This window comes from Leguminivora glycinivorella, chromosome 2 (assembly GCF_023078275.1).
Source record: "Leguminivora glycinivorella isolate SPB_JAAS2020 chromosome 2, LegGlyc_1.1, whole genome shotgun sequence".
Classification (NCBI taxonomy): Eukaryota; Metazoa; Arthropoda; class Insecta; order Lepidoptera; family Tortricidae; genus Leguminivora; species Leguminivora glycinivorella.
In genome coordinates, this window is record NC_062972.1 from 23,711,970 (window position 1) to 23,835,980 (window position 124,011).

The following is a 124,011-nucleotide window of genomic DNA, read 5'->3' on the forward strand; positions in this document are numbered from 1 at the left end:
ACAAGAACCAATGAACTTAGTTAATTACTTAATATTAAAAAATAAAAATTAATAAGGAACCATGCGACTTGGATCTTTTCGACGGTGCAGATTTTATTTTTTAAAAAGGAACCAACCCGCTTGGTCTCTTATGAAATAAATAAAACAATATTATATAGATGAACCATGTGCTTTGGATCTTTTTGAAATAAATACAAAGAATATTGAGTAAGGTACTAAACAGCTTGGATCTTTTTAAATATAATGTAACAGTGAAAATGTGTGTTGGTAACTTTGTTAACGAAATGATTTTATACGTAAAAATGATTCTATGGCTTTGATCTTTGTGTAGGGGGTGTAAGATGCATTTTTAACATCTTCTGCATACATAACTCAATTTTGACAGATGTGTGGGTTGGTCCCCTTCTGCATAAATACGTCCAATTATAAACGAAATATTGTCCTTTTAATGCGGTTGACCCGCGCAGCTGCTGTATATAGGGATAATTACTGTGCCTAGCAAGGCTAGAGGCGTATCCGAATACGTAAAACCTTAATTTGACGAAACCTGCAATATTCGAGTATACATAACAATAATTCAATTGCAATTCGAGTAATAATGATAATCTGTACCGTGTTGATGTAGGTATGTGTGCAATGTGCACATAATTACCGTAAATATAATAGTACCTACAGTTTAGTAGTTTAGGATTACCAGATTTCTTTTCGTTTACCAGAAATGTTCTACACTCCTGACTTCCTGAGGGATATCTTGTAAATATTAAAATATTATTCCTAATCTAAATTCATTTGAACAAAAAGACGTTAATCATAACGTATTCAGAATATATTTTTGCAAAAAAAATAGGTATTATGAACCCTACGATTCCTTTACCATATAATATAACTATTATGTATTATATTATATAGTACAACTCTGTCCTAAAGCCGTTAGAAAGGTTATTCGAAGCACAAGGAACACACATGCAAACAAAGAATCGTTAGGTCTATGTTCCAATTTTGAAATTTACAAGGATATATAGGTTTCTGAAAGCTTAACCATGGACATGATACGTAGATTGGAAACCTTAAGCAAGAACGATTTAATACTGGACTGACAAAGCCCATACAAAAAAGCGTACCCCTGAAATGTATGGACCTTTTAGGCTTAAAACTAGATGGCGCTGTTACGCAGCCTGAAAGTGGCCAAAATCATATTTTCCCTAAATATTTTTGCGTGTTTTTATAAGAACAAATGACATATTTCTTTATTTTAAAATCATGATATTAAAATAGATATAAACAGTGTAGTTATGATAGTATTAAATAGGTGGCGCTAAAAAATCGAGGTGCGATTCTTAGTATAAAGTATGTAAATCCTATATAAACAATCGTTGCCTTAATTATTTAAAATAATAATTGAGGTAAATACCTAAAAAGAATAAGTATATTGCTGAAAATTCTTTTTCTCGTCCAATATAACAGTCCGGATCCTAACGCGCTCTGTTTTATTATGCGCGATCGGCAGCAACAATGATAAAAGTGAAAAAAGTTAGAGTTGTTCAAAGAAATTCCCTCGGACTTGGGGCAATAAAGCCTAAGGCGTATTACATAAATCATCGTCCTCTTGTAATAAATGAAAAAAGGGAATTTGGCATATTCACTGGATAAAGGCATAAGCGGTAGGCGATATTAAATAGGAAATTGTTATTGTCAATAATTCATTCAAATTGCGAGTTTCAAATATTGTTTATTATCTGAAAACAAATTTGTTCCTTTTCGGTAGAAAAAAGTTAAACAATTTTTGACCAAATACAGCAAATACCGATCCAGGAAGATATTCCGATTCTTCCCCGTTTACCTACTTATTGAGATATTTTCGTTACAGTGCTTTCCTGTCATATTTTTTATCGTGCCTATGTAATTTTGTTATCTTCAATAGCTGCGCCTAAATTTACTCCAAGGACAAAGAGCTGCTCTACACTATTTAGTTTTAATTACGTTCAATATTTTGTTCTAAAGATCTCTCAACAGAATTTGTACGGCGTGAAACAGGTATTAAGATAATGATCCAATCACACACCGTCTCGTCTCACACTGAGTTATCGTCACAAGTCATAAATATCAAATTTCAAACGCATCACTGACCTATTTTTTTACCAACGGGAAATCGTTTAAAAAAACGGAATTCTAAGGGATCCCCATCATTTACGATCTTGCAAAGTAAAATATGAGTTTCCTGTTTCCATTGCTAGTGTTACTCACTGGGACACAAAAAGGTGGTGAAAACTTGATTTGACAGATTTTAATGTTTTTGTCTCATTCTACTCAGAAACACTATTATAATTCAACCCTGATGTTTAAAAAATGTCCCAAAAATTTTATGAATGGGACATAATGGAAATTAAAACATTCATAAAACTTTTGGGACATATAAGTAAAAAATCTTACTAACAATCTGAGTAGAATAAGCCAAAACAGGCCAAAAGAGGCTTAAGACGTTTGTCTACGAGTAATTGATCTAAGTACATACATATTTTAAAGGATCCGTCACGTTCTGGCAAGTATGTAAGTGTGAGTGACAGGTGTTGATAAGTCTTAAAATTGCGTCATAGATTTGTGAGGGTTTACAATAACTTTATTGTGGAAACGCCCTCCTACAATCGAGGTCAATGGGCTATGGGCAGGCCATTGGTAGGTAATTTGACATAAATCCCGATGAGCCATCGACACGCCCTTACTCGCAATGTTTTGGTAACTTGTGAAGCTATTTGTTTGATCAATGGCCATTGAAACTTCATTCTATGTTTTATGGCTTTGACTTTGATGAAAGGCATTGTAGTTAGGTATTATTTGCTTATTCATAAAATATTGTTGTGTCTAAATTGGTTTAAGAGTCGCCAGCTACACTCAAAACCTGTTTAATGGCGCTGACAAATGCATCTACCTATTTATGTTAAAATATATTGTAGACGTCATGTTGGCTGCACGCTTTTTTATCACCACACTGACTTATTATTACACAAACGGACAGAGCGTCGCCATAAAGGGTTCCTTTTGTACCTTTTTGGTACGGAACCCTAAAAACATACAATACCTACATCAGGGGGCCGATTTTTGAGTCTCACTGTCACTAAAATACCGGTTGAAAACGGTGAATTGCCTATTATTTTCAGTGACAATTTTCTGAATTCGAACGCTGTGAGACTCAAAAATCGGCCCCCAGGTAATTTTGTCGAGGGCTGTCTTTTCAGCGTAACTAGGTACAAGGTGTTCAGTTCAGAATATGTAACGAGATAACCACCCCCAAACGATTACTAGTACGGTCAACTGGAGTGACTTTAAAACGCAGGGGCTACTTTGAAAATTTATTTTTAAAGTCATACTGTAAGTAAATTCGGGATTTTCTATGGTACATTTATTTACAAGAATATTTATTGATCTAACTAGTTATATGAACAGTTTCAGTAAATAATGAATAACGTTAATTTTAAAGCCGTTCAAAGACCATCAAAGTAACCCCAAAATTTTCTAAAGTCACCCCGGTTGACGGTAGATACCAAAAATGACATCACTTTTATGTATGTTAGCATAAGTAATTAATTTTCAAAATTATTTAAACGCATTTCTTTTTTTGTACTACGTCGGTGGCAAACAAGCATACGGTCCGCCCGATGGAAAGCGGTTTCTACAGATATATTCTAATATCCTATGCACTTCTGTTTTCTAACTGAATTCATTGCCATTTGATCGACTAAGTCATTCCAAGACCGGGCAGTCCAGACAGACCGCCCACAGAAATTGGATATTAATTGATCTGATTGAAAGAGACGAAGCCTATACGGCCATATTCTGATGCATGAATGAATGAATGAATGAATGAATGAATGTATGTATGAATGAATGAATGAATTAATGAATTAATGATAAACGCTATAACAGTCAGGCCGTCCTGCCTGACTGTTATATCGTTTATCACGTGACCGTGCTTGCCTACACCGATAGCATGGTCGTGCCATAAACGATAAAACATCAGGCCGTCCCTATCGCACTTACAAATAGTGCGAAAGGGATGGCCAGATATTATATCATTTATCGCGTGGCCATGCTTGCTTGGCAGGATAAGTTGTATAACCCGTGTTAAGGTATAAGTACCAGTGTTCGACACGCCAAATAATGCCCAATAGCATAGCATTAGCCCTCTGTATCACTTTTCTTACAATGACTTACGATTGAAAGAGGCATCTACAATAGAGTACTCGGACTGTTGCTTTATACATAGGTACATACATTAACTCACGCCTGTATTGTCTAAATGGGTAGTTAGAGCACATGAAACTCCTCAAGCTTCAGTATGACTCTTACCAATGAGGTTGAAAGAAAACGAGTGATATTGACGTGACAGGTTGCAAGCCCATCGCCCACACCAAAATAGGCTACTTGACCCTTTTTTAAAGTCTGTCTTATATGATTAAGCACTGTTCAATTAACCGAAATAAAATATTACTTTATTTTATTATGACTTAAAAACAGCAAAAAATATTTTAATGTGTCAGTAGGTGTACGGGCCACTCTGTAGGTACCGCCGGGTTAGGTAAGCCATAGGCAGCAAATGGAATCCTACGAGAGTGTGGTTTAAGTAAGAGTGACATAATTCAGGGACATTCGGGTACGTACCCAACAGCTCGCTACAAACTACAATGCGTTGACTGATTTAGCTGGAAATAACCACAAAATTAAAATTTTGAAAAAACCCCCGACTGCGATGCGACATAGACCGATTTTCATGAAACTTGACTAAGAACACTCCCGACTAACTCAGCTTTCAGACAAAAAAAAAACTAAATCTAAATCGGTTCATCCGTTCGGAAGCTACGATGCCACAGACAGACACACATTCAGACAGACAAACAGATAGACAGACAGACAGACAGACAGACAGATAGACAGACAGACAGACGGACGGACGGACGGACAACAGACAAACGTCAAACTTATAACACCCCGTCGTTTTTGCGTCGGGGGTTAAAAACCAGCATGCATTGGGGTATATTTGTAAAATGTAAAATGTCAAAATCAAATAATGTTGCTCATACTTATACCACAGTATAATAAAGAGTACTATCGTACAGTATGGCCACTCCCGCTCCCCGCTGAAAGTGCCACCCACCCCCTCTCGGTTACCTCACAGTTACCGCCTGTCAAAAATGCGAACAATCGACCTGTCATATTTCACTCATACAAGCTTAGTACGCGTTCACTACTTGATCTTTCATATCGCCAGCCGAGGTGTGCTTATACTACTTTAGTGAATCGTTTGAATAACCGTAGGATAAAGGATTTCACTATTTCAATTTCAATATATTTAGCTTTTAGTTTTCATACTAATGTCTTACATTTTTGTGCATTAGGTTCAAAAATTTGTAGTGTTCTACTAGCCACAAATAGACATTGCAAGAATGCGAAGGTTAATAGTGTTATTTTATAGGTAAAATGTTCTTTATAATTGGGTATCGTGTTTTCGTAACAAAAATAACTATGTGAATAATTGTTATTGGATAAGCAATTAAAACGAAAGGAACAATTACCCCAACACGGTCCAATTGTCTGCTTTAATTATTATCAGCAAGTTTTATTACCTATATACGTAAGGGCCCATTTACACGGTGCGAGAATTCGCATGCCAATTTCATTCAGTTGCGACATTTGATTGATGAGTTGAAAATATAACCTCGCCAGAGTACCAGGGTGCGTAGCCGAATGGCACAAACGCTCGAGGAAACGCTCACGAAACGAAACGCTCGTAGATATCTATCTCTATCGCTCGTGCGTATTGGCGCGACAGAGCCAGGCTACCATTCGCGGCGTTTCGTTTTCGTTTCGCGTCGCAGAAATGCCATTCGGCTACGGCACCTGTTAACGTCAAAATCGCTTACGAATCTTACGATTCATAAGCGTCCCGTAGCTAGTTCTGCCTATCGCTCTTCTGTAATCTTATGTATAGTGGCGCGACAGAGCCGAACTGCTCGATCGCCACGAAGTGTCAACGGTTGTCCCTTCGGCTAGACGTGCAGTTCGTAATGTAACTAAAATCGCAGACGACTTCGCGCGTCGTGTAAATGGGCCATTATCTATTATGAGTTTGAAGTTGCAATATGACGTCCTAATTAAACTGACACACAATAATTAGTGTAGACCAGAAAGTGTTTCTGGGAATAAACTCTTTTAAAATGATTTTATGTCACAGGTACCTAAGTTAAGTTTTTTTAAAATTAAATGGCCTCAATCCATTGGGACTATTTTGCCAGTATCAAGGTGATATACTTAAGCTAATTGTTATTGATTTTGTACGGTGAGTTAGCACTTGTAAATTGATAGCGAGATTTTACAAGAGCACGTGGACTACCGGCCGATGACGACAAAAATGTGGCTAAATGCGTTTCGAGATTAATTCTTCACCAGCTTCTCACTACCTACAACATTAGTTTACTGCATAATAAGCTATCGATATTACACTTTAAACAACATTAATGAGCAAAAGGAAAATAAATTATTCACGACACGAGACCGCTAAGATGGCGTTCGAACCGGAAGTCCACTTAGGTACCTATTAATTTCTTAACTTTTGTTTGTTAGCTTTGAAGTGTTGAAAGTAAGTTTCATAAAATATTTTTATTAAATAAATCTTTTCATCACTTTTGCGCAGTAAACGAGCATCAGACGTCCCGTCTGTATGTACTATGTTACCTACTAAGTGTTAAAAAGTAGGGACGTTTTAATACCTTGCTTGTTTATTTCTGATACAAATTAAAGTCATACGTTCTCACATACTTGGAAAACAAGCTCTTACTGACGCCTAAGATAGCCTATCGTTATTTTTATTTTTGGGCATTTTCGCGAGAACAATACCTAAATATATTTTGTTCTAAGGTAAGTAAATTTTATGTTTTTCCTACTCAGAATCACGAGCCCTTTTGATCTAGGACAAAAAAATGGTCCCAAAATTTTCTATTATATTGCATACTTTCCACTTTGTAACCGCTGTACAAAAATAGCAACGAAGTGGAAAAAATAAATTTGGGACGCCTTTTTCCGCCTAGTAGGATGAAACGGGCTCGTAATTCGTAGTAAAAACATTAAAATTACATATTTTAGAAAAAAGTTTCTTTTTTATTTTGAATATAAACTTGCAATTTTGTTTATGGTATAAACTTACCTACAGTCTGAGAGTAGAAATTAAAAAGTGGCAACATCGTAGTATCTTCCCGTTTTCTCACACATATTGATTTGAAAGGGATGACACTTCAATGTTGCCACTTTTTGATTTCGACTATTTTTGGTCAGACTGTACGTGGACGTGGGTTGTGGACACATAATTTAAGCTCATAACCGCTCACAAAAATATGAAATTTTTATAGTCTTAAAATCTTAAAAACCGGGCCATCTTATGCGCCAATACCTTAGTTGTGACACTTGCATGTAATTTGTAGCACAAAAAGCTGTACAGTCTACACTCTACCAGTATAACGGTGCAATGGCAATATGTGTCGACCGGTGCACCGTAACCGGTGAGACCGGCGCGGGAAAGTCACGTGCGTGGTTATGAATTTGATCTGACCTCTGATGATAACGTTAGATAACATTGTAATTATTTAACTGTATTTTCCCCTCACTAGCTCGGAAACACGTGTTTTTTCCTTTAATACCAGCTGGTAAAAACGCATTTTATCCACTAGTGGGTAAAGTAATTTGACCTTGAACAAACTCAAATTAACTGCTTTAAAATTGGTAAAAGTAGGTGTATCTAGTAATAAAGATGATTTACCACCTGTGGAACTACTGGAAGCAGTGACAAACGCATTTTTTGCGTTGTAGTTTCCTCGCTATAGTGAGGGGAAAAGTTTTGTGTTACACTCGGGTGCAAATGTATTTTACTTCTCGTGTGTTAAAAAACTGAATTTCAGGATTCTATTCTCGAACCACTCGCTTCGCTCGTGGTTCAACTATAGAATCCTTTCACTTGCTCGTTTTTCAATTCCACACTCGGCGTTAAAATACAACTTTGCCCCCTTGTATAACAAATAACTATTATCCGACTAAGGTCAAAAAATCTTAGTTTCAGCCAAAGATTATTTACATAGGATTTACAATCTTCATACTGAGAATCTTACCTCCATTTTTTAGCGCCAACTATTAAATAGGTATAACTACACTGATGATGCCTAAATTTTTTTTTTTTTTTTTCAAAATGTGTATTGACGATTTTAAAATAAAGAAATATGTCATTTCTTCTTATAAAAAATAAAAACAAGCAAAAATATTTGGGAAAAATATGATTTTGGCCACCTACAGGCTGCGAAACAGCGCCATCTAGTTTTAAGCCTAAAAGGGCCATACATTTCAGGGGTATGCTTTTTTGTATGGGCTTTGTCAGTCCAGTATTAAATCGTTTTTGGTTTCAGCGGTCTAAATATGTCAGTACCAATGTCTGAGTACCTACCTGCCTACCTAACTAGCCAATGCAACGTCACAATCGCTCGTCACAGGGTTGTGTTAATTTTTACGAATATGTAAAAAAAATTGTTTTATCCTTAGGGCAAGTATCGAAATGATACGGGCATGTACATTGCAATTATTCATAGGATAAAGTCTCCACTTACCTTCTAGGTAAAATACCCGCCCTTACCTTGGTAAAACTGAGAAATAAACTCGAAATAAAAGGACGGACAGTAACACGAAATTGCCTACCTGTCTGCCCGCAGGATAAAATCTCTTTTTCATTCGCAAATAAATGCATGTATATCGTATGCATATAAAAGCCATATTATGCATTTTTACTGGCACTAAACTCCAACTGCCAGAGTTAGCACTTTTATTACTTCCCACAGCTTCCACGCACGTCGCGTCGAAAATGTTCATCATTCGGAGCCAATCTAAATTGTTCACAACAGTTGGAGAAAGCATTGAAAATGGACAAAATGGTTAAACTATTTCTCAAACTCATGTAACTGAGGTGTCAAGCCCAGAGCAGGTGCTTGCGGTTCGCGGTTTGAGTCCCATCGGTACAATTTAATTGTCCTTTTTTACTAAATGGACCTAACAACATGCACATAAGAGAGAATTTTCAATACCCGTGCGCATTCTAATATAAATTTCAGAAGCTTTCAAGTTATTTTGTCCTTTAAGCCGTCTTTGTTGCAAGCACATTAAAGTTGATAATACAAGTTGATGACGATATCTGTTGGTGATGCATATTACGAATTTGCTGAAGACTGGTGTCCGTGGATAACCGTTAATGATATTGATTGAACGTTGAAACGAAATCTCATATTTTGCCTTAAATGGACATTATATAGGTACGAGTTTGATGACCGCCTTGATCATCGTCTATCGAGAATATAAATAAATAAATAAATATTGGGGGACACCTTACACAGATCAACCTAACCCCAAACTAAACAAAGCTTGTACTATGGGTGTTAGGCGATGATATACTTACTTATATAGATGAATACATACATATATACATAGAAAACATCCATGACTCAGGAACAAATATCTGTGCTCATCACACAAATAAATGCCCTTACCGGGATTCGAACCCAGGACCGCACTTAGCAGGCAGGGTCACTACGCGCTAGGCCGACCGGTCGTCAAATAATCATATCTACTTTATTTAGAAGGTACTTATTACTGATACAACAATGTCAAATATCAATGGCAGGAAGGTTTATGGCAGGCCCTATGTCCAAAGCAGTATTATTTTCAAGCCATGTTGATATAAAGTATCATTGACTTCATGCTAGAGAATTCGAGGCAGGTTTCTCTACCGCGAATGCCTCAAATATGTGGTTGTTTGATATTAGCGGCGCTTTTGGGTCTCGGCCGCCGCCGCTCCGTCATCCTTCATATTTAATTTGATATAATACTCATAAATTCATAATAAAGTGCAGAAATATATTCTAAACACAACTTACCTACAACTACTATATTAATTATAAATACAATAGTTTTCAAACTATAAAAGTTGAGTACGAAAAAGTGGCCTAAGTAAGGTACGAGACTTTATAGCCTTCATAATGTTACGATTGTATACTATACTTTTTCTACGACAGCCACATACATACCTATTCGAGAATAATAAAATGGGTTAGTTATACTTCAAATGAATGGGAATATTTGTGTGGATCGTCGTACATTGAGTATTCTGTCCACAATGTTGATGGCGAGAACTTGTTTTCTTCAAAATATGCCAACAACGCCGTTTCAGAGAAAGTTGAAACATTTTATTGCAATTTCCATGTCAAAACAATCATTTTTTGGTACGCTATCTGACTTTTCATGTAACAAATTGTCAGTCACTTTGAGCGCCCATAGCCTGTTTCTTCGGAAGTGAATTTTTCACCAGAATCACTCATAATTACTTATGTTTTTGCACTGTCGAATTAAAACAAACTACACACCACCGAAATAGTTCAAATAGTTTCGTGATAAGTTTACAAATGTCAAACATACCATAGACAAGAGAAATAGAAAATAAGCGTTTTCAATTACTGTGGTTGCGTTCAAGAATATTTAAATGTCATGAAAATTATTGGATAAACTTATGATTTTTACCTTTGTTTTGCAATATCTAATATGTAAAACGCATTTATTTTTTTTTCATCTTGATTTAAATTATGAACAAATATTATATTATTTATTAAAAGTTATTCAAATGAAAACATACCTGATAAATGGATTGTGCTAAAAAAAAAATTAACAGAACTCCTATATTCACTGCTAGCATTCCTTTATAAATCGTTACTCAAATGAACTTAATTTGTGTGACAATAATCTAATTGACAGATTTAAGTGCTGGAGTTTATTTTTCTTTGCGCATTCATTTGACGTGTTTTTACCTATATGCGTATCCCAAAGCGTCTTCTCTTGAGACAATAATCTTTTCAGGTATTCAGACAGTTATCTAGATCAATTTTTTTTAAATAATGTTTACCTCTGAATTTTCACTGTTTCCAAAGCCAGACAATAAGCTTGCAAGCGGAGCGGGTTGATATCGTATCGTATCGTGTCGTATTGTTTGAATATTCTACTGAGGTTTCCGAATACAGGGCAGATTTTGATGCAGATAAAACAAGTTTCATTAGCAGGAAATAAAGCCTTTGTCCTCATAATTAGTTAGTTTTATCTCTGAAAACTTGTATTCATGTAGCTGATAATAAAGGGGATAGTGAAATTACCAGTTTGGTACTGAAATTAACATTCATTTTGTAAGTTTTGACACAAGAGTAAATTGGCGTTCTAGTTTAAAAAGTAACATGTCACAATTTTTTTTTTAAACCCAGTGCTGGGCTTTAAATATTTTGAAAAAGTTTGTTACGCCATTGGTTCATATTTCACAAAATTTACTTATTTCCTTTCATTCATATTAACATTAATATTTTGATGTTATCTTATAGTCTATATTAAAATAATAATATATAATACTCATAACTATCAAGGAACATTTTACATAGTTTCTGGAATTTGAAAGTGTTGAAAAAATGTAAATTCGTATGATGCAAGCATCGACCGCTTATGTAAAATGCGCTGTCTCTAAAATTACCCTTAAAAATAAAAGAAATTTCAGCTTAACGTATAAACGTACCAAACGTTTTCTGTAGTAAATATCCAGATAATCCTAAACTGTCCGGACTTGTCCAATTCGCACTGTCACATTTACAACGCCGCAAACCTAAGCAAGCCTGAAACACATCTTAATTTGTGAAATGCTCTGCGTTCAAAGGATTACGTAATGCAAAGCTTGGGTATCGCTCTCAAAAGTGCATTTCACGTATCAAACTTAAAGTTAAGACTGGTCAGGAATGTGTATTTAAGTAGTAGATTTTTTTATGCCTTACCATGCAATCTTTATCATTTTCTCTCTCTCTCTCTCTCTCCGGTCATTACACCCACCTTTCGAGATTTTACATAATTCGCATATGAAGTTATTTACTCTTCCGCTGATGATAACTTAAGTGCTTAGACTAGTCCACACTTTTTTAAAAGATTTGTATCAAATATTTTTTATCGCCTACTATATGAACATGACGTAGATGTAACACTCATGTAACGGATTAAGCAATACAGATAACATCACTCCGCTGCCAAAATTCAATGTGTCCTTAATTAACATCCGAATCAACAAAGAATACGGTAATTTCAACAGCGTGTGACAATGTCTCTTGTTGAGTCAAAGTCCACTGCCCGTTAAACATAAAGTTGTCCACTGCGAAGCGTATAATTTCGACAAAATATATTTCCCCCGACAGTCGGTGCTTTAAAAGCTCTAGTTTATTTTGCAGCCGAGAGGAATCCCAAATGAGGCAGCTATTTTTTATTATATTCAGTCTTGGCACGTTTAATCAGGGCATGGTGCACACGGTGGATTAATCCTTGTGAAGTAGACGTGCGAGGGAGATAAGATAACGTCACGAGTTAATTAACTATAACATTAGTGTATCCTGTGGTTTTTCCTGTATAACAGAATCGGTTGGAGGCCCGCTTGCTTAGGGGCAAAAGAAATCTGGCCATGGTTTTGAAACCGAAATGCCTCTCCCTCTCCAGATTTACACATTGGTCTAGAAGCCCTAGACTTAGGTAGTTATAAGATGGAAAATAGGTCTTTCCTTATTTCCACGTGCCATACTAAGTGCAAGTGTTGCCTCTCAATCCAGGCCTACAGGGCATCATATTTTCTTCAGCAATTATACCAAATATTGAAGTAAATACGAGTATACATATAAGCATAATGATGAGATCAATCTCAGATTAAGTATCTTAATGAACCATCAGAATTTCATTAAATTAATGAGCCCCATGAGATTTACTACTTTGAAAAGTGCCTGGTGGCGCCAAGTTCATAATACTGGAGGTGTTCGTATTCTGAGTGACAATGACCACAATTATATTGTTAGGTGGGCAAGAGGCGATCCTGGAGTGCATGGATGTTGATGACAAAAAGAATGAATTTCTTGTCAATGGTTGCTAGGATTTATTTATTACTTGTACAACCTTCCATTTATTATTTCATTTTTATTCTTAGGGCCACTTGCACCAACGAAAATGGAGAGTTAACCCGAGGGTTAACCCACCATTTTATATGGAATTTGGCAGTTGACAGCCCACTAACCCTGAGTTAAGTGGTTGGTGCAAGTGGGCCTTATAAAAATAAAGGATACAATGAAATTAGGGCCCAAACAATAAAATAACAAACGAATGTAAAAATGAACTATAAACAAATTAAAAAAAATCGGAAATCGCCTTCTATTGACGAGAATTCTGATGTCTTTCTAGCAGACGCGTAGCCGAATGCACAAACGCTCATGAAACGCTTACGATAATATCTCTTTCGTAGCTATCTACTTATCTCTACCGCTCTTGCGTATTGGAGCGACAGAGCCAGACGACATTTCTGCGGCGTTTCGGTGGCGTTTCGCATCGCAGAAATGCCATTCGGCTACGGGGCCTGGTCTTTCATGTCAATACCAGCCTTCTAGCTGGTAGCATATCTCTGCTGCGAAAAAACGAAAAAGGCTCGGTGGCTAAATATTACTTTCTAACTTACTCTTTAAATAATATTTTAATAAGCTAAAATTTATTTAAATATTTATTTTCTTATTTTGGTAGTTATATGTAGATATGCGTACCTAAACTGCAAAATCCAGGCCATTTACTTTTGTATTACTGTCAGTAGGTTGAAATGACAAAATATCAGAATAAGGACGTGAGCTTTAAACCCGGTGGGTCGCACTCGAAAAACTTCAGTAGTAAATCGTGGAGCAACTTTGTAACAAAAAAAATTGAAAGCGCAGAAGTTGCAATGCTTAAAATCTTGGAACTTTCAATTAGGAAACTTTTGATAATGACTGTCCATAAAATAACACCTGAGTATGTGTTAATGCATTTTTTAAATTCGACTTCTGCAGGTCAAAGTCTACTTCCAGATATAAATTAACCTGTTTACCTACATAAAAAGATATAAATGAATAATATGGGAAGTTTACCAGAATATAAATAGATCGATAAAAATCCAGGGAATTCATTGATTCAAATCCTGAGGTTCATGAGTTTTTAAATGTCAAAAAAGCGCTATAGAGAAAAAAGTCACCACTATAGATGATATTTAGGTTTCTAATTCACTTAAAATAATTGTATAATAAATTATACTCAGTCATTCCTAAGAATACTAAAATTACTTCCAAAATCGGAAATAACGTGTTTGATGGTTACGAGACTCGTTGACCATTTTTTATATTTAAACAAGAATAAAAATTTAAACTATTCGCGCTTCCGGGCAAGCAATTAATAATTTACACAAATTGCATACCTAAACCTACTGAACATTCTTCAAAAATTACTCTAATTATAGCATTAAAACCGCATGAAAATCCGTTCAGCAATTGACAGACAGACGCGGCAGGGGATTTTGTTTTATAAGGTGTATTAATATCTATTAGGTACACTTAAACATCGTAGTTATTGACGGATAAAGAAGATTTTTTGCATAAAATTTGTTTTCGTTTATACTTATTACTATTTTAATGATATTATTAAACATAAATTTAGTCTTCAATTACCTCCAGCCCAACTTTTAACGAGCGGTCATTGACCTAACTCCGCCCAGTAATCCCATTTCACATTTTATATTTAACGATCCATTAAATAGTAAATAGTAAATAAAGATGCTTAGGTAGCGTAATAAACGTTAATTATACCGAGTTAATGCTACCTGAATGGGTGAAATTACGATCAAATGGCCGCTATAGATTGTTGATGATTCCTTGTGATTGTGTTCAGGAGCCATTTCGAAAATATTGTATGGATAGTTGGGTAGTTGCAGCCCTACTTTAAATAAATTGCTAGACTATTAACTGTGAAATAAAATCAACATTTAGGTACTTATGTTTCATTCTCCTGTGGGCTGTACCGAACCATGCCAAACTATTGTTCTTACGCCAATAAAATTGTCAAATTACATCCAATTACTTACCTATACGTCAAAAAACTCAGAAGTTACTATTTCTGCTCAGTGATCCAAAGTAAATATTAGCCTCCTTTCGAAAGACACATAAAAATAAGAACCATTATTTCCATCATATCAAGTTATTCCCCTTTCGAAATTACCCGAGTATTTTTGTGGTTCGAAATTACTCCAATGCACCCTATATATTAAAGTTCGAAAGGCCAACTTCTATATGCCTATGTAGGGGTTAATTGCCAAATTTATGGTAAATAAATCCGTACCTAGCAGAGGCGGCTGGTGAAAATTTCTGCTAGGCAACACCTAAGCAAAGATATCCATCGTAGGCCACGTCTTTGCCTTTGGCTAGTCTGTGGTCAAGAGTAAGCCCATTTATAATTTAAAAAAAAAACCTACCTTAACATTAGGTATTTTACTAGTAATCAATTTTAGGCAAGCCGGTGGGAATCGGGTTGTATGGACCAGCCGCTGCTGGTACCTAGACTTCAGTCATTTTAGGTACATAGAAAATAGAAGATTGTATCAAAATGTCTTTTTTACATGTTCCTGTGCGTGCAGGCATACAACTTGTAAGGTATCCCACTGCAGCGATTCTAATTGCATTATGTACTGCAGTGATGCTATTCATGATCTTGTTAGCTCAGTACCAGGAAGTAAAACGTCGTTTTGAGGAAGAGTTCCTTTCATCATCATACAATCCAATACAATACTCTTTATTGCACACCTCACATAGTTTACAAGTAATACACAAGAAACAAAACAAATTAAACATAGTTCAACTAAACTGAAATAATTCCTTGCCGAGTTAGTAAAACTGAAAATTTACAATGTATCGATTATTGACTATCAGGAGCAGAATCCTAGTTGATGATATGGGCAGGACCGGATCTAGGATAGAGAGAGTAGAGTGGCCGCTCTAAACGCTAAATGGTAGGAGGGAGCCCCAAAAACCAAAGGGATAAAAAAACAGGTGCATTTTTTCCAATGAGTATAGTCATTTGTTTTACAAAGCGGCAAAGTACTGCACGTGCTGTTATAGGGCAGCTTCCGGGGGAGTCTCTTCCAAACAAAACTCAAAATTCAATTTACACCACTTATTTATTATACCGTTCAACACCACTAAATATTACAAGGATTTTAAGAGCTAATTAAACAGCTAGACGTTACTCACTAGACTAGACTAATTTTCTTAGACACATGCTTTTATAAAATAATGCAATGACATAAACGATGTGGCGTAAGTAGTTCACACGTGTTACCTACTTAAATTCTAATGCTGGCGCTGCATATAACAGCCCCCCCGATAAGACGAAGCTTTATCTCAAATAGATGAAGCTGAGTACAAAGGAAACTTTTGTCATTTCGATGGAGTTAACATTATTATGAGGTTTACTTTTGCTTTCATTATTACGCTGGTTAAACATTTGAATACAATAGTTAGATGCTGAACGCTTATAATTACCATTAATATAATAACACTTGAAACACTTAAATATAAAGCTTAGCATCATAAAACCAACTAAAGATAAGGTAACACTAGAATAGTATGTACCATATTTCGTAAGGTGAGATTGCTGCTGTAAGTTATATATGTCATTTTCTAAACTGTCTAGTTTACGAGATGCGGATTTTAAAGAGTCGAGATTTATATTACTGAGGGAGACGGGTGTTAGTACAGATACTGTATTATTGAACTTTCCTTTCTTACTTACAGCAGTCATCTTCTATGACATTGAAATCTGATCGCATATTATTGGGATCAATACATTTTTAGAGGTACTGATAGTTTTGGAGTATCCAATACAAATCGTATCTTAATTTTAAAATACCAGTGTCAAATATAGCATATTTTTTTTTATATTATCATTTATCATTACATTTTACATTAAGGTGAGATTTTGGTTATATAATAAATACATTTATTGTTATTTAGGACATGCCAAATCAATTTAATCACAATTCAATCAATTTAGAATCACATTCTTTGGGTAAAGATTTCGATACTTCAGTAAAAAGTCGTATTTCACAACATGGGTTGTTTATGCTAGAGTAAATAGTTATTAACGGGCAAATGGAATATTCGCTACTGACTGTGGTACATGTATCTATATTTTCAAATAGTGCGTAATGTAACTTATCATCAGTTATCGCCATGAAAGAACTAGTAGGGTAAGTATATGAGAGAGAAGGTGTTAGGATTTTCTACTTCGTGAGGTATAGGCAGAGGGAGAGCTTTATAAACGGTGTATTTTTCGGGATAAATCAATGGGATAATTAAAACAGAAACTAGCTTTCGGTTATTTCGGTTATAGTCATTGGAACAGGAAAATCCAAGTTATGATTAAAAATTGATATAATTTTTTAATAATTCCTTATATAAGTTAACGGGTGAGAGGACTGAGGGGTGTAAAATATTCGTTTTGGAAAATAGAATTGCATTCAAGACGGAATCTAGGTAATTGAATGCCGCAATCAATGAACTCCATTACATTTACTAGGTTGTTGACGCGCGACATATAAGTCAGCTGTTCATTTATCATTGTAACTTGAGCCGGTAAGGCTCGGTTCATATGCTCGAGTTTAATGTTTATTTTAAATTCGTTTGCATTTAGAGTTGAATGTATTTATGCTAGTAGAAGTGATCGTTTAATTAGGGATGAGCGGGTTTTATTTCATTTACATGATACTTGGTATGACGGCGGTTAATACAAAGAGTGACGTTATGTTTGTTATTGATTTTGATTATTTTGTAAGGGCCTTTCCACACTGGGGATAGAGCCTTGCGAAGTCTATGATGTTGTTTTAAATAGACAAGGTCACCAGTTTTATACGATATTTCACGAGATGGAGAGTCGTAATATTGTTTAGAAGTTTCTTTGCTTTTAAGCATATGCTCTAAGGCTTTTTCACGGCTAAAGCGCATACGATATTGAAGGGCTCGTACATACTCATTGTAAGTCAGATTATCACTTGTTTCATACAGAGAATTAGGAATATGAGGTTTGTGTCCGTAGAGAAGTTCGTAAGGTGTGTATTGAGTTACACTATGAGGAGTGGTGTTGTAGCAAAGGATAGCTGTAAATATATAGCAGTGCCAATCATTCTGATTTTCATTCACAAACGATTTCAAGTATTCTTTCAAGGTCCCGTTATTTCGTTCAAGGGCACCGTTTGTCTGTGGGTGATAGGGTGTAGAAAAAAGTGATTTTATCTTAAAGATATTGTTAATCTGTTTAAAAAGGTCAGAAGTGAAACAGGTGCCGAGATCGGTTAAAACCATTTTTGGGATACCGAATAGGGCCATGAAATGTACAAGGCTACGAGCTACTTCTTCACTTGTAGCTGTGACTTGTGGGTATGCGCATGAGAATTTGGTGAGATCATCTTGGATGGTTAAGATAAATTTGAATTTCTGAGGTCCGGCTTCCGGAAGGGGACCTACTATGTCGAGTGCTAAACGTTCAAATGGTTGTGTACTGGACGAAGTTATCACCATAGGAGCCTTATTGCATTTTCTTAGTGGCTTATTGATTTGACATAGTTTACAGGATTTAACGTAATTTTCGATGTCCATGCGCATTGTTTTCCAATAGTACGAGGCTTTTATTCGATTAAGCATACGGTTCATTCCGGGGTGTCCGGCGATGGTGGAATCGTGATTTTCTTTAAGAATTTGAGGGACTTCGGCTGGGGTAGGGTATATCATTTTGTTCTTGTATATGTGTATTTTTATGTTTGTATTATGGAAGATAAAGGAAATCATGTTATATATTTTGCTGTAAGAGATTTTTGTGAATGGCTCTGTGAAATCTGATATCGCTAAGTCGGTGAGTGTGGGATTGTTTTGTAAAATAATATCTCGTAAGGACATGAGCAGGTTAAAAATAGATTTATAATTTGTTTCCTCGTAGTGATTTATTTTTGTGAATAAGAAATAGTAAGTCTTTTCGTTATTGGGAAATGGCAGTACAGTATAGGGTTCGCGTTCGGAGTTACGTAATTCGCCTTGGTTTGGTAAATTGTTTAATATTTCTTCGAGGTTCGGCATAGAGGGGTCAAAGTCTAGTGAGGTAGGACATGCGATTGAATTAATTTTAGACCGCAATAAGTTTTCAGAATGCTCTTCAATTTTAGTGTTATTTTGCCCAGTAGCGTTAATAAATTGCTTTTTAGAATATTGTTCATAAGTATCTTGGTTAGGTGTGTTTGCAATTTGGTTTCGGGTTATAGCATGTACCGGGATGCGAGATAGGGCGTCAGCATTGGAATTAAGTTTGCCTTGCTTGTAAATAACTTCATAATTATATTCTTCTAATTTTAGCCTCCAGCGTATAAGTCTGCTTCCCGGATCTTTCACATTAAAAAGCCATGTGAGTGGTCGGTGATCGGTGACAATTTTGAATTTGTTTCCGTATAAATACGGACGGAAACATTTTACTGCAAAGATTATAGCTAAGAGTTCCTTTTCGGTAGTAGAGTAATTACATTCCGCCTTATTCATCGTACGGGACGCATACGCGATGGGAAGGTCCTTTCCTATAGGACCTTGTGAAAGCACGGCACCGACTGAACTGTTACTTGCGTCAGTCGTAACTACAAAAGGTTGTGAAAAGTCAGGGTATTGGAGTAGAGGTGCTGTAGTTAGTTTTTCTTTGAGATGATTAAATGAAAGATCTTGTTCTGAAGTCCAATTAAATGTAACATCTTTCTTTAGAAGGGAGGTAAGTGGTTTAGTTATTTGAGAAAAGTTGTCTATAAATCTGCGGTAGTATCCAACTAATCCAAGAAAGGATTTTACTTCTTTAGCGTTTCGCGGAACAGGGAATTGAGTGACAGCCCTAACTTTATCGGGGTTAGGTTGCACGCCTTTGTCGGTGATTATATGACCTAAGTACGTCACTTCGCGTCGGAGAAATTCACACTTATCGGGTTGCAATTTTAGATTATATTCTCGGAATCTGTCGAAGACGAGATGAAGTTTTTGGATATGACTCTCGAGGTCATGTGAGTATATGATACAGTCATCTAAGTATATGTAGCAGTGTAGGCCTTGTAGGCCTGAAAGGACGAGGTTCATAAGTCGTTGGAAGGTAGAAGGTGCGTTTTTGAGACCAAAGGGCATTCTATTAAATTGGAAATGGCCCGATATTCCACTGGGGTTGAGAATCGTAAAGCCTGTTTTCGCTGAGTCAGCAGGGTCCATTGGAATTTGGTGAAAACCGGAAACGAGGTCTAATGTCGAAAAGTATTTAGATTTTCCTAATTGATCAAGGATATCAGTTATAAGTGGAATTGGATAAACTTCGGTTACCGTGACGTCATTCAGGCGCCTGTAATCGATTACGATGCGCCATTTTCTTTGACCTGAGGCGTCGATTTTTTTAGGGACGATCCAGACTGGTGCACTCCAGGGAGATACAGAGGGTTTGATAATGTTTTGGTCTAGCATTTTCTTAATTTGCTTATCAACTTCTTGTCGATGACATTCTGGGAACCTGTAGGACTTAGCATTGATAGGCGCAGCGTTGCCTGTGTTAATGGAATGTTTCAGAGCTGGGGTATGGGTCAAGGAATCTCCTTCAAGGTAAAATATATCTGCGTATTTACTGCAACATTGTAGTAGTGACTTTCTCTCTTCTGGGTTCAAATGTTCGTGACGTATGAGGTCTAACACGCGCTGAATACGATTGGACTGACCTGAGGTTACATTGTTTACACAAGTAATGTGTTCTGATGAGTCACTCATAAGAGCGGAGTAATCTATTGGAGTAATAGTGACATTACATTCTTTAATTTCGATGGAGAGTCGGTAGTATTTAAAATAGATACGTTGGCGCGTTTGTTGCATTTTATAGTAACTATACAATTGGCTAAGTAAACACCGTCTTTGAGCTTGTGATCTAAAATGAGGCCCTCTTTGATACCCGCGAGTTCAGAATCTGGATTGGAAATAACACATTCTATTACGCCTTCGGATCGAGCTGGGATTATGTAAGATTGTTGATTAAAATGGATTTGTAAAGTGTGGCCCTGTAGGGACAGAGTGTTAGTTCTATAATCTATGTTGCATGTGAAGAATTTTAGGAAATCGTTACCTATAATGCCGTCATATTTGAGATTGACTTCGTCTTTAATGACGTGAAACTTGTATGAAATAGTATCATCTAGGAGAGGGAATTGTAATTGTGAGGACCCTAGTGTTTCACAATAAGAGTCTGTGTCGTTTATTCCTTTAAGTTTAATAATCTCAGAGGAAAGGCATGGTTTTTCTTTGAAACTGGAGTGTTTTATAATACTGACACTAGCGCCTGTGTCGATAAGGAAACAGAGAGGTTGTTCAGAGTCAGACATCGTCAAGTATGTGTAAGGCAAAGATATCCCCTTTTTCAATGAATGAATTTCGTAACATGGTATTTCAGATACGGTATCGTGAAGAGCAGGGGCAGGTTCTTTCTTAGACTTGGTGGGCATTTTTGTGCTTGATTCAGTGAGAGATAATTTAGGTATTGATTCTAAAGATGAGGAAGGGCTTAGTTTGTTTACGTTAAGGTTCAATAGAGACTGGGAAGTAGGACTCCCTTTGGAAGGAGGTGTGAGATTGTCATGAGATTTAGAACGACTCAACTGCAGTCTGTGTGGTTGAGATGAACAAGGAATAGTAGGACTCCGAATTTGTGGAGATGTAGGCTTAGCATTGGATTTAGTATGACTCAACTGCATTCTATGTGGTTGAGATGAATAAGGAATAGTAGGACTCCGAATTTGTGGAGATGTAAGCTTGGTATTGGATTTAGTATGACTCAACTGCATTTTATGTGGTTGAGATGAATAAGGAATAGTAGGACTCCGAATTTGTGGAGATGTAGGCTTGGTATTGGATTTAGTATGACTCAACTGCATTCTATGTGGTTGAGATGGATAAGGAATAGTAGGACTCCGAATTTGTGGAGATGTAGGCTTGGTATTGGATTTAGTATGACTCAACTGCATTCTATGTGGTTGAGATGAATAAGGAATTGTAAGACTCCGATTTTCAGGAGATGTGAGATTGGTATACAAATTTGGGAAACAGCGAGAGACAGTGGTCGTGTCCTTTAATGAAGGTGATCTCGGCAGACACGCGACCGGGATCTTATTTAGTTTAAATGATCATCATAATTAGTTTCTAATTGCACTTCGCAATAATGCGTATTGACCTGGTTACCCGGTGTGTTTGAACTTTGAGCACCGGCATTAGCTGCTGACGCGAAATTTGAAGCGCCGCCGTTGTTAAGGCGCATATTATTAATGTATTGTCTCTTGCGACATTCATTTATTGTATGTCCTACATTTTTACAATAGGCACAGACCTTTGGTTTATTTGGGAATTGATTTGGAGGATAATCTGAGTTTGTAGGGGGCCTGTTGAAAGAATCGGGATGCTGACGAGGTTTTATGTAGTAGGAATAACGTTCCTTTTTAGAATGGAAACATTCAGATGAGGTATGGCCCGGTTTGCGACAGACGTTGCATGTTTTAGGTGTTTTAGGAGTGCTACGGTTAAGATTAAATATCTTTTCTTCCTCAATCGCGTAACTGATTCCTTCATTAAGGGTAGAAGGGTTTTGACTTCGGACAATGTGTGAGAAATCGGGGTTTAGACCGAGAAGGAAGGTATTAAGGGCAAGATCTTCCATGGCGGCTATGCGACCCGGCAGTTGTTTTGCATCTTGACAAGAGTATTGAATATCGGCTAAAATTCTAGTTAAACATGACTCGACGCGCAGCGAATAATCTGTGACTGATTCAGTAATAAGTTGCTTACATTTTTGAAGTTCTAAAAGTAAATGTATGGAATGTTTCTTTTCACCAAATGTAGTTTTAAGAAAGGATTTTATTTCGGCCCATGATGTGAAGGTTTTTAGGCAACACGCTAGTTGAGCTTTGCCTTCTAATTGTGACACAATATATTTACATAATACATTCTGTTGTTCTGTACTGGCTAGGCTTATGGCGTTTTCGCAATTTGTTAAAAACGCCGGAAGTGATTCGCGATCCCCGTTATAGGGTTTGATGAATTTGGTCAAAACAGATAGAGTTACTTTGTCACTCATTTTGATTTTGGAAATTTCTGGAACTTGTTTAATTTCGTTTTCGGTGTCAGATGAACTATCTGTGGAAAACGAACTCGATTTTTCAGACTTGAATTTGTCCTCAGATTGTTCTTCTTTCACTAATGACATTAAAGTTAGTTATGCATGTACAGGACAACAGGTGTAAGTCTTAAATTATAGATATAGGTATAAGTACTAATTAAATTATGTAAAATTAAGTTTAACGGCGAGTATACGTTGAGCACTTATTCACTTGAACTTGGTTTTCTTTTGAAACTTAAGTACTTTCACTGATAATAATGAAATTGACTCACAGGAAGATGATTAGGCGCAGGAACATCCTTGGCGATGTCAGTAACTGGATGCTTTGAGGTTTTGCCGTGAAGCGTTGCGTTAGGTGTGGTGCGGGCTCGTCTGTGTACGAGGCTGATCGTCGACCTGGTGTGGGCTGAACGGGGGTGTTCCGAATGCGGGCTCAGCAAGGATGCTGAGGCTGACCGTCGATCCGGGGCTGAGATGCGGGCTTGGCGGAGATGCTAAGGCTGACCGTCGATCTCGTTATGATGCGGGCTCAGCGAGAGGCTGAGACTAACCGTCGATCTGGAAGCTGGCCTTGGATTCGGAATAACGCGACGCGACTCTACGAGTTGTCTCTTTGCGTTATCCCACCGCTGCCACCAATTTGTTATAGGGCAGCTTCCGGGGAGTCTCTTCCAAACAAAACTCAAAATTCAATTTACACCACTTATTTATTATACCGTTCAACACCACTAAATATTACAAGGATTTTAAGAGCTAATTAAACAGCTAGACGTTACTCACTAGACTAGACTAATTTTCTTAGATACATGCTTTTATAAAATAATGCAATGACGTAAACGATGCGGCGTAAGTAGTTCACACGTGTTACCTACTTAAATTCTAATGCTGGCGCTGCATATAACAACAACAATATTGATACCCGAGCAAGCGAAAGATCCCAATGTTGTACCGCGAGCGTATTAGCGAGTCCGATATACTTATGTATCTAATAATAAAAAAAAAAATTGTTTATTTCAAATGAACACACAAGTTTACAATTTTGCTGACCTCCACACTAGGCAATGCCTGTCCCGTGGCGATCGATGACGATTATACCTGTACTACGTACTATGTTCTTTCTTTTGCTACCACTACCAATCATAAATAATTAATTATGATCATTGCTTTGTTTAATGCTCCACTTAATAGCAATAGACGTTTAAATTAAATCAGCATAACAGAATTAATCACATCTACATAAATCGATAAATTACCTCTCCCATCTACACGGTTGGACACCTCTCTTATTAGAAGCATGATTTTTATTTAGCGTGGCATTACTTGTTTAAATCAGCATGTAAATATCATAATTTTAAATATCTTTTTTTTTTAGTATGTACTTTTAAATTTAGTTTATTGACGATGCATGTTGCGGATTTTCCATTGTCTTACTTTTTGACGAAGCTTGTAGCTAATAACGGATTTTGTATTCAGTTGACGAAGCCTGCGTTGCGGATTTGAGAATATGGTCTCATATCATAATAGCCTTGTTAATAACCACAAAATTTAAATTTAAAAAAAACCCCCGACATCGTCGACCGATTTCCAACAAACATGGCTAAGAACACTCCCGACCCGACTAACTAAATGATATAATTTCTTCGTTTATGAATTGAAAATCCTAAGGTATCACTATACAAAAAAAATAGGCTTTTGTGGTATAATTTTTACTTTATTATTAAAAAAAAATTGTACAAAATCCTTTACATTTAATTAATAATTAAATTGGCTACGGTATCATATTGCTTCAGAACCTAGTATTATTAAAAATTAAAAGCACACATAACCAGTTCCGTACAATTTATCAAAAGTCAATAATTACGCAACCCGTCTGTTGCCTGAACTTCAAATAACAAAGGGTATAAATTATCACTTCAGAACAATTATTACGTTGTTTGTCTTGGGCCTGCGTATTTAGGACATCTCTTCCAGCTCTTCTGATTTCTGTCTGGAATAACAAAGATATTCGTAACTTCAGTATGGAAACGAAATAAAGTTATTTAAAGTACCTACGTAGGCACCTACTCTACTTGTGTAATGAAAGTGAAAGAGGCGAAAGGGGTCAGTTAGCAAGTGGAAATCCGTGATCTCTGCCTACCCCTAAAATACTAATATTCAATAAGAGTTGTGAAAATTCAACGGCTTTTACCGGTCCCGTCACTGTTATTTCTGAATCGTCCGTCACGCTTGTCGGTACCTAATCCAAACTTTTTGGCAACTCGCTGACACCAGACAATACTTGATACTCGGATCATTCTATTATTTCATGAACATTCATCTATTATTGCCAGATTATAGCCAAAACGTATGAATAATATTCAACTTTATATCTTTTATTTACATATAGGATTACAAATTTACATACAACTAAGACTAAACATTAAATTTAAGAGCTTTAAATATATCTAAAGTAGGCCCTTGAGACATTCGATTTTAGTGTAGATAAACACAGAACAGATTTTAGTGTACTTAACACAGCAAAAGGGAATGTACAAGTTTCTAATGGGGTGGCAACGCGCATGTGACACTGTTTGTGTTGCATGCGTTCATAGGTTACGGTGACCGCTTTCCATCAGGCGAACCGTATGCTTGTTTGCCACCGACGTAGTATAAAAAAAAAAGATACAAAAACAATTTATTAAAATTCTCACCTAAACCAAATCGTAGGTATTTTTTGTTAAAATGTGGATTACTGATGATTGTTACCGAATATTAAACGTAAAATAAAAACGACTAGGGAACAAATCAAATTATTTTATTGAATATTTTTTGATTTGTCCTTTTTTTCACGGCGGCGGCGGCGGCGGCGGGCGGGTGGTCTAGTGGTGAAGACGTTAGCCGCGTAAGCTGAAGACCCGGGTTCGATTCCCGGCTCGGCCACCAGTGGGCCTTGTCGTTTTTTCTTTCGTGTATGATATCTATTTCAATTTATAGTAAAATAAAAATTTAAGTAAAAGCCAGATCCCAAAAACTTATACACAACTCAATCAATCAATCATTATTTATTTGCAACAAAACATAACTAAATGCATGCAAATACATTTATAAAATGTCACACAAGAAAATCAACAGAATATAATAAAACAAACACAACAACTATTATAAATGAAATAAATATAGCCTAGAATATCACAACTAAAACTAGAATAGCCCAAATACCAAAAACAATCAGAAATCGTATCGCAACACTAATTGTTTATTACTCTTACTTAATCCATGTCACAGCGGTCTAATGAAGCGACCCAAACTACTTTATAATTGTAGCAAAAAGGTAACAATTATACAGAATGCAACCATCATTGAATTGCTAATAACAATTTCACTCTCCTATGAATAAAACAAAGTATGTTATGTTGGTTGGAGATCAAAATTGCATTGTAATTATGTTGTTTACAATTCTCCGTAAGCCGGTGGTTATTAAACTACGCTATTTTCACAATGACTTTGTTTATACATTCTTGTGTTAAAACAGTGACATACAGTTTTTGCAACACAATACAAATATTATCAAATTAAAACGGGACTTAATCGCGTAAAACTTACGTTTATATTTAACCCGACGTTTTGGACATGACATTATGTCCGTGGTCACGGGTAGACTGGCTCGGAGTTGTATCAACATCTTCTAGCTGTACGAGTTTTTCGAACTACCCGCACTTGATTGTCATTAATTAGTCACTTTTACGCTAGGGTTGCCACTTTGCCTACATACAACACTCACGACATTACAAATATTAGGATATGTTAAAAACGAAATGAGCTCTAGATTCCTACGATATGAATCCGATATGTTAGTGTGTTTTCACTACTTTTCTTAAAATAAAAGTGCTATTGCCCTCAGTTATACCTCAAAACAATTGCGTGAAAACGAGATATGCTTGCCAATATGGTATGGGATGCTTTTAGTATGGGTTCACTCTTCACTCTTACAAACCTGAATGAATATATGGCTTTATTTATATCAAACTAGCTTTTACCCGCAGCTTCGCCCGCGTACTAATCTAATCTTGTTTTCTCATACAAACTTTGGACCCCCATTTCACCCCCTCAGGTGAATTTTGAAAAATACTTTTTTAATGCTCCTCTACACCTTATAAGGATCCTACGTGCCAAATTTTAAATCTCTAGGACCAGTGGTTTCGGCTGTGCGTTGATATGCCGGTCAGTCAGTCAGTCAGTCAGTTTCTTCTTTTATATATAGATATTATTGGACAGGTCATTCTGGCAATTTTTGGGGGAGGCCTATGTCCAGCAGTGGACGTCTTTCGGCTGATATGATGATGAGGAAAATAGCAGACGGGCATTGGCCATGCCGCAGTAGCTACTGACCCCCTTTATTATGTACATACGTAAACATAAATAATGTCGCGTGAACGTGATGTCTAACGATCACAAACAATCATTGTGTGTGCATAACATTAAGGAGGAGAGATGGATTGATTTTACCGATTACCACCTTAGGTAGAGACATTATAAGTATTGTTGACTACACATTGCCCAATAGTGCAATGTGCTTACAATTAGTCATGTGGGCCCTATAACAAAAGAAAAAAATAAACTGCAGGCTATGCTCCTTAAACCGACCAACATTTGAGCGAATTCTAAAAATTATGAAGTCTTATTTAATATTTCATATACAATAAGTGCAATAATATGGTTTCATAGAATATTCAAACGCCATAAGCAATTATTGCCATATTAATTGTTGCCCATATTATTACCTAACCTAACCTACTTTCTGATAGCAGTTTCATTTTCCAGGGGTCACAGTTCTAAGCTAACCTAACCTACTTTCTGATAGCAGTTTCATTTTCCAGGGGTCACAGTTCTAAGCTAACCTAACCTACTTTCTGATAGCAGTTTCATTTTCCAGGGGGTCGCAGTTCTAACCTAACCTAACCTACTGTCTGATAGTATTTTCATTTTCCGGGGGGTCACAGTTCTAACCTAACCTAACCTACTTTTCAAGCAGTTTCCTTTTCCAGAGGTTCACAGTTCTAACCTAACCTAACCTACTTTCTGATAGCAGTTTCATTTTCCAGGGGGTCAGTTCTAACCTAACCTAACCTACTTTCTGATACCAGTTTCATTCTCTAGTCCTTCTAGTACCTATTATAGTAGTTTTCGATTCTGCCAAAGTACATTATGGAAATTGACTTTTCTGGACGCTAATTTGTATGACAAATGATGGTATGGAATGTGGTAATTACGGATTTCGATGATTCTGACAAATGACATTATGGGAAACAAAGTTTCTGGCACTAGATTAATATAGTAAACAATGATTATGGCATAAGATGTTATTAGAAACAAAATTATGATTGTTGAATAGGATGGCAAATAAAATTATGGCAAATGAAATTCTGGCAAATGGGGGTATCCCTAAAATAAATATTAGCTTCAATATACACCATTATTTCATTGACGTTGTCTGTCACTCTTTAGACTAAGTTAACAAAATTCGCAATACATATCTCCCGCCTCTTAGTAAAAACTTTCAAGAGTGACTTTTCTTACAGGGATAATAAATGTTATTGTTATTTTTTGGTAATGTGCCTACAACATTACCAAAAAATAACAATAACAAAGCACTTACATAGGTACATACTCGTACTTATGTATGATTTAATGTGAACTTATGTATGCTTTAATGTGTAGTGAGTGGGCTTAAGCTTAAGCTCAGTGTACGTTCAATACCGCCCGTATAGGGGAAATGTATTTTCTGAGGGAAATTGATTTTTCACCACACCAACTGGTAAAGGCTTTCTTTGCTATTCGAAAACAGATAGCAAAATTGCATTTTATCCACAAGGGGGCAAAGTAATTTCATACAAATTTTAACTCGATATCTTAATCTAGCTGCTAGATTTTACCTATAAATGATGATTTTGAATCATAAATATTGAATAAATTGTCAAATTTGATTTATTTTGATGTTTTATAGTCAGTATTTTGTTCGTGTTGGTGTGGTGAAAAATTTTGTGTTTCACTCGGTGGCAAAGTTTGTTTAACCTTCGTGCCTTGATACCCTCGCAACGCTCTAGATTCCACTTTTTGAACCACTCGCTACGCTCGCGGTTCAATATTGGAATCTTTCGCTTGCTCAGGTATCAATATTGGCACGTGCGGTTAAACAACTACTTTGCCCCCTTGTAAAACAAATAACTATTATTGGTCTACAGAATCAACAAAATAGGTAATACTGTGAGTTGTCCTATTTATTATCTAGCTATTATCATTTGTCTTCTCTCTTCTTCCTTGGTATTCTAACAGAATATTTCAATTAGTTTCTGCAATGCATTAGAACATTATTTATTTGAACAATATGTTACAAATACCAAGAAAAATAACAAAATTTTGCGGGCGCCCGATTAGATAACATATTTCTAATGCAGTTAGAGGAAGTCGATCCATTGTTGAGCCATCAGTCAGTTGAGCGGAAAGATACGTGTGGCGGACTTGATTGCTTGAGATTGGAAACACGGTATGATACTTGATTCATTTTGTTACTATACAATAAACGAAAAAACTGTATAGAGCGTAACTCCCATCGCAAAAGCCGGCCTAACTTCTGGTGTTTTGGTTGTCTTTGGGTGACGATGATGGCTTACCATCAGGCGACCTGTCTTCTCGTTTGCCTCCTATGTCTTAAAAAAATACTAAAACCTACATTTGTAATGAAATAAAACTATGGAAACGGATTAAAAATGATTATTGTATAACTAGCTTTATTAATAGTGTGTGAACCTGCCTTAAAAATCTATATTATTTGTGGTCATGGTTCGTTAATATTTCTTGTATGTTCTAGCTTTTGCACATTGTAATTTTTCCTCAGTCACCCGTTGACCACGAACGCTGTAAAGTGTTCGAAACGTCGGGATGAATTTTTAAATTCATTATACGCGATTTAATCCGTTTCCATAGTTTTATTTCATGAGTAACTATCGCGGTAACCGAAGACAATATTATCTACATTTGTAAATTTTACTCGCGTAAGAAGGAACACAGCTATTTGCTACGAGTACGACTACATAATATCGCAATCCCATATGACATGTAACTAAAAGTATAAGTAATATAAGAAATTGTAAACACTCAATGAAATGATCTTAGCACAATATCAAATTTTATCTGCCCATGACCTACAATATTTTCTAAGCTAACATAAGAAAAGCAATAAGTACGACATAATTAAATCCATGATCTAGTCATTAAGTATTTTCACTTTCACCTCAGAATTAAATTATTACCAAGGGGAAAGAGAATGGAATAAAATTTATTACGAAACTTTTCGGCACGTGTTAAATGTCATCCTCAATTTACTTACTTTTTGAGGTAATGGCCCTCAACGTTTTAGCAAGCTCATTTGGTTTCTATTTCATAACGAAACTCAAGTAGGGAGTATGACTTAGCATCAGTGTATAACTTTATACATTTATTAATTATAAGCATGCTTTTTTATTTAACGTAACCTTCTGTAAATAAGTTATACATTATCAACTCATACTAAAATGGGAAATCCACAGTTAGATTTTTAAAATATAACCTATTATAATAGAAACTTTACAATACCGCTTTGTAAAATATTATATTCAAATTTTTATATTGTATCGTACCTACTTGTCATACTCTTAGTATCATTGTCATGTAATAAAACAGAAACTATATTAAAATTTATCATCCGGTATGGTTCAAAATCATTCCAATCGCATACCAAGAATAAGCGAATCTTTGAATTAACAGAACTATTAACAATCCGGATTCCGGAATCAAGGAATGAAAATCTAAAAGAAAGACACATTATTACCCACTAGACAACATTTTGTGGCTTTCTTGGATTTCTAAACCTGGTAACTGCGACTGATAGGTCTGGTACAGTGTAAAAATATGGGTGTACTCTACTCAAACATATACATACATGTCCCATAGCATCTTAGTCCGGTGTAATAAGAGCGCAGTACCATATTTATGAGACGATTTTTTCGATACATATTTTTGCACTTGACTGTTTTTTTTTATGGGATAGGAGGCAAACGAGCAGACAGGTCGCCTGATGGTAAGCGATCACCGCCGCCCATGGACACCCGAAACACCAGAGGTATTGGAGGTGCGTTGCCGGCCTTTAAGATGGGTGTAGGTGTACAGGTGCCCGAGTGCCCGACCTTTAAGTAATTAATGTTTTACCATGTTTGAGTGCAAGTTTTTTGACCCGTAGTGTTCGGCCTCAAACTGTTCTCAAAGTCGGTTGCTGGCTTTGGAATTATCATCAATTAACAAGCGGCAAAATTCTCTTTTTGGAGTCCCTAAAAATTGGAAATCTAGGTAGTAGATTGACCTCTCGTTTCCAATTATTTTAAGAGGTATGAAATGGCTAGTAGTAGGGATATTATTGGACGAAACACAAAATCTAGTGTTCGGTGTTCAAAAATCGATCCCCTGCTGACTCGAACTCGCGCTCTCAATAAGAACACTCGGCCGGTATTTTGTTATGGTTTGCTTCCGCTCGCTGCCCGCCTAGTTATAATTAAAACCTCTTACTTTGCGATCGACTGATAAAATTCTTAACGTAATTCTTGGAGCTATTTTAGATGCATAAAATAAGAAAATGAAATATTTTTATGGTAATAATTGGGTACTTTCTTTTGTATTTAATTTGATTGGAAAATTGGCAGTTGAAAAACTTTATTCGTTATAATTAGAAGACTGATATTCTTCTTCAGCTGGAGAAGAATGTCGTTAGGTATATACCAAGATTGGTCCATAAATAAATTATAAAATTCAAGGTATTTTTCGCTTTCCAATGTTTCCATACAAAAAACAATTGAGTTTTAAATATACATAGGTACACTTAACTACTACTACAAACTATGTGTATCTATCATCGTCCGAATTATCCCAGCATTCGCCACGGCTCATGTGAGCATGGGGTCCGCTTTGACAACTAAATCTATCTACTCGTATCTCTTCGAATATTTGCGTTAAATTTCATAGGATTTTAACGTAAAACGATAAAAAAAATATGTAAAAATAATTACTGAAAAAATAAAGAAAAATACGACCTCGCTCGGTCTCTTTAAAGCAAGAGTGAAGAGTGTATAGGCTATTACTGAATCGGTGTGCCGCATCTTAGACTCTGTATTCACTTTCCATCAGGTGTGACTGGGGTCAATCGCCGATCAGTCCATAATAAAAACAACTACATATTTGGGAAAGCATTAATGACATGTCGGCTTTAATGATTATACCCATTTCCACAAATGAAGTGATTTCATATCAATTAAAGGTACTAAAAACACCACAAGTGATTTAATTACTGTTCGATGAATGGATATAGCGAGTCTCACTTTCGCGATCATCTCGAAAGGATGCCAGATATGATCGGTATTCGAAACATATAATTTACTATGTTAATACCGGCGTTACGCGGTTGATTTCACGTGCTGATCACCTTTACGAAGTAATATGTCAGTGAGAACATAGTGTTGTACCGTATGTTCTCGTTCCTAACTCGAACTGATGTAACGTGAAAATCACGTGAGATTTGTAAACAGTGCTTGTGAGTACATTGTTTACAAATCTCATTACATGACAAAATATGTGGCGTGTGTTGCGATGCGGTATGTAGTACTTCAAGCAGTTGAAAAAGTTCTTACTCAATAAAAAATAACCATAACTATAAAAACGAGATATCCCATTCCATTTAACTGTAAAGAAACGTGTTCAAAACATATTCAGGTAGTACCATGACGACCATGCAACGGCAGTTTTAAGATGAAAAAAACACGCATTGTTCTCAACTTTTCCCGTCGAGTAATTAGGTGCACTCGATAATTGCGACTAATCGATCGTGACGGAACAGCGAGCCACGCGATCCGGTATGCAAAACATGCGGTTAGATTGATACGAGCACAGATTATAGACACCGCGTTCTGAAGCGCTTACAAAGAGCTCGTGGTCAGACAGGTACCATTTTACTGGTAAAGGACAGTCACCGGCAAAAATAAGTGATGATTTCTGTACCTTGTCGCTTTTAATCATTTGACAACTTCGTATGACATTTCAAACAAGACGGTAATGTGACTAGGTACAGAAATCATCACTTATTTATGCCGGTGACTGTACCACGATTTGAGCAGCGCAATCGAGTAGCATCTTACACTATTACAATAAGGGTTTAACCTTAAAACTATTTTTCTATAAATATTCTAAAAATATTCGAGTGCTGGTTGTAAACCTTGAGTCGTTGACACAACTGGATCAAGCAGATGCGTTCCCATACTAAATTCCTACGTTAGAACATACGAGTATGTGGGCATGAGTTGGCTTGAATGTTCCGTCTACTAGTCGAGGTGGTCTGTGGGCTAGATTGATACGAATTATTAACACTCCACTCGCTCCGGCCTGGCGACAAATGGTAACCCCGCGGCGGCAACTATGTGAAGGTTTTTAGTGTGAAAAATGCGCTTTGTCGAGAATTTTACGCAGTTTTTGTGCCATTCGTGTAAAAGGCAATGACATTAAGAATAAGTATATGAATCGCAAGGAAACAACTTGTAATTTGCCGCAAATTAAACAAAATTAGCTGTATATGTAATTATAATACATATTATAAATACCATGACTTACGGATATGAAACAACTTCGATCGACTTCTTTATAGGTCGTGGTGGTTGTGAGAAGATCCGATAGCCGCTTCTTATCAACATTATTAAAAAATCCGCATCCCTTGTATTTAAGCTTTGTTTTTGGCTTTATTTACATCGGACGGGATATGTGGCCATCGCGTTAATATAGTTATGTCCAATAATCATTTTGATTGTGTAGAGTAGTCTAGCCCACCGCGTAAGACAAGCGTATGTGATATTAAATAAAAATATACGCATGCAAGTCATGCAACTCCTGAGGTGTTCAACTGTAATTGGTCTGGCAACGTTCTAAATGTCCTAATGTAATGAAACCACACACCGCTCTTTCACATCACCATGTTATTTTATTTCAGTAGCTGGCTTTAACTATGAATACGCTCGTACAACTTATGAAATTAATGTTGTTTGTTACTCTTTCTGGAACTGGAGGTTAACGACCGGCTTCTTCAAACAATTGTTTGTGTATAAAACGAGGCACAATGCATACAATTAAATTACAAACATTTCAAAATATTTTTATGATTCGATAATGGTTCGTATCTACCTACTGTTTAAGCCATGTGCCTGTGTTTATTTTATATCTCATTCATTGCAAGTACAAAATGTTCATAAATTATCTACATATTGTTTACTTTTTCCGTGCTTTTCGTATGAAGTAAACTTAGGTACCTACTTAAATAGTTGTCTTCATAAATATCGTACTATCAAAATGCATTTGTAATAAATACTACCACCATTTAGGCAGAAAGCACTTATTTTACACGATATCTCTTTGGAGCCAATTTCTGCATTTTTACCGCCGCTATAAAATACCGCTTACTTTGCATATCCGACACAATTTTGTTTTATGAGGTCAATATAAGTTAAGTGAGGGTAATATTTTATAAGCTACGTGAAATATAATAATTGAGACTCAAATAATGCTATACCTACCTATTTCATTTGGGAAATAATGTACAAGAACTGACGTAACTGACAAAAGGCGTTCTCTTGATATTAAGATTGCGTAAATGATCATAATATAGAATTCAAGTGTTAAATAGGTACTATGACAGGTTACGCAAAGTTTAGGAAGTTGTTATCCGTAACTAGACGAGTTCAAGATGAACTGGACCATATTGGACGGTTTTATTGTATGCCGCGGGACCATTCATTATCGGGTTTCGTAAATACGGAACAACTTACACTTTCAAATCGGTGTGGATGACTAGGCACGTCTGAGACTTTCTCCGGGTTTACGAGTGACATGTTAGATACCTATACGCATCTATGGGTTCTCTCTGTACTAGAGCTTCTTCGGATTTCTTTCCATTTTTAATTTCATTTTGTGTAACGTCACAGCGATTGTATTGCTTCTTGCAGCGGCGGTCATTTGCGCTCTAACATGAGTACGCGGCGGGCGCGCACTCGGTTACTAACTACGATTTACCGCTGATCCAAAGCGCGGCGTCGCGTTCTGATCTCAGCTTCGTAAATAAATTACCGTAAACCGGTAACGTGACAGTTCGGGACTAGACGGCCAGGCTAGACGATTGTTATTGTGTGTACCAGAAAAGTGTGACGTATTGAGAAAAATGTGCGGTCATTAAATAACAAGGTAAGCTTAGTTCTTACTTCGTTTTTCTTTTTGCTTTGAACCTTTCCATTACGGCGAGAATCTTCACTTTGTTTGAACGAGCATTTTGAAATCCTTTTACAAATACCGTTCCTTTTATTTGAAGAGTAGTGTTTTTTTCACAATAGAATTTTTGGTAGCGTCGATCTTGTTTTTTCCAGTAATTTAAACCTTTCATAGCGGATAAAATATGCATGTACTTACCTAAATAAACTTACCGTCTTCAAAAAGTAATAGCAGATAAGTACAATATGTAAATAAACTTCTCAACAAAATGTAATACGTAAACAGAAATTAAACTACGTTTGGAGTTTCATAAGCGTTATCGATCTCTAATCACTGTTCATAATAAACTCTGATTTAAGTATATTGTATCCTTATCAATACCTTTATCCAAAGCGTAGGTATATTTACTGAGTTATAGTTTGATACTTATTTATATATATGAATGAACAATGTATGAACTTAACTCGCCATTAACAATTTAAAGGCTTTACTATGAATTGCCTAGATAATTTAATCAAAATCTGCTTCCTAATTACCCGATGAAAATGATGATAATGAATCTGGAGAAGTTCGCAAGAGGTCGCCAGCTGCACACTTTATCTCTCTAAAGATCAAAATCAAAACGTGAGATCATGAATGATGTTCCCACTAATATTGGCACTTTATCCTAACGTAAATACATTGAAATGAAAAATGTACTTATAATTTAGGTACATAAATATACGTTAATGCTTCTTGACCTTTCCATAGTTAAATGACCGGTGTCAGCAGGTATCTTCTTATGAAACATGTATAAAAACTAAACATAAGCTAACGTTAACAATATTTCTTCATTGCCCCACTGGCCTACGCCAATAGACGTGAAACTGACAGCTCTTTTTTTGAATTTATAAATTTTTTGTCATAATTTATCGAATGCCACAATTTTCAGCATTAATAAAACTTCTATATCTAGGTACCTACCGGTGTATTTAGTTCATTAATTCATCAATTTGTATCTGGTTATATCTACAGGTATTACTACAAAGCATTAGTGCGTTTTCACTATGTTAGGACCAATATTCTATACATTACCCCCTGACTGCCTTTGACATCCATCGTACATCCTACATCGGATCGAATATTGTGAAAACCAAAAACATTTTTAAATAGGTATACTTAGCAAGAACCGTAACTGAAGGAACAGAATACACGTGAAATGTCTTTAAAAAAACACCTTTTTTGGGCTGTTACATTTATTGCAAAATACTAATGTAAGCAAAATAACGTCTACCTATTAAAAATAAAACATTCCTGGACGGTAAATTCCTTTGCAGCAATGATAGTTGTTACATCAGCATCACCGAATATTGATGTTAACTGTACTTATTACACATGTTCGTTTCAACTAAGATTATAGAATGTATATATATATAGACATCTGAATACTTCCATTGTTTAAAAGAAAAGAAATACCAACATGTTTATCTTAAACACCTAGTTATACAGTCTGTTAGCTCCGGCCTTGGTGTTTATGAGAATGTTAGACATCGCATATCTTAGCCATGCCGTAACATAGTATTTTATGCTTCATGATCACCGTATCCCAAGATACTCAAGTCCTGAAATTATTTCTGAAAGTCCATTTAACTTTTATTCACTTGGAATAAATGCTATTTCTCATGAGAATCAAACAACTGGCACTGTCGCACCAATATACGAAAGAGCGATAGTGAGAGGAGAGAACTACGATACGAAACATGATCATTTTGCATCTTGTCTACGCACCCTGAACAATCAATAGATCCTTTACCATGCCTATATGGTGAAAAAAAAAGTAAATCCACAACGACATGCATTGTTTGGTGAACAATTTTATACCATCCCATATGCCGGCTAAGAAAACGCATACTACACCACACATAGATGGCGCCACAAAAAAAATGTCTTGTAGCTTTCCATTACACTTGTAGATGGCGTTAAAGTGTTAATTTTGACATAGATTTATAGCTCGAAAGTAACACTGAAGACTTTTTTTGGCGCCATCTATGTGTGGTTTAGTGTATGCGCGTTCTTAAACTGAAACGTTTTATTGCTTATATTTTATAAAAGATTCTATCTATCTACCAAACATCACCAAAACAATTGTGTGCAACAATTTTTCATGATGTCTTACGTATTGTTATATAAACACAACAGTCAATATTTGCCAGGGCTTGATGACGTACCTACATACTTACTTATTGCTTATTTAAAGTGCACTCGCGTAACATTTAGGACAAAATTATCATTTTTGTACCTAAAATTATAATTTTGTTCTGTATACATACTCGTATAGGTATGCTTATCCGGAATAGGTACAGTCGAGCTCATAAATATGTGTACATTTCTTCACCTTAGCTCGTTGCAATTAGGTGAAACAATGTACACATATTTATGAACTCGACTGTACTGTAGATTCGATGGAGCGATTCGAAGTACACATAATAATTTCAAATACCTTACTTTTCAATGTTAATGAAATTCAGAGCTCATAAAAATATGGATATGCTCTATTAGCACGGAGAGATTGGAACCATTGTATAAAAAAAGATGCCGAAGTCAAATTAATTTTATTACCAAGCTAATGTTACCTTAATATATTATCTAGGTACACTGAGATAAATTTGCATTGTGAATTTAACAAGTTCGACTTGTTGCGGGCTTATTCGTTGGAAACAAATTTATTTTAGTAAACGGAATAAATCACAATACCTATTGATGATATATGTCGAATTTGTTTGTTAAAAGATATTTGATTGAATCAGCCAAACATATTATGTTTTAAACAATATGACTGTGTCATGAAGCTTTTATAAAATCGACTTGTTGATTCAAATGACGAGTAACTTGTAGAGTGTACACTTAACAAAATCTAACTTGTTGTTTAAATCAAAGAGCACGTAGACGCTATTTTAACCAAAAAACTTGTTGAACGAACATGAAAACTGGTTGTTTTTTCTTTCGGTGTCCTTCATGCTAAACATTTATTCATATTTCTACTTTGACACTTTTCTACCTAATATTCTTCACACGAGTATAGGTAAACCTAATGCGCACCATTAAATGTAGCGCATTACCTCATTTACTCATTACTGAAGATGTCACGTCTCCAATTATAGGCAATGGCGAGTGGCAGTGTAGTATCTTAAATATGTATACATTGTTCCACCTTTCAAATGGAGGAAGGTCTGAAGCTATTTGCATCTTTGTTGCCTTGGAGATAACTACATAATATATGTATACATAACTATTCAATAGTAATGTGCATATATTGTACCAACTAATCTACACACATTGTATATAGATCGGGTATATTTTGAATCCATCAAAAACAGGTTTGGCGCGTTTTCTTTTCTCGTAGTGGATACAATATATCTCAGTTATATATTTTGAACAATGTACTTAATTTGTTTATGAACGCCTATTGAGCGTCAATCTAAATAACCTAGTTTTTAGGGTTCCGTAGTCAACTAGGAACCCTTATAGTTTCGCCATGTCTGTCTGTCCGTCCGTCCGTCCGTCCGCGGATAATCTCAGTAACCGTAAGCACTAGAAAGCTGAAATTTGGTACCAATATGTATATCAATCACGCCAACAAAGTGCAAAAATAAAAAATGGAAAAAAATGTTTTTTTAGGGTACCCCCCCCTACATGTAAAGTGGGGGCTGATATTTTTTTTTTCATTCCAACCCCAACGTGTGATATATTGTTGGATAGGTATTTAAAAATTAATAAGGGTTTACTAAGATCGTTTTTTGATAATATTAATATTTTCGGAAATAATCGCTCCTAAAGGAAAAAAAAGTGCGTCCCCCCCCCCTCTGACTTTTGAACCATATGTTTAAAAAATATGAAAAAAATCACAAAAGTAGAACTTTATAAAGACTTTCTAGGAAAATTGTTTTGAACTTGATAGGTTCAGTAGTTTTTGAGAAAAATACGGAAAACTACGGAACCCTACACTGAGCGTGGCCCGACACGCTCTTGGCCGGTTTTTTATAATAATATTTCATTAATTCTACTGATAGACGACATATTAATATATATCAAATTGATCACATCATTGTGGTTATGAACAAAATATGTTATTAAGAGAGTTGTACCAGACCGTAATAATTTACTTATCATTTTATATAATTTATTTTTCTATGATTACAGTGCAGTGTAATGCTTTACAATTGTATTTATTTTCTTAGTAATAATAACTGTGTTATGGTGAAATTATGTGTCTCTTACAAGTCCTGTGCACTTTAGTACTTCATAAGCTACATTTTGACCTGACCTTTATGTAACAATTTTAATGAACGTCAATATAAATTGAGACCTCAACTAAATGTCAGGTGGCCGTGTGAAATAAAAGCCTTGATTACAAAGACACAGCATTTTAAAAGATCTGTTGTAATTGACATTTCTTTTGACAATTAATCGTAAACTCACGAAGTCGTTAAGCAAATTTTATTGTGCTGAAATTTCGTTACCTTCGACTTTAGCACGACAATAGATGGTTAAGTTTCGCTGCGGTTTTAATGGCGATACCAATGCGATAGCGGTAGCGGTATATACAATGTTATCTTACTTACAACAGTTTATAGAGGTTAACTAATAAACTAATGTGGCTCCAAAATGAGAGCGCGCCACTTATCCCAATATTGCGCCACCACAATGTCTCCCCATCGGTATCGCGGCCGACCCGCCGGGCGGCCACCAGTTCCCAGATAAAGGTGGTTTTCCACCGGCAGGGCGTGAATGGGCAGAGCGGGGAGGGAATTGAAATCGCCCGGACCCTTTTCCACTAAAAAATGCCATTAATAGTCTAAATAGGAAGCAATACGGTTAATTTTTACATTAACAAATATCTCAATTCACGTCCCGCACATCCACGTCAATCCACTCCTCTCCACGCTAAGCCACTTTTCGTCTCGCCCTGCCGGTGGAAAACGACCATCAGAGTTCATTTATACTTTAAATCGGAAGAATTACAGATCATTTTTACACTAACAAATATCTCAATTAAAGTCCCGCACATCCTAGTCAATCTTTACAATTTCCACTGAAAACGCACTGGGCGAGAATTGAAAATTTGCCATACAAATTTCAATTCCCTCCCCGCTCTGCCCATTCACGCCCTGCCGGTGGAAAACCACCTTAAGCCCTTTTAATAGCCCGATCGTCTCCCATTCTTGTAGGTGACCGAACCAACGAAACGAAGTCTGTGAGATTTAGTAACGCCAATGATATTCGCTTCGCCACCGACCATCAACTTCTCTATTTCGGCATTCCTCCTTCTCCTTACCCTCCACGTGCCGTTTTTATGTTATAGAGATTATTATTTTTAATTATGAATTATCAAAAAAGAACGGGAATAGTCACAAATTACCTAATAGTACATTTTTTATTGTAAAGATCATACCTAGAGGTAGGTACATTCATAAATTCTTTCGATACATCACACGTTGACAGTATGAGCAAGCCGATTGGAAAATGGATGCAAATTCACATTGAATCACGATCGTGTCATGACAGGTCATCAAAATTAATGAAACTAACATTCTAATTATTATTTCCATTAAACTACATCATCAGAGGTAAGAAAAATTCATAGTTGTAGGTAGGTAGGTACCTACCTACTGCACAACGTTCATTACAATTATTCCGATTCCCCATTTTTGTTTTGTGATCTATTTCTAATTACTTTATTTTGACGTCTTTCCAACGTAGGTAAGTACCTACGTAGTTTTGGTACAGCGATGGGAACTTCATTTGATTGCATATCGATACCTCTGGGTTCAATTGGCGTAAAGGACATTTTGGCGAAAATGAGTTATATATACAGTTTTGTTCAGAATTTCAAGCGCTATCGATCTGTGTAGTTAAAATTTCGATATCTCTTAAAAAGTTGCCTTTACGACCAAGATTTTCTACTATGGACTTGCAAAAATAGCTTTTCTGAAGGGGCGTAAATATCAAGTCATTAATTATAAATTATTATTTGTGTCGTAAAGGAAATCTACAAATAAAAATATAGTCGTAAGTCACCTTGATATATATTATTGCCCTTTAAGCCCTTACTTTTTAAGGATCACTTTCTATAGGAGTGTGGTAAAGTTGGGCGTAAAGGACAAGTTTTTTTTCTTCGTCCTTTACGACCAGCACTAAAAATATTTTATCCGCAACTGTAATCGATATCATTGGGTTCAATTGTCGTAAAGGACATATAATTCAGGTTTCCAAGAGAAAGATAAACCCACTTTTTTGTTTTTTTGGCCTATATTTGTGACGTGTATAAGAAAAATATGCAGATTACGAGTATCTTTAACCTAGTGTAACAACCGTAGTGATAAACTAAACGATTTAGAAGATAGATGGTTGTAAAGGACACGTCAAAAGCTATTAACGTCCTTTACACCCATGATTTGATAGGGTCGTAAATGACGGTCTTAGATGATTTTTATACAAAACCGGGGCGTAATTGTAACCGAAATGGTACAAATGTTGTGCTAAGTTTACAATTAAAAACTGGAAAAATGTGTCAAAACGTACTTAATATGGCATAGAATAGACATTAGTTTAATGCAGTGTATTATTTATCTAAGCTATCTTAGAAACAAAAAAGAACAAGACTATTTTATATCCAGTTTTGTAATAAAGAAACAATATTTGCTTAAAAACGATCTACTAATACTTTGACAACAAGCTCAAAGTTATTTTTTTAGTATTCGCCGCTGTTGGATAGTCAGTAGGTTACGCATTCAGCCTTTAATTCTAGCGGGGAAACGCTTTCGTAGTATTATTATACTGCGACGAGATGTAGGTAATTTAAAAAAAACACTATGGTAATCAGGGTACGTACCCACAACGTATGCGCAAACGCTCACGATAATATCTATTTCGTAGCTTTATTTTTTTTTCGTAGCTATAGCTATAGCTTTATCGCTCTTGCGTATTGAACCAGACTGCATTTTTGTCGGCGTCTGGCGTCGACGATTGCCATTCAGCTACGCCGCCAGTAAACTTTAACAGTTCAATTCAAGTAGACTATACTAACATTTAGTGCGACAATAACAGGTGCGTTTCGCTAGCGAATGAGCGTTAGCGTTTGGTGACTTGGCTATGTACCCACAGGTACTTAAAGCATTGACTATAATATTTCTAGGATTGAACTCATAATTAAGATTATTCTTACTTAACAGGTTAAAGACTAAATAACAATCTTCTGTTTTAAAATTATCAAAAATATGCATCAACATAGTAGGTAGTCTTGACTACAGTTACTATTATTTATTAGTTGGTCACAGTTTGTATACGCGTCTTAACTTGCGTTTATAAATTGGTACTTAACTCTTAGTTATTCTTAGAACTTCTTTCTACTTTATACTTAAAATTACTGTCGTATTAATATAGTCTACTGTTCACAGTTGCTGATTAAAGTTTACGTGATTACCATTAGTGTTTTTATATTTACTTAAACTACGAAAGCGTTTCCCTGCTAGAATTAAATACTGAATGCGTAACTTATTGAGAGTTGAGACAACGGCGAGTACTAAAATAATAACTTTCCAAAATACTAGATAGTTTTTAAGCAAATGTTGTTTCTTTATTGCAAAACTGGATATAAAATAGTCTTGTTCTTTGTCTCTGCTAAATATTTAGATAAATATACACTGTAACACTAATGTGGCTATTCTATGCCATATTAACTAAGTTTTGATACATTTTTCAAGTTTCTCAATTGTAAACTAAGCTAAAAACAGTTGCCATTTGTACCATTCCGGTTACATTTACGCCCCGAATTCGTATAAAAATCATCTAAGACCGTCATTTACGACCCTATCAACTCTAATTGTTCAAAAAAATCGTGGGTGTAAAGGACGTCCATAGCATTTTGACGTGTCCTTTACAACCATCTAACTTCTAAACCGTTTAGTTTATCACTACGGTTGCTACACTAGGTGAAGGATACTAAAAATCTACATATATTTCTATATACGTCACAAATATAGGTCAAAAAACAAAAAAGATATAAACATTTTTCTAAAAAAAAAGTTGTTTTTTGCTTCTCCTGAAAACCTGCATTTTGTCCTTTACGCCAATTGAACCCAAAGGTATCGATATATTATAATTATGTATAATTTTAAAATTTAAATTAATGACTTTTAATTTAATGACTTTCACACAAGTAGGACTGAAGAACACTTCAGCATGACTGCCATGAGAGGATGATTTAATCATCAAACCGTATATGCAGATTGTCCAAGTCAGCAAAATTATCTAATAATCATATGAAGTGTCTCCGATCCCTCAATGTTTACAGCTAAGTCATCCAAGTGGTCATTTTGACTAGCGGATAACTTAAAAGTCATCATTATTGAATCAAATCGAAAGTAACCAAAACAGAAAATCATTAGAAATTTACATTTCAATGGAACAATCGAAGCGCATTAGATTAAGCACTAAAAACACCCACGACTTAACTGAAACTATACTTTCTACTGCTACTTTTATTTACGTCCTAATTCCAATACTAAGTCGACAGGTCACGAGAGATCAAAATCGAATACCGTTCGAGATCAAAAACTGAAAAGTGATTGTTTTGGATGGTTTTCTAATAATTAAGCGCGCGAGCGCTCATTAAGGCCATGTGGTGATTTTACTCGAACTCAAAGGCCTTTTTATTCATAATCATATTCATATTAGAAGAAATTTGGCTTTAAGAGATTTGTTACCACGGAAATTGCCGTTACGTTAATAAACAAACAGGTGCCTGGATGTTTCCATCGCTTTCAAGACTAAATAATACTGAATTATTACCAATGAACCTTTTCAAAAACTAAAATACAACACAATCAACAAAAATCCCACCTCGCGTCATCCCAAGCGCAAAGATGCCCAACATGCTCATTACACCTGGAAACCTGGAAATGACCGGGAGCAGCCGGGTATCCAGGGTACCTAGCCAATTTCACAATAGCTCATGCTAATTTCTTTATCGTAGCTTTCTATCGCTGTTCCGAATTTGTTAGCACCCAGGCCTCTGTTACGCAAACAATAAATAAACGACGAACTATCTATGTATGTATAATTTAAGACCTTTGATGGCTGACAAAGGATGAAGTGATTTATTTTCATCATTTCCCCCATGCTGAAGTGATACGCTCTGATTTAGTTACCTACACATTTTAGAAACAATAATGGGCTCTAATTATGATATTGAGTAGGTAATCATGTCGCGAACCGGTGATGATTAAAATAATTATGTACCATTTATCAAAGGACGTATTTATTAATCCATTTCAAAATTTGTGTTAATTGATTTTAATATTGAATATCAACGTTTTTACTGCAGAGTTTTAATTAGTGGGAGTCGATTGATGTATTAAATCTATGAAAATAATGTTTCATTATCAAGGTATGTATGTACTAGTAAAAAGTAATCAAAAGAGACCATTAAGAACATTACATAAAGAACCATCCCATAGAGAATGCCAGTATCCGATCAATAAAATGTATGAGAGAGACGATTATTACAGCAATTCCCGAAAAGTTTGTACATTTGGATCACGTCTCCGAATTTGATAAAAATTGGTAAGGTGACGAACCCAATCATGGACAGTTTAAGAAAAAAATTCGCCAGTTTTTGATATTTCACTGATAAATGTAAAAATTCTACCGCCAAGCGTGTTATATCTTGAATGTCCTGTCCTTCTTCTACATTTCAAGCGTATTGCAGAATAGATATTCCTATTGGTTTCTTCATAGTTAACAAATCAAAACTAGGTGTTTTTTCTCCAATTATGGACGGCAGTTCTCCAGTAATGGATCCCCCATTATGGACAGTGAAATAAGTTTAAAATTTTACTTTTAAAGCCAACTGATACGCAATGAGTCAATTTTATACACCATAAATACAATTAGTTTGGGTTATTTTAACATAGGATTGTTTCTTGTAAATTTTGGTTTTGTAAATTGTTCCTTGTCCATCATAGCCTAGGAACCATCCGGTCTTGCTACTACTGGGAAAATAACTTAATTCTATAACAGTACTTTTTATGTCACCAAAAATTAAGTTTGGTAATTTGAAATAGTTTTTTTAGTTAAGCCACCAAAATTTGTGACAAAAAACGTATAATAGAATAAAAAAAATATTATTTTAATTCACTAAAAATCAGGCGAAAATGGAATCAGGACTTTTGTTTTAAATTCGACTACTTTAGTTTATGACCTTTATAACACATTAAGAAACCACCTATTTTTATGAATGATACTTCGTAGTAGCAAAAAGCGGACTAATTAAATCAGTTATGACACAAGCAATAAAAGGACAAGTGAAGTTATGGTTGTTTTGTATATACATTATGTGTTGAAACACTATGAAAACTGAAACCACCCCAAAAACAAGACGGATGTTCAATATTTTACTAGCTCGGAATAACATTCACGGCAAAAATTACATAAGCAAAAAAATTGGAACAGACTTTTCGTTAGGATCATAATAAAGAAGAATAAAAATTAATCCACCTTTAAATGCTCGCCAAGAAGCGCTAAAACCACATACGTACGTACTGAAATAAGTATTTTCATATTCTTCTTACCTACAAACTCTCTACCATTGACGATGTAATTTCCTGCATTATTTCAAAAGTGACTCATGTGTTCAACCGCATTTTCATTACATCATGGTATAATAATATATTTCGTCGCCACTACTATCTCTTAAATAGCTCAGGTTGTACTAGCGTAACTTAAAATGACGGACGATCCTGATGTCGTGGGTTCGATCCCCGGCAGTCGAAATTAACTTTTTTTGGTTTTTATTTTTATTTTATTTTTCTTTTACCGCCTTTTTTCCCCCTTTATTTAAAATATTTTTTTTTGTTGTATATAACATTTTATTTAATGCTGTGAGTAATTTAGGTACAGTCAAGATATTTAATTCCCTAGCCATTTTAAAATGTTATTAGACACATGTAATGCAATAAGGTCGAAAACTGTATTTCAGTATTAGTATTGATTGAAGGTAACCTAAGGTTCAACATCGTTCCTCCCCGCAACCGCAATACTCTGTCTTAACTAACGATCGCTAGACGTTATGCCCTTGTAATAAGGATTACAAATGTACAGTGACAGTTGTCCGGTATGACTCATAGATTTATATATTATTAAGCTAGATTGAGTTGTTAGGCCAAAAATTGTGTCCACATGAGAGGGTAAAGTTGGGGCTGGTGTCCCTCTCGCACTTATTGCCACTGTCAAAATTATTTGAATGACGTCATCACTGTCATTATTTGGGGATACCAGTCAATATTCAAAGTTACTACCAAATCTACTAATACCGAATTAAAGGTTTTTTAATTGCGCAAATCTTTGGTTTAATGGCTTCATAATAATGACTTACCAATTCGCTACAAGGTATTAATATCCTTGCCTCGATATAATACAAAAATCATTTAAGAAGTTTATTAACTTAGTTATCATACAGGTAAAAACACTACTACTATAGTAATCTCTTTAACACTGGTCACACGTGCGAGAGGGACACCAGCCCCAACTTTGACCCTCTCATGTGGATACACTTTTACTATCCTAATAAGAACGTTTTTCTGCACCGGTGATAAAGTTCAATTTATTATGGCAAAAAAAGTGTGAGCTCAGTCCCTATTGAAAGTCCATGGTATGACTCAATGAAAAATTGGCTCAATAGTAATCGGAAAACAAGCAAAAAGGGTAGAATATATTTCTATAAGTTATTTCGTTGGATTACATTACAAAATGAATGTATAATACATTATAATACTCGTTGTAATTGTATAGATTTAAATAAATAATTTTATTAGTTCAAATTAATGACCGTTAAGGAACAAAAACTAATTGAGTCGCTATTAGACCGTTTTCACATTATCCGATCCGATAACGGATGTCGGAAGGATATCAATAGATGAATCCAAGATTCCGCCTGTAATGTATGGGATATCGGTCCGACATCCGATATCGGATCGGATAATGCAAAACGCACTTAGGTCTACATTTTTACACTTTTGAAAACCAAGATTAATTAGAGTCAGTTGTATGGTCGGTATGTAGTGTAAATAAAAAGTCGAAAAGTAGTAGGTTCTTTCTATACTTTTTGCTATGTATTTTATATTTCAATAGGCAGGCTTTTGTACCCATATTACAGTACTTTCAATATGTGCTATCCTATAATTAAATTCGGACACTCGCGTAGACACTTCTAATATTATTTGGATGGCATTACCAACATTAAATCTCCTTTTGAAAATAAATTTTAAAGAATATCCCACTATCAGATCAGAGCCACTGGTATTTAATTTAAAACAAATGCCTATAATAAATAAATCCGATTAACCTTTGGGTTGTCTGCTGTCGAATTTAATTATTTTCATAGAAAATATTTTAATTTGTATCCTTCCAGCTCGAGATTCTTGGAAGCCCTGTAAATTTTTCTTTGTGACAACAAGATATGACATGTCAGGAAATTTACACATACATACATTACATACATTTATTGTAATAAACGTAGTACAAGTGACCAAGATAAAGATGATACAGTACCTAGGGTATTTTTAAAGTTTATGTAATGAAGAAGTAAAATTGCGGCCTTTTTTAGGTATTTCTATTTATGGAATAAATTGGAAATATCTAATACCTACATACTTATTATATATTGGTAGCGGCTCCATTCGTTCAATATTCGTTCGCAATTCATTTTGACATTTACGAGTAAGTCATTTGAGCATATTATGACAAAAGGTATTTTGATAAAGAGTTTTTAGTGTGTCGCAGTTCCATTTGCAATTTTGATACTTAGGTCTTTATACACTAAGTTGGTTATGGCATGAACGATTTTTTTCCTAAGCAGATAAGAAGTTAACGTTATTAGCATCAACAAGAATGTTATAAATGGAATTTAGACCCAGATTTTTAAAACATTTTTGTTATGAATTGTGCGTCCTTGTATTTAATGTCATTGCAGTAGCTTGTACTTATCAACTTATAATATAAATAAAACACACAAAAAATGAATTAAAAAAGCTCTAATATCTACGACCTACGTATGCGACGACTGAGATTTGAACCCGTGACCTGTGGCTTGTAAGTCTAACGATAATCGCCGGGGCTATACCTGGCCGTGATATATGGGTCGAAATTAGACTTTGCATAGCTTTCGCGTGTTTGTAACAAGCGTTGCTTCAACGATTCTGAAGAATGGAAGAATACATTTCACAAGATGACGGAGATCTGTCAAATGGTAGAAGAGAAAAACGTGAGATAGATGTATGTACTGACAAGTATATACTCTTTTCGACGACTGTCAAATCGCATGCCTAAAATAAATATGTAATTTTTTAAATTACTTTGGACTTTATTATCGGTGGGAAACGTCTGTTTTTAATCTACCTAAAATATTACTTATGTAGAAATAGGCATGTAATGAGGAGGAACACTCAAAGGATACGACAGATGGCGCCACCCTATTAGTCCGTGAGACGTGAGAGCGAGAAGCTGATAATTATGTTTTTTTCTCTCTCTCACATATGAATGACAGTGACATGCCTAGACTCTTGCATAGGCGCCGCCTGGCGGGGTAAAATGTCAGTGTGCCTCCTCATTTACGTTAATGTGTAATAGAAGAACAGAATAAAAAGCATGCGACACGGCTCATCACCTACTCTCGGCCCAGCTCCACTGGCGTAGTGGTTTGCCATATGGATTCCTAAATGTAAGACACTAAGGTCCAAACCAAACCACGCAAAAAATGTAAATATATTATTAAATTAAAGTATTAAATAAAGGTCAAACTTATTGGGTGGATTATCATGCTGTTAATATTGTTAAATAGGGACAGTAAAAGTCAACCTCGTACTATTATCTGTTCCTAATTTGCCCGGTCAAATATTTAGATTTTTTTATTTCCATATAAATATATTGGTGGTTTTTATATGCTAAATATCTGAAATATTATGTGCTATTCATTTCTGCTTAAAAATATCTGTTGTTATATTTGCTCTAGAGCACGTTAGAAAAAATTAAAAAATTCTATATCATTAAAAAAAGTCTTATTTCCCGTCATATATTTAGGTGGCTTCGGGTTGTAAACCTTAAAACTGATTTTTTTTTACATGTGTCCACCATTAAATTACTGTGAGGTATTTTGCTGATAGAAAACGCTTATTTTTTGGGCGTAGTTTTTTTTAATATCTTCCATTCCAAACTATTGGTGGATTCGAAAATATAGGTTTTTTAAATTGCGATTAAACGCTGTATATGAAAAAAAAACTACTGTTGTAGAATTATTTTCAAAAATATCGCACCGTTCTTAGGCTATCATAGGAGGTAGGCAGTTTTTCGGGTCCAGTAATGGACACTTGCAAAATAACATCATTTCTTTATATCTTTGGAGCAACAAACTAGTATGTTTTATACCTTATCTCATGCTTAATGCAGTAAGTAAAACGCATTCAAGATTACACCGTGCGTTATTTTTTTATTATTTTATACATGAACTCATCTCTCTTAGCAACATTACTAAGAATTCGTCTTGATATTTTTTTCAGTAAACTGGTGAATTTTATCTTGTCTCCAAATCCTTCAGAAATAACCGAATTAATTGAAACTTCAAAATTAAACAGCTCTACAACTCTAGTTTATGGTACATAGCCTAGGTATTTTTTATGCTCTTATGTATTTTTAGTTACTCAGTGCTTTGGTTTTTACTGTCATACTGTGTAACATATTTGAAATAAAAATAAAAAATAAAATAAAAAATAGCCGTCAGTTTTTAGAAACGTATTTTAGATACTTATTTTTAAGGATTTGTGTTTTTTTGTCCATAATGACATCACCGTCCATTATGGGGTATTTTACCTTAGGCTCACAGAGTCCATGATGCTGAGCAAGATCCACTAGGTTTCCCAAAATGTCCCAGGTAGTTTGTATGAAACCTTCCTTTTTTGTTACCAGATTTCTATACATTTCGGTAACGAAAAAGGAAAGTTTCATATAAATTACCTGGAACATTTTAGGAAACCTCGTGAATCTTGCTCAGCATCATGGACTCTATCAGCCTACCAATTTTCATCAAAATCGGAGATGTGATCCAAATGTACAAACTTTTCGGGAATTACACTAGTAAATGTTGCTGAGTATAAACCTATAAATAGTAATTATTTTATTGCATTCCTAAATAAAAAAAACATGTTACACAGCACTTTACAAAATACATCCACAGCGCAGGCTTCGTCAAAGTATGTTATATTATGTAATTTATGTCAAAAGGGTTATCAATACAAATCAGGTAGATCATACACGTTACTAAAACTAAAATTCCTCCCTGGATCGTACCTGGCTCAAAAGTCCCCATTATTCCCGCTGCATTACCCCGCTGGACGGCAATGGAAACTTGGACCAGATACGACCCAGAACGAGGATCGCAGCCCCTCTCCCGCAAACGACGCCCTAACTCTTTGAAAAAGGAGCGAGCCTCTGAGCCCCAATGCCCCTACAAATAACCTATAAATAATTGTAAGTGACGAAATCAACACTTTATGTTGGGTCATAGATATAGGTCACTTAATTTGTATGTCTGTTTTAATTTATCGCCCGTATATATGCTTACACTTTGTATAGTTTACAAGCATATTAATTATTGAACGCTGCTAATATTTCGCTTCAGTGAATCCAAAAGAGAACATTATGTACTTAGTAAACACGTACAGTACGGTTCTACCCAAGCATTCTAAGCAAGTTGGACTAAACTTGATAGAATTTAATTTAGCAATACGAAGATAAAATTTTTAGAAGCATTTTCTCTACCATGTTTCTCTTGTTCGAACTTTCTGCTTCTACTAGTTTGCAAATTCCAATATGCAGAACTTTTAACCTGACAGTTTTGCTAACAATTTTTGAACTGTGCATGAAGTTTTCTTCGGTTAGCTTATACACAGTTTTATTATGACATCTCATATACATAAAGTAAAGTATTTTATTAATCTAAGTACCAAAGATACCTCTACAATATTTTCAAATATATTAGTTGATAACTAACTAAGTATGAACCTTATTTTGTAGAAATAATAAATTGAAATTGAAACAGATAATATATATATATTTTTATTTATTTATTTACTTGTAAAAATATTATTTTTATTTATTTATTAGAGAATGAACAGATTGAATTGAAACATTCAATAAAATAATTTTATATGTTCCCTAGTTGTAAAAATAATTTAACCAAAAAAATCACTACACTCAACTTTATTTAAAGATTCAAAAATGTTGCTAGCAACTCTCAGTCATATATATATGAGCGAATTTCTGTGTTAGATACATATTATCAATCTCAGTAAGTATCAACAACATAATATAAACATGTATATTTTTTATACAAGAGTATTTACGATCTAAATGCCTGTCCATTTATGCTACATTAGTCGGTTAAAAGCATAAGCATATTTGTCACCAAAGTTGTATAAAAACATTTTCTTGGCGCCGTATGTTGCACGCGTATATAGTATAATGTTTCTGAGCGTTCGTAGATTCTATTAAACACGCGATCATTGAAACTGAAAGTTTAGGGTACTTGTACACTAACGTATACGAATACGTTATGTGTAGAAAATATTTGTTGCGATTAAAGACAGTTGTATCGACCACAGTTAGTAGGCACATCACGCAGCAGAAGTCGAGAGACGATACAAAATAATTGCGAACGCTTCTTCGGTAAAAGACGGTTTGGTACCACCGACCGTAAATGTCAAAACACCAAATTATTTTGGTTGGCTTGGACAATCGAATCATATAACCCACACATTTCTCCTATACGCCTTAGAGCGTTTTCACATTATCCGATCGGATATCGGATGTAGGAAAGATGTCAAAGGTAAATGTAGTAGTAGTAGTAGTAGTAATCACTTTATTGTGTACAACAGATTCATATACAGTTTACAGGAACAGAGGTACAAAGGCGAACTTATCCCTATAAGGGATCTCTTCCAGCTAACCTTAGATTAGATGAGAGGAACATTAAAGTAGGCAAGATAGACAAACTTACAGAAGTACAATAAAGGTCAGAAATAAACCAAAATAATGTCCACAAGTAAATAAACTACATAAATACTAAATAATATTATGAAATAAACTACATACACGAATACACAAATAAAATACGATATATAAATATATATATACATAAATATGAATATCGCAAGAAATATGTACTCAAATAGGAGTAGGTTCAGAAGGAATACACATAACCAGATCACGCTTGGTTGGAAAGCCAAAGCTTCTTCAAATTAGTCTTGAGTGATGCCACAGACTGAGACTGTTTGAGAGACCGGGGCAGTTCATTCCACAATTTCACCGCGCGCACCGTGAAAGACTTTGCATATGTACGTGTATTATTTGTCGGAATGGCAAGCGTAAGATTAGTGCTTGAACGTAAGCGGTGTTCACTGCCTTCAGCCAGATAGTTAAATCTCTCAGATAGGTAAGTTGGCGAACAGGGGTTATAGAGTACGTTGTACAGCAACGACAGGACACGCACATCTCTACGTCGGCGGATCGGTAACCACCCAAGCCGGGAACGAAACTCAGAGATGTGATCGTATTTGCGGAGGCCAAATATATACCTGATACAGACATTCTGCAACCGTTCCAGTTTGTCCAGCAATTCCTCGGTAAGATCTACAAACGCAACGTCACCATAGTCAATAAGAGGAAGCAAAAGAGAACGAGCAAGAGTAACCTTAGTATGAAAAGGAAGGAAATTCTGCAGTCGCCGTAGAGAGTGGAGGGAGCCAAAGATATTTTTACTCACTTGAGTAACGTGAGGAGCCCAAGAAAGCGTCTGATCCATGGTGATACCCAAATTTCGGACAGTAGAGGAAAGGGGGATAGTAGTCCCATCAAACAAAATGTCAGGTATCACCATGTCTGAGAGCCTGCCCACATAGTAAGGGCTACCAATGACAATTGCCTGTGACTTCTGAGCATTAATCTTAAGGCCAAATTTACTCGCCCAATCCCGTATCGACTCTAAGTCACAATTAACCTGAGCAATCAATGAGGAAATATCGTCTATACAGGCCGCTGCATAGATCTGTAGGTCGTCTGCATAAAGATGATACGAAGACGTAAGCGCGGTGGTGATACCATTAATAAAAATTGAAAATAAGAGTGGTGAAAGGATCCCACCTTGCGGAACACCGGCGGAAAGCTCGCACCAGTTGGACATATTGTCATCCACTCTCACACGCTGGCGTCTGCCATAAAGATAATTACGAAACCAGGCTAAAGAAGTTTCGGAAATGTTAAGGCTCCTCAATATACCTAAAAGGATGTCGAAGTCTACCGTGTTGAAGGCGCTACTGAAATCAAGGAGTACAAGGACAGTAAGTTTTTTGGATTCTATATTGAAACGAATATCGTCGGTGACTTTAACCAAAGCAGTAACTGTGCTATGCCCGGGGCGAAATCCTGATTGGAGGGGATTAAAAAGTGAATTTTGATTAAGATAAGATAGGAGACGACGGTTCACATAATGTTCAATAATTTTGGATAATACAGGGAGAATAGAGATAGGACGGTATTGGGAGAAAGAAGCAGGATTTGAAGTTTTCGGAAGAGGGATGACATGGGCATACTTCCAGGATGCTGGAAATGTTCCAGTGGATAAGGAGAAATTGATGATGTTGGAGATGATGGGTGAAATGAAATCTGCCGCAAGCATAAGCATGTCCACACTGAGGTTATCGTCACCGACGGCTTTCGTTTTAATAGATTTCAGAATTTTAAGTGTTTCTTGTGGGGTGATAAGGCCGATTACAAAGGGGACTGAATTAAAGTTATTAGTGGTACCCGCAAGAAGTGATAAAGTGGAACATTTAACTATAGGATCAAGAATAACCGGCGAAGTACTGAAAAAAATGTTAAGGCCATTTATATCTAGGAAATTAGAACCAAACGATTGAGTTTTACCCACTCCAAGTGTTTTTAAAAATTTCCACAACTTATCAGGAGGACACTCCTCAATAGATTGGTGTATGTACCGACGCTTTGACTCTCTACAGACCTTGGCAGCGGTTACGTAATGATAAATACTTTTCACGATTACTGTCAGAAGGAGTTTGTCGGAACTTCACACGAGCACGATCTCGCTTCGCCATCAGCAGCTTAATTTCCGGTGTGAGCCACGGAGCAGGGAAGTGCTTAACGCGTGTGGGCTTCAACGGTGCGTGTTTGTCATAGGTCCTAAGCAATATGTCATTGAAAGTCCTCACCTTCATATCGATATCAGCGAGACTTTCCAGGCTTTGCCAATCCGCACTCGATAAGAGATGGCGCCTTTAATTATATTAGGACATATTAATAATACATGTACGTAAATGCTACATCCGATATCGGATCTGATATTGTGAAAACGCTGCTATAACGAACTACGAGCATACGTGTGGCGCATAGTCTGATCACACCTTTAAGTTATCTGGCTCTGCTATTCTTTTTTCGTTCAAAGGCCCGTGTTAAAGGCCCTTTAATGCTGCGAAGCGGACACCGTTAACCCGTTGAACTTCAAGTAGTTTAGATGCTTGCCTTGTTATGTAGGTCGATAGTTTGACTTAATGCCCAATCGCCTGCGAAATTAAAGTGTTAATTTAAAGACATTTGCTAAAATTGATTAAGCATTTGCTAAAGCATCATCGTCATAAAAAATGTAAAAGTACCTAGGTAATATAGATACTTTCAATATCGTTATGCAGTTTTATGATGTAGAACGTATTAAATATAAATGAATGTTTACGTGATCATGAAATTGCAAAAATAAGTCCTTAATGATAGAGACCGGACAGAAAGAAGAAATCTATATCGTTGCGCTGATTTTCATTTACCTCAATCGATTGAACTGATTGCAGAATAATAGAATAGAATATAATTCATTTATTCATATCATGACAGTAATTACTTACGATAGAACGTAAGTAACCTATCTGAAGTAAGGTTACTTAGATGTGGTAATGGTAAGACTAACATAGTTTATATTGCAGAGGATGAGAGCAACAGTATGAGAATTTTCCTATTTCCTGCAAGTTTTAGCCTTGGTCCAGTAGGTACGTCATACCACATTTTATCTTACCTTTGTCATATAGTTACTAGTAAATTTCCAATATTTTTTCCGCGTGTATTAAAGCTATAGGTATACCAATACAATAGATATACGTTTTTATACAATAGGCGAGACGACTAAAAACTAATTAGTCAGTCAATTAGATTATCAAAGAATATTAGACACGTATTTTTAGGGTTCCGTAGTCAACTAGGAACCCTTATAGTTTCGCCATGTCTGTCTGTCCGTCCGTCCGTCCGTCCGCGGATAATCTTAGTAACCGTAAGCACTAGAAAGCTGAAATTTGGTACCAATATGTATATCAATCACGCCAACAAAGTGCAAAAATAAAAAATGGAAAAACATGTTTTATTAGGGTACCCCCCCTACATGTAAAGTGAGGGCTGATATTTTTTTCATTCCAACCCCAACGTGTGATATATTGTTGGATAGGTATTTAAAAATGAATAAAGGTTTACTAAGATCGTTTTTTGATAATATTAATATTTTCGGAAATAATCGCTCCTAAAGGAAAAAAAGTGCGTCCCCCCCCTCTAACTTTTGAACCATATGTTTAAAAAATATGAAAAAAATCACAAAAGTAGAACTTTATAAAGACTTTCTAGGAAAATTGTTTTGAACTTGATAGGTTCAGTAGTTTTTGAGAAAAATACGAAAAACTACGGAACCCTACACTGAGCGTGGCCCGACACGCTCTTGGCCGGTTTTCTTTTTTCTCGTAAACGAAAAATGACGACGGTACAGTGCGTTGAAGTTTCGCGTGACGTCACGCCTAGGTACAATTTTTACTAAGAAGTGACGTCACAAGCCCCCACTCTGGAACTTTGATGCTCTATATCTTTGTATTTTCTAACTATCTAACTGACGGACTAAACAGAGTGCCATTTTTAGGGTTCCGTAGTCAACTAGTTTCGCCATGTCTGTCTGTCCGTCCGTCCGTCCGTCCGTCCGCGGATAATCTCAGTGACCGTTAGCACTAGAAAGCTGAAATTTGGTACCAATATGTATATCAATCACGCCGACAAAGTGGTAAAATAAAAAGTAGAAAAAAAAATGTTTTGTTAGGGTAACCCCCTACATGTAAAGTGGGGACTGTTTTTTTTATTCCAACCCCAATGTGTGATATATTGTTGGATAGGTATTTAAAAATGAATAAGGGTCTATTAAAATAGTTTTTTGATAATATTAATATTTTCGGAAATAATCGCTCCTAAAGGAAAAAAAAGTGTGTGTCCCCCCCCCCCCCCTCTAACTTTTGAACCATAAGTTTAAAAAATATGAAAAAAACCACAAAAGTAGAACTTTATAAAGACTTTCTAGGAAAATTGTTTTCAACTTGATAGGTTTAGTAGTTTTTGAGAAAAATACGGAAAACTACGGAACCCTACACTGAGCGTGGCCCGACACGCTCTTGGCCGGTTTTTTATGTAGCCGTCATCAATATGTATTGGAAACTGTAGGTACAAACGAAAAACATTGCAGCTAATCAAATAAGATAACAGATACACGCCAAAGCAAACTAATAAAAACTCATTGTGTTAGCTTTTGCTATCTTGTATACATATGGCTACACCTATTTCCTATCATAACTTTATATTTTAACTAGGGAGTGTCTTTTCAATTAAGACGATACAGGAGGAGTCAATTCTCCATACAAACGCTCTCGACAATTTCCTCCCTGGTTTTTGAAGATAGAGCAAAGATTTTTTCATCACATATTATTAAATATTATTTTTATCTGAGTCGGACCGTTTTGATTTTTTTGTTATTCTGATTTTTAAAGACGCTAGAGCCCATCAAAAAATTTCGAAAATGGCCTTATTGATTATGGTAAAAAAAGGTGTGGTGTGTGGTATTCAAAATTGGTAACAATTCGCCAAAAAAATTAAACACAAATTATTTCATTGTTATTCAGATTCTCAAATTTCGTTACGATTGATTAAGTTTTGAAGGAGGAAACAGTCGAGTATCTTTTAACTGAGTTGTTCTGAATGGACATTTTTTTTCTCGACAACTAGTTGATAACTCTAGTATATTAAACTAAAAACCCAAATTGAAAGGGGTTGCTCCTTTCCACTTTAGCATTTTCGCTCCTGTAGCGTTTGTATGAACCCTTTGGCTATGAGTCTCTATGATTATTCTGTGTTAGGAGTGAAAATGGTCTAAAACCAACTGAATGGAGATTGTTGAGTTATCTCTTGTAATGACGGTATAGCTGAAGAGCTATCTCTTCCACACAAACTTCGAAGCGAGGACAAATTGATTGAATTATACATGCATTTGTCAGCAAAGAAACGAACTCGCACTTAACAATCAGTGTGTAAACCCGGCCTTAATAAAGTGATGCACATGTACAATCGGCTCATCACAATTTACCTCTGAAATTAGGCTTGATAGCCTCTCAGAAATGATGTGGTAACAATTCATGAATGAAATAGAATAATTGATGATCGCGGTAGAGAGGCGAGCATTCCACAATTGCTGAGTTGAACTAATTAAGTGATGATCTATAATGACCGTTACGGGGTATAAGTCGACGCATGCGTACAAGTACCTCTAACTAATTTTCTTCTTCTTTCTTCTTTTTAGCCTTTTTCAATAAATAAAATAAATAAATATTGGGGACACCTTACACAGATCAACTTAGCCTCAAACTAAGCAAAGCTTGTACTATGAGTGCTAAGCGACGATCTTAAATATGTGGGCCTCCTTAATTTTTTGCCATTCTGTTCTATTCTGGGTTCATTCTATCCAATTTTATCCAGCTGGTCCCTTGATATCATCACACCGACATTTTTGGCATCCCTGCTGGGCGTGACTCTCCCCACGGTCTCTACTCCATCAGCCTCTTGCACCATCATTACCATGAACCGTCTGTTTGGGCCCGAGCACTTCAGTAACTAATTTAAAATTATTGTATTACTTATGCTCATGCCCGGCCACTTCGTACACAAATAATGGAAAATGAACTCTTTAATTGACGTTTCCTTTTCTAGATTAACAATTGTGTGCCAAATAAAAAAAATCTGAAAAGTAGGTAGTAGGTATTCTTGAAATGGCATAGGTGCTCTGGCCCGCAATTTAAAGCATTGATTTATATGTCTTATGAATAAAGTTACCTATTTGTGTTTCACTTTATTTCATATTCCGGCCGTTTTTGCTTTAGGCCATTTCATTTCTGTTGGTAAAATATTTAGGTGCAAAAAATGTAGGTCGCGTCGCGACAGTTCACGAAATTTCTTGATACAAATTATCTATACAAACAGTTATTGTTATGCTAAAATTGGCAAAACGATTGTTATTCTAAAATGTGCAATGTACCAAGTAGGTATTTATGCAAGATGTTGCAATAACTACTTATCTCCCCGCTACGAGACAAAAACATTATTTTACGGTTAACACTAGTCAGTTAGGTACTAATAGCTCACGCATTAGTCAGTCTAGTGACTTTTTTCTGAAAACCGTCGTGAAACTCGCGAACTAAATATAATTGTCATGCCGCAAATATGCTGGTAACCACGAATTTGCGGCGTTTGAAGTGGAGGCTTTAGAGCCTTGGTGTCAGGATGCCCAAACTTTGTTCGGATTTAAAGAAGCTCCTTGACACCACCAGGGATCCTAGGGCTGGTTCATTCCTGGGGCAGAAGATTGGCATTGTCATCTAGCGGGGAAAGGGCACTCTTCCGCAGAGATCGGATTTGGGAGATTTTATTTAATAGTTTGGTTTATAAGGAAAATTTTGTTTGTAATAAAAAATAGAAGATCTTTATTGTCATGTGAATAAACCGTAAACTATTAAGAAATGAATTTAAAAAAACATACGTTCAGATCCACAGCCCACGTTTCGTCACATTACCTACAGAGTATTCATCCACTTGGCTTCTTCACAATCAAACACAAATAAGGTTTCTTCAGAATAAAACATGGCCATAATGGTGTTGGGCCGTTGTATTACTCGTGTATTACAGCCAGTGTGGGAGCACCATAACACTCATCTCATAACATGAGCTATCCGCAACAATCATCGTCAAAATTCATTGTATTTATTTGGTTCTTGGTTTTCAATACATAATTGATTCTGAACATGTTTTCATCTTTGCTAAATTTATTAAATAAAATTAGCTCAATACAGCGCTGTCATGTTCATCAAATGCATACAGTGGCGGTGCGCGAAGACAGGATGCACTTCCTGCACCCGACAGATCAATTACGCGCACTATTCGAGCACACAAACATGGTGCCTATATGCGGTAACATTAGGCTAGCCCGTATTCGGATTTAGGGTTTGTGTTATGAGTCACAGTAGAAAAATGATATATTTCATTCTTCCTTATTCCTTAGGCCAACTATCCATGACCATGATCCATGACCAACAGTCAAAACGGAGGTGTCGTGAGATGATAATTTTTGCACTGGGACCTGGGACTACACACAGTACACACTGTCAATAATCTTATATCCTGCTGTATTTCTCGTATTTCTATTTCTATTCGCTTATCTTTGACACGACATTGTCAATAAATTTTGTAATATCACTTTTCACAAAATGTTTGTAATATCACTGTCACACTAATATGGAAGACTTATACATATTTCGTTCGTATTCGTTATCGTTGCGCAAGCGATTGTCAAATTAGATAGGCTGGCGTACAGTCAAACAACTATTGAACTACGTGGGCGCTCCATTTATAAAATTTCAGGCCCCGTAACCGAATGGCATTTCTCCGACGCGAAACGAAAACAAAACGCCGCGTAAGGTAGTCTGGCTCTGAGCCCTGTCGCGCTAATACGCTAGAGCGATAGAGATAGATATCTACGAAAGTTTCGTTTCGTAAGCGTTTCGTGAGCGTTTGTGCCATCCAGCTACGCAGTACTACGCACCCAGTTACGTTTTCCCTGTCGACTAACGTATTAATATCTCATGGTAGTCACACAGGTCCCAGTATAAACCGCCGCCGCAACTATTGGGCTACGTGTGGGCTAATGAAACGCGTTGTCATCGAGATGGATGGGACACGGACGCGGCTCGGCGGGACAAATTAGCGGTCCGTTTATGACTTACCGCAGCATTTGTGGTAATTCTCCTAAAAAGTAGCCTTTAGACTCATATCTAATTTGGCACAATAAATGCTTGTCTCCTAGAATATTTGACATAAGAAACCAATATTTAATGATTTTGCAGGATATTACATGACTACGTCAAATCAATCACTGACATAATGCTAACCTTTATGCCTCCCACATAAAGTGTCAGAAAGTGTTGTTTTCGCACTGAATGACTTCATTCACAGAAAATCTATAGATGACATGGCTGATGTTGTTTTTGCCTGATTACGTAAAAGTATTTTTTTTAAATGTTTTTTTTTGCGGTTTATAAGTCATAATAAAATATAGGGATATTTTTTTCGGTTAATTGGACAGTAAGTAATAATAAATGACAAACTTTAAAAAAGGGTCAAGTAGCCTATTCAGCAAACATTCGGGACAGCGTCTTTTTAATTTCCCTTGGACACCGAGAGATGACGTACCTAACGAATATTCATAAACCCCACATGATTGGATGCAGCTTTATGCATAGTTGTTGTTAGGGTTCCGTAGTCAACTAGGAACCCTTATAGTTTCGCCATGTCTGTCTGTCCGTCCGTCCGTCCGTCCGTCCGTCCGTCCGTCCGCGGATAATCTCAGTAACCGTTAGCACTAGAAAGCTGAAATTTGGTACCAATATGTATATCAATCACGCCAACAAAGTGCAAAAATAAAAAATGGAAAAAAATGTTTTATTAGGGTACCCCCCCAACATGTAAAGTGGGGGCAGATATTTTTTTTTATTCCAACCCCCTAGTATTTAAAAATGAATAAGGGCTTACTAAAATCATTTTTTGATATTATTAATATTTTCGGAAATAATCGCTCCTAAAGGAAAAAAAGTGCGTCCCCCCCCCCCCTCTAACTTTTATGAAAAAAATCACAAAAGGAGAACTTTAGACTTTCTAGGAAAATTGTTTTGAACTTGATAGGTTCAGTAGTTTTTGAGAAAAATATGGAAAACTACGGAACCCTACACTGAGCGTGGCCCGACACGCTCTTGGCCGGTTTTTTTTAGATCTCGTGGCTTGTTCAAGTCGCCTCATCTGAACGCCAGATAACAGGCAACCAGGCCCCAGCTCAAACCGCCACCGCAACTATTGGGCTACGTGGGCTAATGAAAACCGTTGTCATCGAGATGGATGGGACACGGACGCGGCTCGGCGCGGCGGGACAAATTAGCCGTTTATGATTTACCGCAACATTTGTGATAATCACTACATAGTATAAAACAAAGTCGCTTTCTCTGTCCCTATGTATGCTTAAATCTTTAAAACTACGCAACGGATTTTGATGCGGTTTTTTTATTAGATAGAGTGATTCTAGAGGAAGGTTTACATGTAGGTATAGTACTCGTGCGAAGCCGGGGCGGGTTGCTAGGTCTCTTCTTAATAGGATTAGGATTTATAAAAAAGGTTTTTTCCGTCCAAAACAAATATTTGATTTTGATAACACACACAGATACACAGATATTTTGTTCCTGAGTCATGGATATTTACTATGTATATAAGTATGTATTTATCTATATAAGTATGTATATCGTCGCCTAGCACCTATAGTACAAGCTTTGCTTAGTTTGGGGCTAGGTTGATCTGTGTAATGTGTCCCCCAATCTCAGACGAAGGATACTATAGACTTGACGTAAGCGTACACCCGTAAGGGACAGATATAGAATAATGGAGCGAATTTAAGAAGTACTTAAAAAATGGCTGACAGTTTACCATAAACAACCTACGTAATTTGGGCGGATAATAAGCTTGACAAGTCACGTAGGTACTTATTGTTTGCCACAAACTCGTTTGTGGCAGCGGCGGAAAAGTGAAACTATGACAAAGACAAAACATAACATTTTGCTCTCTGTCACTCTTATTATAATTGTATGTGACCATCTCGTTCGGTAGTGGTATTATTATTTGGCTGTCTAGTCTATAGTATCCTTTGTTTAAGCCCCGATATTTATTTATTTTTATAACTTTAAGAAAAACTCGTTGATCAGAGTTGGAGTATTAACTTAGGACTGAAATTCGCACGCTCTTACCGCTGTAGTCACCAGGCGCTTATTAAACAAAACCCAAAGCCCAAATATTGACAGAAATTTACTCATACAACAATTATTACATTCTCCTGTGGCAGAACATTGCGCGACAGAAATATCCGAGTCAACTAAGCCTGTAATTCAATATCGTGAAACACTCATAATAGAGATAATGCGTTTTCGCTCCACTGACCTATTAACCAGGTTAAATTCGCATGTGCATCGCAGTGAAGCCCTGTGTGCTCCATGTCAAGAGATTAAGCCGGCGCGCATTAAGCCAGGACTTAGTCGCATTAGCGAAACGTAACGATGTTACAGTGTCGCACTTCTTGACGCTTTGGCCGTATTCAAGCAATATTTTTAAGATATCATTGCGATTATACCGCCGTGATACTCGCTGATCGGACCGTTAGCGTCAAATGCGACTTTACTAACAAAAAAAAACATTTTTGATACAGACATGTCGTAACTAAACCTAATAGTTGAGGTATATAAAAAATCGAATCAGGCCGTTCGTATACTGCTTTAAATGGTTTAAAATGTCTGCATCACTGTTAATTATGTCGATTGTTAATCACTTGAAATTACGAGTTGATTAAAACTGATGCTTTTGTCGAAATTAATGGAAGAAGCTTAATAATGAATTGTGCTGATGCGTAACTGTTAAATAAATAAATATTTAATATTTATTATTCATGTTTAAAATATATTTAGGTAGCACAAAGCACAAATTACTTGTAGAAAAGCGAGGTTTTTCTGCTAGTGATTTCTTTTAATTTTATTTTAATAGTAGAACCCTGTCACTGAAGAATGGAATATGCTGCCAAATTTAACTTTAATATTAGGTACCTGTATAGAATAACATTAATATTAAGTTTCTGCGTCAATGATATCAAACTGGACTTAGTATTATCCATCTCACTGAATGTAACACTGTTAGATTAAATCAATATTTTGTACGTTTAATCGCCGTACAGCCAATTAAGCTAATATGATGGTATGTGGTTTATTGCATAGATACAGAATATTGCAATGGTGCAGATTCAGGTGATGTTATATAAATCTAGATTAATACCGTGTAGCCGGAGAACGATTTGTTGCAGACATAACAACGTACCATCAGCATGGAAGATACAAGGGAAATAAATGTGTGGATGCAAACTTGCAATCAGAATCAAAGTATAAACGCCGTGGCTTGCGTGCACTGAGAGAAATTTTGCATTGTGAATTTAACAAGTTCGACTTGTTGCGGTTTATCCGTTTGAATCAGCCAAACGTATGTTTAAAAACTTTAAAACAATATGTGTCAGGTTGTTTTTATAAAATCGACTTGTTGATTCAAATATATTGCCGATTCAAATGACAAGTAGCTTGTTGTTTGAACCAAAGAGCACGTAGGCGCTATTTTAACCAAAAAACTTGTTGAACGAATATGAAAACTGGTTGTATTTTCTCTCAGTGTGGGCGACGGTCGCGCGTTGGTCGCGCGTTGGTCGCGCGTTGGTCGCGCGACTGCGATGCGACGCATACGAAATCAAACCTTATCGATATGGAAGTAGACGATGCGATGAGACGCGACGGCGACGGTCGCGACCGTCGCCCACGCAAGACACGGCGTAATTATTCGCGCGGCTGTCAGGTGTTGATGTAATTTCAAGCCAGTCTTCTCCGAGACCACGGACAACGCCGTCCCTGAAACGTTAGAGGTCAGTTTAATATACTGTAGTCATACGCGATTAAGTCCCGATGTAAAATAATTGATTATGTGTAATAATCGTGAGTTTAAATCAGAGAACCAACGTGTGTCTTAGTATTTACATATATAGAAACAAAATATGCGTCATAGTTACGAGAAAATAAATATTTGAACATTGAATTTCAACGGTCCCACTTTATCGTTTACCATAGACACAAGATTGACTTCTAGTAGGTATACTAATAAACTAATACAAGCTCTCTATGGCAAGCGATAAAATGGGCCTAGAATGCCGATGTAAAAAAAATGATCTTTACCTAAGGTGTTAATTGTGTATGTCGTATATGAAACAAGATTATCAGGGAGTGAAAATTAATGGAATCAGTGAATTTTATAAAGTGATCCACTTACATGCTGCCCCTACCTCGGCATGCGAGTCGGTTAATTCAGTCGGCCAGTTACCTGCATACTCAATTACTCTCCCCTCCGAACAACGAGGGCAAATTTATACATTTCCGTCATAAAAATGTTTCAATTTCCTCGCTATGGATTAATTAAAGGCATGTTTCAGCATTAATTTAACAAGGGCTACAAATTTTAAAAATGTTAAATATTCTAATGAATAAAGTTGTCTGTCCTTCAGAGTTTTTAAAAACATTCCTATGCTGATTAGCTAGATAGGACTAGACTTAAGAGTTTTGAGTGATTCACGGTTATTTTCATTAGTCTTATATTGACCGGGATATAGACCGTGATTACCTTTTTCATAGTTAGTATAGTTTCGCCATGTCTGTCTGTCCGTCCGTCCGTCCGTCCGTCCGTCCGTCCGTCCGCGGATAATATTTAGAAAGCTGAAATTTGCAGTTGCATGCAAAAATAAAAAGTGGAAAAAAATGTTTTATTAGGGTACACATGATCTGATATTTTTTTTCATTCCAACCCCAACGTGATATATTGTTGGATAGGTATTAAAAAATGAATAAGGGTTTAGTCAGACCGTTTTTTGATAATATTAATATTTTCGTAAATAATCGAAAAAAATATGAAGCCGAGAAAAATACGGAAAACTACGGAACCCTACACTGAGCGTGGCCTGACACGCTGGCTCCCGATGATGCAGTTGCATGCATCATGATCACGGACTGAAGAGGGCGGGTGGATGTCATATTGCGTAGACAACAACAGTTGGTTCTTCAGTTTTCCGTGATCATGATGCATGCAACTGCGTCGAAATATCGGGAGCACGACAAAAATCAAGGAAGTATATAGTAATCCTCATCCACCATTCAAAATTTATATTAGGTATACAAGTAATTATTTAAAATTTCGACCATTTCGTTTCAATGAAACAATAAAGAAATGCTTTCAAATTGTTCTTAATAATAGGTAAGGCAACTAAACTTACGTGACTTCTAGAACAGTTAAGTAACTGACCCCATCATTATGTACTTACTTAAAATTAATGACACATGCAAATGAAACTATGATTAAGGCATTTGTCCGTATTTTATTTGAAACTGAGATGAGCGTTGCGGCAATACACACACATATACATACAGATATAGTCAATAGATTATATAGTTACATAACAAATATTTTTTTTTTTTCTGACAATTCAGAACGTATGTAATATTCAACTTTAATATGTGTGTCAAACCCTAGGATTTCTAGGCAATCTAATCCATACTAATATAGCAATGAATTGACGTGATTATTTAAGGAGAGTTAGTTGAAGGGATGGAGACTGACATAGGCTACTTTTTGTCTCTTTCTAACGCGAGCGAAGCCGCGGGCAAAAGCTAGTATACAATATATGTATGAAGTAACGGATTATACAGATTGCCGATAACGTCTGTTATACCTGTGGATACTATGGATACATCATTGTCACTGATGTGAAACCACTAATCCCCATGGACTTATGTAGGCGACCTTGGACTAAGTATAATGTATATTAGCTCGTTACTCAAAAATTCAGACTGAGACATGTAAATTTAAAGTAAATTGTATGGTTTCTAGATTAAAACCCTAGCCCTAAGAGGTTACACTATCTCCCATTTCAGGGAGAGTACATTGTAATCTTCCACCCGGTAATCCCGATATACCTACAAGACGTAAGACATCAGCTACCAAAATTTTGTACTCGTATAGGTACTCCCCGAAATGTTCCAATATCTCGAATGCCTTTCTTTTCTTGTTTGTTATAGGCGACTAAGTAAAACACAAACAACGTCTACCAACAATAATCTGTGAATGAATAACTAATTTGTTTGTAGCAACGCGTTGCTAGGAATGTCAGTAAGTGTACAATAAACACTTTTGATTATAAACATGTGACACAAAATTAACACAATCAATGTATAGGTACTTCATCTTCAGTTATCTGTATTTAGAATTTTCAATATCAACACGATCAAAAAGGTTAGGAAATTGGTTTGTTTTCTTTCCTTTTTTAGGGTTCCGTATAGTTTCGCCCTTTCTGTCCGTCCGTCCGTCCGTTCGCGGATAATCACAGTGACCGTTATCACTAGAAAGCTGAAATTTGGTACCAATATGTATATCAATCACGCCGACCAAGTGATAAAATAAAAAATGGGAAAAAAAAATTTGTTACGGTACCCCCCTCTACATGTAAAGTGGGGACTGATTTTTTTATTAATTCTCACCCCAACGTGTGATATATTGTTGTTTTTTGAAATATTAATATTTTCGGAAATAATCGCTCCTAAAGGACAAAAAAGTGTGCCCCCCCCCCTCTAACTTTTGAACCATATCTTTAAAAAATATGAAAAAAATCACAAAAGTAGAACTTTATAACGACTTTCTAGGAAAATTGTTTTGAATTTGATAGGTTCAGTAGTTTTTGAGAAAAATACGGGAAACTACGGAACCCTACACTGAGCGTGGCCCGACACGCTCTTGGCCGGTTTTTTAGCCTATTGCAGTGTCCCACTGCTGGGCAAAGGCCTGTGCCCTGGCTCTCCATAACTCCCGATACTCCATCTCTTCCGGCAAGTTATTCGGGAAATATTAAATATTTGATCTCTAAAATAGTTAATGCTTTTAATTATTAGTCGTCATCTAAGTATATCTAACGTTACGTTCTAATGGATTTATATGTGATTATATTCTGATAGTTAATGAAAGTCATCACTCAATGTGTAAATAATAATTAAAAAGTAATAATAACATTTGATGCGGTTCTTTGTTTTCTATTATGATGCGGTTCTTTGTTTGTGTTTATGTACCTAAGAGCATTGAATCGTAAAATGGCCCGTTCGACTTTAATCAATGTAGTTGTAACACAGTTCATGCTCGTGAGAACATGGACCTAATTAAACCCTTGCTGCTTGAGCAGTTAGGAAGAAACTCGTTGCTGTCCTAAACTTTTTTCACATTAACCGATCCGATATCGGATTTATCGGATGTACATCCTTAAAGGAGCCATCTTTGATATTTGCCTTTGACATCCTTTCTACTTCCGATATCGGATAGGATAATGTGAAAACGCTCTTACGGCCCGGTTGGAATTTCATGTTACCTCAAATATTAGCTCTAAATGCGATATGGTTCGAAAAAAGTTTAGTGTCGTTTTTGTTTAAGAAATGTTTTCACACTAATATTTAATATGCGATTCATATCGTATCTAGAGTTACGTATCTCAATATAACCAAATGTAGTTGAAAATGCGCTGTTAAAGACTGGAGAATAACGCTTTAATATTTGTAAGACTAGTTAATCTAATACACCGTGTTCTTTATTTTTTGTCATTATTTCGACACGCTGTTACGGTCATTAACAGAAACAACCTGCTATATCGCTTTTTGATAAATAGGAAAGAACCTTCACTCAAAGTTAACGGAAATCAATAAAAACATGTTACATAAATTATTAACATTAATTTTGAATAAGACATTCACAAAAAGATCTATTTACGTTTCAAAATAGGAATTTACTCGTAAAGCTGATGACAGACATATTTTCCGACTGATGTCTAAATTATTCAAATATCTTACTGTAATCAGTCGTTATCTATTCATTATTCAATGTGTTGTAAGTATCCTTTGATAACGTTTGATTTATGATATATAAGTACCTACGTACTAGTACCTCGCTCCAAAAATAGATTAGAACTCGCATTCGCCGAGAATGTTGTTATTAATCAATCAGAGAGTAAATATTGTTTTTTTTTTTATGGCTAAATGCCATAATGTATTTATACATCAAAAACTGTTTTTACACTATCTTAAATCGTGGCCCATAAAATATTCAAAGTAAATGTAATGACCTTAACAACAATGTTTACCCAGTTTCATTTAATTTAGGAATCATTTATTGTACTTAGATAAGTACAATAAATGATGTGAAATGTATTTGTAAGATATCGCGTTAAAATAATTTAACAAGCCAGCTACGAAGTCACTCCAGCCAGCAGTCGTGAATGTAAGAATTTCGATTAGTTTTTTTTTAAATATAGTACATTGTGTATTAAGACGATACGGTAGGGGTCAATTCTCCATACAAACGCTCTCGACTGTTTCCTCCCTGATTTTTGAAGAAAGAGCAATGATTTTTTCAACACAGATTATTTCTTTATTTATCTTTTTTCTTATGCTAGGTTTTTTACAATATGAGTATAAAAGTAAAATAAAAAAAACACTTACAATACAATATAAAAACATATAAACATATTATAAAAAACCTAACCTAGGGTGCCGCCAGCAGCGGGGCAGGGCCCAAGCTGCCGGTGGTTAGGGCTGCAGAGAGAGGAACCGTCGGACTATCCGCGCCGTGTCCAAGATCACCGCCTTCTGCATCTGACCCTTGATCCAGCCACCTAGCGAGAGTCTCTTAAGATGTTGGTCGAGACTCTTCGCTATGAGACCGTTCGCTGAAACGACTATCGGAACAATGATTATTTATTATTATGTCTTTCCCATCACGGAACAATGGTATTCCGGACCTTTGGGAGGCGTGCGCGGGGCCGAAGCCAACACGTAGAGGCCCTTTCGACACTTTAATGAAATGTAAGGGGTACACCGAGCGGATGTTGCCCTTACCCGTATCATGGGACACACGCTGCGCAGAGGCAACACCCGCCAGGGTGTACGGACTATTTGAGAGTTAATGGAATCTAAAATGAACTGGTCTATTTTGATGAAAGTGATGGACTAAATACTGGGCTATGGATAAAAAACTATTATTATTATTATTATTTTTATCTGTGTCGGACCGTTTTGATTTTTTTGATATTCTGTTTTTTAAAAACTCTAAAGCCAACCAAAAACGGCCTTTTTCATTGTGGCGCAAAAAAAAGGTGTGATACTCAAGATTGGTAACAATTAACCAAAAAAGCTAAACGGTCTGACATAGATTATTTCATTGTTATTCAGATTCTCAAATTTCGTTCCGATTGATTAAGTTTTGAAGGAGGAAAGAGTCGAGAGCGGAACCTCGATTTTAAAGATTTTTTGAAATATCTTTTGACCGAGTTGTTCTTAATGGACAATTTTTTTTCAATAAATCTAGTTAATAACACTTGTATACTTAACTAAAATCCCCAAGTTGAAAGGGGGCTCCTTTCCATTTTAGCATTTTCGCTACCGTATCCTCTTAAGGGCGGAAAGTAAAGGAATACGAACGAGAGACTGTTTAAAGCCTGACGTCGAAGGTAAAGGGCTTTAATAACTCGAGTTTGTAATCCTTCAGCCGCCCGTGATACACAATGTTTTTCATCACACTCGCGAAGTAATATTTAACCAAATTTTAAACTTAACGTATTGAATTACCTACGCTGACATTTCGAACATTCGTCCGCCATCTTGTTATATTTGACAGGTCGTGGAAGGCCCCACCCAGGTATTCACTTTACAGGTGGTAAAACAGCTCATTACGTATCAGTATGCAGGCATGTAATAACACCGTTTACGAGCGAGTGTCAGGAAAAACATATTACTACTTGTAAATGACAATGAAGATATTTACTATCATAGTTATTCATTGAAGCATAACGCACTATCTTATGCTTGCAGCTATTATGTTACTTTTGATATGGATCATGTCATAGATTAATTACAATTTCTACAGAGTACAGACAGGCTACATTAAACCATGTGTGATACATTTTTCCGCTTGTATATTTATTAAAGTTACCAAAACCATAACTATATTAGGTAACTTTTTACACGTGTTGTTACACGAATTTTCACCGCTCATTGCACTTCTTACGACAGGTTCCGGATTAGACAGGTTCCAAACAACCATATACAGGGTGGATTAGGTACAAAGTAAACTTTTACTTAAAATTGTAGTTGAGTTGCCAAACAACCATAATATATATTAATATACTAGTGACTTCGGTTTTGTACGGGTTGTATTACAATTAAACTAAACCTTCTTTTTGAATCACTCTATCTATGAATGAATATAAAAAAAATGCATCAAAATCCGCTGCGTAGTTATAAAGATCTAAGAAATTGTGTCGCTTAACTTCAAAAGTAGGTAAATCCATTCTGCTATAAGGTTGATTATCTTTCAGATCATATTATATTTTTTATATAATCAACCTTATAGCAGAATGGATTTACCCACTTTGAAGTTATGCGACACAATTATAAATTTATAATTCTAAAGTATAGAGACGGACAGCGGGATCGACTTTATTTTATACATACTATGTAGTGATAGTGATAATAGTGATGTCATGCTCTCCCATGACCGTGTTATAACGCAAGGAGGATGATGATAGAATTATGACAAAGAAACCAAGAAACCGTGCATAGAAGTTTTGTACCTCGAGCATTCGCATTCGCACTTTATCTGAGAGTATAGCGTTACTTTGTTTTGAGGTTAACATCCACGCAAATGACATTTTGTACGGTGCCTCGCGATACGCCGTCATATGCCGTTTTCGCAGATTAGGTTTATGCAAAACACTGATTTAAACTTTACGATTATTACATATATGTGTAATTATTTTTTAAATCGTCTTCTCCGAGACCACGGGGACAACGCCGCCCTGCAACGTTGGAGGTCAGTTTAATATGTAGTCATACGCTATTAAGTTCCGATTTAAAAAATAATTATAGGTAAGTATATGCATTCTTCAAAAGTTTAAGCAATACCTATGTAATGAAATAGGTAGTGTCTCCATTATAAAACTACAAGTAGTTTATAATCAAAATTAACAATTATATTATTATTATTAACTTTGCTTGGCAGAGTGCCGAGCGTTATAATTATTCCGAAATATAATTGTCTATGCGAGTGTCTACAACTACCTTACTTAAATCATATTGTCATAGTCGTTTTTTTATGAACTGAAAGCAGTGGAAGTTCTAAAAATAGATGCGAAAGGCCTCATTTGAGCATATTGCTGGCGACTTTAAGCGCTTTTCTTCCGATGAGACCAGCGAGATTCTAGCACATGTTGGTTTATCTTTACTGGAGTGATACGGTGCGTGGCCGCACCTGATATAAAACAATTGATAATCTCTACATATGTAATAACCAGTCTTACTTGCGCAGGCGCGGGGCTTGGTGCAAAAACCAGTGAAAAAAGTGTAAAGTTGCTAGTATCCGTTCGTAGAAACAACGTATTTCTTTCGTTGTTTTTTTTGTGTTATACCTACATGTGGCATTTGGTCTTCGTTGTGGTTCTTATTTGTTGAGGCAAAAAATGTCATAGTGCAAGTTACAATGTGTTAGAGAAGTAGCCAGATTTATTTACATAAATAAATATAGATAAAAAGTATACGGCAATACTTTACTAGACGATTCCTGGAATGTTTTATGATATTAAATGGAAAGACTTTTGTTTAAGTAATATAAAGAAATAATGAATATATTTCATTGATAGTATAGATAATTAATTATAGGTTTATTCTCTGTGGCTCACTTATATGAATTAGGCATATTCGAGAAACACACTATAGTAAGTTAATTTCATTTGAATGCTTTAAATATACGTAAGTGAAACACAAAAATGGTAGGTAAAAATATCTACCTATGCCTATCTAGAGTATATGCAAATCATAGTTTTCACGTTGAGCGCGCCCATTTTATGGAAATTTTCTTTTTACGAGTATTGCATAGCGTTGCGACCTAGATGTTTTAATCTACAAAGATAAACAGAGTGTTGAGTCTTATAATTGTCAATTTACTCACTGAACTATTTTTATAATTATACCGATTTTTTTAAATTATAATGGCCAATGGGCGAGTAATAGGCTCTCAATTTTGCGTTAGAATTGGGAATGAACCGAGAATTTTTGGAGACACATTTTTTTTTAAATGTCTTTTTTCTCAGTGAAAAAATATACATACCTATATTTTATAAGTAGGTAGCCTAAGATACAGCGGGGCAAATTTCGACTGGGGGGCAAATGTAACTGGTCTATGTTTTACAATGTTTGCATTATTAAATAGAGTGTCCACCGGTTATATATAAGTACTAGCTTTTCCCGCGGCTTCGCTCGCGTTAGAAAGAGACCAAAAGTAGCCTATGTCACTCTCCATCCCTTCAACTATCTCCACTTAAAAAATCACGTCGATTCGTCGCTCCGTTTTGCCGTGAAAGACGGACAAACAAACAGACACACACACTTTATAATATTAGTATGGATGGTAGGCGTGTTCAGTGGATACATGTAGAAATCAACATCATAGTGTATAATGGCAAAAATGGTTCAGTTACAATTGCCCCCCCCCCCCCCCGTGGAGATTTGTCCCGCTGTACTTTACCTATTATTATGTAACTTTCTGAAAAATAGTTCCTTACAAAGTTCCAATACCATTTTATATGACAACTTTTAAAATGGAAAAGAGCCCTAATGCCTATTTTTAAGTAGGTAAATAATATAACATTGGTCGGGTAATTGACCACTGTCCTGAGTAAGCAATACATAATTTTGATATTAAGTATAACAGTGCGAATATCGAGACACATATCTACATATTTTGTTAACAGAAGAAAAAAAACATGTGATTTCCAACATTTCGAGATAATCTATCATTTTCTGACAGTACCTGATGTGTTTATCTCTCTTCAAGTATCTAACAGGTAGGCTATCAGATGCTGTTACAAATCAGGCACAATTTCATAAACCAGCAGAGTCCAAAATGCAACGTTTCGGCGTAATATTGACGTAACAATGTGATAAAAAAACTAATTTGAGTAGAAGGACTATAAGTAGATAATACGAATGTCGAACGTAGAGAGAACAACGTTACATTAGCCACTTATATTGACCGGGATATAGACCGTGATTACCTTTCTGATTTTTTTCGAGCTCCTGATATATCGACGCAGTTGCATGCATCATTATCACGGAAAACTGAAGAAGACGGGCAACTGATGCATGCAACTGCGTCGAAATATCGGAATCTCGACAAAAATCAAAAAGGTACCTAATCACGGTCTATAAATATGAGTCTAATGAAAATAACCGTGAATCATTCAAAACTCTTAACAACGTTACATTTTAATATCAGATTGATATTTAGGTACAATCAAATGAAAAATGTATAATAATTATACACTGGGTAGGTAATTGATAATGGCAAGACTCTAAACCTTGCTTCTATATCTTACAGGAGCAACTGGAGCAAGGAATATTCTACCCATTTCGACAGAATTTTCAATGCGTATAAATTATTCAATGTTTAAGAGTCGATGATTGCCGAGCCTGTTCATTACAATTAAGAGACCGGCGTGCGTAGCCGAATGCACAAATTAATGCTCACGAAACGAAACGCTCGTAGATATCTATCTCTATCGCTCTTGCGTATTGGCTCGACAGAGCCAGACTATACCTTTCGAGGCGTTTCGTTTTCGTTACGCGTCGTAACTACGGGCTACGGGGCCTGAATATTGAGAATTTTCCATTGAGCCATCTGCATTATCTGACCATATAGATCCTACCATAGTATTTGTATCGTTATGATTGAAGCTTACATATAGTATGGTTTTACTTTTTCATTCACATTACAATATCTTAGCTAATTCCTAATAGACCAATTGAGTGCAATAAACAAATTGAAACAATAATTAGCTGGTCGGGGGGTGTTACAAGGCTGGACAAAATTAAAAACACATATTAGTAGGTACATAAGACGCACCTTTAAAGTCGCGGAAATTCGAAACAAAATGCGCGAGAGCATGTTTGGACATGTGCAGCGCAGAAACGATGACCATATCACGAAAAGTGTAACCACCGAAGCTGTTAGGGTTTCCAAGGGGAAGTGGCCGACCGCTAACAAACTGGACTCTGGCCATCAACAAAGACGGGCGACGGGCGCGCGATCGTCGCGTCTCAACGATGCTTTGATTTCAAATCGCCGTCGCGCGACCATCGACCGCGAAAAAACGATGGACCGCCAGAGTGTTAGATGTGCCGACCCCAAGTAAATGGGATAAGGCAAGGATAATGATGACGATCTTAGCTAAATTCCCACATAAGACAAGTTTGTATGACTGTACATACATTAGAACAGTCCGCTTAATTAGCAGACTTACAAAATAAATCGTCTTAGCGTTCACACCGTTCTTCATTGCAATGTCATAACGCCCTGACCTTGATATATTTCACACAAAGTATTATAATAAAGCGAGAATACTGAGAAAATCCCAAACTGCCCGTTATTGTTTGTGTTATTGTGATACTCGTATCTTCGTCTCACAATGACAATCTGAAGATACTAACGTGACCCACATTTTAGAGGCTGTAAGTGGGTTTGGCCAACACAATATTCATTATACATATTATATTCATATTTCCATCATTACCTCACCACAACAACAAACATATTGAGTTTGCGACTGAACACAGTAATTCCCTTGATAGGCTAATTACAAAAGGAAGATTTGATTTGACGATTCTACGTATCCAGTTACCTACAAAATTGATGAAAGTCACGAAAATTTTTTGATTAGATTACATGGCGACCTAGTCGACCCACATGTATGTATATTTACCGATGTAAAGATGTTAAAGCGCAGATTAGATATGTTATATAATAAAACGTAAAAAACGATTTTTTTCCTCGACACTGTTACAATTTTTAATAAAAAAGTGCATGACCAAACGAACTAATCTAGGAACGTACGCTTTAACAATTTTTGAATTGGTTACAACAACGGTAGTCTGGGTACGTAACCAAAAATGCACAAACACGATAATATCGTTATCCAGACTACGATTATTTAGGACAGAGCTAGACTGCCTTTCAATCGGTGTCTAGCTCTAGCGTCAACGATTAACGATTGTCATTTGGGCTAGGTCGCCTGATGTGAATTTCTATGTTATATTTTGGGTTTGTTTATAAACAGAATGTGCTAACAATTAACAGTAGATGCTTGTAAATAACTGTGATAACGCGCTCTTATTAATTTCCTGTGAATCATGGTTTATCTTTTATCAGATACCCATGCCATCTACTGATAAGATTTGTAGAGATGTTTAATAAAATGTAACAGTTGGATGATCTCATTGTATGTTCAACTAGTCACTCAGTTTGTTGGTTTCATTTGAAAGTGGAGTTTGTGTAGGTATGTTTGTGTGGTATTTACCTACTTGTTTACCGCCATGTAACATGTACATAAGTAATACGTTTGTATGGAACGGCAAAAAGAAACTAAATTGTGAAATAACATGCCTACATGAAAAACTTTGTAAAGATCCCAGGCCGCGCATAAGATAAAATAGCAGGCTCGCACTTTTCTAAGTGCGATAGGGACCCAGTCTATCGCGCGACCATTCACGACGGCATGTTATAATTTTTCACATCAGGTAAAACTTATTATTTTATAATATAAATCAAAGACAGATTGGTTAGTGGCTATATTTGTATTAAGTTTTCAGTTTTCACATAATAATAAGAAAAGTTTGGCAATCAGAGCTAAAACATAAAACAGAGTCCGAAAGCCACTGTGTATAGTTTTCGTACCTATTTAACCTCTAAATTATTAAAAATCTATTTTTAATAATTTATAGACCAAAAGCCACAGTGTATATTTGTCATATTGTACGATCCGCTCAGATTCGATATGGAACCTTAATGACTCGTCCAGAAAATGTCAGACACAATTTTAGATCTCAATAAAGCCTATGAAGAAAATGTACTCGAAAAGGAACATCCGCGAAGCATTGGTTTGTATAAATCCATGTATACCTATTTAATCAAAAATACCTAGTAGAAAACGGCTACAAAGCTACGCAAGCAATGCAAGGTAAATAAAGTCTCAGAAACAAAATTTTAATCGCAGTAACTCAGAGCTCTCGAAAAGATTGGAAATTCAACCCCAAATAGGGAGAGGAATGTGGTTCTAAGCTTGTAAGGAAGTGTGTTTACCGCGTTCTACACGAAAAAAAAATATCGCAATCAGAACTAGTTTGAGTATTCGCTGGATGCACGATTGGTGCTGCCCTCATTTTTTCTATAGGTACCATAATATGATAGCAAAAAAGTATACAGTCCGCCTGATGGTAAACAAGCAGTGTTACTTGGGCAATGCCGACCCTTTAGAAATCTGTACAGTCCTTTTTTGAAGAACTCCATACTGTAGACGCTCGGGAAAACCTCGGCAGCTCATTCCACAGCCGGAGCTGGACAAAATTTTGTCGGTTTTTTTATAATCTTATTAAATTAGTTCCAACGGCCGCCTCTAGCGTTAATGACTGCGCCAGTCATGTTACCACGTTATTTTAGCCAAATATAAGTAGATCGTAAGTAGCTGACTTACCTACAGGCGAAACACACCGCCCTAGTGGACAGAATGTAACAAATAACTAGGGAAATAAGCATCTTTCTCTTCTAGAAAATATTTTTTTTTTCACCACACCCACTGGTAAAAGCTAACTTTGCTATTCGAAAACATAGCAAAATTCCATTTTATCCACAAGAGTGCAAAGTAATTTCATACAAATTTTAACTTGACATCTTTAGCTGGCTGGTAGAATTTACATATAAATGATGATTTTTAATCATAAATATTGAATAAATTGATAGGTTTAATTTAGTTTGATATTTTATAGTTTATTATTATTTTATAGTCAGTATTTTGTTCGTGTTGGTGTGGTGAAAAAAATTTGTGTGTTGCTACGCTCGCGGTTCAATATTGGAATCTTTCGCTTGCTCGGGTATCAATGTGCGGTTTAAACAACAACTTTGCCCCCTTGTAAAACAAATAACTAATTCTATTCACGTTACCAATAAGCTACATATATTGTTGCAGGATTGTTCACGATCCCGGAGTACCCGGAACTGGAGGCGAGTCGCGGCATGTGGTCTGCGGCCCTCGAAGCTATCCTCACGACCCTGCGGTACCTCGCGCCGGCGACGCTACTCACACTCTTCTGGGGCCAGGAGAGTTTTCTGTTCAGACTGCTGAAGAGCATCGATAACGCTTTCAGAGCAAGTATGTACAGTCAGGATTCTATTCGCTTAGCGCCTTTACATACAAAATTATAGTCAGAAGGGGTCACTCTTCTCTGCAACTGACTGATCTTTATTTTTTCTGAGCGCGTTATAGTTTAAGTTGTAAATTAATGATAAGACAGTAACAGTCGAAGTCTCGTCTAACCCTTCTAGCATTGACATGATTCGAGGAAGGAAAGAAAAAGGTAGTTTAAGCTTCATATTAGATTTTTTTATGATCGCATGATTAGTAAATATTGAGTCAGCTATCATGGCACCTAGATACTTATGAGATAAATCTTAAAGATAAGTGGGACTGATGAAATATTAACACTTGTGGTGAGTTGGTGACTCAAACTCATGTCAAATACCTATTTCTCTATTCCAGTCGTATTCTCCAGCGAAGAGCAGAAGGAAGACGTACTACAATGGCTGGCCGAAGCGGGACCCGTGCGGGTGGAACACCTAGACACAGTGTGGCGGCACGGCTGGATCCTGTGCGGCGTGCTGGACGCAGCGCTCCCGGGCGCGTGCGCCGGACACCCGCCCACCAGGCTCTCCCTCAAGCACGCGCAGACTATCGCTGACCACTACCTTGGCGTTGAGCCGGTAAGGACTGTAACTTTACTACAACAGCTGGATGCGGGTGGAACACCTGGACTCCTTGGACGCGTAGACTATTGCTGACCACTACCTTAGCGTCGAGCCGCTAAGGCCTACTATTGTATCTTCAAGAGCGGGTTTAGTTAATATTTTCTGAGACGATAGATAACTCTTATATAAAAACAAATATGTCTCTGTATCGTTCGCATCCCGCTAATTATGTGGCAGACGCAATCACGTCATTTTGTAGACAAATTTGATGTACCATCGCGCAAAAAGATTACCTAATTTAGTTTATTTCTTTATAAATAATACTGGAACTTATATTTTCCAGGTCTTCTCCCGCCAGGAGCTGGAATCGAATGACTCGCTTAGCAAGCATCAAGAATGGAAACTCGCCACATACTTAGATCGTGTACGCCAAGCCCTCGCCAAGGTTTCGCCTCCCGTGTCCAAGCCGCCATCGCAACGAACTTCTCCTGAAACCTCGCAATTCACCCTCGATTACGTCGCTCGAGGCTCTGGTCTCGTAGCAACTCAAGTTCGAAACAAAGTTAACTTTAAGATTTATCCAACTGCTCAACAATGCCTCGATCCAGGAGAAATCAAAATACTTATTAAAGGTCCACGAGACACGTATGGCATGACAGTCATTCCTCCTATCTTCGGAAAAGCACAGTTGATACGGCAAAAATTACTGGGTCTTCAAGCAAAGCCTGCCTTCACGGAAAATGCTCTACCAATTACACACGGAGCTACCTACATGCGATCTTATGGAAAAAATGATATGAATAAAACTTATTTTATTCCCAAAGATCGTTATGATATTGAAATTAATGTGGACTCAAAGCCAGAACATTCTAAGATTGGTTACATTGTAAGATACGAGGGTCGTCATGAAATCTCTATCACAAGTAGAGGACAACATATTGTAGGATCACCGTTTACAGTCACAGCTTCTCACAATATTATCGATATTCTACAAAAAGAGAGTTTCTGCTTAGAAGATGGAGAAGAAATAGACATTGTTGATGTTAAAACTGATAGAAAAGTTGTTTTACGTATTGTCGACTTTGTCACTGAGAAAATGCTACTAAAAGAAAATGGAACACTGGAAAAAATAAGTGATGATGAAGCCAAAATTTTGATGGCAACTGACGAAAATCAAAACAGTGATGAAAGCATGGGCTCTCAGTCTGATAGGAGCCTATTGGAAAGTCATGAAGAACCATTAAGGCCCCACAGATTTAACACTACCGCCCAAAAAATATTAAAAATGAACAGAATTTGTAAGATATTCAATAGTATTATGGCAGAAAAACAAGAAATAATAAAAAGCAGCAGCGAATCATTTATCAAAAAGGGTCATCCACAAGATGTTCCAGATATTGTTAATTCAACATTAAATGAGATCAATACAAAAAATTATGTTGCGGACAAACGTGACACATTTATCATACCAGAAAATATATCTGTGTCACTGCGAACTGAAAAACCTAAACCTTTATATGAACAAGTAATTTTTAAAGAGGATAGACAATGTTATGAACCTAACGAGATGCCTATACTTGTAAATGATCGTGAAGGCCAGGAATTCATAATTAGTGGAAAGACGCACGATGATAATGTATCTGTTGTTTCATCATCAAGCAATCCTTTCCTCGATAAGACATACGAACAAGGTTATGAAACAGAAAAGGCCTTAGGCGCCTTTATAAATACAGAATATGAAACAAACAGATCTCAAAGTGAAGTAACTGCTGCAGCACCAATAAACATATTTGTAGAAGAAACCGATTCTGACACGCCATCGCCACTAAACACGAATCCGTTTATAGAGCCCGATATTATAGAAAGACCTAAAACTCCAGTTTTAAAAATTTTAACCGGTGACATTGCAAGTCATAAGGACTCCATTTATGTGAACGGCGGACCAATGACTAGCGAATTACTACAAGGCAATGAGTTTATTAACCCTTTCTTTATTCACCATCATTCTATCGATGAGGAAGATGATATACCTAGTAACGTAACCGACTTCATTATTGGTGCCCCTGTATCTTTACCTCCCACTTTAAGAGTACCGACTCCAGAACCGATATTAGCTCAAATCGCTTCTGAAAGACAAGAAGTTCAAGAATGTGTGAATGAAGTTTTTTCGACCTCTACCCACACTAATAAATCTGGTCAGCGTTCCCCAGAATCGTTAACTTTTCATAGTCTCGACTCCGATGCTACAGAAAATGTAGAAATTATTAACATAACCACCGGAGAATATACACCAGAACCAAACACTGAATCGTCCAATATTGCCAAAAGCTTAACTCCTAAAAGAGATATGTGGGATTCAGCATATGTAAGTATAGACGACAGTAACAGTTCCCCTGACACAAACAACAACGAAAGCAGTCTATTGTGTGATATATCGAAATACAGAAAAGATCGTACTGAACACAGTGGTCTTAAATCTGAAGAAATTATCAAAATGGGTCCCGCTGAAAGAGAATTGTGGCTTACTTGTAGTGACTTAAATGTTGATGATAGTTCTAGGATTGAAGAACATAGACCAGCTAAATCAGAAACGAAACGAATGACGTTCACACCAATCATCGAAGAAAATGACCGAAGCATCTCGTCAGCTATGAAAGAAATATCAAGAAATGATTCAATAACTAAACAGGGTGGTCTAGAAACAGTTACAGTGGCGTTTGCTGAACTAAACGACATGTATCATAAATACTTCCCAAGTTCAGATTCTATAACAACAGTTCATAACGAAAATGTGAAAGATATCAATGAGATACATTACACGGTCGAAAAAAATGATATTTATGTCGATTCCGCGTCTGAAAGACTCTCAGATGTGAAAAGACGTGCAACTCAAATAGAAGGCGAGATTTCTGAGGTTCAGTCAAATGTCACTGAATCTGTTTCAGCAAGTCAGACCCTTCAAAATAAGATTATTGAATCTGAAGAAGAAAAGGGTGAAATTAAATTTGGTAGCGAGAATAAAAATAACATTGTTCTCGAACGAAAAAAATATTGGGACAATAGAATACGAGAAATTGAGGCTAAATCAGATGAAATAAAGGCAAATCAGAAAAAGAGACGGCTTTCTACTAAACATCTCAGACAAAACGACTCTTTAACCAAAAAAAGAGGAAGAGACATAGCTAAACAAATACTAAGTGATGGTAACGCCATGACCCAAAACGTGACTGAAATTATAAGACAAAAGTATCCAACTCCACAAGCTTCAATAGAAGAAGAAACTCAAACCGATGTAAAGCTTGTAGAGAAGTGGAAGAAATATTGGGACGATAAACTAGAGGTCGAAAGAGAAGAAACAGACTCGATTCGTTCACGAAGCAGGTCGCCAAAAAGTATTGATTCCCCTATACAACTGCAACCATGTTCTAGCAAGAACAACGATTCAGAACATAGTGCAATTAAAACCCAGTCTTCACCTACTAGACAAGATCTTCCTGAAGAAGTGTTTAAAGCTTTTGAAACAAGTCCAAAAAGGTTTTTTGGTACGTCAAGGAAACAGATTCTGAACAAAATTGACTCTTTTTTTGGAAAACCAGGCGTCGCAGATCAATCATCGGAAGATGCCTGCGGTGCGAAATATGAGAGTGGGTTAGTTTCTAGTCGAATATCTTTATTCCACAATATATCCCAGAAGGAGCCAGTTGAATCCTGGAAATACAGAAAGAGTAGATCAATGCATAACATTTATCATCGCAAAGATAGTGAGAAAAGTATAGCGTCTGCAGATGAGGTGTTATCAGTTGATGTAGAAAATAAGCGTTATGAATGCGAATATCTAAAACGAAATAACAATGGCATAAACGCAAGTTGTGAAACACTAAGCAATATTAATAAACCAGAGGAGACATCCTCATTAAAAGACAAGAGAGCAAGAATGACACACAAAATCTATCACAAAACATTTGATGAAACATTTAATCAAAAGCATGGCACAGAAAGTGTTCACGGAAAATATATCAAAAATACCATTATGTCCACGGACAGTAAAATTCCAAGAATTAATAATACTTCTTCAAACCTAAACAAAACTAAAATCAGCAAGTCCGAAATGGATATATTTAGCAAAACGGCTGTGAAAGTACCACAGGATGATTTGGACAAACATAAATCTTGTGAAGAATTGCCGAAAATAAATATAAAAAATGTTATATCGATTTTTGAATCGGCCTCCAAAGCAGTTAAAGAACCAAAACTTTTACGAAGACCTTCGACGAAGAACACCGAAGCGAAACCATTGCAAGTAGTCAGACAACTTTCAGGTAAACAACAATATATAGATTATAGATTAATGTGAACCTTCCTTGACGACATTAACTATGATGAATGATTCTGAGCACATATCCATTATTTTTAGGGCATGTTTGATTTACGTAATATTATATTTTTTTGAATAAAGGTGCTAAACAAGTTAGGTTAGGTTAGCTTAGTTGTACGCTTAGTTGTGCAAAATCGATGATTTCTCTGCAATGATTATGTCTCAATAACATGAACTTGATCCTCACCTACTACCAACAGCTTATTATTTTATTTCCAGGTGCCACAAAACCTGTCTGCACATCATCGAATTCAACGTCTACTTCATGTTCCCCGTTGAACTCATCTTCGTCCGGAATTTCTTCTTCACCGTCAAACTTATATTCTACACCTAACTCCACTTTATCTCAAAGCGAATTTAAACCAATAGAACCTCGACTCAGCCATAAACGATCAACTTGGGTTAAAAACCATGAAAAAGAAAGTGCAAATAAAAGCCTAGAAAGTGCAACAAGTATGGAATCCATAGATATAGAGATTATATCCATGTCTGATAAATGCAGCCAAAGCAATTCTGATATGGAAGTAGAAATAGTTGAAAGCAATCCAGAAATTACTCCAGAACCAACACCTGATAGAGAGATAGTACCTGAACTGAAAGATTACAAATCTCGTTTCAAAATGGCCAAGAATTATTTCAAATCTTTGGAAGAGCTTAGAGAGCCTAAAAACCTTCAAAGCTAAATGAATGCGAGTTGATGTTATACAGCACTTCAGACGAGTCTCCAGACCATGAGAGGCCGCAAAAAAGAGTCAAGAAAAACATAAAATCCCATTCAATGCCTTCTTCAGAAATATCTAAGGCTTGGGAAGAGATGCATGTCCAAGACAATGCATCGGGTAACAGCAAACTGGTTAAGATATCGGAGAAATTCAATGTAGAAGACTTATTTAATGACGTGATGGAAGGTAAGCTAAGTCGTCAAGGTAGCTTAAGGGGAATCCCACACAAAAAGGCAGTTTTAGAGACCTTTCGTTCTATGGAGAATGTGTCCATCAATAAACTGAGCTCTTATGAAATGGCTATATCGCAGTTGAACCAGTTTGCAAAAGAAAACCAAATTAAAAACGCGCAGACTTATCTCACGGAATACCCTTACCTACCTACGACGGATCCTTCGAAATATCATTCGCGGTCTGACGCTAAAGCCTCTGGCCTTATATCTATGAAGGAGCTACTCAATAAGAAGCCGAGAAGAAACAGTGTGCCAGACTTGAGACTAAACCCTACTTTCACCGTCGAATTGTAATTAAAAATTAAATACTTGAATGCAGTAGAAAGCTAAGTTATTATCATAGAGGAATAAGTACGGGAAGAGTTGTAATGTAACTCCATACATCAGTAAATGCGGGTTATTTGTATAGGCATAGTTAAGTGACATCTAGCGACAATCACGCGTCAAATAGCGTGAATTATCAGTACCACTACTCGATACTAGGTGGCAGCAGTGTCTCGTCTGCCAAAAAAATAATATTAGAACAGTTTACAACTTATATTACAAGCAGAAGGAATTGAAAACAGAATACTGATTTCATTAGACTCTTCGTTCGTCGCGACGTCTATAGAAAAGTAGCAGTACTGATAATTTATGCTAATTGACGCGTGATTGTCGCTAGATGTCACTTAACTATGCCTATACAAATAACTCGCATTTACTGATGTATGGTTACAACTCTTCCCTTACTCATTCCTCTATGTTTATTATATATAACAGTACAGTATTTACTAGTACCTTATAGTGTTTACGATACTCTTAGAATCAATAATTTAGGTGTTACAAAAATACCGGTCTCTATAATATATAGAATGTAAGAAAATTTATTGTACAACTGTACAGACATTGAATCTTTATTATTATTAGCAATAAGATTATATTGTAGTTATTTATTACCTTGACAATAAATTTAAGTTAATTAATACTGTATTTTACTACCTTTATTGTTCACAGGGGATTAATTACAAATAAAATAATCAAAATGAAAAAGTGCAATACTAAAACGTATTTTATTCCATAATTACGTATTTACATTGTTATTAGGTTGAGATCTCACTTTGGCCGATTCTTGAGATTCCACTATCATGTTTATCATAGAAATATGATCATAGGCAACATGCCATCCTTTTTCTTCACGTTGGAGAAAAAGGGAGGGTCTGTATGATCATATTTCTTTGATAAACATATGATAGTGGACTATCGGCCTAACATATCATTTGTTTAAGTATTTCACATTAGAATTAAATTAACGTATATTTAAAATCATAATTTATAATTCAGTAATTTACCAGTACCAAAAAAATAAATTAAATATTTAAATATTACTTGATATGTATCTGCACATAAGTGGAGGCCGAATCTGCCCGCCGCCACTTGAGCCAGGCTTGCAGCTTGGGGTCGTTCCGGTCCCCTCTGGCCTCCAGCTGTTGGTAGTAAGCCTCGCGAATAATCCGGAACGCGTCTACGCTTCTGTAAGGCAGCTTTGTGATCGGGTCTATGTAGCGAGCTGGTTTCCTGGAGAATTAAATAATTGTATAGAGAAAATAGACTTATATTAATTTTCCCCTCACTAGCTCGAAAACACGTGTTTTGTCCTTTAATACCAGCGGGTAAAAACGCTTTTTCCACGCGCGCGCGCAAACGCGCTTTTATCCACTAGTGGGTAAAGTAATTTGACCTTGAATAAAGTCAAATTAATTACTTTAAAATTGATAAAAGTAGGTGAATCTAGTAATAAAGATGATTTACCACCTGTGGAACTACTGGAAGCAGTGGTAAACGCATTTTTTTGCGTTGTAGTTTGCTCGCTATAGTGAGGGGAAAAGTTTTGTGTTACACTCGGGTGCAAATGTATTTTACTTCTCGTGTGTTAAAAAACTCGCAAGTTCAGGATTCTATTCTCGAACCACTCGCTTCGCTCGTGGTTCAACTATAGCATCCTTTCACTTGCTCGTTTTTCAATTCCACACTCGGCGTTAAAATACAACTTTGCCCCCTTGTATAACAAATAACTATTATAACAAGCAGAAGCTTGTTATAAATTAATTCTTATTTCTTGCTCTTAATTCTCCTGATTTTTAACCCCCGACGCAAAAACGACGGGGTGTTATAAGTTTAACGTGTCTGTCTTTTTGTCCGTCTGTCTGTCTGTGTGTGGCATCGTAGCTCCCGAACGGATGAACCGATTTAGATATAGTTTTTTTGTCTTTACCAAAATTTAAATTTTGTGGTTAGTTTATTATTGAAAGAACCCCAAAGCCATGTGTACATAAGGAAAGGAATGGAAAGTTTTGCGAGGTCCGGCGTAGCTACCGTGGCTCAATTGGTTAAGAGCTATGCACGGATTGCAGAAAATGCACCCGCATTTTCAAGGCCCGCCGGAAGTGTTTTCCTTTAATATAAAAAATAGAGCCTGAACACTAAACTAAGCAAAGCTTGTACTAAAGATTATTGAGTACCAGATGATACTGTAGTCTTTGAGAAAGTCTTGGAGTGCAGCCTTGAACTTCAAGGAGCTTACAAAAATACTATTCAGCTTTTGAGGATCCTTCAACTTAAAGGTTCGCAACGTTTCCAGCTCGCAAGGCCAGTAACAAAAAATAAAAGGTGTATTACGACTGGGGATAGAGTAGTTGAAAATGGCCCCCAGTCGTAATTTCCTCGCTGTACCTTATATAAAAGAAACTTAATATCACCACAATATGCCAGGAGCGAACTCTTAGATTTTTCGGTCACATTATGAGATCTCCAATGCATAATATGGAGAAGTGTATCATTTTGGGGCGAATGAATGGTAAACGCGCTTGGGGTGGGGCTCGTAAGAGATGGTCTGACTGTATGAAGAAGTCGACTGGCAGCAGCCTATACCGTGCAGTCCACATGGCTTATGACCGCGTTCAATGGAGACACGCTACTTGTGGTCGCGATCCTCAGCATTGAGGGAACGAGGAAGAAGATGTAAAAGAAAAATAGATACATACTTCGTGACAGCACACAGCATATCTTGTCTTCTCCTGGGCTTGTTCAGTCGATAGCATTTCTTGAACGCCTTGTCTTTTAGATCGTTGTCGAAGATGAGAAGTGTCCGTTCGTAGGCCAGTTTTGGTTTGACGTAAGCCTTGGCTTTCTTCGGCTTCACTTCTGTACTGTAATGTTGAAAATTAATAGTATTAGTAGTAGGTACTAAATCTCTTTAATATGTACAAAAAGCTTACATGAAGAGATATACTTATCCCTATAAGGAATTGTGAAACGACAGAGTGAGGTAAGTCTTTATTGACATCAAATTGATGTAAGAGAAATATGACGTTTATAACGACACTTCCTCCCTTTGTACTGTTCACAGCAAATTTAGCTTCCAGTGCTGGGAAAATTATAAAACTAAGGCCTGATTTAAACGGCGTGCGAACTCGCATGCGATTTTAGTTACCTTGCGGGCTGTTGAGGTTACGTACAATTTTGCACAACCATCAAATACCGCAATGTAATAAAACTTGTATGCGAGATTCTCGTACCGTCTAAATGGGCCCTAAAGCAATTGCAAAGAAGAGCAAGGCTATTTACACCAAAAAATGCATCTAAATACTTTGCGGTCTAAATACTTTCACGCACCGTATTTTCCCGACAGAGGTCCATAGTCTAAATACTTTCACGCACCGTATTTTTCCACTTTTTTGACAGAGGTCCATAGACAATACGTTATGTGAAAAACCGTGTTTAAACTTGAAAAGGTTGTTTTTGCATTGTGGTGGCGGCGTGACGATACAAATGACCGTCAGCGCGTAGTGACCCTGCTACTATTCTAGCTTCTAACGATTTAAATAAAAGAAGGGTAGACCGCGGTCCCGGATAGTTATGCAGAATCCTTAGCAGGTAAACAATTTCCCCGTTCACGCTGCATTTATTTGACAAAATGTGTCTTCAAAAAAAATCGACCTACCTTATATTCGAAACGTGACCCCAGATTATTTTTTCCTTTAGAGTCATGGATGTTTTCTGACCCGTGTTTATTTTGAGGATAAAAATGTATTTGTATATTAAGAGATATCTTTGTTGTCTTGTAAAGATATGTACCCTTTCTTTGTTAGGCAAACTTTTGGACCGCACCTCGTATGTTTACCAAAAGGTTGTTTTTTATTGTGGTGGCTTGACCTACTTACCGCGGGGGTTCGACCCGGTCATATTTGTTCAGTCATGGATGTTTTCTATGTATATATGAATGTCCTGGGTAATTCTTGATTTACTTTCATTTACATAATATTTGTTTACTTAACTGAACTGATGATACAGGCGAGACTTGCTCAATGCTCATGTGTATATCGGCCGCCATTAATTTTGATTTTCCCTTAGTTGCATATGCGACACCCACGGGACGAGATGGAATGGCTTTTCTGATGCCGAAACCACACGACACACTAATACCTACACACTAGTTCTCGCTAATTTGCCTCTCGCACTAATAGGTTGTTTGGTAGTACTTACACAACATCGTCGATTTTGAACTCGTCATCGGGTCCAATGACGTCTATCTCGATCTTGGTGGGATTCAGGCTTGGCATGCTGTCTGTGTCGGGGTTCATCTCAGGCTTAGCCTCCTCCGGCTTGGGCGTGTCCACAACTGGTACCTCTTCCATGTCTATGTCGCAGGGTGTTATTAAACCTGAAAACAGTAAGTAGGTAGGTTATTTTCATTATAAATAATAAATAAAAAGGCCTTTTATTTCTAGTAAGACAGTAAAATATTACAGACAGAAATTAGAAACTTTATAAATACAAAAACAAAAAAAAAGACAAAAAACAAAAACTTAATTTCTGAACTATTATAGATTAGATGTCACAGCTAAGCGGAGGCCCCGTAAGGACCATATTTTACGTTTACAAATGCGAAAGAAAAACTCATGAAAACTCGAAAATTCGCGTTTTCCGGGATCTAAGGCTACGCTAGATCGATTTTTCACCCCGGCGAAATCGTTAGATTTCCGAGATCGTCGGTATATATAAATAAATATATAAATAAATAAATAAATAAATATACAAGAATTGCTCGTTTAATAGTATAAGATAGATAATGTCACACCAGGCCCCGTAGCCGAATGGCATTTCTCCGACGCCAAACGAAAGCGATACGCCGCTGGCTCTGTCGCGCCAATACGCAAGCGCGATAGAGAATCGCAAGCGAGATATCTACTAGCGCTTCGTTTCGTGAGCGTTTCGTGAGCGATTGTGCCATTCGGCTAGCCACCCTGAACCCTTTATTATTTTCATTGTTATAGCCGATATAGGTGACGTTTTCAACCAAAAGGTACCGCATTGTCGGATGTCGGTTGATTTCGATTTAAATTTATATGAAATATCATCCTCCTTGCTTTATCAAATTATCGCAAGTTAGGCACTAGTTTTACGAAAGGGACTGTCATCCGACCTTCCAACCCAAAAGGTAGGGCCTTATTGAGAATAGTTCGGTTTCCTCACGATGTCCTTCACCGAAAAGCGACTGGGAGATATCAAATAACATTTCGCACATAAGTTTCGAAAAACACATTGTTAGGAGCCGGGGTTCGAACCCTCGATCTCCGGATTGAAAGTCGCACGCTTTTACCACTAGGCCACTAGCGCTTTTGGAATAAACGTTTTATTGACAACCAAAAATAAGTACCTACACTTTTGGTTGAAAATTACACATAGGTATTATAATACGTAAGGTTTATAAACCCTAGTGGTGCCACAGACTAAGACATAAAATAGTAAAAAAATAGTTAGTTACCTTCTTCACTTTTAATGATATCACTCAAAGTGATATCTGTAACTAAGTTGTCAGGCTCTTCTGATTCGATTGGCACGGCAAACGAATGATATCTGAAAAATAAAAGGCTGAGAACTAAATATGCATTGTAACTATTTGTGCTCACATATTATATTTTGCAGTTTACTTACAAATAAACAATTTGTATTTGGATCAATCTCGTTATGGAGGATGCTGTGAAAGATTTACAATGCCTCATGTACATCACTTACTCAGTCATATTTTTGTTGATGAAGTAAAGTATTTAAAAATCAAATGTATGATCAGATATTAGATCGGACAGCGCGGCAATTCTAACTCTTAACTCTACCTTTATATCTTACTTAGATAGTTTGGATTTAAATTATTTAAAATAAAATGTTGTGAACAATTGTTATTGTGATATAGGTATTAGTTAATAGTTATCAATTCCTTTATACTACTAAAATGTATACTGCTTATGTCATGTTATTGTTGTACCTTACAAAATAAAATAAAATAAAATAAATAAAATAAAAATATATAATTACCTGATTACTGGACCTACAATAGCCTTTTTAGTTGGTCTTACTTTTTTCCTTTCAAGTTCAATCTGCTCAAACCGTTCTGTAATAGAAATAAATAATTTTGTAACAGATTACCTTGACCCTTGACCTTTTTATATATGTATTTATGTGTGTATGTTTATGTATGTTTATGGTTATACTTATTTATGTATGTCTATTTGAATGAGTGTTTTGTGTTGTTTGGTTGTATTTAAATTCTACTTCTCATGTTTCTTAGAGCCACCTACCATATATTCTGATTATATTAACTCCAGTACCCAAAGGTTGTCTGGAAGAGATCGCTCTTAAACGATAAGACCGCCTGTTGTTACCTCTGTTTAATTTGTTTTGTTTCTTGTGTATTACTTGTAAACTATGTGAGGTGTGCAATAAAGAGTATTGTATTATATTATAATGTCTTTAAACGAAAATCAAACTTAAATGAATTTAGATTCAGAACATACACATCACACAGCCCACAATCAGGAACATAATTCCCCATTAGGTTGGAAGGATAGACTATAGCCTATAGCATAAGTAAAAACTAATTTAAGAACTGATCCACTTTTTAGGAAGGAATTCAAAACTGGCAGAACTAAATTCAAACTCTTTCAAGATTATCGAAGTATTGTATAGATCTCACTCTCGACTAACTCAGCTTTCAAACAAAAAAAAACTAAATGGAAATCGGTTCATCCGTTCGGGAGCTACGATGCCACAGACAGACACACACACACAGACAGACAGACAAACAGACAGACAGACACACACACAGACAGACACGTCAAACTTTTAACACCCCGTCGTTTTTGCGTCGGGGGTTAAAATACGAGGATAATTAAAATTTTGAAAAAACCCCCGACCGCGACATAGTGGACCGATTTTCATGAAACATGGCTAAGAACACTCCCGACTAACTCAGCTTTCAGACAAAAAAAAACGGCCAAAAGCGTGTCGGGCTACGCTGTGTAGGGTTCCGTAGTTTTCCTTATTCTTCTCAAAAACTACTGAACCTATCATGTTCAAAACAATTTTCCTAGAAAGTCTTTATAAAGTTCTACTTTTGTGATTTTTTTCATATTTTTTAAACATATGGTTCAAAAGTTAGAGGGGGGGGACGCACTTTTTTCCTTTAGGAGTGATTATTTCCGAAAATATTAATATTATCAAAAAACGATCTGAGTAAACCCTTATTCATTTTTAAATGCCTATCCAACAATATATCACACGTTGGGGTTGGAATGAAAAAAAATATCAGCCCCCACTTTTATACATGTAGTGGGGGTACCCTAATAAAACATTTTTTCCATTTTTTTATTTTTGCACTTTGTCGGCGTGATTGATATACATATTGGTACCAAATTTCAGCTTTCTAGTGCTAACGGTTACTGAGATTATCCGCGGACGGACGGACGGACGGACGGACGGACGGACGGACGGACGGACGGACGGACGGACGGACGGACGGACGGACGGACAGACAGACATGGCGAAACTATAAGGGTTCCTAGTTGACTACGGAACCCTAAAAAACTAAAGCTAAATCGGTTCATCCATTCTAAAGCTACGATGCCACAGACAGACACACACACACAGAGAAACAGACAGACACGTCAAACTTATAACACCCCATCGTTATTGCGTCGGGGTTAAAAACAACCATACCCAAGCTCTTCAAGTTTTCCTGTTCAGTTATGAGTGCTTCTTCTAATAATTCCTCTTGTGATGGCATTTTTTCTTCTACTTTTTTTGGTTTCTTCTTCTTCAATTCAGATCTTATTTTTATCCTCTGCTGTGTTTCCAAAGATTTTACTGCTGTACTTTTTCTTATAGATTTTCGTCCTGTAAAACAACCAATTTTAATGTGAATATTTTAAAAAATATACATGTACTCTAGGTGTTTTCAAATGTAGGTATGTCACTTTTAGAATTAAATTCAACAAACCTATTGAGTCATTTAACAAGTATTCAGAGTCTCCATCTTTCTTGTCAGATTTAGATTTCTCCGGTTTATCTTCTTTCACTCTCTTTACTACTTCTTTTCTGGGTGCAGCTGCTTTCTTTTTCTTGGGATCCTGGATCATAAATTGCACTAAGTGAAATGTGTACAATAATAAATAAATAATTGATTTCCGGGAATCGAACCCGGGTCTTCAGCTTATGCGGCTAACGTCCTTACCAATAGACCACTCGCCCACGTACACATTGTGGTCTAGTAGTAAAGACTTTAGCTGCGTAAGCTGAAGACCCGGGTTCGATTCCCGGCTCGGCCACCAGTGGGCCTTGTCGTTTTTTCTTTCGTGTATATATAAGTTAAGGCTGATATGTGTATACTGTGTGTTTATGTTTAATTTAATGTGTAGTTAATATTTTTCTGTAAATTTATATATTTAATATTAATAAATTATTTTTATTAAAATGATTATTTATACAAAGGATTGAATATTGATAATGATAACTTTAAGTACCTAAAACATAATAAATATATATTTATATATAGTAGTGTGACTACTTGAAAAAAAAGAACAAATCAAAAAATATTTAATAAAATAATTTGATTTATTCCCTAGTTGTAATTTATTTTTTTTAATCTTTAAATACATCTTATTGACAGACTGATAAACTAAATACTTTTTGTTGAATTTGGGAAATAAATTAAGACAGTTAAAAAATTTTAACATTATATACCAATGTAGGGAACAAATCAAATTATTTTATGAAATATTTTCCCGGCTTCGCCACCAGTGGGCTTGATCGCTTTTTCTTTAGTGTATGGTATCTAATTCAGTTTATAATTATTATATACCTTATATGCCTTGGTGCCAACAGCACGTTTCCTTTTTTCCTCAATTTCTTGATCAGAAACTGGGTCATCATTTTCATCAATATCAAAATCGGAATCTACAATGTCGTCTGCTTCCTTTTCTTCACTAAAATAAGCAATACAACTTAAATTAAAATACCTTTACAAAAACTATTACTAATGGAACCAAAAGAATCATTACTGTAACTTATGTGTATTTTTTCAATTACAAGGCTACTCAGGATTAAATAGTAGTTTTCTAATGCTAAACGTTTATCTAATAAGTAAGGTTTTAATTTCCTTTCAAATTGAAGCAAAACCATGATTGCTTAGGATGACTATGAATACAATAACTACTAGACATGAGTTCAGTTGATAAGGGAAACCTATCAAAATATTTTGTGTGGATATTTTTGTGTGTAGGCACTACTTACACATAATCTTTATCTTCTTCCGTTTCTTGAAACCCTCCATAAGTTGTTTTATAGAAATCATCTTCCTCTTCTTCGTCAAGTAATTTTGCCATTCGATTTCCGGCATTGGCACGCTTTTCCCGTTGAGCCATTGTAGTAAAAGTCAGTCAGATATGTGCGATAGTTAAAATGGAATTGAAACGTGTGTAGTATTTATAATATTTAATATCCACGAGAATACCTTGAAAATAAATGCACTACAACACCCAATCAAGCAGCAAGCAGCACCGCAAGTGGCATTGGCATCGCTATTCTGTTCTGTCAGTGTCATTGTCACTGTGTTGTCACTGTCACTCAAATGGAAGCGTTCACTGGATTAAATCCAATGAATTATGATCAAAAAAATATCCAAACTTTTATCACTAAATATAATGATCAAGTAATAATTGGGCCTAAGCTTAATAATTTCGTCAGGAAATCCCTTATAGGAAATCCGTTGCGTCTGTGAATTTCATTTCACCATTGATATATTAGCGGGTGCACACACGGGCGACAAAGTCGCTCGGCGAAAGTGGGTTCACTTGCTGGTGTATGACTCCCCACAGACAGTCTTAAAAATTCATAATCTTAAAAAAAACTTGTATGCAATCTGACAGTTCAAACTGACACTGACAAGACACTGACAGATCTGAACTGTCAGATTGCATACAAGTTTTTTTAAGATTATGCATTTTTACTGTCTGTGGGGAGCCTATAGACTCCAATACATTCCACAAATCTTCAATTTCCGAACAGACTCTAGCATTACTAGCCCATAGACTAGATGCGTGTGACGAAAAAGGCTCCCCACAGACAGTCTTAAAAATTCATAATCTTAAAAAAAACTTGTATGCAATCTGACAGTTCAAACTGACACTGACAAGACACTGACAGAGTTCTGAACTGTCAATTGCATACAAATTTTTTTAAGATTATGAATTTTTTAAGACTGTCTGTGGGAGCCAGCAATCTGACAGTTCAAACTGACACTGACAAGACACTGACAGATTTGAACTGTCAGATTGCATACAAGTTTTTTTTAAGATTATGAATTTTTAAGACTGTCTGTGGGAAGCCTTTGCCTTTGGCTTTGGCTTCCCACAGACAGTCTTAAAAATTCATAATCTTAAAAAAAACTTGTATGCAATCTGACAGTTCAAATCTGTCAGTGTCTTGTCAGTGTCAGTTTGAACTGTCAGATTGCATACAAGTTTTTGACGTGATAACGTCTAATAACTCGTTACTACGGGCAGCATGCACGAAAAAGATGACGTCATTGTCCCGTTTCGCAATATAGTTTTTGTGCCATCTATTGGCGCGCGTTGGAACTAAGCGGCTGATCGATGCGGATCGATGCGCTCGGTATGGTTATAGCGTGTGGCCTAAGTAAAGCACCACAGCTGGGACAGATGGCGCGCCCGTGTGTTGTTCTCGTTAAGCTGAGTTTAGACCAGCAAGTTATTGCTGCAAGTTTTGAGACGCAACTATAGGTAAGAGTGAGTGGCAAATATCTGCATCTCTTTCTAGCATATACTTCTGTCTCAAAACTTGCAGCAGCGCCGCAGAGATGGGCAAATCGTAATCGATTCCGGATTACACGATTACTTGATTTTACTTTGTAATCCACTACTGGGTGTCAGATTACTTGTAATGTAATCAAGTGAAACGGAAAATTACCATTACATATAAAGGAATCACTTATCATCTATACAATAATTACTATTACCAATAATTCGGAATCATAGTCGATTCAAAATAACTGAAATTATTGACTTGATTACTTTCAGATTACAAATATGTAGTACCCATCGACCTACAATAGGGACTGAGCTCACACTTTTTTTGCCATACTAAATTGAACCTTATCACCTGCGCATAAAGGCGTTCTTGACAGACTAGCACAAGTGTGTCCACATGAGAGGGTCAAAGTTGGGGCTGGTGTCCCTCTCGCATGTGTGACCAGTGTTAAAAAATTACTATAGTAGTAGTATTTTTACCTGTATGATAACTAAGTTTATAAACTTCTTAAATTATTTTCGTATTATATTGAGGCAAGGGTATTAATACCTTGTAACGAATTGGTAAGTCATTATTATGAAGCCATAAAACCAAAAAATTGCGCAATTATTAAAAACCTTTAATTGGGTATTAGTAGATTTGGTAGTAACTTTGAATATTGACTGGTATCCCCAAATGATGACAGTGATGACGTCATTCAAATGATTTTGATAGTGGTAATAAGTGCGAGAGGGACACCAGCCCCAACTTTAACCTCTCATGATTGGTAAGTCATTATTATGAAGCCATAAAACCAAAAAATTGCGCAATTATTAAAAACCTTTAATTGGGTATTAGTAGATTTGGTAGTAACTTTGAATATTGACTGGTATCCCCAAATGATGACAGTGATGACGTCATTCAAATGATTTTGATAGTGGTAATAAGTGCGAGAGGGACACCAGCCCCAACTTTAACCTCTCATGTGGACACACTTTTTGGGCTAACAACTCATTCTGGTTTAATTATAATTCTGTGGTAGTACCTCAGATTGCTGACTGTCACTTTGACACAAAAGTCATCATGGGTGTCGTAAAATAGGTTTTAGGGGGTGCTGATTCCAAAATTAATGACCAATTTGGAATCCGACATTGCTGACTGTCACTTTGACACAAAAGTCGTCATGGGTGTCGTAAAATAGGTTTTAGGGGGTGCTGATTCCAAAATGAATGACCAATGTGGTATCTGACATTGCTGACTGTCACTTTGACACAAAAGTCGTCATGGGTGTCGTAAAATAGGTTTTAGGGAGTGCTGATTCCAAAATTAATGAACAATGTGGAATCTGACATTGCTGACTGTCACTTTGACACAAAAGTCGTCATGAGTGTCGTAAAATAGGTTTTAGGGGGTGCTGATTCCAAAATTAATGACCAATTTGGAATCTGACATTGCTGACTGTCACTTTGACACAAAAGTCGTCATGGGTGTCGTAAAATAGGTTTTAGGGAGTGCTGATTCCAAAATTAATGAACAATGTGGAATCTGACATTGCTGACTGTCACTTTGACACAAAAGTCGTCATGGGTGTCGTAAAATAGGTTTTAGGGGGTGCTGATTACAAAATTAATGACCAATGTGGAATCTGACATTGCTGACTGTCACTTTGACACAAAAGTCGTCATGGGTGTCGTAAAATAGGTTTTAGGGAGTGCTGATTCCAAAATTAATGAACAATGTGGAATCTGACATTGCTGACTGTCACTTTGACACAAAAGTCGTCATGGGTGTCGTAAAATAGGTTTTAGGGGTGCTGATTCCAAAATTAATAACCAATTTGGAATCTGACATTGCTGACTGTCACTTTGACACAAAAGTCGTCACGGGTGTCGTAAAATGGGTTTTAGAGGGTGCTGATTCCAAAATTAATGAACAATGTGGAATCTGACATTGCTGACTGTCACTTTGACACAAAAGTCATCATGGGTGTCGTAAAATAGGTTTTAGGGGGTGCTGATTCCAAAATTAATGACCAATGTAGAATCTGACATTGCTGACTGTCATTTTGACACAAAAGTCGGTATGGTTGTAGCGTGTGGCCTGAGTAAAGCACCACAGCTGCGAATATTAGGGCTCTAAGATTAGTAAATGGCACTAGCACTTTAATAAAATTAACGCGTGTCTCGCAAACGGTCTAGGATACAAAATGACGACTTTTATATAGGTATAAGTTAGGTTCGTTAGGTATCTTCAAACGGCCGAAGGCTCCTATTCTGTGCAGTTTCTGTAATAAGCGGGGCTCCGTCGATATCGCTTTCTGTCTCTGGCGCCTTAGTAATGCTACGGGAAAATTTTGCAACTTTGCACCACTCTAACTCCTAAATTAGTAGGTTTTAAAAAAACTTTAATTTATAAAAGATGCTTATTTTAATGCATTCTTTCTAATAAGAACAAAACACTATGCTAGAAAGAGTGCAGAGGAAGTTCTGTAGGCACATTTACAAACGACTGTACGGATATTACCCATATATGTATCCATCTCTATTCGTAACAGGAATGGTTGGTCTTCAAACTCTAGAAACCAGACGGAAACTGCTGCATATTATGCATTACCGCCAACTGTTTCACCATAGAGTAGATGACGCATCCGTGCTTGAGAGAATGGGGCTGCAAGTGCCAAGAGCGAATGTGGTGGTTGGCATGCCGGGCGCGGTGCCGGCGCGGCGGCGGCGGCGCCTGTTCGCGGCGGCCGGCGCACCGCTCGAGCCCGAGCTGCTCTTAACCGCATCATGTTGGAGACAGACGATATTGACACATATTTGCTGATAGTGTTGGTGTGTTTTACAGAAAACTCTTAAGGTTCATAGACTCTACACTCCTTAGGTGATTAATGTAATAACCATAGTTTAACTTTTAAGTGTGTTTGCTTTTATTTATGTCAATTTAACATGTACATAATTATATTACCACATATTTTGCTATACTCTGACCGCCCCTGTCTATACTACTGTAATGTTTGACGTTATCACGTTAAACTACCGTCCGTAAACCGACTTTACAGACAACCAATTTTTTTTTTAAGATTATGAATTTTTAAGACTGTCTGTGGGAAGCCAAAGTCATCGAGCGACTTTGTCGCCCGTGTATGTACCCTCTTACAAAGGTCATATCATATGTCAATATATTTTTATACTGGCAATCTCATTTTATTTGTCAAAAATCAAACAGAACCGCCAAATCGGCCTGGGATTGGGAGCACTCTGATAATAACTATTCAATTCAAACTATTGTAGTCGAGAAAATTAAGACAATACCGTAATACTGAAGGATAAAATAAATAATGCTAATAGTAAATTACATGTAGGAATACATTAAAATATAATGTGTTAGTGTTAATCACCGTGCTGATGGCGTAAAAAATAGTAAAATATTACATTGTGGATGTTAGTGAAAGAAAGTTTGTGTATATAGCTGCATTTTATTGTGTGGCTTTTATTGCAGTGCAGACTAAACTATTGTAAACGGAACGCGCTAGAGAAAATGTCATGTACTAAAACAGTATTGGACTATTTAAACGAGGATTGTTGGAATCTTGTACTAGGTTATGTGCCTTTGCAGGATGTTATTCGAACAGAGCGGACCTGCCGCCAATGGCAAAAGATGATACTCGCCTATTTGTCTCGTAAGGAATATGTCTATTAAAATATTGATGAATTTTATATCCATTTAAAATTAATATTATTATATATATAACATAGTTATGTGGATATTGAAAATATTATTCAAATAGCATTTCAAATTACCTATCAGAACATAAACTTTAAATTATTCTCCCTTACAGATACTCGTATTTGTGTAAAAGTAGATTACAGATTCCAGGATGATGAAGAGGTTACAGGGGTAGTTCAGAATACTCATTGTGTCATTCTAAGAGAAAAATATATGGCCTCATTTGAGAGTTGGACATTGAAATTGGGAACATCAGTAGTGGCTGGCTCTTGCTCTGAAAAAAGTTTAAAAGTCATTGGAGAAAACTGCCCTAATTTAGAAGGTGTTATGGTAAAGTATTTAGTATATAATGTGAACTATGTATATTCTGCACTTGTTTTGCTGGAAATAAAATAAATGAGCTTGAATTTTAAATAAAACTTCTATGATTGCAGTTTCTCAATTTACCTGAAGAAATGTTATTGAACAATCAGTATGAAAACTTCCGACACCTGCGTAAGCTGCGTTTTATAGATTGTATCCCAGTAAGTAATGCAAAATAGACAATAATATATATATATATATATATATATATATATATATATATATATTTTTTTTTTAGTATGGATAGGTAGACGTTTGACCACGATCACACCTGATGGTAAGTGATGATGTGGTCTATGGTGGAACACGCTAACACAATAATAATATTTAATAAATAACAATATTTTTTTACTTTCTTTGTTGTAATAAAATGTAAATGTATAAATAAATATTTGTGATACTTGATCCACATTCAATTTGTTACAGATGACAGACAAGTCACTCAGCCAATACATAGCTAGTCCTGTCTTGGAGGAATTGTTAATCTGCTTCAATGTTCAAGTTACTGGGCAATGTTTCACAAACATTCAATCAGCAAATTTTAAAGCCCTTGTTTTTAAATATTGCAAAGCTTTGGCATGTCAGCTTTTGGCTTTGGCCAAAGAGCACTTTAGTGAATTGACAAAGCTGGTGCTTGAAGGTATTAACGCTGTTAATATAGAAGGTGATTTCGATGAAAAAGATGAACCGTTTGGTGACATAGTGTTAGTGCTAGACAAGACAAAAAAGTTAGAATATTTGTCTACATGGGAATTCGGGAGGTACCTCGACAATTTCTTTGAGTCGGTATGCCAACTAAGCTGCTTGAAAGAGCTTGAGATAGACACCTATGCAACTGATGAGAATATTGTGGAAGTGACTCGGCGCTGCCAACAGTTACGAGTGCTGAAGTACCAGGCCTGTGGAGGTAATGTGTGAAAGCCTCAGATCACATGTTTGATGACCTCGGCTCCGCCTTGGCCGTCGAATTACATATGATCTGAGACTATTCTTTACCTATATTTCTTTTCGTACAGAAATAATTTATACAGAAGTACCTATTGATTCTAATATATACTTTATACTACCTAAGTACACCAGGGTTGCAAAAATCCGGTATTTTTCTAGCTTGAAAAAAAAAACAGTTTTTTTTGGAGTGTTTTTTTTTCTAAAGTACGAAATCTCAAAAATTTATATTTCTGTTAGCTATTAAACGAATTTAAATTAACAACTTTAATTTCTGGTTTTATAAAACTATCACTTCCGAAATATGTAGTTAGTCGCTATTTACTGTTGGCAACACCACCGCCTCTCCACGCTCCACGCCGCATCGGGGATTCCTCAATAAACGTTTGTATGCAGAATGTTTATCGAATTAAAATGTAGGTACATTGTTATTGTTATTGAAACGTTACAAATCACGAAAAACCATTACTGTCGTATTATGAGAGAGTGCAAAAAGTGTTCTTACGATCCCTTTATAAAAAAATGTATGGGTACTACCCGTTTTTATATCCCACCAAATTCTTGCTGGGTGTGCTGGGTTTTCTCTCTCTGGAGGTAAGACGTAATCATGCACTTCTCACTACTGCCTGTAGCGTCCTGCGTGGGGAGTCGGACTGCCCCGAACTGGTGGAGCAAATGGTGCGTCTGTACGTCCCCTCAAAGACCAGAATTGATTTCAGACCTCGGGACCGTTGCCTACTGGCAGTCCCGGCTTCACGTACTGTAGCGCGCAGGAATTCCCCTCTGGTGCGTTCCTTGGTCCTCCTGAATGCGTTCCTCGCATCAGCCCCTCAGTGCGACTTATTTGCAAGCAGACAGGTTGTTGTACGTGATGAGTGTCTGAGGTTCTGTGAGAGGATTGATGCAAGGCCTACTACAGTTAAAATGTAGGTAAGATAAATTGTGTTTAGATATCTTTTGTTGTTATTTACTGTTGCTGTGTTGTATGTTTTATTCTATGTAGTTAGCAGTGATTTAGTTTCGACTGTTATGCTGTTAACATGTTTTGTAAATAAATAAATAAAATAATTATTTGGAAAACAATAGTACATTACATCAGAGGCCGGGAAAATGAGGATTTCCGGCCAAGTGGGTATATACGGCCGAGCGTGCGTGCGAGCGAGGCCGGATAGGGATACGATTTCACGCCGAGGCATGTATAGTGCTTTTCTCAAACATACAATGAAATAAAACAAAATGCTCTAAAGGACAATATTTTATAAAAAAAAGTTACTTTGCAGGCCTAGGCCTAAAAAATAATATGAAATCCCTTTACAGTCCTCTCGAGTTGTTGCGCCCAAAAAGCGATACTTCCCAGCCCATTTTAAGGAACGTAAAGACAATATTTCATTGCATGTTTGAGAAAAAAAATATTTCGTCACTACTTTGAAAAAATCTCGTATCTCATGCTTCTCCTCAAAGTTAAAACGCAGTAAGTCTATATGCATTCTATACATACCTACTTACTACAATTTTCTTTTCGTTGACAGAAGAAGATACAAGTTTTTTTCAAAGTAGGTAGTGACAATTTGTATCTATTTTTTTTTTCTATTTGCAACCCTAACCTAAACATGTATTATGAATTCGATCCCAAACTCTTGGTAAATCAAATTAGTTTGTAGAATAAGGCGTAGATAGTATTTTATAACTGACAAAATCGACATGGCATCAAGCGCTCATCATTCGATTTTCTTTATCGCAGAGCTAATTAACTGGTCGCGGGCTGCGGGCAGCGTGCGCATACGCAGGCGCGCGGCTCACGCACCTCCACGTGCCTTATAGTAAATATCTGACTGACAACGACGTGGAGGCCTGCGTTCGAGCCTGTCCTAATCTTATGGTAATTAATGAAAATCTTTATTTCAGGAAACAAATTTCCCACCTACTTTAAAATAACTAACAAATTATGACTAGCTTTTGCCCACGGCTTTGCTCGCGTTAAATTCGATAATTGCAGAATGCACCGTACAAACTTCCTCCCACCATTTTTGGGAAGTGGGTGTTCAGAAAAAGACAAAAAGTAGCCTATGTCAATCTCCATTGCTTCAACTATCTTCACTTAAAAAATCACGCCAATCGTCGCTCCGTTATGCCGAACTGAACAAACAAACAGACACACCCACTTTCCCATTTATAATATTAAGTATGGATTATGGATTCACGGAACCGCTGGAACATGACACCAAACACCAAAGCCCTGAACTTTCAGCCAAAATTCTCCTCCTAGGCAAAGGTCGCCAGATGTTAGATCGATCGCTCATCACAAAAAATACTTATTTAATATACAATACAACCCAGGACAGGACTATCGACTTCGCATTTCCCGGTAGGTATAGGATTCGAAAGATTTATTAATAAAATCAATGATTCCAAGTATATTGTATAATGTTTCAGGAGCTGAAAGTGGAGTATTGTTCGTTAATAACGCGCGACGTGTTGGCGCGCGCCGCCGCTGCGCGTCGCGCCGTTCGCGCGCATCCCCCGCTGCGTCTGCTCTTGTCCGACTATGACTTGCGCAGGAGTGATCCTGTAAGTGTATTGGTACACCCAACACGCTTGGCAAACGGCGAACACAAACAAATAAGAAGCCGTATGCCTGTGCTGATTGCCATTGTGTTTGCCATTGATCGGCATGGGCGTTGGTCAAAGAGATGGTCGACAAACTGGCACGTTTGCCAAGCGTGGGGATGGTGTTTGGTGATCGGGTCAAACATCAAGCTGATCAAGCGTATTACGGGGCGGGGCGTGGAGCTTAGTCGGGTTCACAAATTACTTGAGCATCGTCCACTAAGGCCACTCATATTTGCATTTGTTTAATATGAATTTATTGCTCGCCCAACGCGAGCGTCCACTGTCTTATACTTAGACTAATCATATTCCATTTGTATACCTACATTTGAAGTTCTAAAATGTCTAAGTTCAGACACTCGACTATCGTTTTTTTTTGTTCTTTTAACAGGAAAACCGTGAGCCCATACCAACTTTTGAAGAGCTTGACTTACCCTACATTCGTACTACCTAATGGAGATTTTTAAAAACATGCAGTCATGTAAAGAAGTGTTTTCTATGGCTACCTATCATTTGTTTATGGTAGGTATATTATATATACCTGTGCAAATTTGTTTACAGAGAACCTAAACTTACCGCGAACCACGTTCGACTTGTTGCTTCCCTGTCTACTGATAGTTGATACTGATGCTTATACTTACGTGTAAATTTACAAGTGCGACAAAGGGGCAACACGCCGAACATGGGTAATGAATGAGTAATCCACGATAATGTGCTAGAGGCGCCATCTGCGCACTTATGTGTGTGTATTATCTATAATATTAATTAGTTGTAAAATATTTTTGATCTCGAATTGTAAACGTAAAAAAATATTTTGTTGAGGTAAATCCTTCCACTTGAAAATACAACTTTGTAACGTTATTTTGTTGAGGTAAGAGTAATGTTGACTGTTAGGTGTTGTACCTGTTAAGATATTGCAGTTGAATATAATTATATTGTAACAAATGCAAATAATCATAAAATAAGTTTGAAAAAACGTTGTATTATTCGGTACCAGTGACCGAGATAGCCCTTGAACTCGTCCTCGTGAGTAGTCCAGCATATACATACCATCAACGGCTGGTCCCTAAAAGCCGATTCCCACCGGCTTGCCTAAATTGGATTAGCAGTAAAGTACTTAATGTTAAGGTAGGTTTTTTTTGTGCTCAGTGTTGCCTAGCAGAAATTTTCACCAGCCGCCACTGATACCTTACCTACATAATTATACCTTTTGATTATGGTGAAATGTTTCGAAACTAGTGATAAATACTTACTTTATTGTCAAATATCTGGGTGACCGAGCTTCGCTCGGTTCTATTTTATTATATCACGTCTTTATATGAAAAAAAAAACTGTTGTAAAAAAAATAAAAACAAAAACTTAATTTCTGGCCGAAATTCGAAACCCTGACACATGCGATCTGTCTGTGAACATTATTAGATCGACCTCATCGCTGAGCTAAGCGCAGCTATATTATATGGTCGTTAATTTCGCCGCCCGAGAATTCTCTCTTAACAATACAACTACTCCACACGAGATAGCGATAAGGCTTCGCTAGATCGATTTTTCACCCCCAAAAACCCCCACAACAAATTTCAGCGAAATCGTTAGAGCGGTTTCCGCGAACGTCTATATAAATAAATAAAGGAATATACAAGAATTGCTCGTTTTTACTTGTTCATAGTTCTAAAATAACAGTACTTGCTAGTACGGATTACAATTAACAGATGGCGGTATGTGCCTATTATTTCCGGATAATTCTAGAATGCACTTCTGTTTGAAGTATTTAATTTTAAAAATACTACTGAGATAACGGAAGAAGCTTAAAATTCGTAATAATAATTAAAGCACTTAATGAATACGCAAGTTTTGTCATCCGCGAATCATAAGTTAGTCAATGTTTGTTGTTTCGTATCCTTGACCTGTGTCGCCATCTAGTTTGATAATAAGTAGTACCTACATCGATCGAAAGAATTCTCAGTCTTAACAATACAACTACTCCACACGAGATGGCGCGCTTCCGCCACAAAAAATGTCATTAAAAAAATTTGTGTAATTTTCTATTCGTGGTAAGTATTTTTTTCAGTAATATGAAAAATTATTACACCTCGCCCGCGATTCATAAGTTACTCAATGTTTGTTGCTTCGTATACGGGGCCTTGACCTGTGTCGCCATCTAGTTTTTGCAATAAATAGTACCTACATCGAGCGAAAGAATTCTGTCTTAATAGTGCAACTACTCCACACGAGATGGCGCGCGAAGAAAAACTCAAGAAAACTCGGAAAATTCGCGTTTTCCGGGACCTAAGGACAAGTTAGATCGACTTTTCACCCCCGAAAACCCCCACATAACAAATTTCAGCGAAATCGTTAGAGCGGTTTCTGAGATCGTCGGTGTATATAAATAAATAAATATACAAGAATTGCTCGTTTAAAAGTATAAGATAAGCTTTTGCCCGCGGCTTCGCACGCGTTAGAAAGAGACAAAAGTAGCCTATGTCACTCTCCATCCCTTCAACTATCTCCACTTAAAAAATCACGTCAATTCGTCGCCCCGTTTTGCCGTGAAAGACGGACAAACAAACAGACACACACTTTCCCATTTATAATATTAGAATGGATACCATCCCATTAGTCTCATTAGTGTATATGCAGATTGAAGAAACTGTTGAAAGGTAAATAATAAAAATTACATTACTTCAACAATATTTATTCATAATCTATATTCATGCTATACATTGAACCAAGCAAGTCAGATATTAAAATACATAGAACAAATTTACATCAAGTCTTTCGCAGACCGACTTTTAGCCAAGAACGAGCATATACCTGTTTATTCTCATTAAACGCTTACAGGACGTCTAAATACATACATAATATTCTTTTACAAACAAGCAGGAAAGAAACCATATACCTAGAGGTAGGAATAAAAACGATAATTGAGATAGTACGAGTAATAGATATGTAGGGTAATTCTGAATACGCATCGAACACAAATTAAACAGAGATTAAAACGAAAATGTGATTTCACGTGCCTTGACTCATCGACTCATCGTAAAGTTGTACCAAGTTAATTTGACAGCGATTTTGATAGCCCCGGGCAAGAGTTAAGTACCTAAACGTCAGAACTTGTAGAGAATTTAATCACTTCCTTGTGTACCTAGCACATGATTGCCGCGAGATAGATCACACGTCTTCTCCTAATAACTGAATTAAATGACATAAGGACGAGTAGTCTATCTCGCGGCAATCATGTTGTAGGCCTACTGGAGTCAACTTAGATCTGTAGGTAATGTACGTATGAATCGTATGACTCCGTGCCAATTACGCTTAAATATTAAATTGAGCACTGAGGCAAAACATTAATTGGCGTCCAAACATTAGGTATATTCTGTATCTTTAGGTATTTAAATAGTAATGTAAGGTCACGGACTTTAATTGTTGAATAGAGATGCAACGAATAGTTGTTTGGCCGGATACCGGATACCGAATATTCGGCCTAATCATCGGCCAGCAGAATTTTACCTACAATGTAAGCAGGAAGCGGGCGCGTCGTGCAGGTTTTGACTTTTTCGTAGTGAACTTCGCGCGGAGTCCGTTTTAAGTGCCAACTAGTTTTGTTATTATTACATTCATGGCAAAATGTATGTTTAAATGTTAATATGTAACTGTTTTTTACACTTAATTAGTTTACCCCAAAATCATTCAGTGAAAAATAGCACATCCGGTATCCGGCCGGATAGTACGTCACTATCCGGCATCCGGCCGAATATTAAAATAAGGGCCGAATATTAAAATAAGGGCCGGATACCGAATAGTAACCGAATATTCGGTGCATCTCTATTGTTGAACCACTTCTAGCTCACTTTATGCTGGACACTAGGGTGGAGCGAAAAAACACTTTTCTGGAATTAGCAAACCTAATAGTTATCAATCAATGCCCCTTAGTATATGAAGCCTTTGTGCAAATTTTCAGCTTTTTAAATCAACATCTTCTGCCTCCGCATTAGGGTTGAAATTTTGAAAATCTCATACAAACCTAAAAATTCAACTTTCAGATAAAAAAAAAATTTCGGCAGTATTATGTTTAGTATATGTTATTGATACATATCATTATGAGAAACTACAAAAAGTTGCGAAAATAGCGTCAAGAATCGCCAAAGTTTGTCTAGTTTCAGTACATTCGCCAAAATAGCCGCTAAAATACTGAAAATTGGCGATTTTTAACGCTATTTTCGCAATTTTTGGTAGTTTCTTGTAATAATATGTATCAATAATGTATACTGAACATAATACTGCCGAAAAACATTTTTTATCTGAAAGTAGAATTTTCAGGTTTGTATGAGATTTTCAAAATTTCAAACCTAATGCGGAGGCAGAAGATGTTGATTTAAAAAGCTGAAAATTTGCACAAAGGCTTCTTAGACTAAGGGGCATTGATTGATAACTATTAGGTTTGCTAATTCCAGAAAAGTGTTTTTTCGCTCCACCCTACTGGACACGTCATATCTTAACTACGAACTAACAAAATTATTGTGACCTCTTAATGGCTCAGCAAGTAAAGTCCTTCAGTGTACCTAACATTACTGTAACACCAGGGTACGTAGCCGAATGGCACAAACGCTAACGAAACGAAACGCTCGTAGATATCTATCTCTATCGCTCTTGCGTATTGGCGCGACAGAGCCAGACTAGGTATACCTTTCGCGGCGTTACCTTTTCGTTTTGCGACGCAGAAATGCCTTTCGGCTACGGCACTAGAAATATTTAAGTAAGAACATACAGCAACTGAAATAGCCTTAGATATGTCGTACAAAAATGGTAGTCGAATTATGCGGCGAGACAAAGTAACACTGCAGAAGATTACCCACACTTTATAAAAATATCTGTGTCGAAACACACGCACATGAATACAAATTAACACATTCTCATTTTGACGCACACACACATATCCATACACGATTTTTTGTACAATGAATGCAAGAAGATACAATGAAGGGTAGATTACTATAGGCTATTCCAGTTACTAGTGGCGTCTCTTCTCAAAAATAAACCGTATGTGGTTTTTCAGTGACGAATCACAGTCTTAAATACACATATGAAAACTCTTGAAATAGTTGATAGAAATATCCAACCAGGAATCTTCAATTAAACATAAAGTGTCAAGAATTTGAAGATCAGTCAAGATGGGCTAGAAATCTAGCAAAAGTAGGAACCACTCTGGGCTTTCTATTTGAGCCCTTCATGATATGACAAACGGTCGTAACATTATGCTGCGTTCACACGAACGAACATTACCCGGGTCCACACTGCCCGAGCAGCTTCGCGAGGGAATGCCTGCACGTGTGCAGACCTATTCTGAACACCTGACTGAGAGCCGTCATCTTGCGGAGTAGCTTTGCGCACACGATTTTCGCGCGAGGCTGCTTGGTCAATTTGAACCCGGCTATTCGTGAAGGCGTCTCTTTAATTTTGCTTCGATAGTGAAAGATGTCATCAAAATAGCCGAATTCCTGTGGACGCACCCTTACGAAAGTAGCCACAACACAACACGGCTGGCACAATCAACTTAGTTTTATATACCTATTTCAAATATTATATTTTTAAGTAAGTTCGTCAACTTTGTTTAATACCAGAGTACTTCAGGCCTCAGCCAACTTCTGCAAGGTGAAAAGAAGCTAGTCTACTGAGCAATTTGTACTATAGGACCAGTAGGCAATTGAGGATTTTTGGTTTCTTTAACATATAAACGACGACATGTAATGAAAAGTCAAAAAGTATGAAAAGCTATATTTTTTTTTCTACTTCGGTGCTGGTCCCATAGTAAATCCTGACCAGTATTATCTGTGTGCCGTTCTCAAGCAAAGTCACCACACTGTATAATAAGGACTCTCTAACATGTTGTTTGCGATAAGAACAACATGTTAGAGAGCCCTTAGTGCGTTTTCACATTATCCGATCCGATATCGGATGTCGGACCGATATCCCATATATTACTGGCGCCATCTTGGATTTTTTCTATTGAAATCCTTCCGACATCCGATATCGGATCGGATAATGTGAAAACGGTCTTAGCCTTAGCCATTATTATAACATGTTGTTTGTTTGGTGAAGAGTAAATTTCGAAAGCTAAGTATTTATAGTAAGCTGCAATGTGGTTTTACTCGAGAACATGGCATAATATATTCATTTAGCAAAATATGGCTGTGTTGAACAAGCCCCATTAAGATGGTCCAAGACCTTTATGCAATATTCGGGTAATTTCTAACTACAAAGTAACAAGAATTCAATTGCTTAATCAAACCGCGATGTAACGAAAATGGCATTCAGTTCTTGAACCATTAATGGGGCTTAAGGGGCCGTGTCTCGAGCGTCCAAAAGACAAATAATACTGACCGTCATATATCTGCAAGACTGCGGCTCATGTCAATGACAGACAGATCACCCGATGTTGGCCTGTCATTTAATCGCAAAAGGTAACAGTGCCAATTAACTGCTGGCCTAGCAAAAGTGACAATTGTTGACGCTGTGGCGATCGAAACGGGCTCTGTCGCGCCAACACGGAAGAGCAATAGAGCTGGGTACGATAACGGTAAGCGATTCTGACGTTGGCTAGGTACCCAGATAATCTATGGTTCTCTTTACATATTATATCACCAGCCACTGTACTAGCTGAATCATTGCTTCAAAACTCTGTAGTGCAGAGTGAATTCCACGTTAGATTTCCATATGAAGTGCCTCACTGTACGTAAGTCCATGTTCGGGTCCAGTACCTGGAATTAAATATGTCAGATTGAATACAATTATTTCACTACATAGTAGAGCGGCGAGAGGATCTCGGAAAAAGTTGATGTGACTGGAGAGTATACTGCTGACAAGTGGTATCGTTGTGATCGGTACACTTTACTGAGTACAAAATAATGACTTGTCGCATTCTCAGACTGTGGGGGGGTTAACTATAACGTCACGTCACAAAATTTTGAAAAATGAGGTCGATTGAAAGCGGTGATTAAGATTTCTTATATGGAAAAGTTAGTTTTGTTAGTTATTTTTTAATTATCAATTTTTTTTCACCTCACTAGCTCAATTTTTGTCCTTTAATACCAGAACCCCTCCACTAGTGGGTATCCAATTTGACTTTGAAAAAGTGAGGTGTCGATTGAAAGCGTATAACATGCTGATTAAGATTTCTCGCTATATGTGAAAAGTATAGTTTTGTTAAGTTATTTTTCGCTTCGCTCGTGGTTCAATTATCAATAATGCAAAAACACTTTTTTTTTGTATAACAAATAACTCTCTTTTTTGATTTTTGTGACCCAAAAAGGCAATGAAAACGGCCACTTAGCTAAAAAATAAGTTAAGTAAATTATTTAGCTACATTATAAAGCTATCTGTTGCTTTTGAAATTTCTACGATCCGATAGTAAATAAGCAAACTACAAGAACATACCTGTAGGCGGGGAGTACCGCTTGACACGCGTTCCCATACATTTGGCGTCTATGAAATTACACCTCGCGCAAAATTCGTTTCAAGCAGATATACCTCTAATCTTATTCATCGTAACCTATCAATATTGGTATCATTTGAAAGTACAATTAAAGTACTTTAAGAAACAATGTCAATCATTTTCTTAAAATCAATAATCGCCAGTCTACGGTGGTTACAAAGAAAAAAAGCGGGGATGCAATTTGACTGGTTCCCTAGGTTTGATACCCTAGACGAGTTTAAAAGGGGAGGTAAAGGTGACATATGGGTTGTTCTCTGGCCTAAAAGCTACACAGAGGGTCAGGGGAGAAAAAACTAGGGTTTAAGTTTAGTTTTAATTTATTTTTTCTTTTATTGTGTTTAATTTTTTTGTAATTTTATCAAGGATACACGTTGGTTTCTTTTGCTGAAAATTCCCTTTTTTATGAGAAATGTGATGAATTTCATGGCATTTTCCGATAGAGACTAAAATTAACTTTCAAATAAGGCCACATAGTCATATTTTTACTTATATAATATTACCAAGTAATACCGTTTGAACTCAAACGACTTAGAGGTGCGGTTTTTTGACCCAGTAGGTATTAAAAAGTAATCGTAAAATCAAAACGATTGGACTCCGGTCGTTATACACATTAAGTCACTAAAATGAAGTTACCTATAATGTTTTAGTAATTATAATCATCACTTTTAGCCACTTTTCTCAAAACATAATTATTCAACAGAAGTCAAGATAACAGTAAGAGCATATTTATTATTAATAATGCGTTATAAATATGAAATAGTTGTTGGGGTACACTTGTTAAGTACATACAGCTCCTGCAAATACACTCAGTGTCAAAAAAATCACACATCTCAATCGTTTGCGTTGAAGCAGTATTGACCCACATATTAGAGAGCAGGGCACGCAGGCCGCCTCGTAAGACTATGTGTGGCACTGAGGAACCAGTGAAGTCAGGTCTATGGATGGCTACACTGCTGTCCCGCTTGCACTACTCCGCCGGGGCTATTACCCTTAATATTATATAAGTAAAAGTATGACTATGTGGCCTTATTTGAAAGTTAATTTTAGTCTCTATCGGAAAATGCCATGAAATTCATCGCATTTCTCATAAAAAAGGGCATTTTCACAAAAAGAAACCAGCGTGTATCCTTGATAAAATTACAAAAAAATTAAACACAATAAAATCAACAAATAAAAGAAAAAATAACTTAAAACTATACTTAAACCCTAGTTTTTCCTCCCCTGGCCCTCTGTGTAGCTTTCAGGCCAGAGAACAACCCATATGTCACCTTTACCTCCCCTTTTAAACTTATCTAGGGTATCAAACCTAGGGAACCAGTCAAATTGCATCCCCGCTTTTTTTCTTTGTAACCACCGTAGACTGGCGATTATTGATTTTAAGAAAATGGTTGACATTGTTTCTTAAAGGACTTTAATTGTACTTTCAAATGATATCAATATTATTTAATCGTATGGCGATATGTATAAGTAGGCAAAATAAAAGATTATAAGGCAACATCCAAGTCTTGCAACCACTGCACAGCGTTGGGCGCAGCCGCGTAGCGTCTGTGATTGCCGCCCGGGGCCGATCACCAATTTTGCCGATATGCCGCCCCTCTTATTGTGTAATCCATAGATTGAAGGCTATCTCGTGTATTTTTTCTGTGAATTTTTTACCTATTTTCTTAAATTACTTGACTTATAATTATTTGAGAAAATATTTTTGAAATACTTATAAAAAGCTCTTTCATTTGATATGTAACATAATAGAGTTTAAAAAACTTTAATTTTTAATTTTCATTTTTACCAACCAAAAGTGACTGACCTCTACAATTAAATTTTCTTAATTTAAATTGCTTGTCCGTCTTTGGGTCACAGGACATAATTATGTGTGCCAAATTTCAAGTTAATCGGTTCAGTAGTTTTGGAGAAAATTGGCTGTGAGCTGTGACAGACGGACAGACAGACGCACGAGTGATCCTATAGGGATCCGTTTTTCCTTTTTGAGGTAATCCAAACCAATAGCTTTTGTCTTTTGTTCCTACTAAAGAAGACTGTCAACCAAATCTTGGTACTAAAAATGGCAAATTTAAAAATAGACGGCTCAGCGGCTAGTTAATTTCTTGAAACGCGTGCCTTGCAAAACATTGGCGTTGGCGGAATCATCGACGAACCTTCAAAAAATATTGAAAATATAGGGGCGAAGGTTAAATTCTCATAGAAAATTTAAATTTCGCGACTTTTTAGGGTTCCTTACCATAAAGGTACAAATAAAAGGCCCTTATATGGTGCGACTCTGTCCGTCTGTCTGTCACACTATTTAATATCTCGAGAACTACTTATGCTATCGCTTTGAAATGCAATACTTATGAACATCGTTAATCTCTACAAAATGAAAGTATATTTTTTTAAATGTATTAATATTAATTACAGAAAATGGCCAAAATAAAAGGGGGGAAAACTATAAATTTCAAATTTACTCGGGCAAGTGGGGTATCGTTACAAAAAACTCAAACTATACATATCAAAACTATTTTTTTCATAATTTTTTTGTTGTGGAAAAAAAATGTTTTTGAAAAAAAAATGAACTTTTTTTTTACTTTATAAAAAATCCTTCCAGATTTACATTTTCAATTTGAACACTCTTGCGGGTGTTTATTGTACCTGTATATTTTACAGAATAAAAATGAAAGTTTTTGCTTTCAAAGAGAGGAAAAATGGTTAAAATCGGTTCACACAATAAACAATTATCCCATAAAAATCATCCTCCATACTAGCTCGCACACATTAGTTTACTTAATTTGCCGAAAGATATCGCTGTACGTTGAACGCTCATTTCCTACATCGCATTTATCCTGATATAATGAGGTCGCTTCAGGAGCGTCCTTAGGGACCGGCCACATTTAAGGGACGCGTGTCTCGGGGCGCGCAACGGACGTCCGCGCCACGCCACCTGAATGTAATTCAAAAAACGTCTCCTCAGTACATTTTGTATCAGGAAGGACGTAAGACGCGCCCCAGGCGGCGTGGCGGCGACGAGAAATATTTCAAACTTGGAACAAAACTATTCAACATTCAATTCAAATTCCAAAATACTTAAAATAGACACTTACCTACCCAATTTGACAATAAGTGAATTGAATATTAATCTACAAATCAAATGTAATATTTTCCAATTATAATTAAACTTAGCACTAAGAAGTAATTACAGTTTTTAAAATCGAAACTTCGGAACAAAATGACGAATTTTGTTTGCTCAACTCAAGTATTCATCTGTCGTAAGTACAAAAATGTAAAACTCCATTAATTACAAAGTAAGGCTTAACAGTATGACGATAAGGTGTTTTATCGTGTAATATAGCTGCCGCTTAAGCTCTTTCGCCATAGTTTTTCGAACATTCGCCTATGGTTCGTGGAAGCTCGGCGGCTGCTCGGCAGCCTGCGGCCGCTCGCGCCCCGCCCCGCGTCCCTCGCAGCCGCCGTGGTGCATTCGGCGCCAGCACAAAACAGAGAATTGGCGCGTTTCTCAGCGCGATTTGAAAAATGTTGGTCTCATAATTAACAATTTTATTTATTAGGTTCCGTAACAAAAAGGTACAAAGGAACACTTATGGTGCGACTCTGTCTCTATGTATGTTATAATTTTTAATTGCCGATTTTGCCGCCCCCTGTCATGTGCCGCCCGGGGCCATGGCCCCCCCGGCCCCCCCCTCGCTACGCCACTGGTTGGGCGTCAAGTCCAGCAGATCATGCGGGCTACCCGAGTATGCGCGAAGTGGGCACCGCTGTATGATGTGCTCCATGGTCTGGTCCTCGGTGCCGCAGTCGCATAGCGCGGAGTCTCTCCATCCCCACTTATGCCGGAAAAAGTTGCAACGTCCGTGCCCGGTTCTTAGGCGGTTTAATTGACACCATAGTTTCCTGGGGAGGTTGGTTCCCTTGTTCATGGATGTCGGGTCGATGTTCACAGCTGGGGTACCGTCAGCTTGCCTCATCCATTCTTGTTTCCAAAGCTGCTGTGCATCGAAGGAACTTTGTGTGAGTGTTGCAGCAGCTGCGTAAGCCGGGCGACGGGACTTAAGTCTGGTTAAAGGCGGGTTGACAAACTCCTGATGCATTGGGAGGAAAGGAGCTGATTTGATTTTCTCAGTTTCCCTTATCAGCGCTTGCTTCCTTCTCAGATGTGGAGGTAAGATTCGGCTGAGCGCAGGAAGCCAGTGACACGGTGTAGATTTCACTGTTCCAGTAATGCATCTCATGGTGACATTGAGCTTAGAGTCTACCAGCTGTATGTGTGCACTTTGTTGCCATACTGGGGCGCAGTACTCCGCCGTCGAGTAGACTAGTCCTAGGGCCGTTGAGCGCAAACAGTCCGCAGATGCCCCCCATGAGGTGCCACACAGCTTGTGCATTATATTGTTCCGGGTCGATATTTTATGAGCGAGCTTGGTAAGGTGTGCTTTGTAACTTAGGGTCCTGTCTAAAGTAATGCCAAGGTACGTTGGGGAAGGATTGTATGGCAGCTTTTCACCACCCAAAGTGACGGATGGCTCGTACTTAGCTAAGTGATTGCTTAAATGGAAGCAGGACACTTCCGTTTTTCTGGCGCTAGGAATAAGCCTCCACTCCCGAAAGTATGCCTCCAAGCTCCTCAAATCCGCAGTAAGCTGGCTCTCGCCTTCTCCGAATGTACGACTCTGAGCTACCAGGGAGATATCATCCGCATAAATGAATTTTCTGGATGCAGTCTGTGGCAGATCATGGATATAGAGATAGAGAGATATATCAATATTGATAGGTTACGATGAATCAGCCGGCGTATCATGCTGCCAATTTTATCACTTATCCACGTGGATAAAGCATCCGTCACGCTTTAGCAAGTATGTCAGTGTGAGAGTGACAGATGTCTTATCCACGTGGATAAGTGATAAAATTGGCAGCATGATACGCCGGCAGATTAGAGGTATATCTGCTTGAAACGAATTTTGCGCGAGGTGTAATTTGGTAGACGCCGAATGTATGGGAACGCGTGTCAAGCGGTACTCCCCGCCTACAGGTATGTTCTTGTAGTTTGCTTATTTATTATCCGATCGTAGAAATTTCAAAAGCAACAGATAGCTTTATAATGTAGCTAAATAATTTACTTAACTTATTTTTTAGCTAAGTGGCCGTTTTTATTGCCTTTTTGGGTCACAAAAATCAAAAAAGAGAGTAAAAAAAAGTATTTTTTGCATTATTGATAATTAAAAAATAACTAACAAAACTATACTTTTCACATATAAGAAATCTTAATCAGCATGTTATACGCTTTCAATCGACACCTCATTTTTCAAAATTGGATAAGGGGTTCTAGACAAATTGGCAAAAAATTGAAACCCGGGACCGCGATCTTTGTGACGTTATAGTTAACCCCCCCACAGTCTGAGAATGCGACAAGTCATTATTTTGTACTCAGTAAAGTGTACCGATCACAACGATACCACTTGTCAGCAGTATACTCTCCAGTCACATCAACTTCAAAACTAGACGACTTTTTTCAGGCCTTACTAACACTAGCTATCACTAGGGAGAGATTTGTTTAAGGTTTAGGAAGCAAACGCCTTGTAATTATCTCCTATGGAGGCTATGGACACCTGCAATATCAAGGTGCAATAAACGTATTTAAGATGAAACGCGTACGCTCTTTTCGTATAGATTTGAAGGTTGTAGTCGTTGCAAGTACACTTTAAATTAATATATTGTACCTACAACCAAAATTTCGAATAATAATTTTGCTGAACCTTGTAGACAAATATAGGTACAAATGTAGTGCGAAAATATTTGCCTTCGTAATTGTTACGGAAACGTACGAACGTGTCATGCTATATCAGTCAGTCTCAGTACAAGACGTACTGACATTGACTGAACTAGCATGACAAATACGAACGTTTCCGGAAAAATACGAAGGAAACCCTTTTCGCACTACATCTGTACCACCAGTAAACGTTCTGTTTCAGCATAAAGTAATCCGATTATACTTTATACATAAGAGCTACTATTTTATTAGTTAATCTGTCACACACAATGCATATTTTCATTCACTCATTCATGCCAGCTGTATGTGAGACAAGGAAAACATTCAGCATAAACATTAGGCTTGTGTAGTACACGTACTAATATTACAAAAGACACGATTCCCTGCACTGTACTAGACCGAACTACTCCCAAATGATTATGCTTTCTAGTACATTTAGTACACTGTGTACGTGTGTACGCGCAACAGAATGGGAGCGAAAGGACCGAAGAGCCGAGGAGTGACAATGACAGCAAAGCGATCCGTGTGATCTGACCGCAACCGAACTAGAACCGACTGACCGGACCGAGTGCGCGCGAAAACGGCCAAACAGCTCTCGGCTAGCACGAGCGAGCGTTAGGCCGTTTTCACATTATCCGATCCGATATCGGATGTCGGAAGGATTTCAATAGAAAAAATCCAAGATGGCGCCTGTAATGTATGGGATATCAGTCCGACATCCGATATCGGATCGGATAATGTGAAAACGCACTTACTGTATGACATATGTACAATTTGTCTCTCGCTCTCTCAGTGTACTACTGTACTAAATGGTGTACTACTGTAGTACACTTCGGAGATTGTACTAATTGGGAGCGATCTTTTCGGTGAACGAGCAGGCACAACTCTAATAAACATACCTGGTCTAAGCGCGACAGCGGCGAGCGGCGGCCATACATTGCAGCGAGACTCTACGATGGGTCTTGGGGCTGCCGGCGCGCCGCGCTTCCAATGTCGTGGCTGGGCCGTAATAAACATACCTGGTCTGCGCAAAGCAACTCTACTCGGTCTTGGGGCTCCGGCGCGGGTTCGCGCGCGGCGCGCGGTGACCCGCCGTCGCCACCGCCGACGATCTTCTCCACAACATGCTCCGCTACCTTCCGGCATTGGATGAAGTCATTCGCCACTAATCGGTCCTGAAAAAAAAAACTTTAGTCTTAGCAAGGACAAAAACTTGGGCGAAAGGCCACCTGCGTTTCTTACGTCAGGAATGTCAGCATAATTTTTCACTTTCACAGTCCAGTACCATTGGGCCACAGTCCAGTATAATTGGATCATGACAATTTCTTAATAAACAATAAAACAATAAACAAATAAACAAACAAATAAACAAATGACAAACTAGTTCCACAAGTCCATGGCTCATTTATATAGGTCACTAAGGATTTTTAGATAGCTACCGATAAGGTCGTATATTGATTGAAGCAAGTGTGACTTAGTTATTTATAGTATGTATCGCGATTGTTAGGTATTCATTCACTTTTAAAGTAATATACCGTTTTTTTAAATAATCTTACCTATACTCCTCACTGCAGGTACAAGGTATATCCATACTAATATTATAAATGGGAAAGTGTGTCTGTTTGTTTGACCGTTTTTCACGGCAAAACGGAGCGACGAATCGACGTGATTTTTTAGGTGGAGATAGTTGAAAGGAGAGTGACATCCTAGGCTACTTTTTGTCTCTTTCTAACGTGAGCGAAGCCGAGGGCAAAACCTAGTATTTTAAACCTATTAGGTAAATGGTTTTATGTGGACGAATCCTACTTGTTTTATTGTTTTAATCTTCAAGGACAGCTATGGAATTTGTAAAATAATACACATAGGTACACGTTATCATCGATATTACTGATAAGAATCATACTCTCGTCAGTTCATCAGATATATCTCGTTTATATAACGCCGCAGTGTGCAGTTAAATTATAATAGTATTAATAGTAAAGACTTTACCCCTCTATTCGTAAACGTTCACTAAAGTTATCAAGCCGATAAAGTTCGTTTGCTCCTTTCCGACGTAATGGTGTGATAGAAAGGGACAAACGAACTTTATTGGCTTGATAATTTTAATAATAGAATAAAGGGGATTAAAACATTTCTTCCCAAATCTCAGACAAAAAAGTAATAAAAGAAGTTAGGTAATAAGTTTTTCTGTTGTTTTCCTACCCCTAACACTCTAAAAGCATAAAAATTACTGTTTGAACACTATTATTATTATATAAATCTAAAAAACCCAAAGAGCAAAGCAAACATAGGCTTGCTGTATAACACCCACTGGTACAGTCACGTACAGTAACAATAGAGCCCATACTGGGAGATTTTAACCCCTTCTTTTCTCTATTTTGGGATCTTTTAATCAACAAATCGTGTGAAAGGACTCTTATAATAAAATTGTAAGTACCTTTTTCTGCCGGTCTTGTTTAGTCTGACAGCTAGCATGGGGCAGCAGGTAAAAAGGCAGCTTGTTTAGCTTCGGCGCAGCCATCTCTATGGCTACATCCACCACCCATACTGGTACCGTCTCGTTTAGTAAGTTGCCTTCTGTCTCACCACCTGCATCACCGACCTGGAAAACAATAAGAAACAATTTGTTATGAATAATGTTATAATCAAGCTAGTCTAAGGCACTGGTTCCACCGCGAGCTAGTAAACTATGAGCTATCGGCTATAAAAACGAAAACAAAAGCTAACTAAATAAAAGAGACAGTGATGTTTATAGTTACTCGCCTAGCGGTGAACTATCAATATCGCCATGTCTCTTTTATTTGCATGGGAGTGCTTATCTTATGTTCGTTTTTATAGCCGATAGCTCATAGCTTTACTAGCTTGCGTGATGGCACCAGTGCCTAAACCCAAGCACCCTCCTAATATCAGTCACCTGCATTAATCTTTCAATAATTTTTGATTCCTACAATAACTATACATATTTATTTTTGCCCAGCAATGTCCTTATAACTCAAGGTACTGTACCAAAATGATCATAATTGACACAATATTCACTGGTCAGTAACTTGCTGTACTGAGAGGAGTGCCATTACGCTGTAAATATTACTTAACTTATAGTTGGTTGCAGATGCAGACAACCGTTTTGGCAAAGGTATTAATTATACACATAAAGTAATATATATCTCTTCTCTTTTTCTTCTCAGCAATGCACTAGTCTTATACACACTCCCTATCTTCCTAGGGTGGATGTAGGTGCAACATGAATAAATAAACAAATCCTCACCTGTAGCCTATAAAGTGTTCTGCCTCCAACTTCACTAAATATTAATGGTGTGTGCAATGGCACACTGAAAAAATTGTTCCCAATCACTTTTTGTCCAGCGTCAGACACCCTGCTTGGATGATTCCAGTGCTCCAACAAAGCTTGCAACAGTAATGCACCAAAATTGACTTTCTGGTCCAACTCTGTTGTCAGTCCGGCTTCTTCGCACTCACCCAAGCACTGAGGCAATCTGTCTCATCCTGTCCTAAATGAATAGTTAACATACCAGTCTTCAAATCAACGTTGAACCAGTTTGGGACATAAACCATTTTAAAACGTTTTTTCACTTCTTCTTCAAAATCTACTTCACCTAAGTCTTCTAGCTTACATGCTTTTAGCACATCATACAGAGCCACATTGTTTGCAGTGTCTTTCGTTAATATGTGGCGTTTGTCATTTAATACTTTATAGTGTCTTATTGCTGGCCCTCCGGGTATACTTGTGGTGGGCTGAGTCTGATATACATTGTTAGGATTATAATTGTTCTGATTATACATGTCCGAGTTTATATTAGATAATGGTGGCAGTTTCCAACACCGAATGTCAGATTCTGAAGTAGACACCCAAACACCTTGCTGGTCAGCAGTAAAACACAATTTCAGAATGGGTGCAGTTTCTTCACAGACTATTATTGAATTATCAGGATTCCGCAGCTCCGTTATAATGACTAGTTTGTCTCTGCCTCCTGAGATAATATGTGTAAAGTTTTCAGTAGCCAAAAGTGCCCATACTGCTTCTGTATGAACTCTAATTGTAGATACACACCTCTGCTGTCCTAGAGACCACAATTTTATTGTACCGTCAGAGCTGCCTGATACACACTGCTGACCATCTCTGCTCACAACCAGTGCCTTAACATTGTCCGAATGTCCTTTTAGTTTCATAAGCCTTGCACAGTTTCTAGGGTCCCAAACTCTGAGTACTTTTTCAGTTGAACCACTTACTAAGACTGTGCCAGGTGGATTCATAGCTAGACTGTATATAGACTCCTTATTACCGACGAGACTAGAAGTTGTCACTGTGTTATTGCTTGCAGTTAAAGCTGTCAATGTGTTGACATCCCAAAGGAAGATTGCACGGTCTAAGCCGGCGCTGGCTACTTGTTCTTTCTCTTTAGCGTAAGCTAGTGTGCGTACGTAATCTTTGTGAGTACGTAAAGTAGACATGCAAAATCCTTTCGGCGCGTTCCATACTTTGACGGTGGTGTCAGAAGATGCACTTATAAGGTTTTTGCCGCCGCAGCATAGAACTATGTCGTTCACCCAGTCTGTGTGATGTTCCATGCTTTGTATATATCTATCCTGGACACCCGTAGCCGTATTCCATACTCTAATGATCCCATCTCGGCCTGCGGAATATAGTCTGCCTTGTATTGGGTCCAATTGCAGTGAACTAACGCCATTTTTATGACGGCGTTCTTCCTCGTCGCGGATTACGAAAGATACTTGAGTTTTCTTACGCATCGTCGAGGCCATTTTCCGACATTTTTATAATATACTTCGTTTATTGATAGTCGAAATTATAAGCGAAATTTCTACTTGGAAACCAGTTTACAATGATCGGTACTGTTTGACAAGTCGTAATAGTTCTCAATTACAAACATAATCGCGGCGCCTTAACGGGATTGGTTGATTTTTAGGCGTCTAATCAAAATTCACATTTCATATAAATGAGATTAACGTAGCGTTCATAAAATGTTGCGTTCAGATTTCCAGGCAGGCAATTATGGTCGCGCGATAAATGATAAAACATCTGGCCGTCCCTATCGCACTTACTAAGGGCCCCCACAGACGGGAGACAAAACTGTGTCCACCCTCGTACGTTAAGTAGTTAGGCGGGAATCCCATCCTGGCGATATCGAACTGTATCAATTTATATGGCAAATCAATACCAACTGTACGCCATAACTGTCAAAAAATAATATAGTAGTAGTTGACGATATTTATTTATTTTGTGAGGATTTCTGATAGATCGTGGAAAAAATAGCTCAGTGTATATTTGTGATAGTTCCAAGTTTCATTTCTGACTATGGCTTGTGTGATCAAGTGTTGCAAATCACATTCAGGAAGAAAAGAAAACACGCAAGAGGTTATATCATTTCATCGGTAAGTTTCTTGACTTTTTGATAATATTTATTGATACGACCTGGCAGAAATATAAATGTACATATTAGTAGTTTATACAATTCAAATCTTATTCAATTCTGTATAGATTTTTGCATATTTTTTGGAAGTTTTCTCAAACTCGGAAAGGTTATGTTTTTTAGCATAGTGCTGTGATGTGTTTTATCGACCTTGCAATAATAACCTATCAATATTCATACCTTAAAAACGCCATCAATGATTATTGTTCTTTGTTATGATTCTCTTGTTATTTAGCTATTTTACAAATTCAATTTTATATATTTCTTAGATTTCCGAAGAAGAAGACCGGAAACACGAAGTTCAAGGTGCGATGCTCGCGGTTCCTTTACTCCCAAGACTCCACCAAAAAGAAGGCCAAGAAGCTGAAATGCAGCAGGCCCCCAGATGTCTCCCCAGGTGTCTACCTTTGACAATTGTACATAATCGTATTATATTAGATCAAATATCTCGGCGGTCGTCTGGCCGATTTTTAATTTAATTGTGTTTATTCCTGATAGATAGTTGATGATCCTGCTAAATTCTTATTTGTGATGTGTTCAAGTTCCTTGTGTGATTATGGCTTGTGTGATTAAGGACTGTAATTCACGTACATGGAGAAAAGAAAACTCCCAAGAACCTGCTGTGTTTCATTAGTGAATTTCGGTCAGTTATTGATACCATTATTTGTAGGATCTAAACAAAGCATAAAATACGATCTTTTCATAGTTTATATAATAACTACTACCATGTTAAATTCTGTTCTGAAGTTTCTTCAAACTGTTTTTAGGTTATGTTTTTGTACTAGTGATGTGTCATTTTTATCGACGTCCCGACATTTACTCTATTGACATTCTTGCGTTGAAAAGGACATAAAAATGATTAATGATGATCAGGTATCACAGACTGGGTAAATGGTAATGTAACATTTCTAGTGAATTAAACTTATAGTATTTTTTAGTTTTCCAGAAATTCTCAAACATTATTAAAAAGAAACTAAAAATAGGTGAAACTATTGAAATAATAAATTTTGGTACCTACACTGCCGTTTTGTTTTATTTTCTATTTGATAGAGAAAATATTATTGAGGTAAGTATAAGTAGATTCTTGAGTGGTGGACTAGAAATTAATAGAGGGATGCTACACGAATTAAATTAGGTCTTTGCGTAAGGAGAAGAGAAGAATGTATTTATTTGTTTTATACTCGTATCTCCCATCTTCTATTTTTTATAAACTATTTAGGCCGATATTACACTATTATAGAAATATAGTCATAGACAACATGCCGTCCTTTTTATTCACGTTACAGAAAAAGGGAGGCATACAGACCTATGATGAGATATAGGTATGATAATGTAATATTAGGACTTGGTAAGAGAAGAGAAGTGACCGTTTATGTAGGTAAGTACATAAACAAACCATTTATTTGCAATCAGTAGGTACGGTTAGCCAAGAAGGCAAGAATGTATGAATATATGACTTTCATAGCCAAAAAGCCACATAATAATCCAAATGAAATGTTTATATCAATATTGTATGTTTTCGTTACTTTTATATATATAACGTTTATATTAGAATCGTCCCACGATAAGTTAGCAACGATTTTCACTGCCTCGCCAGTGCAGATGTTATTTTAAACGTCAAACTTTGATGAAATTATGACGTTTACTTAACCCTTGCAGAGGCGGGGCTATTAAAATCTATGCAGACTTATCGTGGGACGATTCTATTTTTAAGGTGAGAATGTAAGTGCATATTTTATCGATAATTGAATCGACAAAGTAACATCCCTAGTTAACACAAAACCAGGGACCACCTACCAAAAAGAGAAATAACTAGCATATATCCATCCTTTTTCAATACATTATCTAAGTCATAAGGAAGTCAAGGATGAGTATATGCATTTTACACGAATTTTTATTAGGGGGGCTTGAGTAGACTACTACTAAGTAAACTCTTTATTGTACAATTAATAACAAAAAGCACAGTAATTACAGTAAAAAAATCAAAGGCGAACTTATCCCTTTGAGGGATTTCTTCCAGTTCGTCGTTCAATATACCTAAGGCCGGCAACAGACAGTCTTAAAATTCATAATCTGGAAAAGAAGAGTTGTATGCAATCTGTCAGATCAATCTGAAAATTCTGTCAGTTTGAACTGACAGATTGTATATACCATTTTTTTTTCAGATTGCGATACCTAAAGCCGGGGTTACATTAGAGCCACGCCGCGTGTCGCAACGCGTGGGATTGTATTCGGTTTTACACGCGGGAATGAGCTAATGTAACCACGTTCATACAAAATGTAAGTAACCGATTGCGTTGCGACACGCGGCGTGGCCCTAATGTAACCCCGGCTTAAGTCGCTAAAATACAATCACACGCAAGTGACGCAAGCTTAGTGGAGCTTCAGCAACAACTGAACTGGTCTTCTAATATTCGTTTTATTTTATTCTTTGCATCTTAAATTACTAATAAAATATATCTATCTTACTTCAGTATTTTCCCATATTTTTACCGTTAAAGATAAGTTTAATTTATCATTCAAGTACCTAAGTATATTACGATTTTATGAACGGCAAATAAAGATACACCGGCTCTATCCCTACGCCTCAGTCTCGAGAAGATTTTAGTCCCCCACGGAGGTGGGTATCTGCTATGGAACTGGCAAGAAACTCGGCGGGCTACTTCTTTTGAAATCCTATTAGTGTTATGACGTTAAATATGTTATATGTTATAATGGAATGCACAAATTATGTATTTTAATACTTTTTATAACGTGTTTTTTCTTATAGAAATAACCCTAATAGTTGAT

The 124,011-nt window shown here is 36.7% G+C and overlaps 4 protein-coding genes and 1 long non-coding RNA gene across 10 annotated transcripts; 3 read left to right on the plus strand and 2 right to left on the minus strand.

Moving 5' to 3' along the window:
* The first annotated feature begins 35,220 nt into the window (after positions 1–35,220).
* Positions 35,221–83,757, plus strand: LOC125237247. 6 transcript variants are annotated; one of them, XM_048144266.1, is made up of 6 exons: positions 71,884–71,975; positions 76,453–76,562; positions 77,648–77,830; positions 78,218–78,438; positions 78,767–82,742; positions 83,018–83,757. In XM_048144266.1, exons 2-6 carry the CDS (start codon positions 76,487–76,489, stop codon positions 83,479–83,481), a joined length of 4,920 nt encoding a protein of 1,639 aa, XP_048000223.1. In that variant the 5' UTR covers positions 71,884–71,975; positions 76,453–76,486; the 3' UTR covers positions 83,482–83,757. The 6 variants fall into 6 exon arrangements, with proteins under 6 accessions (XP_048000232.1, XP_048000223.1, XP_048000230.1 ...); XM_048144273.1 differs by having other exon boundaries at positions 71,973–71,993; XM_048144274.1 differs by lacking the exon at positions 71,884–71,975 and adding an exon at positions 72,328–72,346.
* A 1,316-nt stretch (positions 83,758–85,073) lies between these two features.
* Positions 85,074–93,618, minus strand: LOC125240769 (vacuolar protein sorting-associated protein 72 homolog). Its single transcript, XM_048148841.1, has 9 exons — positions 93,357–93,618; positions 92,926–93,049; positions 92,065–92,194; positions 91,785–91,961; positions 90,105–90,180; positions 89,557–89,648; positions 88,275–88,452; positions 86,774–86,938; positions 85,074–85,307 (listed from the first exon to the last, which is right to left on the minus strand). The coding sequence occupies exons 1-9, from the start codon at positions 93,485–93,487 to the stop codon at positions 85,115–85,117; spliced, it is 1,266 nt and encodes a 421-aa protein (XP_048004798.1). The 5' UTR covers positions 93,488–93,618; the 3' UTR covers positions 85,074–85,114.
* Positions 93,619–98,109: 4,491 nt separating this feature from the next.
* On the plus strand, positions 98,110–100,262 carry LOC125241992. The gene is made up of 4 exons (XM_048150698.1): positions 98,110–98,553; positions 98,713–98,930; positions 99,035–99,124; positions 99,390–100,262. Exons 1-4 carry the CDS (start codon positions 98,412–98,414, stop codon positions 99,879–99,881), a joined length of 942 nt encoding a protein of 313 aa, XP_048006655.1. The 5' UTR covers positions 98,110–98,411; the 3' UTR covers positions 99,882–100,262.
* A 1,180-nt stretch (positions 100,263–101,442) lies between these two features.
* On the plus strand, positions 101,443–103,472 carry LOC125242290. Its single transcript, XR_007178842.1, has 4 exons — positions 101,443–101,787; positions 102,342–102,476; positions 102,907–103,337; positions 103,387–103,472. It is a non-coding gene; the product is annotated as an uncharacterized LOC125242290 (long non-coding RNA).
* Positions 103,473–106,996: 3,524 nt separating this feature from the next.
* LOC125238145 (WD repeat-containing protein 48 homolog) lies at positions 106,997–120,992 on the minus strand. Its single transcript, XM_048145425.1, is given in 5 exon segments — positions 106,997–109,267; positions 116,794–116,949; positions 118,212–118,376; positions 119,040–119,240; positions 119,243–120,992. Coding segments are annotated over 5 exon segments (1,929 nt in total). The 5' UTR covers positions 120,554–120,992; the 3' UTR covers positions 106,997–109,171.
* Positions 120,993–124,011: the final 3,019 nt, after the last annotated feature.

Coding starts and splice junctions, on each gene's coding strand:
- LOC125237247 (XM_048144266.1), top strand. CDS start 76,487: ATGTCAGACACAATTTTAGATCTCAATAAAGCCTATGAAGAAAATGTA. Junction 76,563..77,647: donor GGAACATCCGCGAAGCATTG/GTTTGTATAAAT, acceptor ATATTGTTGCAG/GATTGTTCACGATCCCGGAG. Junction 82,743..83,017: donor AGTAGTCAGACAACTTTCAG/GTAAACAACAAT, acceptor TTTTATTTCCAG/GTGCCACAAAACCTGTCTGC.
- LOC125240769 (XM_048148841.1), bottom strand. CDS start 93,487: ATGGCTCAACGGGAAAAGCGTGCCAATGCCGGAAATCGAATGGCAAAA. Junction 90,181..91,784: donor GGAAAACTTGAAGAGCTTGG/GTATGGTTGTTT, acceptor TTTCTATTACAG/AACGGTTTGAGCAGATTGAA. Junction 85,308..86,773: donor ATGCTGTGTGCTGTCACGAA/GTATGTATCTAT, acceptor TTAATTCTCCAG/GAAACCAGCTCGCTACATAG.
- LOC125241992 (XM_048150698.1), top strand. CDS start 98,412: ATGTCATGTACTAAAACAGTATTGGACTATTTAAACGAGGATTGTTGG. Junction 98,931..99,034: donor CTAATTTAGAAGGTGTTATG/GTAAAGTATTTA, acceptor CTATGATTGCAG/TTTCTCAATTTACCTGAAGA. Junction 99,125..99,389: donor GTTTTATAGATTGTATCCCA/GTAAGTAATGCA, acceptor AATTTGTTACAG/ATGACAGACAAGTCACTCAG.